Source organism: Fundulus heteroclitus, chromosome 7 (assembly GCF_011125445.2).
Source record: "Fundulus heteroclitus isolate FHET01 chromosome 7, MU-UCD_Fhet_4.1, whole genome shotgun sequence".
In the NCBI taxonomy this organism is placed as follows: Eukaryota; Metazoa; Chordata; class Actinopteri; order Cyprinodontiformes; family Fundulidae; genus Fundulus; species Fundulus heteroclitus.
The window spans coordinates 7,002,015-7,143,359 of NC_046367.1; the positions used below are offsets into that span (position 1 = coordinate 7,002,015).

The 141,345-nt window shown below is 43.8% G+C and overlaps 7 protein-coding genes across 15 annotated transcripts in view; 4 read left to right on the forward strand and 3 right to left on the reverse strand.

The window, feature by feature from the left end:
* LOC118563677 (splicing factor 3B subunit 1-like) overlaps positions 1–3,379 on the forward strand; it is a 12,835-nt gene extending 9,456 nt beyond the window's left edge. The window contains 7 exon segments of the mRNA XM_036138890.1: positions 1–246; positions 1,279–1,424; positions 1,650–1,796; positions 2,072–2,197; positions 3,159–3,251; positions 3,254–3,277; positions 3,280–3,379. The exon segment at positions 1–246 is cut by the window's left edge and continues 25 nt beyond it. Of these exon segments, the coding sequence (XP_035994783.1) occupies positions 1–246; positions 1,279–1,424; positions 1,650–1,796; positions 2,072–2,197; positions 3,159–3,251; positions 3,254–3,277; positions 3,280–3,339 (842 nt within the window). The 3' untranslated portion in view covers positions 3,340–3,379.
* A 7,387-nt stretch (positions 3,380–10,766) lies between these two features.
* ankrd44 (ankyrin repeat domain 44) lies at positions 10,767–63,645 on the forward strand. Of its 4 annotated transcripts, none has more exons than XM_036138828.1 (28): positions 10,767–11,246; positions 23,047–23,130; positions 25,586–25,664; positions 26,239–26,309; positions 29,066–29,266; positions 29,742–29,829; positions 31,337–31,479; positions 33,048–33,260; positions 34,416–34,494; positions 34,579–34,693; positions 34,772–34,854; positions 38,430–38,538; positions 40,062–40,130; positions 40,289–40,429; positions 41,456–41,521; positions 41,607–41,718; positions 48,578–48,649; positions 48,790–48,991; positions 49,224–49,311; positions 49,404–49,521; positions 49,625–49,847; positions 52,147–52,234; positions 52,318–52,401; positions 52,486–52,631; positions 52,738–52,820; positions 53,418–53,500; positions 54,617–54,708; positions 58,133–63,645. In XM_036138828.1, the coding sequence occupies exons 1-28, from the start codon at positions 11,220–11,222 to the stop codon at positions 58,390–58,392; spliced, it is 3,219 nt and encodes a 1,072-aa protein (XP_035994721.1). In that variant the 5' UTR covers positions 10,767–11,219; the 3' UTR covers positions 58,393–63,645. The 4 variants fall into 4 exon arrangements, with proteins under 4 accessions (XP_035994721.1, XP_035994723.1, XP_035994724.1 ...); XM_036138830.1 differs by having other exon boundaries at positions 38,475–38,538; XM_036138831.1 differs by having other exon boundaries at positions 58,230–58,386.
* Positions 63,646–67,372: 3,727 nt separating this feature from the next.
* Positions 67,373–78,645, reverse strand: lcmt2 (leucine carboxyl methyltransferase 2). Its single transcript, XM_012876334.3, has 14 exons — positions 78,395–78,645; positions 76,120–76,244; positions 75,958–76,039; positions 75,634–75,814; positions 75,405–75,561; positions 75,133–75,322; positions 72,878–72,985; positions 72,712–72,799; positions 72,425–72,643; positions 72,114–72,335; positions 71,363–71,460; positions 71,076–71,263; positions 70,672–70,807; positions 67,373–67,743 (listed from the first exon to the last, which is right to left on the reverse strand). The coding sequence occupies exons 1-14, from the start codon at positions 78,440–78,442 to the stop codon at positions 67,579–67,581; spliced, it is 2,007 nt and encodes a 668-aa protein (XP_012731788.2). The 5' UTR covers positions 78,443–78,645; the 3' UTR covers positions 67,373–67,578.
* A 3,273-nt stretch (positions 78,646–81,918) lies between these two features.
* rab5b (RAB5B, member RAS oncogene family) lies at positions 81,919–87,312 on the forward strand. The gene is made up of 6 exons (XM_036138832.1): positions 81,919–82,025; positions 83,412–83,718; positions 83,805–83,956; positions 84,066–84,188; positions 85,284–85,377; positions 85,490–87,312. Exons 2-6 carry the CDS (start codon positions 83,553–83,555, stop codon positions 85,603–85,605), a joined length of 651 nt encoding a protein of 216 aa, XP_035994725.1. The 5' UTR covers positions 81,919–82,025; positions 83,412–83,552; the 3' UTR covers positions 85,606–87,312.
* Positions 87,313–89,352: 2,040 nt separating this feature from the next.
* dbr1 (debranching RNA lariats 1) lies at positions 89,353–95,329 on the reverse strand. 3 transcript variants are annotated; one of them, XM_012876337.3, is made up of 9 exons: positions 95,216–95,329; positions 92,452–92,649; positions 92,247–92,371; positions 92,098–92,178; positions 91,925–92,010; positions 91,597–91,821; positions 91,434–91,511; positions 91,203–91,348; positions 89,353–90,245 (listed from the first exon to the last, which is right to left on the reverse strand). In XM_012876337.3, exons 2-9 carry the CDS (start codon positions 92,646–92,648, stop codon positions 89,507–89,509), a joined length of 1,677 nt encoding a protein of 558 aa, XP_012731791.2. In that variant the 5' UTR covers position 92,649; positions 95,216–95,329; the 3' UTR covers positions 89,353–89,506. The 3 variants fall into 3 exon arrangements, with proteins under 3 accessions (XP_012731791.2, XP_035994728.1, XP_012731790.2); XM_036138835.1 differs by lacking the exon at positions 95,216–95,329 and adding an exon at positions 94,833–94,986 and having other exon boundaries at positions 91,925–92,013; positions 92,101–92,178; XM_012876336.3 differs by lacking the exon at positions 95,216–95,329 and adding an exon at positions 94,833–94,986.
* A 68-nt stretch (positions 95,330–95,397) lies between these two features.
* On the forward strand, positions 95,398–114,811 carry armc8 (armadillo repeat containing 8). 2 transcript variants are annotated; one of them, XM_012876333.3, is made up of 22 exons: positions 95,398–95,517; positions 98,423–98,499; positions 100,386–100,457; positions 101,850–101,992; positions 102,069–102,166; positions 104,031–104,123; positions 104,204–104,284; positions 104,372–104,447; positions 104,528–104,618; positions 104,713–104,773; positions 104,852–105,052; positions 107,273–107,368; positions 107,475–107,557; positions 108,764–108,845; positions 108,935–109,021; positions 109,188–109,280; positions 109,461–109,610; positions 110,240–110,335; positions 110,549–110,644; positions 111,966–112,038; positions 113,421–113,514; positions 113,603–114,811. In XM_012876333.3, exons 1-22 carry the CDS (start codon positions 95,473–95,475, stop codon positions 113,634–113,636), a joined length of 2,022 nt encoding a protein of 673 aa, XP_012731787.1. In that variant the 5' UTR covers positions 95,398–95,472; the 3' UTR covers positions 113,637–114,811. The 2 variants fall into 2 exon arrangements, with proteins under 2 accessions (XP_012731787.1, XP_035994727.1); XM_036138834.1 differs by lacking the exons at positions 95,398–95,517; positions 98,423–98,499; positions 100,386–100,457; positions 101,850–101,992; positions 102,069–102,166 and adding an exon at positions 103,708–103,958 and having other exon boundaries at positions 104,015–104,123.
* Positions 114,812–118,727: 3,916 nt separating this feature from the next.
* Positions 118,728–141,345, reverse strand: part of kcnh3 (potassium voltage-gated channel, subfamily H (eag-related), member 3) — a 310,900-nt gene continuing 288,282 nt past the window's right edge. For 2 of the 3 annotated variants that reach the window (XM_036138836.1, XM_021323492.2), the window contains 5 exons: positions 134,079–134,293; positions 124,258–124,514; positions 123,746–123,846; positions 123,569–123,621; positions 118,728–121,228 (listed from right to left, as the gene is read on the reverse strand). In XM_036138836.1, coding sequence (XP_035994729.1) covers positions 120,263–121,228; positions 123,569–123,621; positions 123,746–123,846; positions 124,258–124,514; positions 134,079–134,293 — 1,592 coding nt within the window. In that variant the 3' untranslated portion in view covers positions 118,728–120,262. The remainder of the gene's footprint in view (positions 121,229–123,568; positions 123,622–123,745; positions 123,847–124,257; positions 124,515–134,078; positions 134,294–141,345) is intronic. The other variant, XM_021323493.2, reaches the window with a different exon arrangement.

A 141,345-nucleotide genomic window follows, 5' to 3' on the forward strand; every position in this document is an offset into this window, starting at 1 on the left:
CCACAATGCGACCCGACATCGACAACATGGACGAGTACGTCAGAAACACAACGGCGCGAGCCTTCGCGGTGGTGGCCTCCGCTCTGGGCATTCCCTCGCTCCTCCCCTTCCTCAAAGCTGTGTGCAAAAGCAAGAAGTCCTGGCAGGCGAGGCACACGGGCATCAAGATCGTACAGCAGATCGCCATCCTGATGGGCTGCGCCATCCTGCCTCACCTGCGCAGCTTGGTGGAGATCATCGAACACGGTCAGTCCTGGAAGCTTTTTCAGTTGCAGAATCAAACGGTCTTCATGTGGCACGAGAAACGCTGATGGTTTAAACCAGGGGTGTCAAACTCATCTTGGTTTAGGGGCCGCATACAGCTTAATCTGATCTCAAGAGGGCCACACGAGTAAACTCATTGCAAGATTAAATAGAACTAATAAAAGTGGACTTGTTGTTGATTTTTGTATTAAATGAATTTCACTTTTACACAATACATTGTGAATAATATCAACATTTTTAAGAAAAGTATGTGCAATTTCAACAGTACTTTTACTCAGTTAAACATTTACTTGTGCATTATGCATAAGAACTGATCAGTGATTGTACAATGTTAAAAAAAATTATTCAAATTTTTTGGAACTTAAAAACACTGTCCTACATGACAAAATTCATAAAACAGATAAAAATTAAGAAATTCTTTAAAATCAATTTTCCACATCTGAAGCTCAGTGTTACCATCTGCTGATTAAAACACAGCACCCCTCGTGGACACTATAGGAACTGCAGATTTTCAATTAAACGAGTACATATTTTTTTCAATAATTGTTTTATCATTTTCTTTTATCTTCTCTTTCTTTCACCTTTTTTTTTTTTCTTTTTCTTCCTTTCCTCTCCTACTTTCCAATTGTAGTGTCCATATTATTTGAGATATTCCCCGCATGAATCATAATAAAACTATTCACATTCATAAATCAAGTGGAGCACTATGGCCAAAGCAGTACTGCTCCACTTGGGAAAGTCAAATCTGATGAGCTCTTTTTGGCATTAAGACAACAATTCTTATTGCCACATTGCCAGCCACCGGGCCGGACTAAACTGCTCGGCGGGCCTGGACCGGCCCGCGGGCCGTATGTTTGACACCCCTGGTTTAACGGATCATATCCAAAGAAATCAACGTTTTGTTCTGTCCTGAGCAGACGACCGTGGTGTAAACAAAAAACACCAGAGCCCAGCTGATTATTAAAGCCTTGTCATTGTGTTGCTTGTTCTGAAGAAAGGGTTGTGTTGTTGCAGGTCTGGTGGATGAGCAGCAGAAGGTGAGGACCATCAGTGCCCTGGCCATAGCCGCCCTGGCCGAAGCCGCCACGCCCTACGGTATCGAGTCCTTTGACTCTGTGCTGAAGCCGCTGTGGAAGGGTATCAGGCAGCACAGAGGAAAGGTGAGCGTTTTCACTTCGCTAAGAGTCTTAATGCAAGATCAACACCCAGCACAGAGCCTGTGTGGCTGCAGTGTGAATATTTGCTTGCTAAATTGTCTCCTTTGAGGAGCTGCTGCCGGCGGCTAATGCTCTGCTGGGAGCAGTAGACAAAATGATGCACGTTGATGTCTAGAAGTAAGAATCTACAAGGATGTTTGAACTCATATCCTGTCTTGATGTCGCCAGGGTCTGGCTGCTTTCCTCAAAGCTATTGGTTATCTGATCCCCCTGATGGACGCCGAATACGCCAACTACTACACCAGAGAGGTGATGCTGATTCTCATCAGAGAGTTCCAGTCTCCTGATGAGGAGATGAAGAAGATCGTGCTCAAGGTAAGCAGCAGTAACCTCAGAGCTGCTACCGGAAACGTCTTTGCGGCTCATTCTCGCCTGTTCAGCCGCCACATGGCTGCAGCAGGGCTAGTAGTCCGCTAGAGAAACGCCAACATGAGAATCAGCAGAAAGATCAGCCGTTCTTTCTGTTCTCACCCTGCACCCGTTGGTTACAGCCTCACACCGGGCGACTAAACATTTTACATAAATATAACAAAGCCAAAGGGTGTGGAAAGCAGCAACACATTTGTCTGTTCTTCTGTTTGGTCTCTTAGGTGGTGAAGCAGTGTTGTGGCACCGACGGCGTGGAAGCAAACTACATCAAAACGGAGATCCTGCCCCCCTTCTTCAAGCATTTCTGGCAGCACAGGATGGCTCTGGACAGACGCAACTACCGACAGGTCAGCCAGCAGCACCGGCTTTATGCTCAACTAGAGCTAGTTTACAGACGGGGGGGTGAAATGTAGGCGGCTCCAAAATAACTTCCCATAAGGCCCTTTAAAAAAATCCCACCGATCTCTTCTCTTCAGAGTTCAACAATCCAAATGCTACAAAGTGTTTCCTTTTAAATCTTGTAGAGATTCTTCAATTTTGATCTCCTGTGTGGAGAAGTTGTAAAATGGATATTTAACAGGGTTTGTGTGGAGAAAACTGACCCATAATTATTACACAGTAAATGTATATATTAAGGATTTCAGTGTTGAATAGCCAACAAAGATTGCCAGTTCAATACTTTGTAAAAACCAGTGCTGTCTATACCCTGTAAAACAGCGGTTTCACTGATGTGACATGATTTACAATAGCATTTTAATTTTGTGCCCTTAATTGTCCCTCGTATTAACAGAATTACTCCAAAAAAAGGTTTAAAGAAAAAAAAAAGGCGCCCATGTAACACCATCTTCCTGCTCTTCCGCTCCTCTGGGGGATCACGTGACAAAATCTCCCAAATCCACTTAGTCTTTCTACTGAGCCCTTCCTCCTCTTCTCATAAAGATTATTGCGGTTTGCTTCTTGCGACTTTTCAGACATTTTTTTAAAAGTCTACGGTGAGAGCAGCTGAGCTACAATGAATGGCTAACACCGAAGCTAACCGCTAAGCTAACTGGATACATAAACACGCTGAACAAGCTGAAACTAGGAAGGAACAAACACACACTAACGTTACGTTAGCGTGTCAGACTGATTGGTATGTGGGACGACCAATACACAATGTGATTTCCCCCCCCCCCACAGCTTGGGATCAGATCAGGGCCTGGGGAGTTTGTTTCAGCTTGAGCTACATAAATATGAGTTCTAAGGAGTTCATTAGTTGCAGGACACGTAGGCCACAGCTCTAAGCTTTTCCTCTCCCCGTCTCTCCAGTTGGTGGACACCACTGTGGAGCTGGCCAACAAAGTGGGAGCAGCAGAGATCATTTCCCGCATTGTCGATGACTTGAAAGACGAGGCGGAGCAGTACAGAAAGATGGTGATGGAGACCATCGAGAAGATCATGGGGAACCTGGGTGCAGCTGACATCGATCACAAGCTGGAGGAGCAGCTGATCGACGGCATCCTGTACGCCTTCCAGGAGCAGACTACAGAGGTGGGAGAGGGTCCTGTCATGAACCTGGTGTTGTTTTAACCGTTTTTACTGAGACTGAAACCACTTTGTTTTGTTGTCGTCCGCAGGATTCAGTGATGCTGAACGGTTTTGGTACGGTGGTGAACGCTCTGGGAAAGCGCGTGAAACCGTACCTGCCTCAGATCTGCGGTACGGTGCTGTGGCGTCTCAACAACAAGTCGGCCAAGGTCCGTCAGCAGGCGGCAGATCTCATCTCTCGCACGGCGGTAGTGATGAAGACCTGTCAGGAGGTAAGCTCTGCCAAGGCCACGCCGGAGCCCGCCGCCCCGCCCGAACACACGCCCTGATGCTCTGTGCCGTCTGTCGCTGCAGGAGAAGCTGATGGGTCACTTGGGTGTGGTTCTGTACGAGTACCTGGGGGAGGAGTACCCCGAGGTGCTGGGCAGCATCCTGGGAGCGCTGAAGGCCATCGTTAACGTTATAGGTATGTTGATGGGCTGGACCGCCACTTTCTATTGGTTCTTCCCTCAGGCATTTACTCACCTGTCGCTGCTTTTTACATCAATGGTTTTAGTCCAAATCAGCTGTGAAGGTTTTAACTTTATATATTAGAAAGTGTGCTGTTGTCCTCCTGAGCAGGATTTTTTTTTTTTAAGTTTAAGAAAGAAGTTTCTGTAGTTGATGTGTATAAAAAAATGTGTTGCAGGTATGCACAAGATGACTCCACCCATCAAAGACCTGCTTCCTCGTCTGACGCCCATCCTGAAGAACAGGCATGAGAAGGTGCAGGAGAACTGCATCGACCTGGTGGGCAGGATCGCTGATCGGTCAGTCCGGCTGTCTAAGAATCTCGCTGTGCTGGTGTCGCGGCGGAGCTCGCTCTAACCGGCTCCGTTTCTGTGCAGGGGTGCTGAGTATGTGTCGGCCCGAGAGTGGATGAGGATTTGCTTTGAGCTGCTGGAGCTGCTCAAAGCCCACAAAAAGGCCATCCGCAGAGCCACCGTCAACACGTTTGGTTATATCGCCAAAGCCATCGGGTTGGTTCCCCCGCAGTGTTTTAGTTTTCTGTCAACCTGTGGTCGTCTTTGCTGCGCGTGTCTCACCTCTATCCGTCTCCGTCTCTCCTGCCAGGCCTCACGATGTGTTGGCCACTCTGCTCAACAACCTGAAGGTCCAGGAGCGTCAGAACCGAGTTTGCACGACCGTGGCCATCGCCATCGTGGCTGAGACCTGTTCACCGTTCACCGTGCTGCCGGCCCTCATGAACGAATACAGAGTGCCTGAGCTTAACGTACAGAACGGCGTTCTGAAGTCGCTCTCCTTTCTGTTCGAGTACATCGGGGAGATGGGCAAAGACTACATCTACGCCGTCACACCTCTGCTGGAGGATGCACTTATGGACAGGTGAGGGTGTGAGATGCTAAAAGCTAGCTGGGCCTCGGTTTGAAAGGGTTCCAGAAAGTGATTGGCTTCTCTAAGACGGCTCCCGGCTATTAGCAGGATTCCTGCCCACTCTGGAAAAGTAGAGCATTTGATTTAGTTTTTTCCCCAGGTTAGAAATGGTAAATGGGGAAAGGACACTCCCTGGATTTTTAGTCTTAATTCCTGGTTCCATTCTCTTAAAGTCATCTGTTACCTGTCCAGGTTGTCCATCATCTTCCCATCAGAGCATGTTACTTTCTGCCATGAATTTGTTGTAAATGTTTTACTTAGTTTGTTAATGGGCTTCATACTTCATGGCAAGTGTAGGACTGACTGAACCCAGCGTAGCCAGTATGACACCCCAGATCTATAAGAAAGGGAACGTTTCATTTTCATTCATTTAATTAGCATTTCTGATTAAGGCTGGGTGATAATACAGTAACAGTATATATCGATCGACAGACGTATATCGATGATAGAAAAAAGGGTCAATAAAAAGTTCAATAGAATAACGCTTTTCCTTCCTTATGCATTCTAGCCATGTAGGTTGGTATTACAGTCATTACACTCAACCAATCACAACGCAGACCCAGGAACCTCCTTCACTAAGCTCCACCCCCTTCAAAGAGTTCAGAGAGAACAGTATTTGTTTTTTTTTTTTTAAATATGCAGTTTTGGTAAAAAGTTGGCTGAATAAAGGGTTGAGTTTGAATTCAGTATCTAAAAATAGGTTGCTAAGCAACAGCATAAAATAGCCAGGACTGCACTTAAAATATGTTTTGAATTTGTGGTCTATGATTATTATTTTTTTTTTTTTTTCTCCTCTCTCCTAAATGGTCCAGCCCTATTTCTGATGTCGGCATTCAACAGTCGTGTTGCGAATGTAAAATGTCCCTAGGAGCAGTGTAGGGAGGAATCAGCCCAGACCCACAGCAGCACCTGGTCCTGAACTTGCTTTTCTTTCTCATCCTGCAGGGACTTGGTCCACAGACAGACGGCCAGCGCTGTAGTCCAGCACATGTCTCTGGGCGTCTACGGCTTCGGCTGCGAGGACTCCCTCAACCATTTACTGAACTACGTGTGGCCCAACGTCTTTGAGACGTCTCCCCACGTTATCCAGGCCGTTATGGGGGCCCTGGAGGGGCTGAGAGTGGCCCTCGGGCCCTGCCGAATGCTGCAGTACTGCTTACAGGTAGGTCGACATTAGGAAGCTTTGTGAGGATCGATAAAGCTGTGTAACCAGAGTCATCGTATCAACCACATGTTTTGTCTCTGCAGGGTCTGTTCCACCCGGCCCGTAAGGTGAGAGACGTCTACTGGAAGATTTACAACTCCATCTACATCGGCTCCCAAGACGCCCTGATTGCTCACTACCCACAGGTCTACAACGACGACAAAAACGTCTACGTCCGCTATGAGCTGGAATACGTTTTGTAAATACACGATTCTCCTCCCCACCCCGGTCCCCTCCATCGTTGCCGCTGCATCCGTTTTAATTTAGTGGCTTCCTGTTGTTTACGTTCAGTTTCTTCGATTCGAGTGAAAAGTCCGAACGTAAAAGAAGGAACCTTGTAGGGTCTGTACGTATTTTTTACTTTTACCTTGTGTTTCCGTAAGAAGCAGTTGAGGCCAGAAGATTATCTAGAACAGAGTTGTCATCAGCACATTTTAAATATCTGGATTATTTTGTCTAAATTTGTTCCGATAGACCTCTGTACTGCCCAGACCTGCTTCATTCTTCGCACCTCCTCTGTTCTTAGATCAAGGCTTTATTTAACCAAATAAAAGGTTTTGTGTACAAAACCCCGTTTGTCCACGTTTCTTTCCTCTGCTCACATATTAACTGTGACTGAGTCCCACCTCCCCTCCGGTCCTTCCTGCTCCACAGACTCTCTGACCCAGATTCCCCTGCAGACGGCTGAACTGAGGCCTTATTGTTTCCGCTCTGATCCGTTTGTGTTGGTTGAAAGCATTTTTAGGATTTGTACCAACTTTGGATTTGAGCATTAGAATAAATGGCGTGTACAACTCAACGCAGGAACAAAGGTACAAAGTGTCTAAATACTGAATTTTACTCTAAAGACTGGTTATAGGTGGGATGTGTTGGAAACTGCAACACTAACAACACGGTTAGAGGAAAGTCAGAGCATGGAGTTGCCTTATGTCCAATACATCCATCATTTTCTACTTTTTATGAAATCAGATCGCTGAGGTAACAGGTTCTAGATAAACTGTCCAGCTCGGAAGACAAATCCAGTCCCTCCAATGTGGTCTGGGTGCCTCCCAGAACCAGGAGGCATCCTGGTTTGGATTTCTGAATGAACTGTCCATGTAGAGGAGCTGCAGGTCTGCTCTGAGCTCCCTGCAGATGATGAATATAGTTTGGTTCTACAGAGTCATTTTAGAACCATGAGGGGGTCAGGACAGACCTTTTAAATTGCTACATTTGGTTTTTGACGCCTTTTCTTCAGACAAGGTCTCATTCTGCCTGCATTACACTAAACCACTTGGCTCGCAAGGTTTTCCACATTGTCACATAACAACCACATGCATAAATTGCTTTTATTGGAATCTGATGTGACAGAAAAAGTGGTATCAAATTTTGAAGCAAGAAAATTGTGCTTTTTTTTTTTTTTTTTTTTTTTTTTACAAATAAAACTGAAAGGTGTGTGCAAAAGTATCCAGCCCCCTTTTCTGTGAGTGCCACCAGTTGCCTTCAGAAGTGGCCTGATGATTGCCAATAACTGAATAGAGTCCACCTGTGTGTAAGCTAATCTCAGTACAAATACAGCTGCTCTATGACGGCCTCAGAGGTTGGTTTAGACATTAATGGGAGGCAAACAGCATCATGAAGTTCTAGGAACTCGCTAGACAGGTTAGGGATAAAGTTGTGAAGTTTAAAGCAGGTTTAAGGTATAAAGAGATTTCCCAAGCTTTGAACATCTCACAGAGCACAGTTCAATCCATCATCCTGAAATGGAAAGAGTACGACACAACTGTAAACCTACCAAGACTGCACCGTCCATCTAAACTTACAGGATGAGCAAGGAGAGCATTGATCAGAGATGGTGACTCTGGAGGAACTGCAGAGATCCACAGCTCAGGTGGGGGAATCTGTCCACAGGACAACTTTTAGTCATCCTCTGCACAATGTGGTCTTTATGGAAAAGTGGAAAGGATAAAGCCATTGTTAAAAGAAAACCAAAAGAAGTTCTGTTTGCAATTGGCCAGAAGCCATGTTGGGGACCCTGCATATGTGGAAGAAGGTGCTTTGGTCAGACGAGACCAAAACGCTAAACGCTGTGTGGTGGAGAAATAACACTGCACATCCCTCCTGAACACACCGTCCCCACAGTCAGACATGGTGGTGGCAGCATCATGGTCTGGAGGTGCCTCTCTTCAGCAGGGACAGATAGGATGGATGGAGCCAAATACAGGGAGAAAACCTGCTGGAGTCTGCAAAAGGCTTGAGACTGGGCTGGAGGTTCACCTTCCATCAGGATATAAAGCCAGGGCCACAATGGAACGGTTTAAAACCAAACATTTTCATGTGTTAGAATGGTCCAGTCAAAGTCCAGACCTAAACCCAATAAATAATCTGTGGCAAGATCTGAAAACTGCTGATTAAACGCTCTCCATCTAACCTGACTGAGCATGATCTGTTTTGCAAAGAATGAGCAAAAATGTCCCTAGATGTGCAAAGCTAGTAGAGACAAACCCTAAAAGACTTTCAGCTGGGAAAAAGGTCGTTCCACAAAGTATGGACTCAGGGGGGCTGAATGCTTTTTCACAATGCCCTTTTCAGTTTTTTTATTTGTAAAAAGAAAAAGAAAACGTATAATTTTATTTCTCTATTTGATGGAGTCTGACCTCGACATGGAGGGACCAATCCACCCTGATCTGAACCATGGCCCACTTTTTATGGCTTGAAGACACCAAAAGAACCACATCATCTGCAAAAAACAGTTGGAATCCCAAGATCCCAAAGCCAGAGACGGCCTGCCCCGCAGCTTTGTCTTGACTTCCTGTATAAGAGCATCACTCATGAGATCAGACACCAGGAGCTTTCCTGGGTGAGTTCAACTCGCAGTGAGACCAAGTTCGTCTTTGCCACTGCAGACTGGAGTCGCGTCCCCCTTACTGCAGGCGAGACCCCCAGTTCAACACAGGTTTTATTTCACATGTTCATAATATACCCTGAGGAAAGTCCACCCACCCTGGTGTTCAGGTAAAGCACTTTGAACCATTGGGAAAGTTTGGAAGAATTTTGTTGAATTAGAACCCACAACTTTTTTAACATTAAAATGAGAAATGGTGCCCTGCGATAGGCTGGCCACCTGTCCGTACCCCGCCTCTCGCCCATTGACAGCTGGAGATAGACACCAGCACCCTTCGTGACCCCACAAGGGATAAGCGTGTTAGAAAATGGATGGATGGATGAGAAATGTTGTTCATCTTGTTAATTTTTTCTGGGAAACTGCTTTTGACTAGCCCCAGAAACAGCAGAAAAAGAACATGGCAGACATGGATCCCATGGTACCTGTCGGAGAGGCCCCGCCTTACAGTCCACAGAGACCAAAGGATCTATTGCTAACGTCCTGCTGCCAAGCCCTCCTGGAACACTTCTTCCTCAAGTGATCTCTGTGGTGTTTTGGCAGCAGAAGCTGGGGAGGTTAAAAAGAAAGGACAGAGTCCCTAAAATGACATCTGTGAATGAAATGTGACACCACCTTATACTTGATAGTCCTCGCGTCGCACTGTTCCAGCGTCTGCACAGTAAATTCCTCCATCTGCTTCCTTCCTTCATAATCTTTGGAATGCGTTATGAAAACCAAGAAGTCCTTCACTGAAAGTTATCCCCAATGCTGCTGCTGCTGCTGCTGCTGTGCTGCAGACGGGGGGGACACATGCCTCCTGAAAGCAGACGGTCGCATTCTGAGTTCGTACCAGCACCCCTCGGTCATCAAGAGTTTATTGGCTTTTTTTTGCAATCAGTTGTTTCTTTTGATGAGTCTTTTTTGTTTCTTGTCGTGGGTTTTCTGTGTACTGCTCGAAACTCAATGTAGTCCAGGACTTTAGTGGCACACCAGGAGTAGGATGCTTGAAACACACCTCTTAAGGTCAAAGACAAACTTTATTATCCGCCACGGGCAATTTGTTGTGCAGACATGAACGGGAAAAGTAAGTCTGTCCTCACATTGTCGAGTTCACCATGCTGACAGCTGCAGACATAACAACATTTTTCAATCTGAGGGTTCCGCAGAGCGACATCCTGTACCTTCTTCCTGAAGATGGCAGGGAACGTTCTCCCCATGAAGGATGGCTGTGTGTTCAGCCAGGAGGATTTTAGCCTCCATTGGAGGTTCTAATGTTAGAAAGGTCACAAAGTTCATTCAGGAGTCATGCTGGGAATTTCACTGCATACCTTCACAACACCCAGCAGACAATTCTTGTTATTTACCGAAGTAGAAGTCGTCGCCGGCCTTCTTCCAAGGTCTGTGCACATTTATTTTGTATATTCTCCACATTGATGTTTTAAAAAGAAGCTTTGCAGCGAATCAGAGAGCCACTCGCCACCAGGCCACGATCTGAGTTCTCACTGCCGAGGACTGACATGTTCCTCTGTAAAATTTGAAAAAGTGGTGCCCAGTGTGATGGCGCTGGCAACCTTTGGTGTAAAAAACAAATAAGAGAAAGTAGCAGCGGGGAAAAGAGAGTCTCATTTACAGCACCATTTACTCAAAGTAAAAAAAAATCCATCAATCAGGAAATAAATATTAAATCAGGATATTGGTGTTGCGGGAGTTCTTAAGTTAGTGCGCTAAAATGTGGGGCTGTTGGTATTATTGTTTGGAGCTTGCAACTCGACGCTCTGCCGCTGGATGGCGCCAACGGGAAGATGCCGCCGCTCCGGTGATGCTCGGCGAGCTTCGCCTCCGCTCTCGCATCTGAACGCAGGGGAGAAGCAGGGACTTCCTGTGTGATCTCGTTCAGCTGACTTGCAGCCTAGCTTCCTCTCCGGGAGCTTTCTGGTTCTGCAGACCGGGGAGGAGGAAGGCTTGTGACGGCGCCGTGAAGACCCCGGGAGCCGCCCGGTAACTGCTGTGCACCGGGAGCAACGGCAGCAGCCGCGGATGCGGATTGTTTACACCAGACGGTCAAGCTTTTCCTGTTTCCTCGCGCTCGCCTGGACCGAGCAGCCCTGCCGCAGATAGCCTCGGCGGAGCGGGGCTGCTGATGGCCGTGGAGCTCCTACCGGCCTCCGTCATCACCGCAGCCGCCCGTTAGAGGACTACGGACAGGAACTTCGTGGTTCCGCCGCCGGTGGTCCCGCAGGGAGCTCGGAGGAAGTAGCGGCGGAAGAAGGCGCAGCATCGCGCCGTGCATGGTGCTGCGGTTCGGGGCGCTAGTGGATGCGCAGACGGCGCTGACCCAGAGATGGCTGTTCTCAAACTGGCCGACCAGGTAGGAGCCGCTAGCCGCTGTTAGCCTAGCGTCCAGACCCCGCAGCTGTACATCTGATGCTCTGTGTGCTTAAAACACTATTGCTGTCTTTTTGCCAGCCCCCCTTTTTAGACAGTTTGCCATAGCACGTAAACCGGAAACAGTCCCCATCACGGACTCAGCGCACCGTTAGAAAATCCGCACCGAAGTGCGCAAAGATGTCTGTAGACGTTCCCCGATCAGGACCTGCCAGTCCTCTGAGACCAGCAGAACCCGGCGCAGAACTCACCGGAGCAGGTTCTGTTCCGGTGAGTTCTGCCGAGGTTCCTGAAAGCCGACGGTAACAGAACCCAGCCATCAGTCCGGGTTCACAAGCGCAAAACCAGGCTATGGCTTTAAAAGGGAAATGTTACTCTTCATAATTAAATTATGTATATGTGTCCATCCAAGACTCACAAACGGTGACAACCTACAAGAATCATATCAGATAAATAAAGATCTAAAATCACATGAGGAGAGGCGTGAGAGCGGCTAGCTGAGAGTTAGCCTGAGCTAAATGCACCTTTATGCTGTTTTTAAAAAGAAAACTTTTATTTTACACCAAAAAAATCTGTTCTAGTTTTATTAGAAATATAAGAAAACTAATGTACAACAATACAAATAACTGCTCTCCGTTTTTTTTAAATCAATTAATGCAGTTCAGATGCTTTACATTCCTAAGGGGCCTGTTCTGTTATATAAATGGACATAGTGTAATTTCTGTGTAATTTTGCCAGTTTCTTAGTTCTGATAACAAATCCGATTAAATTCATAAAGTCATGGCAAAAATAGAAATGCACCCCCTTTAACTCTGTTGTTTGAAGGATATGAAAACATTAGAAATGATCTCTGTGTTTATCAGTTTCCAAACTTGTTGAAATCTAACAGTGAAATAACAAAACCAGCCAAAAGGATTCCCCCTCTGGCATTATTCATCAAAGCAAAAAAATGCCGTGCATGGAAAAAACAGCTTTGCTGCTTGTGACAGATGAGACCGGAACAGGGAGGCTGGGTGATAACCCCACACAGGCAGAGCAGACTGGGGGGGGCTTGTTGTTCAGCTACAGGTCCGGGCACATTGCTGTCATTAAAAGTCAACCTCTGTCCTGGAAAGTGTTCCACAGTCAGACTCAGCCAGCCAGGCCACCGGTCTGACAGCCAAACCGAGTCATCAACAAACAGGACAGGAACCAATGACACAGCCGCAAATCCTCAAAGGAATCAAGAACGGTTGATGAAGAAAGGATTGAAGGTGTTGCAGCGATCCGGTCCATGCCTCAAGCAAACGAGCTGAAGCCACATTAGAAAAAGAAGCGTGGTGCACATTCAGTCCACAGCCATGTGGGATAGTGATCCAGTCAGGCAGAGGGGAGGCTCACAAGCTGTTGAACCATGGGGGGCACTTAGTTTTTTCACTTTCAATTTTTTTTTTCATTTTAGCTTTGGTTATGTTTAATAAATCAACTGCAGTGCAGTCTGTGGTATGGTACATTTAACTGAACTTAAGTTAAATAATTTTACAACCCGATGAAGACCAAATTGTTGTATTATGTCATAAAGGGTGTGTGCTTTGTTACCATGACGGCATGATTAGACGTGAAGGGATTCATTTATATCACGATGAAGGGATAACAGCCAAATTATAGTGACTTTAAGGGGCCCAGTCATGTGCTGACTATGACTGTAGATAATCTATACGCCAAGCGTTTGTTCTGATGGTGTATACGTTGTCCTTTTTTTGAGCCTGAAAAGAACTTTGCGTCGGGCGCGATCAGCAGACATGAACATTGTTGTGCCAGCTGCCAGCAGCTCCGCAGAACTATCAGAAGCAAGATGGCGACTAGCCAGCAGGGCGTGATAATGTCAGCGGAAAACCTTTGCATGCAACCAGAGAGAGCTACTGGGGTAGAAACTGGTGACGTCATAATACGTGACGAGGCACCTTTATGCTGCCACATTGACCAAAAGTTGCTTAAAATGTTTATCGTATTTAAAGCAGCACGGTGTACGATTTGACCCACGTATTAGCTTAATTTGACATGTTAAAGGATTTTCTGGTCATTATACAGGGAGAGGAATACGATGGTAAAAAAAACCCCAGACGAATTGTTGTGCGGACATTTATTTTAAATATAAGTTGGCTTCTGGGCATTTTTTCATTTATTTTAAAAGGTTCTTATGTATAGTTATGTGTCACCAGCGCTACTATGAATAACACAGCGGTTCTGAAGGCTTCTGATAAAGATCAGTGTTTTCACTATAGTGGTGTATTTATACGCCGTCACTGAATAAATAACTCCCACGCTGCGCCGTCATTAAAAAAGAATAAAAATGCTGGTTCAGTGCAAATCATCGCTACTAACCAGATCGATCTCCCATGTAGAGAACTAATGAAACGTGGCCCAAATATTCTGGTGCGATAAGATGTGTCTCCCAAGGAGACATGCTTTCTGCTCGGATGCTTTGCGTCACTCAGCCTTCATCTGGAGAATTTTCCCCATTTCAGTCTTTTGTGGAGGGGTTGTCCTGCATTCTGACAATCCAGATTTAATGCTTTTACGCACATACAGAATTACTCCGCTCGGAGCTGTTTTGACACAATTAAGTGTTTCACATCATCAATCAGGTTTCCGTTTCCGACTGAGAGAACTTGAATCATTACAAAGAAAACGGTTTGGTCTGGACCAGGTTGTGGACTAGAGAACATGGAACAGAGGTGAAGTGGCATGGTCTGCCAACATTACTCCAAGAGTGCATCAGTGACTCATCCAGGAGGTCGCCACAGAACCTAGAACCACATAGTTCTTGACTGAACAGTAAGAAAAAAGAGCTGGTAAAAAAATCTCAGTGGGTGAGTTCCACCACTGACCTGGGAGACCAGGAAGGCCTGTTTAACGATCCCAGTGGCTGACATAACGTTAAGGTCCGGATGCGTTCCAGTCGAGGTTTGGACTTAAAATCTAACTGATACTTGGATGCGATGTCAAACAGGCCGTTCATGTTGGAGAGGCTCCAACGTGGCGCGGCTGAACTCTGCTGAGAAGAGTGGGCCGACGCCCAAACACGGTTGCTTGGAGGTGGTACCGCTAAGGGGAGCAGCTGGTGTTTCCGGTGGGGTCAGGTTTGGCTTTTTCCCTTTTTGATGAATGAAAGCGTCGTTTAGGAGCTGCTTTGTCTTTGTCTGACATTAACATTTGTTCGCTGATTGGAGCGATTAAAGAAAAGGTTGTGTTGGGCGTCGCCTCTGGAAGCTCCATCATGCAGCAGGTAAGCCCACGGCCGATGGTCAGAGACAAACCGGGACACGAGCTGAGCCTCTGGTGACGGTCTGTGTTTGACAAGTTGAAGGGAGGGGATCCTGAGCTGAGCCAAGCAGTGGTTCCTGTCCCTCAGAGCGAGACAACGCGCCGTCGTTTAGAATAAGCCACCATTGTCTCTGTCGTTTGATGCTGCAGCCTTTATGTGGGATCCTCCTGGCCGGCACAGAAAGCCACCCTGCTGGTCCTGGAACCTGTTTGGGGACGTCTTTCTGCTTTCGTCTGGCGACTGGTGTTTGCAGCTCGCCTCGGTAGAGACCCTGATTTGAGGGTCATATCAGATGTGTCGTCAAGGAAGGAAGAGCCGGGTTTCTTTTTTTTTTCTTTTTTTAGCGTTTCTGTGCGTGTGTAACCGAGAGCTGTAGGACTTCCTGTTATTTTCAGACAACAAGCTGATGACTGATAACTGGATGCCTCAGCACTCAGCCCATTTGCTAGATGGCTGTTTTTTTTTTTTTTAAAACCTGAAACCTGCAGGCCTCAAGTTCTCACTCTGATGTCTTTTACCACACGAGCTCGTCTTCAGCTTCCTTTTCCTGCTGTTTGCGTTGCGTGCTTTGCCGAGCAGAAAACTCTACTCTCCGCCATAGACGTAACACAAAGAAAGTTCTGGAGGTTCTAACTCGGCTGGCTCCTGATATGGTTTCTCTTTTTTTTTCAAGTCAAACGCTTGCTTACACTCATTATTAATCTGAATGTCACGTTTAGTTTTAGCGCTCAATTATTTCTTTGCAGCTCACGGTCTCAGTCAAGAACAAGCAAGAACTGGGAGCAGATCTTTAAAAATACTGCAGATTTTTCTTATCCTGTCAGGTCCAAAATGGTTAAACTGACCCGTAGCAAGTTGAGCCTCAGCCACACACTTTCTGCAGCCGTCAGCAAGGTCCTGGAATCACTCTGACTGCCGTTTCTAAGCAGTGGTGGTGCAACTCATTTAAATCTGTTGGTCACCTGCCAGAGGACTTGGTTTTCAAGCAGGGATGTGTGATTTATCTGCATTAACATCAGTATCGGCCGATTTTAGTCATTTTTTTTAACATATCAGCCCCATAAGCATAAGTAGAAGTGGGCTGATATTAATAAGCAGTGTTTAATTTCATCTTGTTACCGTCTGTGTGTGTTTCTGGAGGGGTGGGCCCTGGGCTGGGGTATTTGTTTGGTCATGTGACAATGATAGTGATGCAGCGCATGATTAGGGGAGGGTTCAGCTGAAGCAGAGAAGCAGTCTCAGCGGTTTGGATTTTTTTTCCCGCTGGGCTTCAAGGGATACTGATGTCGGCCCAAATTTTAGTGCATCTCTACTTTTAAGCGTGTTTCCACCCTTTTACATTAGATCTGAGGTTGCGGCCTTTTCAGAAACGGAGTGTTTGCCTGAATTACTGATGGCAAAATCAGTTAGCCTTGTTTTTTTGGATCAATGTTCAGTTGGGAACACCCAATTTACGGAAGTCATCTGTCTTAATTTTTCCATTTACTGCACTAGTACCATTGGTGCAGAATCAGCCCCATAGCATGAGGCTACCATCACCATGCTTCACAGTTGGGATTTAGTTTTTGGAGTTAGTTATGGCAGCAGCCTGAACGTGAAGTGCTATCTGGAGGACACTTTTCTTGTCCATATGGACAGCTGCAAAGATTGAAGGCATTGTCTTGTCAGCAAGCACATCTTTCTTGGACAACCCCCTCTCAGACCACTTTGACGCCAAACTGTGTGTGGACACTGACTCTAGTGGACTAAAATCAAGAGGTTTTCTTATAAAGCCAGTGTAAGGAAAAAGACGTCTTCTGTCTGTTGGTTCTACACCATGGTAGGACGTATTGTCTACCTGAAGGGAGGGGCTTAAACTGTAGGGGGCAGGGGGGGTTCCACGAAGCAACTGGAAATCATTCTCATAACAACACAATGTTACGCACTTACGCTCATCTATGTTCTGAGGAAGAGTGTCCTCTGGTAGGCTTTTCTGCACGTTGCTGCATCAGCCTGGGACTCAAACGTCAGTCAGTCATTGTGCTCAGTCACTTTTATTCCTCCACCCCTTTTGGGAGGAGCCTTCCTTAAGTCGATGCACTTTTCTTTTGTTTTTAGCATGTCAAGGACTCCAGAAAAGTCTGCAGGACAAAGCCATGGCCAGTTGGGCTATCACCTTTCAACAGGAACACCACGAGTGAGTCGTCAGCAAACTTTAGATCATGACGATTCTCATGCTGACTTCGCTACATATTTGTGTAAAGACCAAACAGCAACGGTATTAAAGCAACCCTGAGCTAGAGGACACCACAGAATCAGGCAGTGGGCCATTTACTTTGACCCGCTGTGTCCTATTAGTCAGCAAGTCTGCAGCATGTCTCCTGGGGAGGTGATGAAGACAGTCTGTCTGGATTTTAATCCGGTTCTGGCTGTTTAGCTCCGGTTCTGGTGCCTGGTCCCTTACCACCTCTGATTCTTCCTATGGTAAAGTTTTACCTGCTGATCGCACCCTCAGAAGTCGTAATGGCAAGAAGGCAACTGGGGAGGAAGTGCTCACTTGTGAGCTCATCTGAACCCACACTAGCTGCTGAAGGCAGTAACACCCACTGTTACTCATGAAACGGCTCAAGATCAGCAATAAGCCTTTATCTAAAAAGTGTGCAAGAAACTTCCCACTAATGCACTGTTGGTGTGATGTTGAGAGATCCTGGCTTTGATATGATCAGGAATACTATAAATGAAATGGTACATCCTGCTGTCTACAGTGATCGGTCCTGTAACCCTGTGGTGGTTTCATTATGTTTGAGGCTGAGGTGTGACGCTCTTATTTATGCCTCAAAGACTTCAGAAAGAGTGAGGAGGTAGGGATTCAGGGAGCAACCAGTGGAATCACCGCCTCTATACAGCTTTGTAATGTGACTCTGAGGTCTCCTTGCAATCCGACATGTGCAGTCAGACCTCAAGGGGACGGTCAGCCAGTCTCTGGTCTGCTGAGTTGGCGACCCTTTAGTTAGCTGTAGCTAACTGAGTGTTGACCTGCAGAGAACCTCTGCACTGCAAAAACAGAACTAAAATAAGTTAAAATCTACTTGGAATTAGTGTATTTGTCCTTTATTTGAGCAGGTAAATAAGATAATCTGCCAATGGAATAAGATTTTTGCACTTAAAATAGGAAGAACTCATCTCCTTCAACTTATTTCAAGTGTATTATATCTAATTATCTTATTTTAGGGGTAAAATTACTCTTTCCATTGGCAGATAATCTTATTTACCTGCTCAAATCAAGGACAAATACACTAATTTCAAGAAAATTGTACTTATTTTTAGTTCTGTTTTTGCAGTGTGAGAAAGCGTCTCCCATGTTATCATCTGTACTGGCCGATCTCTGCTCCTATGGCGGTTTGCGAGGCAGAGCAGATCTGTAAGCCCCAAGCACACAGTCACCTGAAAGGTCTCCACCTGCAGATCTTTGGTGACACAGAAGGCCACAGATGTTCATTAGTGAACAAACAGCTTAGGGCCTAAAATATCATCCCAAGCTTTGAACATCTCCCAGAGCTCTGTTCAATCCATCGTCCAAATATGGAGAGAAGGTAGACCAGCTGCAGACCTACCAGTACCCCTACCAGGAGTCCACAGTTCCGGTCCTTGAGGTCTGGTGTTCTGAAACCTTTAAACGTGTCCCTGATCCAACACACCTGAATCGAATCATTTGCTCATTAGCTGGACTCTGGAGAACTTGACTGCAGGCTGAGGAGACAATGCAGTTATTGGACGCAGCTGCGTTGGACCTGGGACACATCTAAAAGGTCCAGGACACCGGACATCGAGGACCGGAATTGAAGACCCCCTGACATTGACTGACAAAGAGCATTAATCAGAGAAAACCTCATTGTCAGCTAAATTAAAAGTAGCTGTTTGGAGCCAAATATGCAAGGGAATCCTTTTGAGGCAAAGTCACCTTAGTAAATCCTGCCCATTGCAACTGATTAATCAGCTGTGAAATAATAGTCTAGTGTTTTCCTTTTTAGACAAAAAGTCAGTGTTCTCTGTTTCCAGCCTTTTAATGTTTGGAGTCATCACTATTTGACAGAGTGTACAGTTAACTGGAGCAGAATTACTTTAAGGTTTAGACTGTGTGATGAAAACAGGCTATTTTAGCAAATCTGATAAACTTTGATTGAACTTTTGTACTTAGGAATGAACAGAAGAATTTCTCATTGTTTTGGTTTCTAACGGGATCTGGATCACGTTGGTCCGATCTCACAGATAATAAGGTATGTCCATGTGTGTGTGTTGGTTGTGTCTCTGAGAGGGTATATATGTGAAAGCTTTTGCTGCAACAATGACTTCCTATGTTTGGAATGGTCTGCAGGGAAGATGGAGCAAAAAAGAGCAACACAGAGAACCAGAGTCTGGATGTCACTTCCTGTTCTCCTCCTCCAGCTTTCTCTCTCACAGGTCCAGTTTGCTCATCTCATTGCTTTAGGTATCAATGTGGTTGGAGAATGAGCTTGCCAGAGTCTTTGTCTGCTCTCTGTCCTACCCTGAATCTGTTACCGTGGCAGCATCAGCTGGGGTCCCCGCTGTGTTGTTGCCGGCCACACCATGCAAACTTTCTGTGAATTCATACAACTGGGGGGGAGAAACCCAAAGCTATTGGTAGCTGCCAGATGTTGACAGCTTTCTTTGTGAGGCGTAGCTATGTTTTCCCTCAATCATGAAAATGGACCTGGTTCCAGGCTTTGCTTAGGAGATGGTAGCAGTAGAACTGATAAAGAAGCCCATAGGTAGATGTAGGCTCCAAAAATAAGTGAAGCTGGCTTGACTCGCTGCGCCCTCAACATTTCCAACACAAGTTGTCCAGATGATTCGTCCAAGAATTCCACAGAGACGGTAATGCATTTAAAAAACTTTTTAGTCAGTATATAGAAAAAAGGGTGCCAAACATACATACAAAGGATAAAGGTGACAGAGGTAAAAAAAAACTCCCATAATGCATCATCCTTAAAAGTATGGAGCCTTAAAACCACAGAAGTAATAAAATAAAATAAAAAATAACAGTAATAGCTAAATATACAAATTCCCAAAATTAATTAAGAAAAGTAAATTTAGCAAGACAAACAAACCCAAAACATTAGCCATAATGCATACCAAGAAAATCACAAAATATAATTCAGGCTCCTACACTAGATATGGATTTTAGAAGGCAGAATGGCTGGATAAAAAGATCCTTTAAAGGAGAAATATTCTGCTTTTTCATGCCTTCCTTTTCGCTTTGAAATCATTCAGTTGTGGTCAATATAACAATGAAATGCAATGCGCTGGTTCCTCGTATTGCTGCTCAGCCCCCATTTTGCTGTGCTGAGCTGCGTCTGAGGGCAAACCCGTATTGGTGCTTTCTCTTTAAATGCAAGGGAGGAACATCACACCCCTCCCTTCTCCAGGTGGCAGAGAAGTCCACTCCACCCTGTTGTTTTTTGTAGTATGCTGGGGGACGGTGTAATGACCTGTGTGGGTCAATACACCCAACAACTAAACCTTTTCACTTATCCACTTGAAACTTAACCACCCTGCAGCTTGCACTACAAATTCGCAGCGAAAAAAAATAACAATGGCAGCTTTGCAAAATTTGTAAGCTGGAAGTCCGAGACCTTGTTTAGCAGCTCCACAGCAAATAATGTTGCATCATTTTTCAAAATGTAATATAAAATGGAGAAACTTGAACGGCTTGAAAAATACGACCCAAACAGAATATAAGGATAGCCACGCAACTCCTTGACAGACATTAAATTTTTCTGCACTCCTAGAGACGCCAAGTACACAACAAAATGTATTTAAGCGCTACAAAAGTGCATTTTGCATCATATGTCCCCTTTAAATCCATATATATAAAACTAAACGTGTTGGTTATTACATGGTAAATAGCCGTCCTAGAGGGAGGCACGGAGGTGGTAGCATCACGCTCTGACGCAGCGCAGACAGCCAGTTAAGTGTAAAGGTAAGCGCAGAAGGAGAGGTGTTGAAAGAAAAGCTGCTTCAAAGTGGAGAGACTGGAAAGTCGGACACACCACGGAGTTCTTCTGCGTTGTCAAAAAGCAAAAAACAAAACAAAAAGAAGAGAGACGAGGCAACTCTGGGGAGGCTTTAGGACATTCCTCGGTCTGGACCTGGAATAGCTGAGCTCGATGACATACCAAAACCTCTGAGACTAAACGCCTAGAGATGGTAACAGACGTTGACTGACGTTTATACACATTTCTGTCTGAAGTGACAAAACAGCAGGAACCATGGAATAAACTGATCACATCCTGCTGTTCAGTGCCACTCAGGACTAAAGGAGACTTGCTAAGTTTGTCTGGATACTTCTTATTACAGAAAATGCACGTACGTACTTTGTCATCCAAGGTTGCATAATGCTGATCAGAACAATGCAAAAGGCAAGTGCTTGTGATGTGTTCTGAGGGTGCTGACTGGTGGAAGGTGCCTTCTGGTTTGTTTTACCGTGCAGGTATGTGGATCAGCAGTGTGAGGATATCACCACAGCACAGTCACTTTCAGGGGGACCAAACGGGTCAGATGAGGAAGTACTGTTGGGGGTTTAAAGCAGAAGTGAAACGCTGCTCGGCGGTAGGTTCCTCTCTGGTGTTGCTAAGAAGGAGAGACTGTGCAACAGGAAGTGAGGCAGGAGGTGGCAGAAATATAGGAAGTGAAGTGAGGCTGAGCTAAGGCTTTAATTTTAGTATTACTGGGTAGTTTTAATTTGCTGTAGTGGTTTTTTGTGTCAAACGTAAAACATTTCTCACTAATTAGTTTGTCTTACATTTATATAAATGTGATGAACTCATAAAACTACCATTAAGAAGCCACATAGCATAACTAATTGTTAGGGCATTCCTAGAGTTCTCTTTGTGCGACTGGGAGCTCTCTGTACGATTTACCTTCATGTACAGACTTCCAGTGTCAGGCCTCTGATACCTGTGTGCCACACGTCAGGCAGTTGCTCTGTACAGACACCCAGACTTATGCCAATCCACCATGTAACCCCAGTCAAAGATGCTGGTCTATTGAAGTCATCTATTGGACAGCTTTTGTTTCAACCTTTAATTGGCCAAGTGCTGTAGGCTCTGGAAACTGCCTGCTAACGCAACGACTCGCCTCTGGACGAGTGTGTGTGTGTGTGTGTGTGTGTGGGGGGGGGGGGGTCTATGGACACAACCAAAACTCTAACCAATCTCTGCCATTTAGCCTGAACGGCAGAGATTGGTTAGGGTTTTTACAGGCCTGCGGCTCCCATAGAGATCAAATTTTGTAACCTCTTTCTGAATACATAATGTATTAGCTACTGTCAGGATGGAAGGACGATTTTACCCACTGTAACAAAAAAATGTTTCCGAACAGGATTACCAACTGTAGCTTTAAGGCTGCAAACACTTAAAGAAAGTCGGGAGGATTTCTTTCTGTTTAAATGAGGCTGTTTTGCTGCTGTGTTTTTCTAACTTTGCCTGCAAGCTGAATTCTCGCGCTATTTGTATGTTCACAAACCCACACAAATCCGTTTTGTTCCGCTCCCGTCTCAATCGGTCGGTCTCAGTATTGTGGTTTAAGGGGAGGACAAAAGCAGCAGCTGCCGAGCCCACAGCCAAACCAATATAAAGATGGCAGCGCTGGAGGACGCACTCGTAGCTGCAGCTACAGCTTCATCTGTTTTGTAAGAATCCACCATTTCTTCTTTGAAAGAAAAAAACAGCAAAAAGTGCCTTGTGCATCTTTGGATGGAAAAGATGTGGCTGCTTACGACACTTTCATCTGATTGGCTGAAACCCCAGGGTAGATGTTGCTTCGCCCAATCGTCTCGGACAGTTCTGCCGACTGTCCCTCCTTTCCCCAGGCTGATTCAGTGGCAGCAGACCCAGACTGATAATGTGCAGAACGTAGAGTGCTACACATTATCAAGCTGGCTGGCCAGGTCAGCATTTTTCAATAAGTACAAAGTAAATCAACACACTGCTGTCTTTTAGTTTGTGCTGTTCCCGTGACGGCAGTCCTTCCAGCAGTCAGAGCTGCCGGGGGCCTGCATTTACCTCCAGTCTGTGATGTCGCAAAGCAAAATAAGGGCCTTGTAGACGTGACCTTCATGCTGCCTCCTCCCCACAGACTGTTTCTCTGCACAAGCGTTTTATTTTCCTGATCTGTATCTACCATGGCTTTTTTTTTTTTTTTTTACAGTGGTTTGTCTGTTTGGGAGAAGACAGGCGGAGGGATGGGAGTTTTGTTTGAGCCCAACTTTTCTAAACACTGTAGCTTAAAGCTGTCTGCGGCAGAGCTTTATGCCACGGGAGGACTGGAATCCTGTTGTAATGTTCAGGGAATCTTCCCACGCTCTCTCCTTCTTTCGCCTCACTTTGACAAAGTGTTTAAGTGAAATGTCTTTGCTACAGGTCATGTGACTGTTTTCTTTTTGTCTCCCCCCCCCTCTCCTCCTCCTCCCTTCCAGCCTCCTCTTATCCAGGCGATCTTCAGCGGAGACCCCGAAGAGATCCGTATGCTCATATACAAATCTGAAGACATCAATGCCCTGGTGAGGACGCACAGCAACACGACTACAGGCATCTACGTGTTGGGATGTTAAAACATGAAGCCATGAGTAATATTACAACTTTACATATCACATACACAGACACACACACACCCGTACACAGTCAACAAACCGTGAAAGCACAGTGTGAAAACAAAAGTCTAATAATAAATCAAATATCTAAGTAAAAATCAAATACAAAATAACAACTATTATTGTTCATTCAAGGCCTAAGGTCCCACTCAAACCCAATTATTAAAAATTTTCTAATTGATCTACTAAGATAATTCAAATTGAAAGCCACAGTCCTAAAACTTACTTTGCAAAATCATGTTTTCCACAACAGCACTTTAGAAATTAACGTAATAATATGCATCACACACCAAAGTAGTCACTGCTGTTCTTTTGAAACTGATTCAGTCTTCTTTGCAAATATATGCAACCATGTTATTGGAGTATTTAACATTTTTTAGGTCTTATCCAGGATAGTTGTAAAGATAAAAGACTTTAGGAAAAGATCTCTTTTCCTAAGGTCTCACATCCCAATCCGCTGACATCTTACCAGGGGTCTGTGCATTTTTTTAGATCCCTTGTAAAACTGGCCAAACTTATCCTTGTCAACATCTGATTGTTTTCCAGAATAAAATGTACAGCTTTTAATATTTGCTGACAGGAAAACATTTCAAGCCGGGACAAGGTCGCTTTCTACGACATTTGCATTAGTAAAAAAGAAAAATCTTAAATATCTGAGGGAAGAAATACAGACGCACACACACACGCACGCACACACACTTTTTTTGGCTGAATAAAGGCCTACAAATAAGAGTATGTTCAATCCCAATATGACGGCTTCAGTCTTCTCCTTGTTTCGCCCCGACTTCCTGCGTGGGGAGGAAGGCTGCAGGTCGGAGGTCGCTGAAGTCACGGTTCAGAGCGTGTATTTATGCTCTAATTTAGCAATAGACTGCATGTGCAGCGGATGTGGGCTGTCCTTGGGGCTGCTGTCACTTTCCAGTGCAGTCTAGTCTCTGCGGCAGCTCTCAGAACGTCCACCAGGACGTCAGCGCGGTGCCCTCTGAGGATCCGCTGCAAGCGTCGGTCCATCAGCTCATCGTCTGTAACGTGACCGCTTACACGCAGAGAGCAGGAGTCTTTTTTTCTCTTTCATTTAACACCTTATTCCATGTAAACTACTCTGGATGTAAAAAGCGAAGCGTACGAAGCGGTCCATAAGAAGTCTGAGTCGGTAACACCAATGTAAACAGGGCTTTGTGGTGTTTACAGGAACACTCTCTTCCTGCTTCCATCAGATGTGGAGATGTTTTAATGATCCCCAACTTCGCCTTATAGCACGCTGCAGTCCAACAAGAGCTACAGTTGATGACAAAATATCACAAGTAGCGAGATCCTGTGTGTGGAAAGCTCTCCTAGCAGACCCTGTGGGTCAGGCTCTGCCAGCTGATAGGTCCACTTAGGGGTTGTCCACCAAAGTAGTTCCAGGGCTAAACCCGCCTTCCGACCATTTTGTTTTTTTTCCTCTATTACCATGACTTTGTGTCACTTGAAACGCTTTTCAGGAAATTCCTGGTTGTTTTTCTGTTGTAGTCTTAAGTTTCTGTGGAGGTCGCAGGTGCAGGGAGACCGTTTCTCTGCACAGATCACAGTAACAGGCTCGGTACTTCTGCAAACAGATGGCCTAACATCACCAATCGACCTTAATAGACTGTTTTAAACAACCGTCTGGGCTTGGGAGCTTTATGAGACACTCAGGTCAAGAGGGCAGTCTTTTAAAAAATATATCTGAAAACCATTTAGAAAGCATCCTGCAAACCAAAGCTGGGATGAGGATAAACAAACACCAGGTGAGATTATTACTACGGCTCCAGATTGTCTAACCAGCATCACAAACACCTTTTACTATGTTATCTTTTTTATAAACCATAATAAGGTTTTTTTTCCCCCTGGCTTTTTAAAAGAGATTCACCGATCAGGCTTCTACTGACCGACAACGATTTCTGGTGAACTCTGATCTCCTAACTCTGATTTATTGCACTGGCTGGGATGATAATATAGACTGAGCTCCACCCACATTTTTACCTTCATCTCAGTGCCCCACCGCTCTTTGTCAGCTTCAGCATCCTGGCCTCTAAAAATATACATCAACTGTGGGCATCGAGGGCAATGAAGGTCAATCCACCAGGCTAAAAATAGGACTGGCATGCCGAATTTGCATGCATGGCACTTGAAATATAATATCCCACCAAATAGGATTGAGATTGGATGTATTGTAATTAAAACTGGAGTAATACGGTTTCCAGCAGGATTCTTGTGGTTCAGAGGTGAAGTGCATTCTGAACTTAAACCTGTGAGGTTTCTCCTCACAAAGTGTCTGTGGTAGAGGTTGTAGCAGCTGTTCGGGGGCCTGTTGCATCATGCCCTTTCCTGGATTTTCCTGCAGGATCCAGAGAAACGCACCCCGCTGCATGCCGCAGCCTTCCTGGGAGATGCAGAGATCATCGAACTCCTCATCCTCTCTGGTAGGAAGTTTACTCTCTGATCCACTCCCGTCAAATGCTTTACAGGTTTTTAGCCGCTCCGTTATACGATGCAAGTGTCTGGATTTCAAGCAGTGTGACAACCTTAGGCGTTTTAGTACCTGAAATTAAGATAATCTTTAAAGAAAAGTGTCATCCTTAAAGGATCTCTGAGGAACTATGCAGCATTTTAAGCCTCCCACAACCTCTCTGCATGGGAAACCTCAGCAAAGAGCTTAGTGTTTAACAGTTTAGCGTCAGATGGCCACCGTCAGGGCAGGAAATCACGTCCAACGCAAACGGATGACTGTGTCTTGCAAGTATTTTTCAAAGTTTCCACATCTAGTGACAGGATTTGTCTGAAATGTTGTTGTTTTTTTTCTAAATTTGTTCTTTTTTTAGTAAAAATGTATTTGCCTAGATTTATTCTAAAGTGTTGGAAAATATTAAATAGAAAGAAAAAACAAACTGTGTCACTTTAGCTTATCTTCTCGGTAAGTGTCCGGTGACGGCTGGATTGATGCTTGAAGACACACGGCGGCACCACCATGTTCACACTAATGTTTCCACGCTGCAGGGGCCAGAGTCAATGCCAAAGATAACATGTGGCTTACCCCTCTGCATCGCGCCGTGGCGTCCCGCAGCGAGGTGAGACTACACAGACGTACACAAACCTGCAGACACACGAGCACTGACACTAACCACCCTTCTGTAACTAGCTGGGAATGAGTAAGGCCTGGCAAGTCTGGGCCTTACTTGCAAACAGGAGGATGTTTTGCAGCATTTTCTCTTTGCTTTCGTGAAATTCAGAAGTTCTTAGCATTGGGTGGAATTGTCTTTCAAACTGTACAACTTGCATCAGATGCGTCGGCTATCCTTCCTCAAGCTCCTCTCAGTGTTTGGCTGGATTTAGGAGCTCTTCATCCTGACAGAACTGAGTGAACTGGAGTCGGGTTTGAAGCTGCCTTGCTCTCACACATCCTTTCAGTTCTTTCCACACATTTTCTCTGGGGCTGAGGCCAGGGCTCTGTGATGGCCACTCCAAAGCACTGGCTTTCTTGTCTATACGCCACTTTGTAACTTCTCTGGTGTTCATACTTTGGCTCGTTGTCCATTCGGAAGAATCTTTAGTGGCCCAGCTTTAACTTCCTGGCTGATCTCTGTTGAATATTCTCCCACATTGTTCTTCCTGGTGATGCCTGCTGCTTTGTAAAGTGCATCAATGCTGTCTGGATCAAACAACCTCACAGCGCGAGGCTGCCACCCTCGTACTTCCCCGTTGGGATGGTGTTGTCAGTCTTACGTCTTATTTTTTTTATTAGACTGCATAACATAAAGCCATGCCCCCAAGTGCAGTTCCAAACTGTAATCCTGTCTGAGTGGCCTTTCAGTCCTTGCAGGCCAGCTGTCAGCTAACCCTATACTGTGTTTTCAAGTGTTCACAGCAATATTGTGCTGCTGCAACAGAAGATAGGGCTGGGTGATATGGCTTGAAAAGAAAATTTCTGATTTTATTTTACCAAATCTGATAAATCGCTTTTTGTTCCTTCCACCTTTTGATTTTATAAAATAAATTAAATAAATTATTGGTAAAACATGCTTTAATGTCAAGCATTACGTCTAGGAGTTGACCTGAATTCAAAGTGCAACTAGATACAAGCTGTTAAACATGCTTGTAAAGCAAGATGGCGGCACTGCCGTTGTAAACAATGAATATATAACAAAATGTTTGCTGCTAGTGGTATTACACAATGAGCTGAGAACAGAAAAAAAAGAATACGTTTTGACAGTATGTTTTCCTAAACATATATTCAACATTACATGCTATTCTCTTCATGGAAGCCCAATGAGTGAATTTGCTAAATGAAATCCTGATTTTTATTCCAAAAAGTAAATCTTAAAAAATTGTAAATTCAAATTAATCGATTAAATGAGTTTATCGCCCAGCCCTAATAGAAGATCAACCTAAAAGAGGATTCTACACATCTTAGATATAAAAATAATGTTGCATTCACTTACTAGCTTCAGCAACATCTCTTCACAAGGCCTTCAGCTTTTCGTTCTGTTTTTAATGCGCACATTGGACTCCAAACATGTTCATCTCTGGGACACAGAACCTGCCTCTATCCTGAAAAGTTGAATTTCTACTGCAGGTATTGTCCTCACGTTGAAGAAGGTAGTGAAGAGTCTTCAAAAGAATCCTCTCATTACTGTATATTTCAGACTATAGGGCACACTTAAAATCCTTAAATCTCCTCAAAAATTGATGGTACGCCTTATAATCCGGTGTGCCTTATACATGTCTACTGTTGTGCTTACTGGCCGATTTTATGTGGTACAACGTACTCAAAAATCAGTTTAAATGTGTAAGTATGACTTCGGTTAGCAATGAAGCCCCTCCGCTCAATGGACGTTAGTAGCATTACGGTACACTGTATCATTACCTGATAGGACCCCTGAGCTGTCTACAAGACTGCCTGACTGTAATGTCTACACTAGAAGTCCATTCATGTAAGGCAGCCTATGCCCGGAGTACACACTAGAAACAATAAACCAAGTAAGTTAATTCAATATGAAAGTTACGTTTATTTTAGCCTTATGTCAGAAACAGGGCAGTGTGGTCCAACTACTCTGTCCTCCCTACAGAGACTGATAGCTCTCCCTCTCAGGAAAGAGCTGTGTACGTGAAGGGATACTACACACTTGGGAAGTATATTTAGTGTGCCTCATAATCCGGTGTGCATTATATGTAGACAAAGACACACACTGACACATTATTTCATTGTGCGCCTTATAATCCAGTGTGCCTTATGGTCCGAAAAATGCGGTATTCTGGCATTTGGATTTAACAAATCAAAATATTGCTTTTGTAATGCCAACTGAGCTAAACAGGAATTGCTTAGTCTGATTTAACACCAGTCAGTGAGAAGATAGTCAAGAAAGAACTGCCTTGACTGAAAACCATTGCTTCGGATCAGATTGACACATCCCGAGTGACAACAGGACAAGGATGTAAGAGAAGTGCAGCTGTCGATGAAGGTCGCTGTCCGGCCTCACCAGAGTCTTCACCCTCCGAGTCGATCTGTAGTCACTGTCGCATGGTGACGTCGTAGATATGGGTCAATCAGTACTACCAGTCAACCTTATCCTTCCAACTTTCCCAACTTGTGCTGACTTAACTGATGACGTCCGACAAAGGTTTTCCAAACACTCAAAGGAAATCTTAAAGTCAAAGTTTTATCAACTTCTTTATTTTTTATTGTACTTTTCCCCTAACGTCGTCATCTCCCCTCTTGTTTTTCATTGTGTGCAGTGACTTTGGTTAAAGGACCCCTCTGCTCTGAGTTGAGCGTAATTTACAAAGCGAGCTAATGTGACCATACGTGTCTCACGTCGTTCTTTAGGACGCCGTGCGGGTTCTGATCCGCCACTCTGCAGATGTCAACGCACGGGACAAGAACTGGCAGACGCCGCTGCACGTCGCTGCAGCCAACAACGCCCTGAGATGCGCCGAGGTCATCATCCCACTGCTGAGCAGCGTGAACGTGTCGGACCGCGGCGGACGAACGGCGCTGCACCACGCTGCCCTCAATGGCCACACAGAGGTACTACAGGCAGAATCAGCCCGGCCGTCTTCACTGCAGCAGTGGCTTCAGCCCAGTTTTACAATGCAGCTTCCAAAGAGGCTGGCTGTGATGTAACCGCCCTCTGTGCTATTCTGGTTGAATGAATGGAGGAAACAGGTGGGCGAGTGCAGCTGGATCAGTGAGGTTATTAAGTGGGCTGAGCATTCTGAAGCCTTTTTTCATTTCTGAGACAATCATTCAGAAATGTGCCAGATCTAAAATTGACTCTGAGGGGCGGCAGATTTGCTGACCGAGCTGAATGGACAGCCTCTCTGTTTCATCTAGAACAGCAACGAGTCCTCCGCGCCTTTTATGCAACAAGTGAGCCAAGAGTTCAGATGTGTTTATCGTGCCGTTGCGTAAAGTTCGTCCCACTCACAGATCCTACTGCCAACATGCTGCATGGCCCCCGAAGCTCAGGCTAATTCCTCCTTCTCTGCTTGCTTTCATTCAGATGGTGAACCTTCTGCTTGCTAGAGGGGCGAACATCAACGCCTTCGATAAGAAGGACGGCCGAGCGCTGCATTGGGCTGCCTTCATGGGTGAGATGAAATGAGCCTGCTTTCTTGTAGTCTCTGCTAGCAAGATGGTAAAAAGCCTTACTTAAATCATTTAATGCAGCAGCATAGTATTGATCTGAACACTTTCCTTTCTATATATATATATATATATATATATATATATATATATTATATATATATATATTATATATATATATATATATATATATAATATAATATAATATATATATATGCTATAGATATATAATATATCTAATATATATATATATAATATAATATATATATATATATCTATATATATATATATATATATCTATATACTATATATCATTATAATATAATCTAATCGGGTGGAGTAACCCGAAATTTTAGTAAGAGGACTAAGTACTGAGTAAATATTTATAACAACTGATTTAATATGTAAAAATGATGTAGTAGCCAGATGTTTTACTGAAGTAAGAGTAGCAATACTTCTTCATAAAATTTACTCAATTAAGAAGTACGGTGCAGTAAAACTACTCCTAGAAGTACATTTTGTTCAAAAAGTTACTCAAGTAAATGTAACTGAGTAAATGTAACTGGTTACTACCCATCTGTGATGGTGTGCAGAAGGACGTGACCAAGCGATGAATGTTACTCTACTCTAGAAACGGGAAACGGGACATCATGAACAAAAACAAGCTCCTAGAAGCTCTTATCAGCTTTAAAATAAAGTAAAAGTATGGATAAAAAATTGCTTCAGTCAGATTTACTTCCAAAGGATTGTTAGGGTTGCCCTTAGCTCAACCACTGGGTTGAGCTGCTGTTATCTCCTAACCTGAGATTGTTTCCCCCTATAGATAAATGTTCTGAAACAAAAATTGGACTTTTCAAAACACAATAGGGGAGATTATACCGCTGCTATAAAGACTAATTAATTTGAAGGCTTTTTACACCTTTACCAGGGATGCCCCTAAAATGAGGGCGGTACTGTACTTGTTAGATGTTTCCAACATAAACCATAAATCCACAGCTGATTGTTTTTAAGCATCAGGAGCCATCATTTTGGACAAAACGCTACTGTATGCTGTAATGTTTAATGGTGCAGTGTGAAGCTGGTCTAGAGCAGACTGTTGCTATATATGTTAGTGATAAATGGCACAGCTGTTGACCTGAACACATCTGATGCCGTTTTCCCTGTAATGAACTCTTCTGTATTTGGCTTTCAAACCAAGTGTCCTGAAAGTTTCCTTGGACGCTTTCTGCTGATGATCAGAAAAACGGCCACAATCACGTGCTTCCATTTTAGTTCCCTGTGGGGCAGGCTGGGACAGCAAACGCAGAACTTCCACACACATGTCTGTGGATGGAAAACTTTGACCACACTTGTCTGTTTTTCCCCCTCCGGTCAGTTCCAGGAGGTAGTGGACAAGCGAGCTCAACTTAAAAAGGAGCGCCAACTGTTGAAACGTGCAGAAAGTTCCAGGATGGGAGATTGATGCAAACGTTTTGAGGTGTCTCTTGGTTTATACACTGCTGCCCCCTGCAGGCCACCTGGACGTGGTGCGTCAGCTGGTGAGTCAAGGTGCAGAGATCAGCTGTAAGGACAAACGGGGATACACGCCTCTGCACGCCGCAGCCTCCAGTGGACAGCTGACTGTGGTCAAACACCTGCTCAACCTGGCTGTGGAGGTGAGGACACACACACACACACACACACACACACACACACACACACACACACACACACACCCGTCACGCCTCCAAGGCTGGGATCGCTTTCACGGTGTTTTCAAATCTATTTCTTACTGCATGCTTCACAATCTGTTTCAGTTCCTATGGACAGTAGTTTACTATCAACGGCAGAAACCTTATTTAACCCCGTAGCTCTAGATTTCCACAGTTTTCTCAGCACTTGTGTCCAACTTTGTTCATCTCCTTACAGTTCTAAACGTCCCCCATTGTTTCTGAACTCCTACTCATGGTCTGGTAATCACCGGACGAAGACGTTAACACGTACATACAGACTGAGCAGGCTACAGCCATACATTTTAATGGATTTTAATGGGATTCAGTGAAAAGTAATTCTAAATGTGGACAAAGTGTGGCCCCTGTTGGTGAGGACTTTGTAGAAACACATTGTGTGGCAATTTGTCACCTTCCTAAAATAATAACCTGCCATTTTTTTCAGGTTTTTTAAGAAAACAGTAATAATACGTCAATAAGTTATTAAGTTAATTTAGAGAAATAGATCATTATGCGAAATAAAATAAAGGCCACTACTTGAGGAAGGTGACGGATTGTAACTGCAAGGGTGTTTGGTGTGTTTCTCTACTAGCTCGGCACTTTTAGAGACCTGCCCATTCGTCTTTGCAAAATAGCCGAAACTCAGTCAGATTTGATGTGCAGCATCTGTTAGCATCCGTTTTGAAACCTTGTGACAGATTCCTAACTGGATTTAGGTCTGGGCTTTGACTGGACCGACCTTAAAGAAACATTCTTTGATCTAAGCCATCCCCCTGCAGCTCTTGCTCCATGTTTAGGGTTGTCGTCCTGCTGGAAGGTAAAACCTCCACCCCAGTCTCAGGTCTTTTGCAGGTTTTCTTCCGGCTAATACCCCGCATTTAGCTGCCTCCATCTTGTCCAGTTCTATCCAGCTTCCCTGTCCCTGCTGAAGAAATGCTTCCCCACAGCATGATTCTGCCACCACCATGTTTCCCTGTGAGGATGGTGTTTTTAGGGTGATGTGTCAGAAAGTTTAATTGTGGCTTAATCCGACCAGAGCACCTTCTTCCAGATGTTTGCTGTACCCTGCACGGCTTCATATGCCTTACTTAGTTTAGTTACAGACAGCAGATGTTCATAGCTTGGGATGGTGATTTAGAGCCGAACCCTGCTTTGCTGGGTTGCTCAGTCTCCGTGATGCTGGTGGTTCTCTGCTGTTCTCTGACGCTGTAAACAGAAGAGCTGGATCTATAAATTTACAAAACATGATCTCTGTTTACCGAACAGGTGACTCTTGGAAGACTGGTTGCTCTGGTTGTCATTCAGGGGAGTCAGCGTAAAGGGGTTAAATACATGCCACACTTTTCAGATTTACGTTTTTTTTTTACAGCTATGCAATGCTTTGTGTTGAAGTTTGTGGTTGTGACAGGACAGAATAAGGGGGGCACCTGTGAGCGATGTGATTACGCGCGTCCTGCTTTTTGAAAACATGTCCTCCACGATGGTGACGCGGTTCCCCCCCTGTGTGACGACAGATCGACGAGGCCAACGCGTTTGGGAACACGGCGCTCCACGTGGCCTGCTTTAACGGCCAGGACGCCGTCGTCAGTGAACTGATCGACTACGGCGCCAACGTCAGCCAGCCCAACAACAAAGGCTTCACCCCCCTGCACTTCTCTGCCGCCTCCACGCACGGAGCGCTCTGCCTGGAGTTCCTGGTCAACAACGGGGCTGACGTGAACGTGCAGGTAGGCCCTGTTCGTCAAGCGCGCTCCGCTAGAATAATGGGGCTGAACGAGCCCTGCTGCTGAATGGTGCGCATCGGTTCAGTCGTGTTCTGGAACCGAACGGAGCCAGAGGAACATGAGGCGAGAGCTGAAAATGATGGAAGGGTAAACAGTAGAACAGTGGGTAACAGAGAATAAGGTTTGTTTTAGACCAGGGGTGTCAAACATACGGCCCGCGGGCCGGATCCGGCCCGCCGAACAATTTGGTCCGGCCCTGTGGCTATATGCATTATCATTATAAAAAAAAAAAATTTTTTTTTTCTTTTTTTTTTTTTCTTTTTCCCAGTGTCCTGTCTGGCAATGTGGCAATAAGAATTGTTGTCTTAATGCCAAAAAGAGCTCATCAGATTTGACTTTCACAAGTGGAGCAGTAGTGCTCCGCTTGATTTATGAATGTGAATAGTTATGATTCATGTGGGGAATATCTCAAATGATATGGACACTACAATGGGAAAGTAGGAGAGGAAAGGAAGAACAAGAAGAAAAAAAAAGGTGAAAGAAAGAGGAGATAAAAGGAAGAGAATGATAAAACAAAAAAAAAACATGTACTTCGTTTAATTGAAAATATGCAGTTCCTATATTGTCCACGAGGGGCGCTGTGTTTTAATTAGCAGATTAAGCTTCAGGTGTGGAAAAATTTAAATAATTTCTTAATTTTTATCTGTTTGATGTATTTTGTCATGTAGGACAGTGTTTTTAAGTTCCAAAAAATGTGAACAAATGTTTTTCAACATTGTACAATCACTGTGATCAGTTCTTATGCATAATGCACAAGTAAATGTTTAACTGAGTAAAAGTATTGTTGAAATTACACATCCTTTTCTTAAAAACGCTGAGGTTATTCATAATATATTGTCCACATTTATTAGTTCTATTTAATCTTGCAATGAGTTAACTCGTGTGGCCCTCTTGAGATCAGATTAAGCTGTATGCGGCCCCTCAACCAAAATTAGTTTGACACCCCTGTTTTAGACAGTCCTGTTTGTCATCAAATTCGTTGTTTTTGGCCGGTTTCTAAAGGCGAATGCAAAGGACTGGGAGCTGTGTCAGGCGTGAAGGAGCCCGAGGTTTGTTTTCCGTTCAAACCTGAACCCTTTCCTCTCCTCTTTTCGTCAGAGTCGAGACGGAAAGAGTCCGCTTCACATGACGGCAGTTCACGGGCGCTTCACACGCTCCCAGACCCTCATCCAGAACGGTTAGCCTTCATCGCTGCTCACCATCCTCTCTGGGTCTCCTAAAGCAAGCGCGTCTGTCTTCATGCAGCCACGTGTCGTTTCAGGAGGAGAGATCGACAGCGTGGACAAGGATGGCAACACTCCGCTTCACGTTGCCGCCCGCTACGGTCACGAGCACCTCATTAACACGCTCATCACAAGCGGAGCAGACTGCACCAGGTGGGATATTCACATGTTCGCACATGTTGGCGTCACTCAGAACGGTCTTAAGTCATAAAAGTCTGTCTGTCTCTACAGACGAGGAGTTCACGGGATGTTTCCACTCCACATGGCAGCCTTGAACGCTCACTCTGACTGCTGCAGGAAGCTGCTGTCCTCGGGTAATTCGCTGTCGATTAGACGTCATTTTTGCATAATTTGAATTGGGGAGGGCAGGGACAGAAGGTGAAACTGACCCCCGCATGGCTCCCAGTCGTCAGAGCCATAGAGATGCCTGGGAGGTAAGAGTTAGGGCAGGTTAGCAGACGGTCTGCAGGGATTATGATGTTTGCAGATGACATCGGGAGGGTTGTAGTTTGCATGTGGAAGAGAAACGAGATACAACGCGCTGGAAAAGTGTTCACGCCCCTAGGCATTTTTAATTTTTTTCTTCTCTCTCAAACTGAAATTAAAAGGGACTGTTTGAGAGTTTGCACAAGTTCATTCACAGAACAGGCCGACAACTGTGAACATAGATTATTTATTTTATTGTGAAGCGGAAACAAACAACTTGGGCTTCCATATTAACCGACAGAGGTCTGTACTTTGACTAGGCCATTCCAACACATTTAAATGTTTCTCCTTAAACCGCTCTGGTGCTGCTTCAGCAGGATGCGTCAGGAAAATCCACTGAATCTTTTCTTCTTTGGTGTAGATTCACACGTTTTGATGATTTCAAGACTCCCTATAGAGTCTTGAAATCATGGGACTGATATCTGGAGGTTTGGTGCACAAACAACAAGGGTTCTTCATGTGGTTCTGAGAGAATGCTGAAGTGAACACAAAAGAGCTATTTGTATTTTTGGTGGGGTTGGTAGGGTTGCATTTCTTACCCTCAGTTAAACGTTTTAGGAGCTGCTTCTTTCCCTAAATGTATTTCTAGTCATCCTCAGTGCTTGGAGGAAATGGGCCTTGAATTAGTTTTATGGCACGGAAAATAGTTTACTCTAAAGTATTTTTTTTTTGGGGGGGGGGGGAGAGACTAGCGTTTTAAATGTAAAAAGATTTAAATATGCACTGATCTGAGTTTTGAAGCAAACCTCAGATTTCACTCGAAGAACTCTAATGATAACCTGACAACAGCCAGCTGCATGTATCGCTCCGCCTAGCTCCACTCACATACATCTGGGACACGGCTCATTGAAAATGATTTCCCCAACCAAATTTTTGGTCTGGCCAATCAGGACGCAGGGCGGGTGTTTCCTGGATGTGACGTAGTGGAGAAGCCACCGTGAGATTCCAACAACAATGGCGGCTCGCATCGAGGAAGCAAGCGTTAGCATTGATGCTGCTATTTCCTCCGTGTTGTCCAATCTATCTGATATTGTTTCATTAAAAGAACATCAGAGAACGGCTCTGAAGGTTTTTATTGGTGGAAACCATGTTTTCGCCCTTCTCCCGACCGGATTTGGCAAGTTTTGTTTTCCGGGGCGCGGACGCGGACGCCCGAACCCCCCCCCCCCTGGACCGGTTAGCGGTTAGCGCGAACCATATTGGGAGGCCATTAGTCCTCGACGCGGTCGGCCCGGGATCGACTCCGACCCGCGGCGCTTTGCCGCCTGTCTTCCCCCCTCTTCCTGTCAGCTCACTGTCAATAAAACGCTTGTCACTACAGTGTTTCCCGCAGGAATTTGCTTATGCGAGGCGGACCGGCTCGCGGAGCGGGGGGTGGACGACACGTTTTCCGCAGCCGCCTCGCCAAGATAGCGCTGCGGGAAACCCTGCACTAGAGCCGCAAACACATAAAAAAAAATAAAAATAAAGGTTTTTTTTTTCCGGCGTCGGTCTCATCAGCGTCACGGGTTAGCTTCGGTGTGACTGGTTGAAATAGCACGTCGATAAAGATGACAGACAAGTGGCTTATCCAATCATATGCAAGGAGTTTTGATAAGGCCCAGCCTTCAGTAAAGGCAATGCCTATGGCCGTGTCCCAGATGTATGTGAGTGGAGCTCGGCGGAGCGATACATGCAGCTGGCTGTTGTCAGGTTACTCTAATGACACATTATAGGTTGAAAGCTCCAAAGGATAAAGCAGAGCATCATTCCTCAATCTGGTCCTATGTGGGTTTGATAAAACGTCCCACTGTGGCTATGAATTAATGCTCTGGGCCTGACGGGTCCTCTTCACAACAACCAAAGTTTCCCACAGTTACAACTTCTGCTTCAAAGTTGTGTTATTAGCGTGACCTGGTAGCGGTTCTGTATGGACTGGACCCATGCAACTGTGAAAAACTCGTCTCTACCTACTGTCCTCGTGCTCGGTTCCATCTCTGCTCGCGTGCAAAAACCACCAGGAAAAAAAATTAATTTACTGTTAAATAATGAAATGTTTATTCTGGATATAGTATAGGAAGTTATTTAATATTAACCAAAGAAACTTTTGCATCACCTCCAGGAAGCTGGAAAAAAATAAAATCTGAGACAGCATTATTCACACCTCATTTGTAGCTCAAGGAAAGTCTAATTAATGTTTTAGACTAAATATTTTTAAGCTAAAATATTCTACTGTTTATTTTTATAAATTTTTTCATAAATCCCACTGTTGTTTAGTATTTTCTGCCTAAAGGTGGAGCATTTTTTATTTAATCCATCAGAATGCAGTATTTCATAGCAGCATTCTGATTGGATAAAAAAAGAGCTGTTTGTGATTGGCCGGTGGTGTGGACAGTCTCTGAAGTCGCGTGTGCAGACACGGAGCCGAGCGCGAGGACAGCGGGTGGAAGAAGAGTTTTTCAGACAGGTACGGAGCGTGCGTGTGTGAAATGGAAACGCTGAATACCTGTCTCACTGCGCGCTCAAGTTCATGGCACATAAATTACGCCATTCTATTGGCCCGATGTGCGGCATGCACGACGAATAGCTATCCAGTGGACAGATTGTCCCACCTGAGCTGTGGATCTCTGCAGCTGTTCCAGAGTCACTGGGACCTCAGTGCTGATCAGGTCCTTCTGAAGGCAGAGGGTTGTACTGCATCAGAGAAAGAGAGTAACTTCACGTTACTTTACCACGTCACGTATGTGCTACATGGTGTCCTGCCACATATCCTAATAAAACGCATGGAGCTGTGTTGAGCTTGTAACGTATTACAGAAGAAAGGGTTTAAGGGGTGTGAATACTTTTGAAAGATGCTGTATGTGGGGCTGGGATGAACTCTTGATACCAGAGACGGTATTTTACACCTTAAGACATCGTTCTTTACGTTCTACCGTGGAACCCAGAAGCAGGTGGAGGAGAAAAACAGAGGGATCCCCGCCTGACACGGGTCCAGACTTGTTTTAGAATGAAAGAAATGTTTTTTTTTTTGTTTTGTTTTTTATAAAAAATAAAATAAACAAAAAGAATGAAAGAAATGTTGAAGTTAAAGCTTGTCCACCGTCTTTCTGACCTTTTAGTGTCCAGACGTCCTAACATCTGTTCTGCAGGAAGGGTGCTTAATTGACAGTCAATGCGTCTAAATGTGTGCCTGACCTAATGGCAAGATGTGTGGTGCGCCGCGTTTGCGACATGCGGCCTCTACCTGTATCCGTGTGTTTTCCTGCACCTGAATGTATCACCTGAGCCTCGTGTTCCCCCACCTGTCACACTAACACCTGTCTTTCTCTCCTCGCCCACCTGCTTCTCCCTGTCTCTCTGTGGTGGCTGCTGCTGCTCCTGCTGTGTGTTGTCTGGCCTCCCTTCACTGTGCTGCCCTCACCAGGTCGGAGGTTTACCATAATGTGTAACGACTCGGTCCTGTCCGCAGGCTTCCAGATAGACACCCCGGACAGCCTGGGGAGAACATGCCTGCACGCAGCTGCTGCTGGAGGGTGAGTCCTGCCGTTCTCCCATCACACTGCGCTGTTTTAGACTTTGTTTTTTTTTATCCGATAAACTTAATGTGTCTGGTTTGTTGCTAGAGGCAATGATCTGGAATTTGAACGGACTACTGGCTCATGTAAAGTAGCGAATTAGCAGCACATGAAAACAAACCCCGAGATTAACAGCAGCAAAATAAATGCAAGCAAAAAAAATAATAGCGATGTCGCGACCCGGCTTTTGCTGGTTTTAGTCCGAGCCGACTCCTTTTAAAGGTCTGCCGATACTTTCAAATTAAGAATGCTTTTATTGAAACAGACTTTTGTTTTTGGTGCTGGAGATCTGTCCGTCCATCCATCGTCCACACCCACCTATCCGTTCAGGGTGTTGGGGTGGGGGTGAGTGGTGCCTAGCTCCAGGGGTCATTGAGCGAGAGGCGGGGTAGACCCTGGACAGGCCTCCAGTCCATCTGGGGGTCCTGGATGATGAAATTAAGGACAAACTATACGAGGTGTCAGCTGTACTGCCATGAATTATATGTCTTTAGGGCGAGCAAGAGACAAAACTGACTACACTGCAAAAAGGGAACTAAAAGTAAGTGCAATTTTCTTGAAATTAGTATATTTTTCTTTGATTTGAGCAGGTAAATAAGACTATTTGCCAATGGAATAAGATTTTTGCACTTAAAATAAGAACAGTTCATCTCCATCATCTTATTTCAAGTGCAGGATGTCTAATTATCTTATCTTAGGGGTAAAAATACTCATTCCATTGGCAAATGGTCTTATTTAGCTGTTCAAATCAAGGAAAAATATACAAATTTCAAGAAAATTGCACTTACTTTTAGATCCCTGCAGTGTAGTCTCTTACCAAATAGGGAAGCTAATCTGTGCAACTGTATATTTCTCCTAGAGTTGCTTATATTAAACATTTCAGACTATTTTACAACCTTTTGAGCACAAACCGGTCAGATTTGTCTCTTATTTATTTATATCTACCTCATGCACCTTTTCCTCCTTTTTGACAGCTTCTTTTGATTATTGAGCTGATGTGACACGTGAATTTCTCCAATGTGAGAGCAATAAAGTCCATCTTATCTTATCTTATTTAATGCATAGTAAACACTTGTGAATGAGTATTTACGGATTAATTAATAACATCAGTAAACTATTTATTAGCCATCTATAAGGGGAGCGGGGCACCCTTATGCGTTTAAGTCATAGCTTTGATGTCTTCACTGTGTATCCGCAATGTAGAAAGTCTTAAAAATAAGGAAAAGCCATTAAATGGCGATGGTGAGTCCAGACCTTTGACTGTGAGTGTAATCATCACATTTACTGGAAAAAGGAATAGTCATAATCATCAATCTTGAAATGTATCAGTCTGTAATGAATGTATATAATATTTCAAATGACTGCTGTAAGTGAACCTTTTGATGTGTATTTGTTACCAGAACCGTTGTTTAAATAAAAGCCTTAAACGACAATATGCGCCACACACAGCGCTCTAACGTGTCTGTCTTTCCTGTCTGCAGTAATGTGGACTGTGTCAAACTGCTTCTGAGCAGTGGGGGAGAACACAACCGGAGAGACAAGTGTGGCAGGTAGGGAGCTGATCCTTCTCCACAGCAGAGGTTTGAACTCCAGACACCCTGCATCCTGGCAGAGCCATGGATGCTTCTGTTTCAGTGATGTCATCCTGATATGAGGCGTCTCGTGTCCTTCATTTATTACCGTGGTTTTGTGACTCTGTGTCCCTCAGGACGCCCCTTCATTACGCCGCTGCCAGCCGTCACTTCCAGTGTCTGGAGACGCTGGTAGCTTGCGGCATCGACATCGATGCCACCGACCAGTGGGGGCGCTCCGCCCTGCACTACGCTGCTGCCTCAGACCTGGACAGGAGGTGAGCAAGTTCCAAAGCTGCCCGTTTAGCTTCTGTCACATACTCCGGCCTGAGAAATCAGAAGAAAAGAACAAACTTGTGCTTTAAAATTAGTTTATATTGTATATTATGCAAATTGTATTTTATGCAAAGAACTGCTTCACAAGAGTTTGATGGTTTAAGAAAATGGTAGAAATCTTTTTTTTTTCTCTGTGAATCACAATTTGTTTTTGACAAACCTTAAAGGAAACAGTTCTGACAGTTTGGTAGGGGAGGTTTTGGAACCGGCGTCCACCCCACCTCTTCAGCTTTTAAAACATGGTGGGGAAAAGCCTGGAGCAGAACTAGAAAGATAATTTCTTGCCCCACAGTGGGTCATTTCAGAAGGAGAGCAGAAATGTCGACAAATGCAGAAATGAAAACACTGACGTAAGGGAAACGTAAACCTGCGGGGAAGCAGAACCTGGTGGTCTTTCTGTGGCATTTCTTCTGAATAAACGGCGTTTTACTGCCAGCCTACGAGCTGTTGGTGACTTCAGACCACCAGCACAGAAAACCTTTCACATGTCCTCCCTTACAGCTTATCAGGGGACACGCTAAATGTTGCTGTTAATCTTTGACTGCGTAACTTTACAAACGGAACCCCATAAAATGCATCCATCAGGTTGATTTGCAGCACCTCCTGGGTAAAGGAATCCCTCCGCCTGTCCTAGCTGGTCTTGCCATCTTATCTTGTGTTAAACCAGGTTCTAATGTGCATATCCATATCATGCTGGAGCAAAGTCTCCTCTACTGCCTCCAAAAGTCCCATTTAATAGCTGACATCTCTCAATACGTTTTACACCTGCAACTTAATTTACACAGGGGGTTGTAAGTAAAATGTTTTGGGCGGGCCCGGTCCCCCCGCCCCCACCCGTTGCTGCCGGGCCTGTCCTAACATAGGAAGGTGTTAACGTGTCAAACATGCTGGCAGTATTAATGCTACATGCTGTCAGATAGTGCTGTTTATGTCAACCTCGCCTGTTTCACCTCCAACCCCCCGCGCAGGCGCCGCGTTGCTCTGGAGCCAGAGAGCGAGGGAGTCCAGGCGGAGAGAGAGAAGGAGGCAGCGCTGTGAGTTGGCCGGGGGAAACGTTCAGGCACGTTAGACGTGTGCGAGTTGCTCTGTCGGCTCAGGTTTTTTGCGTCTGTGTTACAGATGTCTGGAGTTCCTGCTGCAGAGCGGAGCGACCGCCGCGCTGAAAGACAAGCAGGGCTACAGCCCCGTCCACTACGCCGCCGCCTTCGGACACCGGCACTGTCTGGAACTGGTCAGTCCACCTGGCAGCTTTGATTGTTCCCTCGTGTTGGTGTGCCCTGCTGCGTGAAGCTGAGCCTAGGCTGGAGGGAGGGAAGATGGAGCTCTAGGTGTCTAGAGTAGATGTGAAGCTAGTCTTTAACTCGATGTCCCACTCTATAGAAATATGCATCGATTGCAAGTTTTAGTTTTCAGTCATTTCTGAAAATCTTCTAGTACTAGAATTGTTGAACCTATTTTTGGGAGTTCAGGTGTGATTGAAACATTCACTGTTACTGTGACTCCACAGACATACGTAGATCGTGTTGTTAATGAAATCTGACTAAAGGATGACATGCTATCTTCCTTACAGTCCAGATTGCAGCATCTCAACTTTCTAATCTATTTTTTTGCCCTAATAAAAAGAAAACAGGTACATTATTTCAGATCTGACCTTTTTAAACTGTCTTTTGCATATTTTACTGGGATTTAGCCAGTAATTTAAAGCCTATTATTTATTTAAAGCCTAAGCTCTAAACACAACCCCCGTGGACTGGACGTTCCTACGCGACTGATTATAAAACGAAAGTTACGTATGTAACTACGGTTCTATGAATCCCGGATGACCGCCAGAGGCGGTGCTGAAAGCACTGAATGTTCCCTTCGGGCATGCACAGTTCGAGTAATTATACCAACAGAGTCACACCTGTGACGCCGGATGACCACTCGGAGGCTATATAGCCTGCTGTCATCCTTGGCTCTGTTCCTACAGAATCTTCTCGCAGAAGCAAGGATTCTGAGTGACAGAGAAGCTCTGGCGGTCATCCGGGATTCATAGAACCGTAGTTACATACGTAACTTTCGTTCTATTTCATCCCTCCTGACCGCCAGAGGCGGTGCTGAAAGCACTGAATGACTAATGCCAACTATGTCACAAGGAATCCTGAGCACATACCTCACTGAGAGGGCCCAGCAGAACCTTGTAAAAGGACCTGACCCAGTGGATGAGGGACAGTCACATTGACGTTGTAGAACCTCGTGAAGGTGGTCGGGGAAGCCCATGATGCAGCAGCACATATTGCTTCCAGAGGGACCCCTCTCAAAGCCGCCCAGGAAGCAGAGATGCTCCTGGTGGAATGTGCCCTCACCCTGACTGGCAGGGAGCGGCGACCTACAGCGTAGGCGTGGCAGATGGCACTCACTATCCAATGAGACAGACGCTGCTTGGAAAGAGGGTAGCCTAACCTCGGACCCCCATAACACAGAAAAAGCTGGTCTGAGCGTCTTAGACTTGCGGTGGCCGAAATATATGCTTCCAATGCCTTTACTGGGCACAATAACTCAGACCCCTCGGTTGCACCTGACTGGGGCTGAAACCGAGCCAACTGCAATGGCTCGTTACGGTGAAAAGGAGACAACACCTTAGGCACAAATGCAGTATTAGGCCACAGGGTAACACCGGAGTCATCTGAAGCCCACCTGATACATGTAGGGCTGACAGAGAGAGCATGTAACTCACTGACTCTCTTAGCCGACACGATAGCCAACAGAAAGGCGGTCTTGCAAGAAAGCCACTTGAGGTCCGCTTGTGCCAAAGGCTCGAATGGAGAATGGCACAGGGCCGCAAGAACCAATGGTAGGTCCCAATCGGGCACTCGTGGAGCCGGCAGCGGGCGTAACCTACGAGCACCGCGCAGAAAAAGAGAGACCAGATCATGGCGCCCTACTGTACGGTCGTCGACAGGTAGGTGACGACATGAAATTGCCGCAACATACACCTTAAGGGTCGAAGGAGAGCGGCCCTTATCAAGGAGAGACTGGAGGAACTCCAGAATTGTGGGCACCGAGCAGGTAACCGGATTCTCATTGTGGGCAGAGCACCACTGAGAAAAAAGACGCCATCTGTTGTCATACTGCAGCCTAGTGGAGGGCGCCCTAGCACTCAAAATGGTGTGTCTGACAGGTTCTGAACACCCAGTCAGCCTCCCAGGGGCCAGACCCACAGCTGGAGACGTTGAGGGTTGGGGTGCCATATCTGTCCCCCCAACTGAGACAGCAGGTCCCTCCTTGTTGGAAGACGCCATGGAGTACTGAGACACAGACTCCGAAGCAGCAGGAACCATGGGCGTGCTGGCCAGAACGGAGCTACCAGCAACACCCTGTGGCCTCCCTCGAGAACCCTCCGTAGAGTAGGCCAAATCAGCGAGAGGGGTGGAAAGGCATACAGGAGAACCTGTGGCCATGGATGAGCCAGCGCATCCTGGCCCAGTGCGCCCCCGACCCCTGTCAGGGAATACCATAGGGGGCACTGGGTTGACTCCTCTGTGGCAAACAGATCTACCTCTGCCTGGCCAAAGAGGTTCCAGATCTTGCGCACTACATCGCGGTGAAGAGACCACTCTCCCGGAGCAGGTGCCTGGCGGGATAGAGAGTCTGCAACCTGGTTCTGCCGCCCTGGTAGATATGCTGCGCGCAGGGTGGACAGACGGGGAAACGCCCATTCCAGGAGATCCCTGGACACCTCCAGGAGACGTGCTGACCTGGTGCCTCCCTGGTGGTTGATATGGTAAACAACAGAGGTGTTGTCCGTTCGAACCAACACATGCCGTCCTTCTAGGTGGGGCAGAAGGCACCTGAGGGCCATGTGCACAGCCCGCAGCTCCAGCACGTTTATGTGCTCGGTGCGCTCCCTTGGTCCCCAGAGACCCCGAACCGCTCTGTGTTGCCACACGGCGCCCCAGCCCTTGGGGCTGGCATCCGTGGTGACCACTTCCCTTCGAGACACCACTAACCCCATTGGAACGCCACAGGACAAGAGGGTCCTGTCCTGCCAATGAGCTAGGGCACGGAGGCACAGCCTCGTCACCATGAGCCTGTGACGTCTGTGCAGCCTGGCATCTAGGTGAAAGCTGTTGAGCCACCGCTGCAAAGGGCGCAGAAGGAGCAAACCCAAGGGCACGACACGAGTGACCGATGTCAGTTTGCCCAGCATTCGCAGGAAGATGCTGTAAGGAAACTGCCTGCCCAGCCTGAATCGACCGACAAACTGGAGTATGTCGTCCACCCTGCGAACAGACGGACGGGCCTTCATGGTAGTGGAGTCCAGATGCATCCCAAGAAAGGTGGTTGTCTGAGATGGAACCAGACAACTCTTTGCAAGGTTGACTTTGAGGCCCAACCGTGACACCTGTAGAAGAAGCCGGGACGTATCCCGAGAGGCAGCTACCTGAGTGGGAGCACAGAGAAGCCAGTCGTCCAGGTATGGCAGAATCCTTACTCCGGAGGCCTGCAGAGGAGAGAGGGCCGCTTTCACGCAACGAGTAAACACCCTCGGGGAAAGGGAGAGCCCGAATGGGAGCACCCGGAATTGCCAATGGCGACCCTGATAAGCAAACCTGAGAAAGCGGCGATGTTCTGCCGCAATAGGTACATGGAAGTAGGCATCTGTCAGATCTACTGACGTAAACCAATCCCCTGCCACGACAGTCTGAAGGACCTCTGCTGTGGTGAGCATGTGGAATGGAAGGACTTTCAGGTACTGATTGAGTCCCCTTAAATCTAGAACGGGGCGAAAACCGCCAGTCTTCTTTGCCACGAGGAAGTACGTGGAATAGTAGCCTCTGGGTTGCCGCAGAGGATCCACAGCCTCGATTGCTCCCTTGGCTAGGAGGGCGGAAAGCTCCTGGTCTAGTGCCAAGGATTTCACCGGGTCGGTGATAATGGTCATTTTGACCCGGCGTGAGAGAGGGGGCCGCCGTCGGAACTGGAGTCTGTAGCCATGGGTTAGGGTGGCAACCACCCATGGATCCACAGAGTGAGCAGCCCAGAAACGTAGCTGCTGATGGGAAAAATGTCCGACGGCTGGCCCGGTGGCGTCATCTTCTATCCCCTCGGCCTCTGGGAGCCCTGGGGGGAGGACGTCCAGGATCTGAGGCCCGGGTCGGTCTAGCTGGGCGGCCGACTGGCCTACGAAAGTCCCTGCTGGGTCTCTGCCGCAGATCACGGGGATAGGAACCACCAGATCCATCACCAGTCTGAGGCCGTGGCCGAACGCTGGGGGTAGTAGCAGGGCGCCCTGAACGCTGAGGAAAGGGGGGTACGCTCCTGCGAAGGCCAGAAAGCTGCTGGCTGGTCTGACGCGCCTGAATAGTCCGCTCCAGTGCCTCCAGGGCAGCTGACCCAAACAACTCCCCTGGCACGACCGGGACACCCCTGAGGGTCCTACGGCAAGCCTCCGTGAGAGGAGACTGTGCAAGCCAGACCTGTCTACGAGCTTGGACAAGGAATGACATGACTCGACCGAGCTCTCTGGTCATCAGCGCAAAGGCCTGCAACGCTGCGTCACTAAAGCCAACCGCTGCAGCTGCACCACCAGCATCCTGAACGGATGTAGAGAGGGCGAACATGAGGTGCGCCAGGGAGTTGCCAAGACGTCCCGCACGCGCTCCTGCATTGTATGCCTTACACAAGAGGTCATCTGTAACCCGGCATTGAGTCCGTGGGCACCTGACCTCAGGACGTAGGGCCTCCTCTGGTGACACAATCAGTGAAGCAACAGCTGGTTCAACTGCTGGCATACGGTCCAGGCCGGCTTTCACCGACTCGTGCATGGCAGCCAACACCCGACCGTCTGAGGAGAGCCGTGATAACGCTCTCGGGTCCCGCCAGCAAGCATGCAACTCCTTAAGGTACTCCTCTGATGGAGGTACAGAAAATGGAGTAGGGGCCCGTCCGCGCCTGAAAAAGGCACTCCCGGAGTCGGACACCTCTCCTTGCGGGAGTTCTAGCTGCAGCTGCTTCAGGGCCATGGACATGACATCCCGCATGGAACTGTCACTGGCCTCCCCAACTGCACTCCGGGATGAAAACGACCCATTGTCAGAGGCTTGAGAGGACCCTGCCTCCTCCTCATCTCTGAAATGAGAAGCAGAGGCAGCCAGAGATATGACGTCCTCCTCCGCAACTAGTTCAGGCATGGGTGGGGAGGAGAGCCCAGCCACTGGAAGAGAGGTATCAGACCGATGTGTCTGCAGCAAGGACTTCATCTCTGCCAACTCCGCTGACAACTGTTCCACCCTTGTGGCCAGGCCCTGGTCAAGTTTGGCCCGTCTCCTCCGAGGAGGGGGTGCTGAGACCGCAGACCCACCACGGCGCTTAGAACGCCTGGGGGGATCCACCTGTCCAGAGGGCGGAAGGTCAGAACCCTCCTGGGGGCACAACTGTGCCAACCGGGCCACCCTCACTGCATGTGGCATGAAACTGCAATTCATGCAGGGGTTCTCGGACAACGCCTCCACAAGGTGCTCATGTCCAAGGCAGGTAGGGCACAGGTCGTGGCCATCCTCTGCCTGGAGGGCAGCCCCACAATCCCTGCAGCTATGGAAGCCATCCATGTCTAAGGTCGGCAATGCTCAACCCAATTAAATGAAAATGCGCTAAAATCGGGAGAGGGGGCGCGAACGCAGCCGTCACCAGTTATGGCAGAGCCAAGAAATAGGCTGCAAACACAAGGAGGCTGATATTGGGAGAGGGGGCGAACACGCTACCGTCACCAGGTATAAAACCAATAAATTAAAGGCGCTAACAACGTTAGCCGTACTTCGCACTTGAGTAAATCAACTTATTAGTCACACTGGGAGAGGGGGCGAACACGCTGCCGTCACCAGGTATAAACTGGTAAACCAAAAGGAGCTAACAACGTTAGTCGTTTTTTTTTTTTTTTTTTTTTTTTTTTTTTTTTTTTTTTTTTTTTTTGACCTCGGTAAATCAACTTATTAGTCACACTGGGAGAGGGGGCGGACACGCTGCCGTCACCAGATATAAACTGGTAAACCGAAATGGGCTAACAACATTAGCCGTACTTCACACTTGAATAAATCAATTTATTAGTCACACTGGGAGAGGGGGCGAACACGCTACCGTCACCAGGTATAAAACCAATAAATCAAAGGCGCTAACAACGTTAGCCGTCTTTTACACTTCAGTAAATTAACTTAGTCGCACTGGGAGAGGGGGCGAACCCGCTGCCGTCACCAGGTATAAACTGGTAACCGAAATGGGCTAACAACATTAGCCGTACACAACTTCGGTAAATGATTTTGGTCGCACTGGGAGAGGGAGCGAACACGCTACCGTCACCGGTATAAACTGATAAACCAAATAACTAACAACGTTAGTCGTCTTTAGACCTCGGTAAATTAACTTATTAGTCACACTGGGAGAGGGGGCGAACACGCTGCCGTCACCAGGTAAACTGGTAAACCGAAATGGGCTAACAACATTAGCCGTACACAATCAACAGCCCCAGCTGTAGGTAACAGGGTAACGAAAAGCCGTGAGCTGGGAGAGGGGGCGCGAACGCTACCGTCACCAACAAACAGCTTACTTACCTTCCAAAGAACTTCCACAATCAACCCGTTGCAGCCCTGGGAGGGCGGAGGAAAAACCGCAACTCCGCGCGTTGGGGCGTCACACAACGGGGAAGTTAGCGAACCGCTTGCGAGAAGAAAAAAGGAACAGAGCCAAGGATGACAGCAGGCTATATAGCCTCCGAGTGGTCATCCGGCGTCACAGGTGTGACTCTGTTGGTATAATTACTCGAACTGCGCATGCCCGAAGGGAACATTCAGTGCTTTCAGCACCGCCTCTGGCGGTCAGGAGGGATGAAATAGAACTCCTGCTTCTTTAGAAAAAAATTATTCCAGTTGTTGAAGCGACAGGTAGAGCTAAAGCACAACTGGATGTGTGAACAATGTGTAGAAAGAGAAGTTGTTGAAAGTTTTCGGAGCAACATAAACAGCCTTTAATGAGCTGTGTTTGAGCCTGAATCCTGAATAAGCCCAGTTATGAGCTCGACCAGCAGGGTTTCATGGCGGTTTTGTTGTGACCTGCAGCTGCTGAACAGAGACGACGGTCATCAAGAAGATCCCGAGTCTCCTCACGCCAGGAGCCCCCTGCACCTCGCTGTAAGTCTCACGCATCGTCTCATCTCTCAACGGGATTCATGGTACTACTGCTCTGACGCGTATAAGCCCAGGCATCGTAAACAGAGGCATATTTAAGTGGCTACAGGCAAATGAAATGCTTTATTTATTTTTCCCCTCAGGCATACCATGGCCATGCCCAGGCTCTGGAGGTGCTGCTGCAGGGGGAGAGAGAGGTGGACCAGGCAGACGAGGCAGGAAGGACCCCCCTGGCCCTGGCCGCCCTGAGGGGCCACACTGACTGCGTTCACACGCTCCTCAGCCAGGGGGCGTCGCCCCACTCCACCGATCAGCAGTACGGTCGCTCGCCTGTGCACCTGGCAGGTGGGTTAATAGCCACGGGTAGATTTACGGTTAACCTGTTCAGAGAGAATCAGGCCATCACTGTGCATCAAACTGCCTCTCTCGTTTAGAGGGAAGGTGAGTGAAGGGCTGCAGCCGTTTTCTTATGGAAATAATAAAATTTTTTGTGTCTTTTCTTTCATTTTTACTTGAATTAACCAGAGTAACATTTGGCCAATGATTAATGTCTGCCCCTCTCTGTTGCTCTGTCCAGTGATGAACGGTCACACGACGTGTGTGCGCCTCCTGCTGGATGAATCGGACGGCGCGGAGCTCATTGACGCCGCCGACTCTCAGGGACAGTGAGTCGCGCCCGTCCGCTCTTCCCGTTTCGCTTTTCCTCGCGGCTTTCGCGTTTGCTGCTTCTGAACGCCTCTCCCTTGTTTTTCTGCAGGACTCCTCTGATGCTGGCGGTGGCTGGAGGACATGTCGATGCTGTGTCGCTGCTGCTGGAGAGGGAAGCCAGCGTTAACCTGGCTGACAGCCACGGCCTCACAGCTCTCCACCTCGGGGTGAGCGTCTCGCCGCAGCGTCTCGCCGCTGGTGCAGATAATGGCGCCGTACTTGTGAGAACCCCTTTAAGCTGTATTCTGACTTGCACAATGTCTGCCCCAGCTGCTGTGTGGTCAGGAGGAGTGCATCCAGTGTCTGCTGGAGCAAGAGGCCTCGGTGTTGCTCGGAGACTCACGGGGCCGCACGGCCATCCACCTGGCCGCCGCGCGAGGCCACGCCTCCTGGCTGAGCGAGCTCCTGAGCATCGCCTGCTCAGATTCTCTGTCTCTGCCACCGCTGAGAGACCACGGCGGGTACACCCCTCTGCACTGGGCCTGCTACTACGGTCAGTGAGTGCACAACCACCGGCTGCTGTGTCTTAGATGCTGAGCACGTCTCTTTCAGAAGCTTACAGCCGCTGGTTAACGACTGTAAGGAGAGAGAAATGTTGGCTACGCTCACACTGCACGTCTTGATGCTCCCATTTTTTGCTAAAATCTGATTTTTTTTGAGGTGGCCGTTCATGCTTCTATTAAATGCGACCACCATCAGACTTCTGTATCAACGGTTCAAGACCGCAAAGCGACACCGCAGGCGCAGATAACAGAAGGAGACATCACAGAGCAGTGCACTGTCTACAGAAGTAATGGTGGATGTAATTGTTTCTAGTGTTCAATAAAGTTTCGCTAAAAAAAAAAAAAAAAAACTCAGGGGGGAAAAAAGGCACATATCGTCCGGCATCTCTCCTTGTTATTATTAGGGTATTACTATTTGAAAGCTGCTCAGCAATGGGAGCTGACAATATTAAGACCCCATCACAGCGAGACTAAGTAAGATAAGAAGAAAGTAGCACAGCTATCGATGGTCTTCCATGGAGCGCTAGCTGCTGCTACTGGGTGTGGATGTAGTGAGAGACAGATGAGTGATGTGAAAGACAGATAAAATGTGGCATGACCGTTTAGACTGCGGACGCTTTGAAAAACATCCAATAAATATCCAAATTAGTGCCACATATGGAAGTGGCACTAATCAGATTTTTTGGGCGGTGAAAAGATCAGAATTGGGCCTTTCACCCTGCCGTGAAAAGGATATATATGGGTCGCATTTGGGCAAAACGAGGGTTGCATTTCTCTGCAGTGTGAACGTAGTGTAAGAAAGGGTCAGACAGCTTTAAGTTTAATCAGCCCTGATTGGTGGCTGGTCATAACCTGGGGTTCTTTTCAAGTCAGTGAACCCACCATACCTAATTAGTACGACTCTCTTCATTGTGGGCGCTGTTACCAAGGAAAGAAGAGTGAAATGTAACCATTTCCACCTTCAGAGAAGGGTTGTATTTCAGATATGATCCAAGGGGGAGATAAAATAAGCTTTTTAAAGAGAAGTGGCAATGTTAGTGACACGTCGAGATGCGTCTGCAGTTCATTCAGGTTACCAGAAGCTGAGAGAGAGCGAGGTTTTCTGCAGATAACGGGAAGACTCAACGTTGTAAAGTTGCTCTGGTTCAACCTCTTGAACTTCTAGCTTCCCTCGTGGAACATGATGAGTTTGGAAATGGTGGGAGCCTTTTTGGACTCAGTGTGCGGCTAAGGGTCCAAAACGTCAACTCAGTGTCTTTGATTTGAAATAACAGAAAAACCTTGTTTTACAACAACTGCTCTCAGTTGTGATGTTGCCTCTGCTCCTAAAATGATAAAATGATGACCGCTAAAAGGCAGAAAGGCCAGGAGTCAGCTTAACCTGGATTTAGTTGGTCTAAGCCAGGCGTGTCCAAACTTTTTGGCACATGGGCCGCATTAATCAAGTCAGAGGTCCTCAAGGGCCACAAAATGAATAAATAAATAAATAATGAATAAACAACCAAAAAATTCTGTGAATTTTTTTACCTGCTCTACAACACAGGATCATTTTATTTAACAAATTAGTCAGAAATTCAGCCAGAAAGGGATATGTAAATCATGATAGATCCGAAGTTAAAAAGGTTTTTGCTCATTTGCCTTATCAAAAGATGGTCATCCAGTTAGCAAATTATTTTGGGCTTGATTAAAAAACAGAGGGGAAAAAAATTATTATTTTTTATTTAGCAATTTAAGAATGGGATTTGGGTCAGTATTTCTTTTAAATCACTTGCTCTATTTAGCCAATTTTAATAAATGAATTCAAATCTAAATTAAACCAAAGTCTGAATTTGAGAAAATGTCCTTGGACAGATGTGGTCCTGTTTATTAAGAATTTAAATAGGATGTAAAAAGTGTGGTTATTAAAAATAATCACTCTTTATTTTACCTAACATTTTAAATTGCAACATTTTCACCTGTCTATAATAATTTTGCCCTAATTAAGAATAAAAAGTTGGCATTGGCTTCAGCCACCTGTGCTGGTGGACCAAATCTTTCTTAAAATGGAGTTGGAGGGCCACACAAAATCAGCACAGGGGCCGCAAATGGCCCCCGGGCCGCACTTTGGCCACGCCTGGTCTAAGCTCTACACATACCTGAGATTCAGGATCTGCTCCAATATTCTCTCTTAAGATGTTGTTTCTGTGCTTGTGTAGCTCCTGTAGCTTTCTGTTTCTGAGAAGAAACCTGAAAACAAAAAAAAAGCCTGCGCCCCACTGGTCAGTTCTGAATGGGTATTTGTGTTTACAGGCCATGAAGGCTGTGTTGAGGTGCTGTTGGAGCAGAAAGGCTGTCGGTGTATCGATGGGAATCCTTTCACGCCCCTGCATTGTGCAGTGTAAGTCAGTCTGCTGGTGCTCACCTTTGGCTTTGTTCTGCTGTCCGCCGTGCCTGAGCTTGTGTTGCTGCTTAAATGGGCAGGTTGAATGATCATGAGGCGTGTGCGTCGCTGCTTCTGGAGGCCATGGGATCGGACATCGCCGGCTGCAGTGATGCGAAGGGCAGGTGAGACCCCAGCGTGGAGCCACTGACGCCGCAGCTCTTTTAGTCTCCAGAGCATCATGGCTTTTTATTCCTTTTTTTCCTCAGGACTCCTCTACACGCTGCAGCCTTCAGCGGTCACGTAGACTGCATCCAGCTGCTCCTCGCCCACGATGCACCCGTAGACACTGTAGACCAGTCAGGTCGCACTGCACTGATGATGGCGGCAGAGAAGGGCCGGGCCGAAGCTCTTGGTGCAGATTTCTTTTTTTCTGTTTGAGTGCATTGAGAAAGCAAAACTTCCCAGCAGCCATCTTGGTGATTTTTTTTTAGCTACATATTAACGTGGATGTCTTGCAGATCTGCTGCTGACCTGCCCCAATGCCGACCTCAGTCTTACAGACCAAGATGGCAACACAGCCCTCCATCTGGCTTGCAGGAATGTAAGTGTATAAAATTCCGCCTTTTATTTTATCGTTAGCTTGTTTTGTTTTCATGTAGAGGAGTTTGCTGGAGTGCTACGCTAACATTAGCGTGTTTAGAAGTGAGTAGCGATAGTTGAGCTACATCACTGCGGCTCCTATTAATGCGCAGACAAAAGGGGAGTAGAAAGTTGTTCTGGTGTCCGTAAATGTAGCTTTTTTTCTTTGCACATCATAAAATGTACTGCCTAGCGTCTCAGCTACTTCCTGCGCAGCTCCCCGCGCCCCTACACTGTCAGAGAACCGCGCTCAGAAGGCGAAAAGGCGAAAAACACTCGGATTGTTTGCGAAAACTGAAATTTGATAGATCAACAAAGTAACATGCGTGGCGTTCTAAGGGAGTTTTGCAAGCTGTGCAGATGTAAATTGGCGGCCATTTTTAAAAGTGGCCACTGCATCTTATAGAGGGTGAGTATTTGGATGGGATTTTAGTCATTGCTTCTGATACCGATCATTTAAAGACGCTAAACTGTGTTTTTAAAAAAAGTTATTTATCTTTCTTTTTAAAGTTGAGTGTCATTATCGTCCCACCTCAGCTCTAACTTTATCTTGTTTCAGGGGAAAGAAGACTGTGTGTTGCTGATCATGGAGAAGCTGTCTGACGCTTCTCTCATAAATGCCACAAACGCAGCACTGCAAACGTGAGTATCTGAGTAGCTGGCTGGAGATGAAGCTAAATGTGCCACCAGTTATCTGAGGGGAATATATTGACGATTGCGATGCACTTATTTTACATCACAGGACAAATGAAATGATGTAGGGTTTTAGTCGAACCTCTTTGAAAGAAAGGACTGGATGTATTAAAAGCTGTCTGAGGTATTGTCCAGCTGAAGATATCCTAAAGGACCCCGTTAGGATGGGACTTCTGAAGGCTATTAATTGTACTGGATTTTAGCTAGCGGTGTCAGCGTATACATATGAGCTCCACATTCGTGGTTAGGCTTTATATACTTATACTTAGGATAAGCTATTGAAAACCTATCTGAAACAACACCTAAATGTTGTGAAACTATTCCCAGTTAGTAGACATGGCCGATAAACCGAAAATTTACCGATACCAAAATCTCTGATAATAACAGTTTGCCCATGTCGGTGTTTTCCAGGTTGATGTTATCGTTCATTTATCGTTACCATGGTGAACTGCTCAGTATATCGTGATATTGATGTCAGGGCGGCCATATTGCACTGCCCTACTCATTAGTGTTTCTCAAAAAGAGCACTGCATCCTGTGGCTCCCAGCTGCTAGGGGCTCCTAGGACCTCTCACATTAGATCTTAATATCGTTGACTAAAATGATAAACAACATTTTACATTTTTCAGTACGGACATAAAAGGTTTTAGCAGTTTTTCTGTTTTAGTCATGAATTAATTGCATCAAATTTTCACAACAGATTGACCCTAAAAGTGCCATTAATGTGTTTTTAGCTCTATTTTTCTTGATGTTATGTAGGAAATTTTTTTTTTTTTTTCTTTTTTCTTTTACACTATTTTCCACAAGTATCAACACCCCAAAGAAGTAAATGCATGCATCCTGTTTTTGCCAAGGTTTTCATAAGTCGTCTTCTAAACATCATGTAACATTTACGGCTCTAACGTTTTTTTTTTTTTGCTGGACTGAGGCTCTTTGGATTGGAAAGGTTGCAGACCCCTGGTCTCGAACAAACGGATCAGGGGAAAAGTCCTTTTTAGCAGCTCTGGCAGCAGGGAGATATGATGCAGTGAAGTGACATCAGTGTGAAACTGTCTGTCCTCGTCAGGCCGCTCCACCTGGCAGCTCGCAGCGGCCTGAAGAAGGCGGTCCAGGATCTGCTGTCCAGAGGAGCCAACGTTCAGACAGTAGATGAGAACGGTAGGATGAGGCCGGTGCTGGCAAGCTTGACGTCGTCACCATTTGTTCTGCATGAAGGCTTTTCTCTCCTCCAGCACTTCAATGCACTGCTGAAGAGTTTGGAAATCACTTTCTCGCTGCACTGCTTGACTTTTAAACGCAGCTCCCACTGGGTTTAGATTTGCAAGTATATCACAGGCACACTGGTACAAAATTTGTTGCGCATTTTCTTCCTTTTATAATTGGCACAATTCTTCTTTGACATTTTTAGCTCTTTGAAACATTTTTAAAGTATCTGTTTTGGAACGCAGTAATTATGAAGAACAAGATAAACACTTTTGGCTCATAGTAGCTGTTTGTTATTTAGAGGATCAAAAATAATCCATCTTATCATGGGCATTGTGACAGTGGGAGCTGTGATTGTCCTGTTCACGTTGTGGGTTGATTTCTGTGGTATTCTATTTAATGTGTTTAAAGGTCAGGGCTGGATGTCATCTTCAAAACCTCAAATTGTTTGAATTTTCATATTAGATTAAGAGAACAAACTCAAACATAAACAAGAAATGTAATATTTAGCAGCTTTTTCATATTTGTAATATTAACAGATGGATACATTTCAGAACATATGACAACAGTCTCCAACAATCGCTTCTGTTTGTACATTAAAATGAGTTGCTATGGAGATGTAACGATCAGCCTGAAATTTTAAATAGCCTTTCTTTGCCTCTGTTATCTGATAAAATGCTTATTTTGATTTCTGTTTAATTATTTTAGCGGTGTATAAGGAACACTTTTGATATCACATAATGTTAGTGACAGAAATTAAAATATTTTAATGTAAATGTTCCGATGGCAGATTTGTTGCCAATTTCCCAAACTGAATTATGCCAATCCTCGTTTTTCTTTAAGAACTATTATTTACTGCATTCAAAACATTTCTTTCTGTCCTTCCTGCTATGCGGCGTTATGTATTTCCACGTTTCACATTTCCACGTATTACTATTTTTTGCAAAGCTTTGATATGATATTTGTTGTGCATTAGCGCTATATAAACTGAGTTTAATTAAATTTGCATTAGGAGCAGTTGTGACATCAGTGCATGAGAGAAAATAGCTGCGGTAAAACAGGTTTGATTCATTGAAAGCTAAAAATCGTCCTTCCATCCTGACAGTAGTTAGTACATTATGTATTCAGAAAAAGGAGGTTCAAAATTGTGATCTCTGTGAGAGCTGCAGGTCTGTAAAAAATCTAACCAATTGCTGCCATTCGGACTGAACGGCAGGGATTGATTACTTTTGTTCCTGCCCTCACCCCCCTCTCTCCCTCAAGTTCCAGGGCTATCCCCTTATCTATTGGTCGTCCCACATGCCAGACACTCTGACACGCTAATATAACGTCAGTGTGTGCTCTTTCCTTGTTAGTTTCCACTTGCTAGCTGTGCACGTACACTTCTAGTGATTATGAATCCGATTAGCTTAGCGGTTAGCTTCGTTCATTGTTGCTCAGTTGCTCTCACCGTAGACTTTGAACATAGCTTAGAGTCCCAAGAAGCAAACCGCGTTCATGTTTATGAGAAGAAGAGGAAGGCATCAGTAGAAAGAAATTAGACCAGAGCGGATTTGGTCGATTTTTTTTTTTTTTCATGCGATCCCCCTAAGGAGCCGAAGAGCAGATAAGACGGTCTTGCACATGCGCAGTTATTCAAAAAGAGACTTGGGGAAACTTCTAGAAAAATCACCGACACTAGCTTTAAAAACATAGACACAATCATTTGAGGCTGACATTTTAAACTGTCCTTAGCATCTACTGCTAGCAGTTAGCTTGATTAGTAAGCATCACAATACCGATGGATTCTCTTGAGGGAGCTGGTCCTTACCTTAGCCTAAAAATTGCCAAACCCTGCATCTGCTGAAGTTGACTTGAGGACTGTAATCCACTGCTAATTTGATGAAACGTTCCCAAGGCGGGTACCAGTTGATGTCCTATAGCAGATGGCTCCTTTTTGTTCTCGGAAAGATCTGAGAAAGAAATAATGCAAACTGCAAAAGTAGGAAATGTTAAAGGAGTGAAATGAGCAACACCCTCCCCAGACCTACCCGTCTGTTTTAGTAGGCTGAATGAACCACAGACATATATACGTAGACGCGTCATAGGGCGCAGATTCGCACGTCAACGTCACCGCCATATTGTATGTGGCAGAAAAAAGTTGAGTTCTGTTATTGTGAACGTGAATCAGAGAAGATGCCTCATTTTCCTGTGCTGCAATAAATACACACACACACACACACATACATATATATATATATATATATATATATATATATATATATATATATATTTGTGTGTGTATGTGTTATGAATATAAGGATCAATTTGTTAAATCTAAACATTGTGGTCTTCATTATTTCATAAAACCATGTCACATGTGAACCTTTAGGAACAGACTTTTTGGGGGAGTATTAAAGAGGTAAAATTATTAATATGAGAAAAAAAGTCCTAGGTCAATAAAGTAAAAATAAACAAACAAACACAAAAGTGATAATGTTATGATAAAAACATCATATTATGAGAATTAAGGGGGAACATTTCCAGAATAATCACAGTTTGCAGAATTATTTCACTCCTGGAGTAATAGGGCCAGGTTAGATTATTTTAAATATTTTTATTCTTTAGGAGAATACATTCAGGAGAATGAAGCTAAACGGATACGAAAATAAACTTCTAATATTACAAAAAAATACGACGAATACAAAGTATATTCAGAGATTAAAGTCCCTCTGATACTGTTTAAGTGACTGAGTAAATGTAGATTTGCCACATTTAAGATGGCGGACGCTCTGACGCATCGCAGCATAGGCAGAACCCGCCCAATGACGCGTCTCTTATATTATGTTTATGGAATGAACATCTCACACACCTCACTGCTGGTAAAAATGTTCAGCTTTGAGTCTTCTACTGACAATTTCCACATCAAAAAGTGTTGTGGTGAGACGGCCAGGTAGCTCTTAGAAACGTTGTGACTAGGAAAAGTTGAGTTTGAACTTTCTGACTGGCTGCTTACTGGTCATGGCTGGGGAAGCCTAAAAATTGACCAGTTGCAGTCACCAGCCAGTTTGTCAGCCCAAAACACTTTGAGACTTTTGTATCATTTTCCAGAAAAATGAACAGTAGCTAGATAGAAACTTTAGTTTCTATCTGAAGGTTTTAGTGTGCCTAATGATTCTTTAGCAGAGACAGAGTCACTCTTTTTTTTGGTTCCCGCCCTGACTGGTTGTTGTTGGTCATTCCTGTCTAAAGTCTTCTCCCTTCTCCTTGTTGGAACCGTCAGCTGGCTGAAAACTAATGGAATGCTGCTCCGTCTTTGTCTTCTGCTTCGCCTTCCCTGCCTCCTCTATGTCCATGTCTCCCGGTGCCTCCTCCTCTCTGCTCTGTCTCTCTGCCTCAGGTCTGACCCCTGCTCTGGCTTGTGCTCCTAGCAGAGAGGTGGCTGACTGTCTGGCTCTCATTCTGGCTACCATGATGCCTTTCTGCTCCCCTTGCAGCTCTGGAGCTCCCTCCCCAGGCTCCCTGCTGAGGCAACTGCCCCACCAGGGGGGTAAAGGCGTGGCCGCCGGCCCTCGGGGACCACGCACCCCCAGGAACCCCTCGGGACCTTCCAGCGAGGGAACTACTGAGAATGACTCGGAGGACTCTGAAACGTTTTGATGCATCTCTGAGCAGACTCTGGCTTCTTACCTCAAACTCTCTTTTTACCTGGACTTCTCAGCAGAAGGATGTTTCTGCGATGCAGAGTGGATATTTGTTGTAATGGAGCTCCAAGGGATTCAGTATTAAGTAAAGAAGCAACTTTACAATCATCATATACGAAAAATATAAAATAATGATCTCAGCAAATAATTTCTAATTTATTCTCTAATTAATTTATATTTACCTCTGCTTTTTTACAGAACAATATTTGTCTGAATCTATTAAAAACTAAAAACTAAAAATCTGTTTTCTAACAACCAAATTTTGTTTAAATATGTGAGGATTTTCCAAGGAAGGCATCCTTTTAAGAAGAAACTTTTCATGCCTCATGGAAAAGTAAAATTAAAGACTAACTTTTTAGATTTAAAAAATTTAGATTATTGAAAAAAACGTCTATATGTTGTACATGATAGTGAAGCGGAAATCTGTAAATCTGCTGGGAATGTGGAGGGTTTGGATTGATCGTTGCTGCCGAAAGATGACACGTTAGGTGTGTTTCCACTGAAGGAACATTTTTCAGGTCACTGTGGCCATTTTTTTTTTTTTTTTTTGGATCTGATCGTTTCCGCCTCAGGGACAGGGACCAAATCAGGTTAGTGTTTAAATTTACCCCAGAAAATTGTCCTGGTAGGGAGGTAGTACTTTATGAATAGATTCTGAACTTTGGGTGCAGTTTTGTGGTGGTTCAATATTTATTCATTAATTTCCCAGTTAATGACCCTTGATAGTTCACATTTTCATTTTGACTTAAAATTTTTAAGCAGGAGCAATTGGTGTTTCCCCCCAAACAGACACAATTTAAACTCTGCCCCTGAACGTCTGGGTTTTACATTGTTGTTATTCAAATAAATGTATTAAAATCAGTCACCTTAGTCGAATATTTCTTAAACAAAGAAATGAAGCCTGGACCAATACTTTCACTATCTGTTGGAGGTCATGAGAGGAATGATTAGGGATTTAAATGGGATTGTTATATTTTACAGAGATTGTCTTTCAAAACACAAACTCAAACAATTGCAACAGCCCAGGATTTGTTTTAACACATTTCATGGTTAATAGCAGAAGACAAGCTCCAATTATTACAAATGTGTGAAGATTACAAATATCCCCTGATTTGAAGAGACTTTAACTCTGTTTCGGAGACTAGCCATTGTAACATATTCAACTTAGCTTTTAAACCATAAGCACTATGCTACAATCTGAAATTAATGCTGCATTGATATATCTTTTTCTTTATCCAGTTCCAGTGTTGAGCAGTTTACCTGGCAATAGTGGTTGTATTTGCTAGCTTAGTACATTGCAGTTGCTGCCCTCTCAGAGTTGGCCACGGAAATTTACATAGCCTGGTTTTGGGCCTCACAGTGGAAACACAAGCACCTAATGGACATGGTGAAATAAAAGGCTCTTGAAATTTAGGTTCTGGGGGACACTGTTTTTGAACAAAAGTTGAAACGCACCTATTTATGGTTCCATGTAACTTTAAAAGCAGTAAGAAGACTTGCTTATACTAAACATCCTGCAATGATGGAAATTAATTAAAAAAAGTAGTGGTATTTTTTGTAGTTAGTTTTTGTTTTAAACCAATGATGTAGTTCAATTCTTAAACATCGAACCCTTGGGGCTCCACGTCTTCACTTTGCGCCTGCAGGCAGTTGATCTTCTCAGTGATGGACGTCCTGCAGCTCTTCTTTAAATCTTCCCTGGACCAGTGGCCGCAGCCCAAACACTTGGTCCGCAAACATGAAGAGTCGGATCAGGACTGGTCACTGCTCCGGTCTGCATGCTTGTGCTGATTGACACCACGGTCCATTCGTTCACTCACGGGTGCTTAAATCCAAACTAACCTTGGTACTTAACATCTGCACGGCAAAGCCATGCCATTCTGAAACAAGATTTCTTTTAAAAAGCCATTTTAACCGTTTGTACACAATGCAGATCATTAAGAAATTCAAGCATAATTTTAAGCTTTTTAAAAAAAACAAAAAACAAAAAAAACTTGTACCAAATATTTGACTTCCATGCATAAATAATTAACATGTACTGAAGGGTTACATGAACAGGTACTTTTTGAAATGTTTTACCAGCTGAAGCACAAATTTGGAGTTGGCTGTTTGGTTTGACGACGTGTCCAGAATGTGAATAGTATAGCCTCAACGAGATGTTTAGTAGTTTTGATGTTCACCAGGAGAGAGGACTTAACATGACGGGTACATCTCAGTTCTGTCAACAGAGAAAAGTCACACACATCATTCGCTCTAACAGCATTTTAGCTGAAGATGGAGGACGGTACAACATACGCTATCGATGGCTCCCACTTGGCTCTCACTCCACAAGAGTGAGAGCCATGTGTTACCTGTATTTCTCACACTGCCCAGACAAATCTCACTCCAAATAAGTAAAAAGTGCCTGCGCTCAAAGCAAACACTTATTCTGTGTGTGTTATCCAGCTAACACAAACCACTGTTGCGTTAAAAAGCTTACTAGTTTCTGTGTTGGCCCCAGTGGAATTACATTAGCATATGTTTAGATACGTTTGCCTTAACGCAGAATAGTGTCTGTGTGAGCCAAAGGAAGCTAATGCTAACCATTTTGTGGACTTTGACAAGATAATGTTAGCTGTTTTAAACAAAACCCATAAACTGCTGTTAGCCTAAATACTTATAGCAACTCATTTTGCCTAACCAGAAAATGGCACCCGTTGTGGTAAACAAGCTAACGTTAGCCAATAATGAAGATGATGCTGTTTCCTGTCTCAGTCTGAACAAGAAAATGTTTGCTGCTATTTAGAAAGCCCTGGGATGAGCTAAGCAGCTACATTAGCTTAAACAAGATAAGCTTTGGTTGCCATCCCCCGGCATTAGAGTCCATCACAGGACATGGTTTGGCTCCTATAGGAGAACCACTCAAAAGCTGACGTTCAGAATCAAAAAGTCAAATTGAATAAGGAGTTGTGCAATGACTTTTTGGTTCATCTCTGGTTTCCTCAATCTCTACAATGAGCTGAAACATTTCTAAACCTGAAAAAGGCCCTGGACAGTCAGTATTATACGCCAGTATTAACCAATATATAACTTTACTGATAACCAAGAAGGTTCATCTTTGAGACTGGTTATTTCACAGATAGGATGTCTCCTATCAACTTTTCATCAATTTGTACCTGCAAGGGGGATGTTTTGTATCCACTTTGACAACAGGCGATTAAGGGTTTTCTGTACTCTACCCATAGTTTACTGCAAAGAAACTCGACTCAATATTATTATCAACCAGCAAGAGGTCCGTTAGTTGTTGTTGTTAGATCAGGTGTCATAATTCGTCAGATTTTATAGGATTCAACTGGTCCAAACAAGGATCAGAACCGGAATAGATAAAAACAGGGTGTAAATGGAAAGTAAAAAAATTTTTTTACAACTACATTAAAATATATAGTTGTATCAGCATAGTATGGGTACCTCAGTAATAATTTAACAATACTTGACTCTACAAAAACATAAACAATTACAACAGTTTAAGAACACGGGAACAAAAAGGTTTTTACTGGTATGAAAAGGTATCAGGACGAAGATGCAAAGTGTGGGTAAAAAATGGGCATAGCTACACATTTACCAAGATCCCTCTGTAGATATTAAAGTATGTAAAGTTTTATACAGTGCAATCTCTCCTCTCTTGAACATGATCTATGCGAGTCCCCTAAAATGTTTCCACCACTAGATCTCTGGAGGCAGCAGCTACTGCGACATAAATGTTTCAAGCCTCAAAACTCAGACCCCAGGTGAAAAAAATCGCACAGCTGGGAAAAAACTTTTGGTCACATAAAATAAAGATAACTAGCGTAGAATATCTGTGGTCCTAATTTTTAGATATCGGCATGGGTATCGGCCATAGAAAACCCCAAGTCAGTTGACCTCTAATCCAGACACACCGGGCCAACCTCCAAATGATGTGGAGAGTGATCCGTTGAGGGAACGGGGGTGTACCTGTCGACGAGCGCAGTATTTGTGCAGATGTGGATGAATGATGAGATTATCAAATAGAATTACGCGTTTTGTCCTGCAGTCTTAAGGGGCCTCCTGCACTTTGACCACTCCATGTGTACCACCTGTTTGTGCATGTTTGCACACGTTACAATTTAGAGTAGCACCGTTTTTAGATTCTACAAAAAAAAAAAGACCAAATGTCTCTTGTGGTGAAAATGTCTTTTTAGCTCAGTTCTTTGTGCTATTTATTAATTTCATCAGGATGGTACAAATACTGCCAGCACTTAAATGTAAAGTTACCCAGGGCCTTGACCACTGTCCCTCCCCCTTCCTCTCCTTCATTTGTCTGCCCACCAGCAACGTGCCATCGTCTCTAACATGTCCAGTGCCTTGATGTTGACTCACGTGGTTTTATTTTATAGCATTTTCTATTTGTATGTAAATTCCAGTAACGTGTTAAAGAATAAGTTCACCAAAAGCTCCAGATGGCTCGCACGTTAGTAAAATTCCCCTCACGCTTGCAGATTCTTAGCCTTGGGTTTACTCTTTGAATCTTTGTCTTCAGTAAAACCAGGTCGTTAATCGGGATGCCATCAGAAATCAAGTTATGTCATTGTGTGAATTTATTCCTTAATATGTTGATCCCAGTTTGAGACAGGTTTTTACTTTGAATGCGAAAAATTTAGAGGAAGTGCTTTTATTTCAGTTTTCTCCTTCCTGGCTGGAGATTTTCCTTTGTCAAAATTCACTGCCAACATTCTTCGTGAGACCAAAACCGGACATGCGTTTAGCCGTCTCGTGTGCCATTACTCCAGAACCCACGTACCTGTACTTATTGGTGACAAGCAAAGGAATATCTCCAGGGTTGTCTTTAAAGTTCTGTGTGTGTGTGTGTGTGTAAGTGGGCTTTAGGTACTGATATGAAAACGACTTTATTCAGTGTTGATGCAAAGCTTTGTACGAAAAGACTATCTGTGACTGATGTTTGGGTTCAAATGATGAACCGATGAGCACACACGCTGTCGGCAAGCACAGCGTTTTATCTGCCTCTGAGTCTGAGTCTGGCCACCAGTATTATTATTGTACCTGAAGAACTTGGACAGTCCTGACAATCTCCATCGTCACTTGTCTGATGATTTTCATACCAGTTCCTGATGCAGTATGACATGCTGAGGGCTGTTTGTTAGCTACCCTTCTTTTATAGAAGCTGTGCAAATAAAACTAAAATCTGTTTGGACTTTTGGTGCGTCGCTAAGTTTTTTTTTTTAACCTTTGAATAAAATATGTATGATTATTTATTATTATACAGACATCAGAATGAAAAATCTCATGTTTGCATGCAATATTTCTTGTGCGTTGCCATTTATGTACAGTGCCTGACCAAATTATTCATCACAGGGCAGATTTCTTCAACAGCAACAGGTAAAATGGTCAGATGGAAGCAGAGGTGGGTAGAGTAGCCAAACATTGTATTCAAGTAAGAGTAGCGCTACTATAACATATTTTTACTCAAGTAAAAAGTAGTCAGCCAAGAAATTACTCAAGAGTAAAGAAGTATTCAATAAAAACGCTGCTCAAGTACTGAGTAACTAATAACGGCTGATGACTAGATATGTAAATATGTAATCGGACAGACAAATGTAAGGTTATGTGCAAATTCTGGCATTTTAAAGACAAAAGAAAAATATACAAAATAACATAATTAACAAAACAAATTCAGGCAGAAGAAACACTTCTAAATGTGTTTCAGCATTTACCTGAAAGTAACAGATGAGCTGTTAATGTATAAATACTATGTTAAAACAGTGCAAATTATTTCCAATGACAATATCCATTATTCACTGTATGTTTTTTCGATCTCCAAAGGTCTCAATGAGCTCAGCAGATAAAAAAATTACAATAACGCTTGTGTACAAATATGAAGTCTCACTTTAACATAAACTCTAAGTTTTTCTCTCTCTGATGCATTTTTGGTTAAAACAAGTTTGTTCTTTATTCATGAAGTTACTCACAGTAGGTAGAGTAGCCAGAAAATTTACTTAAGAGTGACGATACTTGAGTTATAATATGACTCAAGTAAAAGTAAAAGGTGCAGTGCAGTAAAACTACTCCTAAAAGTACATTTTGCTCAAAAAGTTATTCAAGTAAATGTAACTGAGTAAATGTAACTACTTACTACCACCTCTGGATGGAAGCAACTAGTTTGTATATGAGTATTGGGTGCGTGGGAATGAATTTGCTTTGCAGAAGTAAGACATTTTTTTAAATATCCTTTTTTTATTGATCTGATGTAATATCTTAATTTTCTGAGATGCTGAATTTTGGGTTTTTATTAATTATAAGCCAGAATCTTCAGAAATACAAGAAATAAAGGCTTGTAATATTTCCCTCCACGTGTAATAATTCTATAAATCATATAAGTTTTTACTTTCAGAGATGAGGGGCAAAAAAATATTGAATGTTTTTCAACATATTCTAATTGTCTAAGATGAACCTTTAAGTTTAGGGCCGCTGGCTTGTTGGAAGGTGAACCTCCATTTCAATCTTACGTCCTTACAACCTCTAAGATAAACTACTGCATCAATGCAGTGTAGCATGGAGGCGATCAGCCTGGGGTTCTGCTACCTGCGGGTCCTTTTCCTCTGGACAACGCTCTATAGGTTCTCTCTGGGCCAGTTTTCTGGCCAGTCAAGCACCGTACCACCATCGATCCAGCTTTTGGTACCTTTGGCAGTGTGGGCCGGTACCAGGTCCTGCTGATAAATGAAACCAGCATCTCCATAAAGTTTGTCAGCAGAAGGAAGTATGAAGTGCACTAGAATGTCCTGGTAGATGGCTTTGTTGAGTGTGGACTTCAGAAAACCCAGTGGACCAGAAGCAGCAGATGACCTGGTGCCCCAAACCATCACTGACTGTGGAAACTTCACACTGGACTTCAAGCAACATGGATTCTGGGCCTCTCCTCTCCTCAGACTCTGGGACATTGATCCAAATAAAAAGCAGAATTTATTTTCATTTGAAACCACTGAGAAACAGTCCAGTTCTTTGTCTCCTTAGTCCAGATAAGATGCTTCAGGAGTTGCTTGACACAAGTAATGCAACATTTTGTAGCCCATGTGTCAGATTCGTCTGTGTGGGGGCCTTTATGTACTGACTCCAGCCTCACGGTCCACTCCTTCTGAAGCTCCTTCAAAAGCAGTTATTTGCTTCATAATCATCTGAAGGCTGTGGCTATCCCTGTTGCTGGTGCATCTTCAACTATCACATTTTACCTTCCACTTAACTTTCTACGATTATGCGTGGATGCAACACTCCATCAACCAGCTTCTCTTTGTGGAGGGTGTTGTCTTCCAGATTGTAGCCTACTGATCCAGAGTGAGAGATCATTTGCACCTTTGCAGATGTTTCGCGTTAATTAGCTGATTGGAGTTTGGCTCCACGAATTCTCCATTTTTAACTTCTCCAGAACATTCAGATTTTCTGAAATGCTGAATTTTTGGGTTTCAAAATCTATAAGCTATCAAGATTGTGACAAAAATCTTTAACTTTTACAACGATGGTTTTAAGATTCTTAGATGTACCTTTACAGCCAGTGCTAAAATGGAATTGTTCAGACCAAAGTGCACTGTTGGTAATTTTTTTGTCGTATGTTTGTCACATGTAAACATTTTCCATCAAACAAATTTAAATATTAGACGAGGGTAACACAAGTAAACACAAAATGTGGTGTTTAAATGAAGGGGTCTATTTAGAAGAGGAAAAAAAATCTAAAGCAACCTGTCCTTATGTAAGGATAAACCTGATGACTGGTTGGGCTGGTTGGGCTCAACCTCAGCACTAAGCATTTGTGTCTTTTCCAGTGCTGTGGAGGAATTTACGCCCGCTCTCCTTTGTTGAACTTTTTTAATTCATAAAAAGGTTTATAAACATAAACCGCTTCTTTAAGGTAAAGATCCAGGAACCCGATCTGATTCAGGTCAGGACTTTGACTAGGCCACTCCAATGTCTTCATGTTGTCTTTCTTAAGTCATTCGGGGTTAGACTTCCCTGTGTGTTTTGGACCACTGTCTTGCTGCAGAACCTAAGTGCACCTTAGCTTGAGGTCATGAACAGACGGGCGGACCTTCTCCTTCAGGATCTTTTGGTAGACGCCCACAGAAAGTCTTCCAGGTACCACAGCAGCAAAACACTTTCCAAACAGTTCCACCATTGTCTTTTCAGTCCACAAAACATTTTCCCTAAACTTTTGGTTAACATAAAAATGTAATTTAGCAAAACAGGAACCGGATTTGTCAGCTCAGCAGTATTTTTTTAAACAAACAATGCCTGCAGTCCTGTTATGACCTCCAGGAGGAATTGGTGGTGCACTCTTGCCGTACGGTAGTTTACTTCTTCGCACAGGGCCCTGTAGGATTGTATCCCCCCCGCCACATAATAAACAGAAAAAAAATGTAATCTTTGCTCTGGATGTTCAACACCAATTCACCAAGAGACTTCAACTGCAGCAGAACGTGGATCTACAAAGTGTTTACTCAAAGGAGCTCAATATAAATGAAAGTTGCACTGTTCACATTTTAATAGTAAAATATTTGAATCCTTTACTTTCCACTTCAAAATAATCACAACTAGTGTTTTATTGCTAAATATACCATTAAAATAAATGGAGGCTTGTGGTTGTAGCAGGACAGTTCTATGGTATGCGGTTTTGCACGGCCAAGTTAACGATCAGTGTGCATTTGTGGACAATTGTGCTGGTTCTGACCAATCCTAGCAGAGCTTGTTTGCTTTAGGAGAGTCTTCTTAAATCCTGTTTGCACAGCCAATAATTGATTAAATGAAATAACAGAACAATGTTGAAACAGTTCCTGATGGACTATGAAGTATCAAAATGAAGATAAAAAAATAATTTTTCCTGCTTAACTTCCAAGGTCTCTGCTCTGAGCACACTGAAAGACCCAGCAAAAGTGGATTTGAATCTGAACTTTTATTAGAAATACCAAATTACATATGCAAATATACATAGAATATCTTTTAACTGTGCCCCAAACCAGGGCAGGAAACAGTGAAAATTGTAAACTTATCAGGATTTAACACATTGGTTTCAACTTCTCAAAATGCATAATAGGAGGTGTGAAGATCATTAAGCTTTTGCTCCAGTTCGATATGCTGCTCAGGCCAGCGCAGGCCTGAGGTCCACAGAGACGGGCTGAGGGTTCAAATGAGTCCCGAAGGAGAAACAGTTGCCGCCCCCTCCAATCAGGAGCAGCTCCGGCTCTTCCGTGTCCATCAGCTGGGAGCAGAACGAGTGGAGCATCAGAGGCCAGGGCACTGAGCTCTGCAGACACAATCAGACAGTCACATGATCTACTCCATTCAGAGAGAGTACACCCTCTTAATTCTGTGCTCTGCATACCAAAACCTCATGAAGGAACCTGCTCTTTACAGCAGCCTTAGTTTCTATTGCAGCCATTCTGTTGTAGACTTTCTGCTGTTTGGGATCCTTGTCAGAATTTCTCCACCAGTTTTCATGTGCTCTCATCTGTCACACGTACAGTCTTAACGTTTCACAATGAGGCCTTTAAAATGTGCAATGGAGCTCTGGTGTTTTGCTTTGTGGGGTCTGACCTTGGCACAAAGACAGGTTGGCAGCCATGTTAAGCCGGGCATACACTGTATGAGTTTTTGCCCTTTTCAGGACGATTCTTCGGTCATGCAAGATTTGTTTGAATCGGGCCGAGTTTCAGCGGGATCGTGCGTCGTGTAGTTTATACAGGTGGTAACGAGGGGCGATTAGCCTCTCACGACCACCTCCCGATCAGGAATCGGACGGTCGGATGAAGATCAAACATGTTTGAGATTCAGTCGTCCCTCATGAGTGATCATGAGCGCATCCTGCTGTAGCAGAGCTACGACCGTCTACAAGTCGATTTTACCCCAACCTTGCGCACTGTGCAAACAAGAAAATTCTTCTTCGTCTTCTCAAACAAAAACATAGGAGTGGAGAGAAGCATGACAGCGGTACGTGTGACATGGAGTCAAACTACGGAGGAGCAACTCGTAGAATTACCAAGGCAGCGCGTTTCGTTTTAGTGAGCCTCTTATTTAACAGTGAGCACTGACAGTTCCGCCTTTTTCTTCTTCTACTGTTGACATTTGGCTTCAGAATAGACGAGTCTGACGTGTGGTTTTTGAACGTACAGTGTAAGCAGTCAGGTTGCATCAGAGCATCGGGCCGCACAGTGTAAGAACAGATATGGTGAGCGGTGAACTTTTAAACCCTGTGGTTTCGTCGTACAGTTTGAGCTGTATCTGACTACAACGATTAAAAATATCGTACAGTGTATGCTCGGCTTTATATGTCTTCCACTTGCTTAACACTTCTCTCTGTAGAAGGGTGGACTTTAAATAGATAACCCTTCCCCACATTGATGTCCAGCAACAGTCGCTTCTCTAAAACCACTGCTGATCTTTCCTGCTTTTAATTGAGCCAACATGCTTCCTAACCCCATGCTTTAAAGAGGCGCTCACACTTGGTGAGGATAAATAAATGACATGGATTTAATTTGGGGCGTTTATTTTGCTTGAAATGATCCAAAGTCATTTAATACAGCGTTTATTTTGGGAGATATTCATGTGGTCATTGTCGTTGTCAGGGTGCAATCCTGCCTGCTGCACCCTGAACCTTTCCAGCACCTTCCATCCTCCACCCAGCTCTGTCTCCACTCCACTAATCATCCACACCTGTTCAGCCTTCAATCAGCCCGGACCCTCTCCACCTGCCAGCCTCTCTATAAAAGCCTCCCTCGGTCTGTTCTTCCCTGCCGGTCCGTCTTCAATCATCTGATGCCCCTCAGTGAGAGATTTTTCCACGTCTGTCTGAGCGTCAACCTTCCCTCTTCTGCCAGTCAGAGAATTTCCCACATCTGTCTGACAGATTTTCCCACGTCTACCGGTCAGAGATCCTCCTTCACCTGCCAGAGGTTCCCACGTCTACGCCTGACTGCTGAGCTCCAAGTCCCCTCCCTGCTGTGCTGCTGGATTTGCTGCAGCCCCTGTGTTCCCCAAACTCTCCCACCTGCTCTGAAGGCTTCCTGTCCCAGCAGCGCAGCACCCGCAGTTCTACAGCTCCCTCCGGTCCTCCTGCTTCTGCTCTCAGTTTCCACCTGCTCCAGCCCAGTAAGACCCTGGTTTTCATCTTCCACAACTCACTCCTTCTTCAATAAACTCTCTAAACAGTGCTCTGTGTGTGGGTGGGTGTGTTCGGGTTCATCTCAACAACTCATGACAGTCGTGAGGCTACAGCTAACATGAACAGATTGCCATGAGTCAGTAACAATTACCTACATCAGTGGCTAATAATCCAGCTCATCTTTTCACAGCAAAACATGCACAGCTTCCTTTCACTCTTCATTACATCAGATAATAACTGGTACTAGTATACAATTTGCTGCCATTCTATCACACAATGAAAACCAGTGGAGCTGCTCTGTAAGACTGCTAGAAGACTTAAGTCTCAGACCAGGAGTCCAAGTCAAGTCTCAAATCCATAGGGTACAAGTCTTTTATTTTTGCCATTTAGGTGTGACTCGAGTTGTAGTCTCCAGGGGTCTTTGGAGCTCTCCAGAGTCAGTAACAGACTTAAACTGAACTCTAAAATAAACTAGAAACCAGTGTAGTCGCATCCAGAATGAAGTCGCGTGTAAAATCTCGGAGGACACTGTCAGAGGCCTGGCAGGCGGCATTTGCAACAACTTGTTCTGGAGGTGTTGCTTAGTCGTGTACACAGCTGTGCAACAATCCAATGGTGATGAAAGAAAAGAATTCAGATTTATAAAACCATGTTTGACCCGCTTTTACCTCTGATTTTCATATTTAATACATTTTAACAGTTTCTTCGTTTTGTTTTTCATGGGTGAAATGGCAAACAGAGAAAAACCATCAGCTGACCCTATTTTAATCCACATTAACATTCATGAGGTTTGCATTGATCATTTATGGCTGAATCTGGGCGGGTAGAGGGCAGAACATGAGGCGGAACCTGGTACGCAAACTATCTATGAAGGAAAATTGCGTGTACATCGTTTTATAAATCGGAATTTTTATTGCTGTGTGCCGTTTTCTTTCTTTGGCCGTACGTAAAGTTTTATAAAAGAGGCCCCAGGTCATCGTGTCCTGGTGCAGACATTTATAGGAGGGTGTACTTTCTTTTCCCTGTGACTGTACTAGCAGCGCTTTGTGCAGCAAAGCCAGAGTGAAAACTGACCGTGTCCAGTCTGAACTCCATGCTGCTGCCCGTGGTCAGGCTGATGACCACGACGCCGGGAACTCCCTCTGAATGCAACCAGACTCCGCCCACCACAACCAGCCTGTCACCAAGCACATGGGCACGGTGAGAATACCTGCAACACACCAAGGGACAAACTGTGGCTGTTTTGTAATCAGAAAGTTGCAAGTTCAATTCCAGCTTCCTGCGGTCCTGGACAAGGCCCTTAAGTTGCCTACCACTGGTGTTAATGAGTGTGGCTGGGTGAATGGTGCTGGTGTAAAGCACTTTGAGGGGTCGGTATGACTGGAGAAGCAATGAATAAATTCAGTCCATGCACGATTCCATGCGATCAAATTCAAACTGTTTATCAAATCCCTGTAATTCTGAGGAAAGGCACTGACCTGGGAACAGGAGGCGGCTGCACAGCGATCCTCTCCCAGCAGAAGCCTCGATCTGTCGGCACCAGCAGGCTCGTGTCGCCCAGAGGCACCCCCTGTCTGCTCAGGCCTCCAAACACAACAACGCCTCCTCGGTACGAACACGCCGAGTGAGAATGACGAGCCGCCGGTGCTGTGCCCTCCACTGGAATCTGAGGAGACACACGACCAGATGTACAGACGGTCCCATGAGTAACGGAGCAGAGAAAGTTCACTGAATCTACTTACAGATGCTAAGAAACAAAAGAAACCTCAGTCCAGTTCTGCTGGTCCAGATTCAGGAAGCTGCTGTCGCCCAGAACAGATTCTGATTGGTTCTTCCCACCAAACACAAACAGGAAGTCTCTGCCTGCCATGAACAAGAAAAGCCGTTGAGAATGGGACAAGAAGAGGAAGTCTGGAAGAGGGCAGCAAGGAGAAAAGGTAGAAGAAAGAAATCAGAAGAAGAACACGCCGCCATCGGAATGAAGGGAATATAGATGAACAAATAAAAGAGAATCTAAAAATGTAGGGAAAAAGTAGAAAGTAAATCTGGGACTGAAACCTGCAACGAGGCATGAATGTCTTTAGAAAAAGAAAGTAAAAGCGAGTGTAGAGGAGAACGAGAGGAAGAAAGTGAAAGGAGTGAAAGAAAAACTGAAAGCATGAAACTGTAACAGACAGAAAGAAAGTGAAAGAGCAACTATCTGAGGGAAAGAGAAAGCAGAAGAAAAACAGTAGATCTTGGCAGGGAGTCAGAGTGAAAAGGAGCAAGAAAGGCTGAGAGACCAAAAACCCACAGGAGCTAGACGGGAAACGGAAAGAAAAGCAAAAGATACAAAATACTCAGAGTTAATTGTTACAATTTTTTTTTCCTACTGTTATTTAGCTAACGTTGATTACAGGTAATAATGTTATGTGTTGTTATGTGGTGTGTTGGACTGAATTATGCAGACTTTACTATAAGATTCTCATTTCCTGAGTCACATCTGAATCAGAGCCGCAGCTTTAGCTCCAGCTCACCTCTGTGACTGACCACTGCGGCGGCGTGTCTCCATCTGGGTGGAGGAGGATTTCCCGCACACTTCACCGGCTCCACACAGACCTTCTCTGCGTCTGGACGCGGCGGCCCGAACGTGACTTTAAGCAGGTCGCAGGCGGGTCTGAGCGGGGAGGAGCGGCCGCCGTACACCACGGCCCCTCCTCCTCCAGGCAGGGGGGAGACGGTGTGATAGAGTCGCACGCCTGCAGCCCATGAAGAAAAGCTCTATGAAACCTCTCAGACCAATCACACAGGCAGGATCAGCGAAATCTGTCGGAACGTTTGACCAGACCCAGATCTGCCGACGCCTCCACCCCGATGGACCTCCAGCCCTCCTGGCCTCTGAGGAGGGACCTGGGCTCCGTCACCCTGCCTCCTCTGCTAGATCCACCAGTGAGCAGAACAGCGTCTGGCCTCATCCAGGCAGAGGCCAACCCTAGGCCCTCCAAACGCACTGGGACTGTGTGAACGCTCAGGCTTGAGGGGCTCCAGCTCGGGCCGACGGGCGGCGCTGCAGATAAGCTCAGTCAGAAGGTTTTAGGACCACGGGCCGGTCGGCAGACGCTGAGGGTTCACTACCTGAGGCCTGGACAAGCAGAGCCGCTTCCATGGAAGGGCCCCGAGACGCAGTCAGGATGAAGTAGTGGGAGCACTTCTCGTGCCATTCCTGAGGGGTGGGTGGAGAAGGAACAGGATGGGTTGGGCCTGCTCTCTCCACTAGAGCTTTATCTAGAACCCAGCTCACCTCATGCTCATCAAATGGTTCCAGGCTCTCCACTCTGTCCCGCTCCTCCTGGGGGAGCAGCCCCAGGTAGAAATCGTTCATATCCAGACACACGCAGCGCTCCCAGCCCTGATGACAACAAGCACACACACACCGGTTATTAAGCAGAAAAGGCCTGCACCTTATCTGACTCAAGCTCTTCTCTAAAACAACAACAGGCAAGCAATAAATATGCGGTCATGTTCAATAAATTACAATATGCATTTCTAAGAGGCTTGTGTGTCGGATCAAAAGTACCATTAGAAAAAAACAACCTTTAAGCCTGTATTAAACATACTTTTCATTAAGGTCCAAACTGTGCATGAAAATGTTGGTGTTTTTATTGGTCTGATAAATATATACTAATCTTAAAAGCTAAGTTTTTATTAAGTAGGTGAAAAAAGAATAATAAACAGAATCAAAGGCTTTAAAACGATCAGCCTTTGTTAATCTAGTGTTTCACTTAGTGAATAAAGGTTCTGAAATAAATGAATATTCTAATTTATTGAATGTGACTGTATATGTATGTGCATATAAATATTATCAGCAGATATTGCAGAGGAACATCCCAACAACACATCGTCGCCCAACATTATCACTACAGTAAAGCACAGCGGAGGCAACATCATCATGATGTGGGAAAATGTTTAGATGATAATAAAGAGAGATGAGCAGGACCTCAAATGCACCTTATGAAATAATTTATAAATTTTGATGCATTGCCTGAACCCAAACCACATAAAAGTAATCTTTACCAAAATGACAGCTACCAGAGGCACAGAGGGAACAAGGTGAATAAGTGACTGAAGCTGTGTGAGAATCAAATTCAGGGAATTATTTTAGTGCAACTGTTTCAGAGAAAAAAAAATACTATATTAAAATATTACACTTTATCCAGCTTTGTAATCCAGGATGGGAGAAATTTACAATGTGGAGGCGGAGAGGCTCTCCTCTCTGCTCTGACTGCAGTCACCAATAACACAAGAAAGTCGCTTGATTTTTCGCCACTCCAGTGCTTACCACTCCATTCCGCCATTTTTTTTTTAAAAAGAGGTCGCTGGATGGGTCTGAAAAGTCACTAAATGCAGCGAGAAATTTGCTAAATTGGCAGCAGGGACCAGGTGCTTCCTCAGATTACAAGGATTCCCGGCGCTGGCCTTGTACTTCACGTCACAAATGTTGCAGTGAGTGGAACCCGCTTTGGAAAGCGTTGCCTACTTCCTCCCTCTTTCTATCAGCCATGCTTTGTTGACTGGACCAGCGGCTCCTGATGTCATCGCGCTCTTGTGTGTGCAATGCTGTGTTCATGCTCGGCATGGAAAATCACCCATTCTCCCACTCCCTCAGCGTCACAATGATCCATTTAGGTACATGATAGCATCTGATTTTACGTTAATCAGTACTCAGTATTACCGATGGGATTCGGTCGGTACCTATAACAGTACTTAATTCAGTAGCCATCCCTACCTCTGAGTCATTACTTAGTAACACAGCTTAAACAGCTGTAGGTCTTTAGCATATGTGTCAACCAGCTCTGCACATCTGGAGTATTGAGTATTTTTTTCCCATTTTTCGTAATAAAATAGCTCAAGGTTGTATGTAGAGCCTCTGTGAATGTCAATTTTCAAATCTTGCAAAGAATCATCAGCAATATCTAAGCCTGGGCTTTGACTAGGCCATTCTAACACACGCAAGATGCTTTGATCTGCTGGGAAGTGCTACTCTTTTGCGGCCTCTAGGATTGTCCTGTGTATCGCTTCTTCCATCTTCATCAACTTTGACCAAATTCCCAACACCGTCTCAGGAAAACGATGATGGACTGAACAGATTGACGGCTTTATACTCAGATGAAATGACTCACAGGTCTACTCTAGTCACTCATTAACAGGAATTGGTTATGCTGAGTTTTATCGAGGAGCCCCAGATGAAAAAGACCCTCAACACACACGCAAACCGCACCTCTAGATTTTTATTTATAAACATTGTGAAAATTGCGCATAATTTCCCGTCCACTTCCCAATTATGCCCTTACTGTATTTTGTTCTGAAACATAAAACCCCTTAAAACAAATGATACGTTGTGGCTGTAATGCAACAACATGAAGAAAAGTTTAAGGGGCATGACTACATCTACTACCCCAGACAACTAGTTAGCTGTAAGTTGATTTGGACACTCCTACATCTTCTGTGTAGTTACTGTGGACTTTGCGTAGGGTGTTTGTGTGTTTGTGTACTGGCCTTGTCCAGGAACCTGCGCCTCTGCGCCGACAGGTCTGGGTACTGCCGCAGCGCACGCAGGCCTGAGTTGAGCTTCAGGAAATGGTCCTGCATGACGCGGCCGAAAGGATCGTCCGGGTGGATCTGCTCGTACATCACAAAGACGGAGGCGGGCAGGAGCTTCGCCGCCCAGCGGATCACGGCGTCCGACCTGAGAGACACGCAGCACACGGCGGCTTTATAGCCTCGCGTGGGGCGGGGTGGCCGCGGTTCTGTCACCGCCTCGGCTGTACCATTGCGTTTCCATGTAGGTGAGCACCACTTCAGAGAGGATGAGGGTGGGAGCCGCCCAGTCCAGACCAGCGGCACTCAGAGCCTCCTCCACCCGGGGCTCCTCCCTGACGTCCACCCCCAACAGGCGGTACTGGCTGCTGGACAAGTAAACGGGCCCTGAGAACAGACGTGCGGTCGTTAAAGAAAAAAATCAGGCAGCGTTTTGGACAGCTTCTTCATTTCAGGCACCTGTGTGAGGAGCCAGGCAGGAGTCTAACATCCCGCTCAGTGTTACATCAGCAGCGACCAGAGCAGCCTTGCGCCGCGCGACATCAGGAAAGTCCACCTCGAACACGGCGGCTCCCTCCAGAACGCCGTCTGCACGCAGGCGGAAGTACAGGGAGTCGAATCCGGCGCCCAGCGACAGGATCTGCAGCGGTGGACCGCGGCGCAATGAAACACAAAGTCAGCAGGAGGGATCGCTGCGGTTACCCACTCGACGCGGTCCCCTGTCCGCTGAGAAGACCTTTATTGTGAATTGGTGATACATAAAAGAAACGGCGCCGGACTTGCCTGTCTTTTGGGACATTTCGCAGTGGCGTGAAGGAACTGCCTCACGCAGTGGTCCACAGCTCGCCAGCGCACAAAGTAGCCCCTAAAACACACATAAAGCTTCACCGAGGGCATTCTGGATCCAGCTGCTGCAGCTGTGAGGACGTTCAGGCGCCTCCTCACCTGTTGATGAGCGGGGCTCTTCTGCCTGCTTTACACACAAAGTGCTGGATGAACGGGTCCCTGAAGTAGCCCTGAGCTGCAGCCGAGGCCTTGCTCACCACGCTGCTGTCGTTGGTTCCCTGCACCTGAGCAGCGAGGTTAGACAATCAGAGCGCCGTCAGGGGCCGCGGCGAGCGTTCATACACCTGCCCATAAAATAATGGCTGCAAAAACCCCTAGCTGAGAGCGAGCCGCCGTACAAAGTCTTCATCTTGAAAAGCATTCTTATGCACAGATCTGCAGACGGTGGCGAGATCGCTCAGGAGGAGAACGCTGGTCGTGTGACCTTCCTGCGCTAAACTAATTACACTATTAGAAAAACTTTACTACACTACTGGCTCAGAAAACTGCAACAACACAACTGGCTATTTTTTTTTATATTAATGATTAAAAAATATTATTACTATATTACTACACTTTTTTACTAATTTTATTAATTAGATTTAATTGCTTTTCAGCAGCGTGCATAGGTTGTTTTTTTGTATTTTTATTGCACATACGTACGTTTTTATATCGTACTCTTTTCCACCCACAAGCTCTTTATTGCACTTAATCACAATTTCATCTTCAATTACAATATAGTCTATTCTATTGTACTCTTTCTACTCTAGGATTCACAGGTAAACCTGCTTTTCTACCGAGATGCGGCACAATCAGAGCTTTAATCCATGATGGAGCTTGATTATTCACAGTTGTCTGCCTAAAGACGAGTTTTTACTCCTTTTACTTATTTAACAAAGAGCCAGCGGAGAGAAAGCAAGACCAAGAAATATGTTCTGTTCTTTGAATTGTTACATAGCTCATTTGAAATAAAAAGGGGCAAAATAAAAACACACTTAATTAAATATAAAAAGTAAATCAATACAAAAAGGTTAGAATTGATCAATTAATCAGTTAAATACTAAATTAAGTGTTAAACAGATAAAGCTGTGATGTATGTGCTTGTATGTATGTATAGGGTTAAACTGAATTCCAGTTTAAAGTACATTATGCTGCCAAAAGTATTCACTCAGCCATCCACATATATGAAATCAGGTGTTCCAGCGACCCCAATGGTTACAGGTGTAGAAAGTCCAGCAGCAGGCCTGCAGACTGTTTCCACAAACAAACTGAAGGAACGGGTTCGCTCTCAGGAGCTCAGTGAGTTCCAGCGTGGTTCTGTGATAGGATCCGCCTGTGCAACAAGTCCAGTCATCAAATTTCCTCGCTTCCTAAATATCCCACAGTCGACCTGTCCGTGGTATTTTGACAAAAGTGGGAGTGACTGGGAAAGACAGCAACTCGGCCACAAAGAGCTACTCCCCATAAACTGATGGAGTGGGGGCAGCGGATGTGTGGTGTAATGAACGCCGCTGCTGGACCCTAGAGCAGTGGAAGGGTGTTCTCAACCAACTGTGCTTCTTCATCTGGCATTCTGAGGGAGGAGGCTGGGTGTGGTCGCCAGGACAACAGCACGTGTCTGACTGTATTGTGCCATGTTTGATGAATTACGGCCCCTTAGTTTCAGTGAAATTAACTCTGATCACTTCAACATACCAAGAGATTTTAGACAACTTCGTGGGAGCATTTCGGGGACGACCCCTTCTTCTTCCAACATGTAAATAGAAACAGTAAACACAGCAAGGTCCGCAAAGACATGGATGAGAGAGTTTGTTGTGGATGACCTCGACTGGCCCGCACAGAGCCCTGACCTCAACCTGATAGAACATCTTTGGGATGAAGCAGGTCTTCTCGTCCAACATCACTGTCTGACCTCACAAATGCGCTTCTGGAAGAATGATCAGAAATTCCCAGAAATACTCCAGAACCTTGTGGACAGCCTCGCCAGAAGAGCTGAAGCTGTTACAGCTGCAAAGGGTGGACCAACTTCACAATAAACCCTATGGATGAAGAAGGGGAGGTCACTGAACTTCATGTGAGTGAATACTTTTGGGAGCACAGTGCATGTGTTCAGTGTGACGCAGAGACTTGAACCATGAACCATGTGCTGGCTGGACAAACAGCTCCTTCCTCTCCATCCTCCCTGACATACAGACATTAGGACCAACCAACCCTGCAGACTGCTACACTCTGACTTCACCCTCAGAGACAGGAGGAGGTTTGTGAGAAAACCCTCCCTAATCAAACTTCCTCCTGTAATACCATTTAAAATGCAGTATTCCGTATCAACTGTGCCAAAGTAAAATGACACAGGTTAGAGTTTATTTTTATTACTGATCAAAGAGGCTGCACTTGCCACGGTGTCGCTGCCCTTTCTCTGCTTTTTTCTTTCTGTCGTTGACATGACGTCATCAAGCCTTCCGCATCACCAGACTGCTTCTTCCTCTTTTTCTTCTGTGGACCATATCACCAAACAAAATAACATGTAATCATTTATAGATATGGTGACATAAAAAGGTCTGGCTCTTTCCTATGAGCACAACACCAAAATAATTCAAACATCCTCAACGTGGGTCAAACTTCCGACTCCCTGCCCTGCGGCTCTCGGACGCCCTCCTACGGCCTGGAGGTGGAAGGAGCACGCAATTTTTCTTCTTCTTCGTCTTGATTTTATTGGCGGCTGGCAAAGAGCGGCGTGGTGCATTACCGCCACCGACCAGTAAGGAGTGTGAACCAGGACAAACAAACATGTAAACTAACAAAAACTAAAATAAATAACTATGATAAAAAACAACCTGTATCATTTGAACTAACCTGTTATCAATAAATAACGAATAATAATCGTATAGCTTGTATCATAAGTACCTTTCCTTAAAATATTTATAAGATAATACCATTATTTTTCCTGTTCTCACCAGTTCTTTGTCTCTGATATTTCCTACAGATATACATTACATGCTCTATTCTTTCACTTTCCCCACAGATGTCACATCCTCCTGTTCCATGTTTTTCCCATTAACTGTAATGTTGAATCAAGTCCTGTATGTTCTAACCACAGTCTAGTTATCCTTTCCTGTAGTCTCTTCCTTCCAATTTTCCTTTGAACTCGACCAACCTTCGTTTGTACTCTGTAAAACTATCTTCCTTTTGCATCCTCTTTCCACAGTTTTTGGCATTTTTTCTTGGATCTTTCCTTTAATAGAGCTTTTAACCTCTGATTTACTTATTTGGATTGTTATATCACTACCACGCTACCCTACACATTACAATACATCACACATTACCCTTAGAGAAAAAACAACAACATTAAAATCAAATCATAAAACAAAGATAAGAAACCGGAAAAATCTTTCTCCACTTTTGTGAGAGCCATTGGTATAAATAACATATTAGTCCTTATTGAAAAGAAGCCATCAGTGTCTGTACAGTGTATTCTATTAAGACACAAGACACTGACTTACAGACCAAAAACAACATTATAAAGTATAAATAAACCAGGAGGCAGTGCAATGATTAATAGACTGATAGGACAAGGTCCAACTTCCTGGTGTTGGTCAGCTAGACTGTATTCCCTGTTACAATAATCTAACCTGTTGAATATTATCATAACAGTATTGTAAGATTAAAGCGATCAATGCTATACAAGATAAAAAATGTGTAAAGAGAAGCTAGAGATGCATATCTGCAGATACAGTTTGTGTTTTGATGTAAAGTAGTCCCACAGTTTGTAAAAAAGAACAGTCCAGTCTACTTTTATCCTAACGGTATTGTAAGACTTAAGCAATCAAAGTTTACTTTACATTGAAATACAAAATAATCTCTCTGACTTCTCTTTACACATATCCCATTTCCTGTTTACGTTTCTTTTAATTTGATGTAACAGTACACTGCTGTCTACTCTGTTTTGTCTCCACTTAAAACCTACATTTTCACATAACATTGTTCATCTATGCTATCATTATTCACATTACAACTATTACAAACAGTTTTGACATTGAATTTGGGTGAATCTTTATCAACTATTTTTTTTAAATGTGGTACTTTTATGTATTTTGTCAAGATTTTATACTGCTAGCAATATTTCACACAGCATTTTTATTTCAACATAACGCAGGTGGGGTTCCTTTCTTCCATTTATGCCAACGTTTATGTCCAACTAAATTCTTTTCTTCAACTTCACCCATCTTCACCCATGTGAACCCAGGACCTACTTGCAGCCAGGCAACAGTGCCATAATTTTCAAAATATCATACAGTTATAAATGAAATGTAGGAGAATAGGAATGTAGTTTGTGTTGTTTCTTTTATTTATGATGATGTTGCTTTTACCACTTATTGTTCTTATCTGTACAGTGTCCTTGAGTGTTTTGAAAGACATTTGAAATAAAATGTATTATTATTATTATTATTAATTCTTTGGATTCTTGTTTTTGTTCCAATCTAAATGATGCACCCTAAGTGTGGTGCCATGGCCAGTATGGAAAATGCTCAGGTCATTTTAGTGTCCTAGTGTTTTCATAACGTTGACAACATGGCTGACTGAATGAAACACAGGAAATATAAGATAAGATAGGCTTTATTGATCTCACATTGGAGAGATTCACAATATTTCCCCCTGTGTAGCGAATCCATAAAACAGGAGTCTCACTGGTTGAGTTGAATTATTGACATAAATTAACCTTTTTGTTGACGGTGTAACTTACTGAGAAATAGTTTATCGCATGGATCAAAAGTGCTCTGCGAAGAGTTTGGAGGCTCCCCATGGTCTATATTCTATTTCATGAAACTGGTTCCCAATTTTTTTTTATCAAAGTCCAACTGTCCAAACATCATGGACACCTCAGTACCTGTCAGAATTCTAACACTGTTAAGATTTAAGGAGGTAAGGTGAGGTGTTTCTCATCATGACTTATTTAATGTAACCTTATTGTTAAATTCAAATCAAACTAACGAACAAAAGGTCTTTTTGTTAAATAAACTAAACTTCATTAAAGACAACACGATAAACAAACAACAGGCAACTAAAAACACTTGAACAGCAATAATGTGAGTAAATGTGAGTGATTCGATTTCTAACCCTCTCTCTCTGCCTTCATAGAGTTTTAATGCCAACATCCTGCAGCTTGTCCAGGGCTGTCATCCTCACTGCACCAAAACATCCCCTACAGGCTGGAATTGGAAATATACGGTATGAATGGAGCTGGGGGAAAAAAGCTGACAGTGTCACATCTGAAGGTAGCTCAAAAGCAAAGGCTCAACACACAGATGCCCCCCCCCCCCCCCCCTATACCGACGTGACCCAATTTAAAGGGAAATAAACAGGCATTCCATTGCTATCAGAGAGGCGTTGTTGAAGAAATAATCGACCAAACACAAATTGCCCTTGCTTTGTTAGCAGCCTGTCGATGACCTCTAAAATGACCAATGTTTCCACAAAAAAGAGCAATGCGACGTCTGAAACTATATGTATTCATCATATTCCAGATAAACAGGGTTTGCTAAATAATAATTAAGCTTGACAGGGAATGTTTGGATTTTAAAATCCCATTTTAACTATTCCTCCAGAGGAAGACCAATGAGGGGATAGAGAACCACATGTCAGCGCTATTTCTCATGCAACCAGTTCAGTTGTTTCTATTCTGCTGTCTTTGTCATTAAAACAAATCACCCTCTTTGGACGAAATCAAAAATCATTGAAAGAACATTGGTTAATGCTTTTTGCTTCTTCTTTTATAATCATTATTTTAATTCGCTTTTGTTGGCATATTCACACGCTTGAACTGCTCTCTGTGCTCGTTGTTTTTGTTTTTACCGATAAGTGAATAAACGAAGCTCCTGTTTTCATCGCTCTTCGCACCAGCGTGACAGTGCGGCACTCGGTGCGCATGCGCCAGATAACAGGAAGCGTTAACATTTTTGTTGTAGCGGCAGCTGATAGCTCCACTGTCAACAGGGAAGGCTGGGACGTCTGCCGCCGCTTCAAACACGGTAAATGTCCTGCCGCCGTAGCGCTGCGTGGCTAGAAGGCGTAACGGCCGCTGCTTTTAGTCCGGCGTCGACATGTAGAGGTCTGTGGACGGAGTGGCGTCTCGTCTGGACCCGACCCGACCCGACCCGACCCGGCGGTGTCTCGTTAGCTCTCACCGTGAGATAAGATAAGGTTCAGCGAGGGTGGAACCGGAGCGTCGTACCGCTCTGCTCGCAGGGAGCCGGGGTCGGAGACTGGTGGAGGCGGCCGTCATGTCGGTGGGCTGCCGCCGGACCTCCCACCCTCCGTGGGGAATCCACGCGGTAGAGCTGAGGGATGCTCAGTCAGACCCCCTGTTGTCGGAGATGACATGTGTGAGAACATCGATCTGAGCATTTCTGAGCTTCGTCCTGCATTTTAGACTTCTGGTCCTTGATGCCCAGCCTTTGGGGGGTTGGCACGAGGACAGCCATGATGAAAGCCCGTCTTCCAGTTCAGAGATCAGATCTAAAAGGTTTCATACGAACTATAACTTAAGATCATGATTATTAAGCAGATGTTGCTGCTCCTCCGTCTGGGAATGGCTGTTGGCTCCATTCCCGAATAATAAAGTGAGCATGACTGCAGCCAGAAGCCTTATTCAGAAGTCATGTTCATGGCAAGAATTAGTGGCGCCAGGTTCAGCCTGAGGGCCCATTGTGTCCTGCTCACGGAAGCTCAGGACAGTAGGATTCACACGCTGCCAAGAGATTGTTTTGGTTCTCCACAGAGAACAATGCAGCGCAAGGTAGATCTGGGTCTGAACAAACCCAGACCTTCACACATGTCTGGTGTTGGTGATCTTCACCTGCAGTGAAGCACGGGGGTGATCGGGGCTCGCTCTGCTGCCAGAGGAACCTGGCCACTGTGCCGTTGTCGTTGGGGTGGCCATGAACCGCTCCGTCTGTCAGATTGACCCATCCTGACCCAAACCGGGCCGTCAAAAGAGCACAGCAGCTGACCGACAGCCCGGAAAGGAGAACCTGTGGCCGGGCTTTGGAGAAGCGGCACAGATACAAGTGTCTAGAAATCCCAGCGAGTTGAAGCAACGCTCCAAAGCGACCGACGGAGGCAGGCAGGTGGCAACCATTGCCGTTTTTCCTGCTGAGCGTGATTCTGTGAGCTGTTACGTCAGGACTGTAGTCGTTTGTGTTGTTTGCCACGGGCTGAGGTCTGAGGTTTGTCTGTAGCTTCTTTAACAAAGGTGAAAATGTCCTAACTGATATAACGTAGTGATGAAGTATTGTCCTCACCATGTTTCTCCATGTTGTACTGTGTGCCACACTGCTCCTGCCTGTAATAACATCTAGAGGGCCTGTTGTTGTAATAAACTAGAAAAAAAATTTTTTTTTTCTTTTTGCACAGAGACAAATAAACCCCTCCAGGAGAGAACAGAGGTCAAAGCAGCCCAGGAAGTACTGCGTGTTTGGGAGGCAACCTGAGTCGCTGTCCGACCACCAGTCCAGGGAGGAGGCCCAGCCCCCCAGCCGTCTCCTGCACAGGCCGCTATGAGCTCCAGAGGGAGCGGAGGCCGATCCAACGGCACGCTGCCGCAGACCAAGATCTGCCAGTTCAAGCTGGTGCTGCTGGGGGACATGGCTGTGGGCAAGTCCAGCCTGGTGCTGCGCTTCGTCAAGGGACAGTTCGATGAGTTCCAGGAGACGACTATAGGAGGTGAGGCGCAGCGGTGCTGCCCAGGGGGCCAGGGCCCGTACGAGAGCGCTCCTTCACTCGTTGCTCTTTTGTCCGTGTCTCTCCAGCTGCCTTCTTGGCTCAGTCGGTGTGTCTAGACGACACCACGGTGAAGTTTGAGATCTGGGACACGGCGGGTCAGGAGCGATACCACAGCCTGGCACCCATGTACTACCGCGGAGCTCAGGCCGCCATCGTCGTGTTTGATATCACTAAACCGGTATGTGGTGGCAAAGGACTCATTAGGAGCTGAACGTGTTTAGCTATACAGTCTCGTGTGAAGGTTGTTATTTGACCTCTGATTGCGACACGTTTTTTTTTTTTTGCAGGAGACCTTTGAGAGAGCCAAGGCCTGGGTGAAGGAGCTGCAGAGGCAGGCCAGTCCTAACATCATTATCGCTCTGGCTGGAAACAAGGCCGACCTGTCCGAGAAGAGACTGGTAGAGTACGAGGTAACGCACTCCCAATCAGCCCAGACGTCTTTCCGTTTAGGAAAACGGTGAAACGGACGAGATCTTTGTCTCAAAAGACTTTCTCAGAAGTCTTTCCGCCTTCTCTTTGGGGAGAGGTCCCAGCGTCGGTAGGGTCAGTCCATTACTTGTACTGCTACTTCCTCAGTCGGTGTGCAGAGTGTGGTTTTCCATTGTCCTGTTAAAAAATAGAAGGAAGTCCCTGGAAGCCAGCAGATAGCGCCCTGCAAAAGTATTACCACCTCTGTTGTATTTTGTTTTCATAACTATCTGTAGTGTGTTATTATTGTTATTATTATGACAGACGACCACAAGGGAGAGCAGAGTTGTAAGGGAATGTGTGCGATGACTTCAAACCGCTGTGTAGCACCACTTTCTGGCGGGCTGCTTGTATTGCTAGAGCGGTTTACCCCAGGTAATAAGGTGAAGGTGAGGGGAGGGGTTATGCCCAGGGCCCGAAATTAACACTCACCACATGCCAAATGCGAGGGATTTTTTACCGTTTGGCGAGTAAATTTCAGAGGGCTAGCTGCAACATGGCGAGTAAATGTTTGCACCAAATAAGTCGCGTTTTTCAGTCATCGATTGGAGTGGACGCTTCTTTATGTTCCTCTGCTGTCAGCTCGTATGACGACAAACGCACACGTACACAAACACTCGCACATGTGACGTGAGAACGACGGCAACTACATCATGTCTGTTTGCTAACAACTAGAGTTTAGCTCAGGCTAATTACGTAGCGCGATCATGTGGAGATATTTAGCAGGGGTGAGTCAGAATTAATATTTTGGCCTGTAAAAAATATGCTTAACCGATTGATTTTTACATCTATCGGCCATCTTGGCTGGTGAATCAGGAAGTTAATTTCAGACGCTGGTTACTCCCAGTTCATTTAACCTCTAAAACGAGGAATGTGGTGGCGGAGTAGGCGTACTGCACGCAACCCACGTACGGAGGACTGTGTGTCCACTTTGGAGTAAAGGCCACTAGTGGCACAAGAACAAAAAAACGCTACAATAAGGACAAGAAGACATTGTCACTGACCAACTGTCCTCTGCTCACCTCTGTGTCATGAAGGAAGCCCAGACGTATGCTGAGGACACCGGCTTGCTGTTCATGGAGACCTCTGCCAAGACAGCCATGAACGTCAACGAGCTTTTCTTGGCTATCGGTGAGACGCCTTTTATTATATCTGACATTCGTTTTATGAATGCGTTGTTAAACAGGAATAAAAGTGCAGCATTTCACTAATCCAGCCACAACTGTCATCTGCTCCGCTGTAGCGAAAAAGATGCCAAAAACAGACACCCAGAACCCAACACATGCAGCACGACATCGAGGAGTAAACCTCCAGGATCCAGACGCCCACTCCACCCGAGCCTGCTGTGGTGGGAACTAACGCTCCAGAACCGACCCTGCTGTTCCCCCCCCCCCCCCCCCCCCCCCCCCCCCCCCAGCCCTGAAACCATCACGTCGTGTCTCAGCAACATGCAGGGGTGAGCCTGATGTCTGGAAACCTGGTGTCCACTCACCTCTGTACGCTCCTGTCCAGGCAGACAGAAACTCAAAGGAACGGGGGAAGACAGAAGAATGACACGAGCTGAAGCTAACGGCGCTCACACCTGAGTTCGTCCATCCAGTGTGTTTCAGAACCTAGCATTTCCTTTTGGAAGTTACAGGCAAAGACCGAGAATGAGATGTGGAAAATCCAAAAAAAAAAAAAATAATAATAATAAATTGTTGAAGGCAGTGGCAGGCCTGTTGTAGTATTTAGCACTAATAGTTAAATTTTTGTTTCTCTCTGCCTTGCATCAGTTCGACCCACACTTCTGTTGCATAAAAAGGCCCAAACTGAACAGCACCTGCTTGTGAGTGGACAACAAGGATAAAAAAAACAGCAGAAAGGGAGCTTTCTTCTTCTTCTTCTTCTTGGTGGAGCTCGCTTTGCCTCATTCTGAACTGATCGAACTTGGCTGTGAATACCGCCCCATACCCCTCTCCTGGAATGATCTGTACCCTTTCTGTCATGCTTGAACTTCCCAAAAAACAAACAAAAAAAAGATCCATGCCGCAGTTTCTCAAACGTGTGAGCTTGGTGAAATTTCTAGTGTGATGGTTTAGACTTTTATTGCCTTCTGGCTGTAATATTCCAGCCTGTCCAACTCATGTCCTGTAGTCTAGATAGAAACTTCAATTTACTACATGAGGCCAACATGGAAGCTCATAAAGAGCTAGACCTGTTTGTATTTTACGTATTTATGATGCAATGTTGAGGAGAAAAAAAATACCTGCAGTGTAGTGCATGAGTAATGACAAAGGCAAACTTTACCACAACACTATGACACTGATGTTGGGCCCTAAACATTAGACTGGTAATCTTTAAATATCTCTGCAGGGGGACCCAAAGCTTAGATTTGCATCAAATACCAGGATCCTGCTGTGAGGAGATGTCTTAAACTGGTTGGTGAAGGGCTGCATTGATTGGGGGCGTTCTAGATAATGTCACGGTTTGTCTGCTTCGGTGCATGTGAGAATTCTGTCCTCAGATAATTGATTTCCTGAGGTTGTTTGTCCAGTTATGGGCGGGATAGCACAAAAGATCTAAAATGGGGCTCAGAATAAACCATGTTGCTCTGAAGGATCTTCTCTGGCCATCTTCTGGTAAGTGTCCCTCGTTTGTCTCTCGTCACAGTGATCTTAGAATGCTTTATTAATGAACTTGTTTTCAGACGATGCTCTTGAAACCAGTTAACTGTGCTTGGTAGCTGTCCGGCCTGGCTGAAGAAAGCAGGAAAATAATTGGTGAAAGACAAGAACAGAAGTGCCTACTCCCAGTTCTCTTTTTCCCTGGTGTGTGATTTGTAGACAGGGTGCAGGAAAAGCACTTCCCCGACTGGCTTGTATTCAAAACACGGCGCCTTGTCGTTAAGCTACACTGTAATGGCTCTGAATGGAGGTAAAGAATTCTTGTCAGACACTGTATGTCATGTATTGTCCTAATTTTAATGAACGTGTATGTTGATTTTAGCAGATCACACTTGTAAACCTGGTATGGATTGTTCAAAGGACTCTAATCAGTGTTATAAATCTATTTGATTTAAACCAACAGTGGTGTCCAGTGAAATATTTTCTTTTTGCTGAATATCTGACTTGAAAATTAGTTTATGCTGATGTATTGGGAGGACACTTTTATCCAAAGTGTCTTCCAAATAGCAATGCGGGTAACATCAAAGCTGACAATAAGCTACTTGGAAAGAGATTGAGGGCAAAGCACAGAGAAGGTGCCAGGGTAGGAGAGGTTTCTCTGAAGAGCTGGGTCTTCAAGGGTTTTATGGAAACAGACAGGACCTGTTGCATAAAAGCGGCGAATGCATACCCATACCCATCTGCTGAAGCGGCTGAACTGCAGCGCTTGTCAAAGTTCAGAAACGACCTGAAATATTGGAATAAAAATCTAAGAAATTTGGTCTGTAAAAATTATATTAATTAGCAGATGTCTTTATAGAAAGGTGGACCTGGAATTCAAACTGTTTTAAAATATGTTTAAATGTCATTGAATATTAAAAAAAGCTGACATTAGCTAACAGCATTTGCTAACTTTAATAAAAAATAGCATGTTAATAATTAGTATTAGCATGTTAGATCAACATTACAAACTTTAGCTGTTATACTACTACTAGCATGTTAGTCATAGACAATATGTTTATCTCTGTTAGCTAGAAATGGCTAGCAATAACCAATTAGTATGTTAGATCAGCATTGCTAATATTAACGAATAAACAATAGCATTTTAATACTAGCTAGTATTAAAATGTTAGATCAGCATTACAAACTTTAGTTATTATGCCATTACTAGTATGTTAGTTATATATATATATATATATATATATATATATATATATATATATATATATATATATATATATATATATATATATATATATATATAAATAAAATGTATGTTGGTTATAAATAGCATTAGCTAATAGGCTAATATTAGCATGTCAGATCAGCATTTTCTAACTTTAACTGATACACAAGTAGCGTGTTAATACTAGCTAGTATTAGCATGTTAGATCAACACTACAAACTTTAGTTATTATACCATTACTAGTATGTTAGTTATAGACAATATATACGTATGATGTTAGTTATAAATAGCATTAGCTAATAGGCTAATATTTGCATGTTAGATCAGCATTTCTAACTTTAACTAGTATCATAATGGAAACAAATGGTCTAATAACCGATTATGTTACAATTTGCATATTAGCCAGCAATAGTTAAATGCAACTATGTGAAGGGTAGCTAATGTAATGTTGCATTTCCTAATAACATGCTTATGTTTACTAACCAAAATACTATTTTGAAGCACTTTTTAAAATTAATTTAGAAAGCAAATCAAAGGTTTGGGACGTTTGCACTGATATATCCATGGGATGGTCTTGTTATGCTTTCATTTTCTCATTGATTGATAACTTTTACTGCCATCAAAGAACTTTTCTCTTGTCTTATATCCAGGTGAGGGAGAAAACTCCTGAACCTGCTTGATTGCTTGATGCAAGAGCTTGACTGTTGCATCTCTAGACATATGCAAATGCTGGCATTTAACTGGCAATCCCAGCAGAAAAAAACAGGATCCAACTAAAAATGTCACTTTAAACTGTGATTCTATTAAACTGATAAAAAGTATTATTGTAATAAATACCACAATTCATAGCTGGAAGTTACTGAATGAGCTACAGTGCAAAGCTTAAAGGGTTGTCTAGTTTTTTTTCAATAAACAAGAGTCTAGATATTTAAAACTGATGCCTTATTCAGTGTTTATAAGTCCAATTTTACTTCCAAGGAATGAGAATGTCGGACATCTGTGATTCTAGAGCTTAGCACAATTATCCAAAACTCATCTGCATACAGGAAATACAGAATATTGCTGCAGATAACCGGCTACATTTGCACTCAGGATAACAAAAGAGAAATGTATTTGTGAAGCCCTCCTTATAATTAATTTATTGCTTAAAAGTTTTCATTCAACCTGGCTGAGAGTTCAGCCTTACAGGTGCTTTGAATAGAGAATGCTCATAATAGGGAAGCTGAATTTCCCAAATTTCTGTAGTTTTAGTGATTTCACAAAACTGTCAAGTAGTTCATTAAAAAAAACCTTCAGCTTTTATTGTTGCTGTTAAATCAGAAATCTCCAGTACAAAACTGTAACTCAAAAATCATGTTTTCTAAAATGCTCTGGGCTTGTTTAAAACACATAAAACGAAATTTTAATAAAGAAATCCACTTCCTGCGCTCTAACCATCACTCTCGTCATCGTCCTTGGCCTGGTAAATGACCTGGTTCCTGCGTTTGATTCTTGGAGTCGTGCCTCCGTTGCCTGCCTTGTTGCTCTCATTGCTGCTCCGTTTCAGGATGCGAGCGGCAGGGACCTCCTCTTCAACGCCGTCACACTGTCCTTCCTGACTGGCCTCCAACTGAGCGGGAGCAGCTTTAGGGGTAGAGTGGGAGGGAGGAGGCAGGTTCATCGGGGAGGAATGGAGGGAGGGGGTGACACAAGATTTGGGCTCTGGTAGAACCAATCGACTGGGGGTTTGGATGTCTGAGGACAAGTCTGCCTTCTCCATCATCTTTGATTCACCTCCTTCCTCCTCTTCTTCTTCTTCCCACTCGTCCTCTATGGTGATCTCATCAGGGTTAAAGGAACTTGACAACCCCGAGGTATCAGTCGGATACTCGCTGGGTTCATCTGTACTTTCATTCTCCTCATCCTCGTCCTCCCCTCCGGTGCTGCTCTGAGACATGCCCACGTCATCGCCTCTCTGCCCGACCTTGGAGTAGATGTCCGTGAGGCCGAACTTGGCGCAGAGCTCTGTTGTCTGGGGGTTGGTGTTGTAGCTCGGGGAGGCGTATGGCTGGGGGTTGCCGGGGTCGTATGGTGGCACCGTACGGCTGAAGTTGTCTGGAATATCCAGCTCCCCGCTGAGATCTTCCACCACCTGCATCATGTCTGCCTCCGAAGCTCTGAAGTCCCACCTGACAGTTAGACAATCCACAGTTCAAACAGCCGCATCATGACAAATGACTGTCCATAGTTAGGCCGAGAACATGTTTTTGTTGTTTTAATGCGTGAATGTAACTTCAGCATCTATGGAATTGCTCCTGTAAAATCAACAGGTCTCCTTTGGGAAGAACAGGCTAACCCCAAAGACTTTTCCATGTCCTGTGGCTCTATTTCAACTCTCTCGTTTCCAGAATTAACCCTAGAATGACACGACCGACCAAACAAACTCACTGCCAACAGTTATGCACTAAAAATCCATGGTTTGATTTAGTATCTTATCATAGGCATCAACAATGAGTCCCGGTATATAAGAGCCTGTGGCAAAAGCCAACATGTGTGCCCTCTGGTGCCGGTTCTGGGTATAGCAATCATCTCTGACTCTATCAGCATGTGGACCAAATTTCTTCTAAATCAGACCATTCCTTCGGATTCTGGTTTCTCTTTTTATTGTTTCACTAGAGAACGTAGATCCTTATATTAACTTAAATTTTCATGAAGGCAAACATTTCTACATCCAGCAGATTCTATAAAAAGAGGCTGAAAACTAAGACAGATAAAACAGAGCACCTCTGCCATGAGCGCTTTGGCTTCTCTTTTACTTGCTGAATAAAGCATATATACGTCCTGACGCCGAGAAAATTTTGCTTCCGTCTAAAGTGCTTCTTACATCTTCTGACGTTATTTTTAAATACCCCGTTGACAATGACAACTAACACAAAGTTTTCATTCCCCGGTAGCGGTTATCACACTGGCCAGTCAAGCTGGAAACAGTCCAATTCAGGTCAACGGCCAAAGTCTCGGCCCTTATCTCATTTTCATGTAAAGTTATCCGTTTACTGAAATAATGTAAGCACATGCTGAGGCTTAATAAGGTTTGGTCACCGTCTATTTCAGATAATTATTTTTCTGAAACTTCTTTTTTTTTTTACCGTTCATGCAGGCCATTATTCTCTGGGGGGTTCCAGCGCTGAGGAGTGGTCATTTGTAAACTGTTGGTGGCTTTTAGAATAGCAACCCACTCTGGATCGTATTCCAGACCCTCAGATGAGCTTGGCCTATCTGGAATATCCACAATCTGAAACGCACAAAGATATTTAGGTACACTGTAGACCCACGCATATAAAGCACATCAAACGTATGACGGAAACGTTTCATCTGACCTGCAAGAACTCCCTGTAGGGGAGACATTTATCCAGAGACAGGAACTTGGTCACACGCGGGGCTGCTTTATCCTTAGGCTGCAGATCAGGCAAACAACTTTGATTGTGGACTAACATTAAAATGAGCAACGTTATAGCCTGCTGGAGAGAACGAGCCACTTACTGGATGCTGCATGACGGCAGCAAACTTTACGTGTAGATGGGCAGAGAACCAGTAGCTGGGCTGGAGATGAGCGAGCAGCTCCTTGGCAGCCGGACTTCCCAGGGTGTTCGTCTCCACTTCCTGCCGCAGAAACTTCTTCTTACGCAACAGATCCCCCGTGTTTCCATAGTGGTAGATCCCTTGCGGCCAGTCGTGGCTCATGAAAATGTCTATGGGCATCTGAATCTTTAATGAAACAGTAATAGATCAGTAAGAAACAGCAGAAAACTAAACAACTCATCTAACTGATGTCTGAAGGAGTAGTAGTTATGGAGTATTAGATATGTACCTGTCTCAGTTTAAACACCTCAATATTCCTGATGTGGTAAACGCTCCGAAGAGTTTCAGGATTATATGGCGGGAATTCATGGTGACCTTAAACAAGAACACTCTGTCAATGGGGGGGGAAAAGAAAAATCTCTAAATCTTTTAAATGAGATAGAAAAATGTCGATAAACAGACTCTTTCTGTAGTCGTGGGATTTAAAGATTCCAGATAGGCCGCCAATCCTGATCCCTTTATAGCGAACGACGCCAGCGTAACCTAGAGACACACGAGCGGGTTAACCACAGTACGTCCCAGACAGCCAGACGACATCTGCTGCTCCTTACCCAGATAGTAAATGTTGGGTGCAACCCAGCCGCCGTACGGCAGCTCCTGCAGGTGGTTGGAGGCCTCGTGGTTCCCTCCGATAAAGATGGTCAGCACTGGAGCCTTCTTCTCCCCAGAATAATATCTGCAACAGGCAGATCTAATTTCAGCAACCTCTAGTGGTAATATCCTCCAGCATTAACAAACAAAAGAAAAAACACTGACTTGTAAAATGTTTGCATCGTCCTGTACTTGGCGGGTACTGCCATGCACTTCATGTCCCCCTCATTGCGCACCGCCTGGAAGTCTCCGCAGCAGAGCAGCAGATCCACTTTGACCGCTTCCTTCTTCTCCAGATACTCGATCGTCTCGTAGATCTTGTCCAGCTCGCCGTGGCAGCAGCCTTCTACTGCGATCTTCATTCTGCACAAACAGGGAAACTGAATTCACACAGAGAGTCGGCTGCCGTCTGCAGAGGAAGTGATCAGATGTGGCTTGTTTGGGAGCAGGATCACACTTTCCACAATGCAGAGCAAATATCTGGATACAAAGCCAACAACTGTTTTAGAAGCGTTGCGGCTTCAGTTTTCATGCCAACAGTTGACATTAATTATTTTTTAATAATTTATAACTCTTTGCAAGATGCTTTATTATCTTAAAGATGTTACTTCATAACAAAGGAGTATTTTTCTTAATTTTTCTCCTGGCAAAGTCTCAGCTTCATGTCAGGGTAGGTACACCTGCTGAAGACAATCTAAATACCAGATTGATCTCTAGAAAAGCAGCTAGTTGGCATCAGCGGGTTCTTCTCTCGGCAGTAACGTGCCGTTATCTTTGATTTGCATCAAAGTGCCCCCACATTCAGAAAACTCTAAGAAAAACGCTGTTGAAAGAACAGGAGGGTTTCAAGTTGAGAGGTTCATGTGCAGGGAGGAAACTCTGGACTGCCTGAGGTGTGGGCCGAGCTGCAGCGCTGCTTCCCCCTGAGCAGTGAGCTACACAACTGATTCCTAGACTTTTCACAATTTTTTAGCCAGCTTTAAAGTGTAAGAATTGATGGATAGAAGGATAGAATGAAGAGTTGATAATAAGATGGATGAAAAGACTGATAAACTGATGAGTGGACATATTAAGCAATAAGATGAACCGGCGGATGGAGGGACAGATGGACAAACGCATTAATAGAAAGATAAAAAAATAGACAGACTGAAATATGGATAGAGGGATGAACAGATGGATGGACTGAATGACAGATGGACAGACGGAGGGGTGGATTGAATAACTGAGGGTTGCATGATGGAAGGATGGACTGACTTATGGAGTATACATGGCGTATCAGTCTGGAAAGGAGCTGGGAGAGCCCGATTTCAAAGGCGGGTCTGCGTCAAAAGGTTAGAACCAATCAGATAACTACGGATGTGACGTAAAAAACTCTAAACTAAAACTCTGTTTTAGTAATTTGTAGTCCATGAAACATGTCCTGGAACAAACTCTCCAGTGAAATTTTGCCGCTTTTGTCTTAAAAGGATACACGGTGTACTCACATACACATACACTTAGTTTTTCATGGCATCAAGAAACAAAAATATCCATGTATTTTGACTGCTACGGTTGCAGAAAAGGGCTGCTGAATTATGGGTAATTCTGCCGCTGAGATTGATGCATCGTAAAGTCCCGCCTCCTGCGCTGTGATTGGTCCGGTCTGTTTTAGACCGGAGAGTATGGACCTTACCAGACTGGCTTAGGCCCCGTTATAAGTCAGTCAGCCTGGCTAGACTCAGCCCCCTGGGAACAATAAGCTGCCATCAACGACCAGCTGGTCGCCTGATGGTCCTCTTTTGCATGTGAGTAACCAGTCACATTTAAACCTGTCCATCCACAATGCAAAGGCACTGCTTATAAGGCTGGAGTTTACCTCCAACTCTACAGACTGAAGTCTCTCAGAGAAGAGACGAAACGTTTCAATAAAGAAGATCCGTCCAGATGACCTACTTCATTCTTTTTTTGTATTTTTCTCTACCTGAATTATTGAGATGCATGAGGACAAACAAAATATTACATTATTCTTATTTATTGCAAATTACCAATGCTGCTAAAATCATAGGTATAACCATACAGCATAAAATAATCCAAATCAAATTCACACTGCTGGTTGGAATCCCTTCGCCTTCTTGTGAACGGTGGTCCCACATACTGCCTGACATGAACTTGTATTTTTCTGCCTTGTTGATTTTTTTTCTTTCCAAACCGGGCTTTTTCATGCTTTTAAAACCTTTGCGTCAACAAAATAACTTTCCTGCTCAGTCATTTAGGGACAATTTTTGATGTTTTGAAAGCCAGGCTACAAAGTTATGACGTTGAAAGCAGATTTTTTTTTAATCGTTTTTCTGTCACAAACTAGATTTCTGCTAGTAGTTCTCAAAAGGTAGCGTTAGCAAAACTTCATGTATTATGCTTATTCCCGTTGTGACAGCTGGATCATTGGCAGCTGAATTTCTACTGAACTAAACACAGCACGCTTCAGCTAGCAAGATAACCAAGGTAAGTTCCCTTTAAGACGAAACAACGTGACGACAAAAGCCGAGGAACGCTAACTCAGTACTTACGTGGATCAGGCTTTAGCTGCAGAGGGTGTTTGTCCCCAGAAAAAAGTCCACGGAGCTTCTAATTTCTTCTAAAACCCATGATTTTGTTACGAGAGTGCAGTTGGCAGCGACAGAACGAATTTTCCCACCTTGCTATTACCAGTCAGTGCGCATGCGCAACACTTCTTTGAGCATGTTTTAGCCTCAGGAGCAGATTCCATCGTATAATATTTTAAATCTATTTTTTTGTATTGCTAAGCATTTGTGTTTTTAAATGTCCCGTGATATTTTGATAAGCATTTAGTAATTTGGTTTTAAATTTGACGCTGGTTTGATAATACTACTGTATCGAATCTGACAAAAAAAAGGAGGTCACATACGTCACATTTATAAACAATATTTACCTAATTGGTAAAGCCACAGAGTAGACTGCTGTCAGACAGCTCGCCAACACAACCAGGCTTTTCTATGTTCTGTTTCCAGTGATCGCTATCCCAGCCGAACTCACGGAGGACTCACTGGTGTTATTAGGAAAGCAGAGTTCGTGGAAAGCTTCGAGTACCGGCCGCTTTTACTTTTCAAAGCCGCTCGCCTCTGATCTGGGGGGCGGAGTGTCCGCGGAGTGCTGCGCCGATTGGGGCGCCCGCTTGGAGGAAGAGAGATGGCGTGCTTGTTGGAGGCCCCTCTCCGCATCAGTGTGCTGTCTGTGAGTGTCGCTCTCATGATTTCAGCGAGTTTGCAAAATTCTCCCCCGCAACATCAAGCGCTTTTTCCGTGGAAAACAGCCGCAAAAAGCTAGGAAGTGGCTAAACTCCATCATTAGCTTGCAGGCTAAACTGGCTCAGCGGCATGTAGCCGTGCGCCTGCATAGCAGTTGGTGGGAACGTTTTTCATCCCCACCTCGCTCAGGCGGGTGGAAGCGTATGAAACCCTGTAACTGGAGAGTTTTGCCTCACGGAGGCCCGCCCCGGCGGCGCTGACCAAAAAAACAAATCAAGCGCCCATAGGAGCTGTCATGTCAGTGTCATTTGGAATGAGTTAGCAGCTAGCTGCAGAGTGAAAGTGACCAAACAGTTTAAACATGTTTACATATCGCGAGAAGCGCCGACAGAAAACCGTCAAGGAAGCCAATGTTTATCCCAGCTACCTGCTATCATTTTGTTTTACACCACTGCGCCGCCTGCGTAGTATTACGGCAGGAAGCTTTGCGTTGTCAAGCTAACTGCTGGGAAGTTAGCAGTATACAGTTAAGCTAACGCGGCTAATACGATCTCTCTCTTTTCAAGCGCGTGAAAACAAGTCAAAGTGTTGCCATGTGTAGGATATTTTTAAATCCTTCTAACTAGACATAAGGGCTGCCTGGTTTAATTTAGCTAACGCTGAATACAATGTTGGAAGAGACAATCGCGAGACGCCCACATTTTGAGCTACATAAAATCAAAGATCAGATTTTTTGTTTGCGTGTTTTGAACATGCGTAACTCTTCGCATGTATATGTTTAAAAAAATAAAATAAAGGAAATCTAAATGTGCACAGCACTGATGCTGCAGGTGCAACCACGCTCTGTGTGTGTGTGTGTGTGTGTGTGTGTGTGTGTGTGTGTGTGTGTGTGTTTGCATCAGGAGGCAAGCAGCAGGATCTGTGCTGTCAGTTGGAGGACCTCTGCTTCTCTGGGGTCATGTGGAAAGTTCTGGTCAAAGATATCAGCGGAATAAACAAAGTTTTCTGGTGTGGCGTTAAACGGCGCATAGAACAGCATTTTAAACAATGGAGACCTCTGTATGTATCAGAGCACATGATTTCTTTTACATTAGCTGGCCAGAAATAATGTTTTCCAATTTTGTTTTTTTAAAAGGTCACATGATTGTTGCTTTTGTATGGTTCTATCACTGAAAGGCTTTTTATTCGTCCAACACCAGCTCTTCACATCTGTCCAAGTTTATTAGCTCTTGTCTGCTCAAGTCAGCAGCGTTGCCACACTGAGATTCAGTATCCCTGAGACATGGCTCTGTAGAACCACGTTTTACGGCAAACCCAGCTACTCATTGCGTACCAGGATTGCCCTGTATTTAGTTGCACAGGTCTTCCCACCACACTGACCTCATTTCCAGCTGCTGCTGAAGAAAATCGTCCATCAAAACATGACGCTGCTACCATCATGTTTCACAGTGGGGGCTGGAGAGCTCAGGGGAAGGCACAGTGTAGTTCCTGTTGGCAAAAAGTGTTTTTTTTTTTTTGTCTCACCTCACCCAGAGCACCTTTTTCCATATGTTTGTATCTGGCTTGTGGCAAATTATAAACAGGAATACTTCTGGCTCTCTTTTCAGAATGGCTTTTTTTCTTACCACTCCTTCATAAAGGCCAGATTTGTGGAGTGCAGGTCTTGTTGACAGAGTCTTTCTCTGTGAGACTTTGCAGCGCTACCGTGGGCCTCTTGGCTGCGTCTCTGATTCTGTGATTTTTCTGTGTCCGACCCGTGTCTTTAGGTGGACAGCAGCATCTTGCTAGTTCTGCAGATGTGCCATAGTCTTTCAGTTCTCAGACAAAAGATGGATCAGACCTTTGTGTGATGTTCAAAGCTTGGGATATTGTTCCAGGACCTGTCTAGGGCTGGACAATTAATCGCATTGGCAATATAATTGCAATTTAAAAAAAACTAATTTTCCAAATCGCAGAGGTCTTCAATTTTTGGCTACATAACAATAATGGATAAGACACGTCCTTTATATGTCAGTAATATGTTTAAAGTGGGTTTGTCTCAAAATGGAACAGAGTTGTAGCAGTGGGATATTGTCATTTTATTTGTTGTAGAGTTTATATAATCACTCTTTTTACCAGGAACTTTCATGAATCTCACCACAGCATTATGTACCGGTCAAACTGTTTAACATGTAGACATGTTTGTATGTTGCACTCTATGATCAACAAGGACTGATGTCCAACTCAACAAGATATTCTCTTGAATAAGAATTTTCTGATTAATAAAAACGGTAACATTTCTTGTTTTAAATGGTTTTTGTTTACAAACATCTTTATCGACAGGCCATTTTTGTTGCTTGCGGTTAACTCAGCGAAAAGTCAAAATTAAATTGCAATTGTGGTTGAAATATATCACAATTTTAATTTCAAAAGCGTACAGCCCTAGACCTTTCTCCCTGCTTTAAACTTCTCGAGAACTTTCTCCCTGGTCCCTGGTCTCCTTGATCTTCACTAATGTTCTCTGACAAACCCTTGAGGCCTTTAACAAAAACTGGTATTAAATTGCGCACAGGGGAGTCCGTTTACATATCTGGTAACTTCTGAATGCAGTAAGCAGCTCTGGGTTTTATTTAGGGGTATCAGAGTAAAGGTGTTGACATACTTCTAATGTTTAGAAGTTTCAAATATTTTGGAGACCATTGGTGGTTTTCCCTCAGCTTTACAATTATGCATGACTCTGTGTCTGTAACACAGTCTCCATAAAATGCTCTGAAAGTCGTAGGATTATTGTGGCAAAATGGTAACAAGTTCAAAAGGGTTGAATACTTTTGTTAGGAACTGCAGCTGGCAAAATGTGAAAGTGCATGTTTCTGGATTCTGTCAATAATATTGTTGGTTTTGTCTTCACACAGGAAGTCACTGCCACCAGTCGCCATTATGTTGACCGACTGTTCGACCCTGACCCACAGAAAGTGCTGCAGGGAGTCATGTAAGGCTAGCCGAGCTCAACTTATTCAATTAAGCATTAAGTTGAAAAAGAAATATTTTACTTTATTTTTTTTATTTTTTTGGCAATCGTTTTATTTGATCAGTTCTATGTGGAAAATAAATTATTGGCTTGTACACGAAAATAAGAAGAAATACTTTTTAACATTTCTTGAATGTAGTTTTTATGAACTAATCAATCGTTTTCTGTCTCCCTGGGTTATAAATACAGAATGATATATTTGATGGTTACAATTACAGCTGGATGTATGGACAAAAACAGTTGTCACAACAATATTTTCTTTTGGCATTAATGTTCTGAAATTTCAAATTAAAAATCCAGTTTCTAAGACTCTGTTTCAATACAAAATGAAAAGCATTTTACTTTTTCAAATATATTTTTCAAACTTTCTCTTAAACTAAAAACAATTCCCTTAAGTATTGTGGGACATTATGGATTACAATCAAAGAAGTAAAAAAAAAAAAAAAAAAAAATTCCCTCAGGGATCTTTAGTGCAGGTGGGGGGTCCAATGGGAGAGAGGAGGTGGTTGTAGGGTTACAACCCGTCCTCTGATACTCTATCAGATTTTATTTTTCTACTCAGTATGATGTAGATGACATGTACTCTGACTATTTCCTAGTTATTTTTATCCCCTGAGGTTACTAGGCTCTAGTTACTGCTTGTACTGCGCTGCTATCTTAGCTCCAGCTGTACTTTTCCACCACCTTCATTCAGTGGCTGTTTGATATAATCCAAGTCACTGTCATAGTAGAAAAAACATTGAATTGTTAAATAATCAGAGATAAAAGTACAAGGTCCTCGTGTGTTGAAAATATACCTTTTGGACTTCAAATTGTTAGAAATTTCTGTAACTCATTCATATTTCTTCTTCTGCTGCATCTCAAATAACTCGTCTAAAATTGTTCATCTATGTGGCAACCCTTAGGCCAGGCTCATACCATGAAGGGAGACTGGGTGCATGCGATTATTATTAAACAGGATAATCTGGTTGTAATCCAAAGCTCCCTTACAGATTTGTCTTGTTTTTGTCCCACTTAAAGGTTTCAGATCATACAACAAATGTTTAAATCAGGAAATACAAAATGCAGTTTTCACATTGTGATATAATGGATTAAACTATCTAAACAAACCTTGCCCAGTCATGCATAAACCGTTTAACCAAATGTTTTTGGTTTAACTACAGTACCCACACCTAGGCCTGTTACTAATTCACTTGTGCTATCAGGAAATCCCTTAGAACCTGCCTGACAACATGAAGTAGGCTAAAAGATCCAAAAATGCAGCACATCATGACCTGATCTGGAAATCCAAAAACATGTGCAACATAGTCATTAACCTCTATAAGTCTGAAAGGGGCTTCAAACGCCGAGGCTTTGGGATCCCAGAGAACCACAGTGAGTATATATGGAGCAGTGTGGAACCTTGGCCTCCAAAAAATTACTCCATTCAATCATCCAGAACTCTCATCAGAACCAAGAACGGCATCTAAAGCCCCACAGGCCTCACCTGTCTCAGATAAAGTCAGTGTTCATGGGTCCGGGCAGAAGAGGTATCCATCTATATCAGTAATAGTCAGCAGTGGCTTTAGCTGATCTCAAAGAAGTTTGGGCAAGTTTTCTGTGGATTGACAAGACCAAGGTGGAACATTTTAGGGGGTATTCCGCTTATCTTAGTCTGATATAAAAGTTTGATCTGAAACGTTTAAATGTGAAAACCCCCAAAAACAGACAAAACAAAATTAAAACAAACCAAAACCTTCCATCTGAGAACCTAAAGGGTGAAATTCACATTGTTGTATACATAAGAGACCGACATTCATCTCTTTGTGTGATTTTGATTTATTCAGTAATTTCTTGTTTTTCATTAGCGACATGAAGAATGCTGTCATAGGAAACAACAAGCAGAAGGCGAATCTCATCGTCCTCGGAGCTGTACCGAGGTACTTTGCACATCTTTTCATTTCCACCTCTTCTGATGGCTCATAGATAACTTTGGCGCTTAATCGGTTATTTCAGGTGCAACAGCATCAAGATGGTTCTAAACAAGCTGCAGTGAAAATGCTGTTTTTCCCCCCCTTCACGTTTAACTATCCAAATTACCATAGGTCATCTCTGCTGTGTTTGGTCTGATGACTACTCTATATGTGTTTTAATTCTATTTTATCTAAAAATATTCTTCGTTAGTAATGTGTTATCTGTAATTAATTTACATTTAGTAGCTTAAGGGGGCCTAGTCACGTATTTTGATCATAAAAAGAAAAAAACAAATTTCATATTCAGATATGACAAGATTCACCCAGCCTTCTTCTTGATAGTGTTTACTTAGTCCTTTTTGAACCGAAAATAAATTTTTCACGTAATGTGATCAGCAGACAAAAGTTGTTGTTTCGTCTGCCAGCAGTACTGCAGAACTATCAGAAAGCAAGATGGCGACTGTTGACACAGCTACTGTAGGAGCCAGTAGACCGTCCTGCGATGTCTCGCAATAAAGTGACAAATTGGTGTGGTCGAAAACTGACCCGATCTAGTGTTGGGGTTACTTTACCTCTTTTTTTTTTTTTTTGTACACCTCAGCGGGATGTTGCTGACTCGCTTGCTTCTCCTTGTTTACTTATTGTGCACAAAGCTAATATGGTTCCTCTGGTCACATGCTCTTGTTATGGTGAATATACACAAAAGTGCTTCATTTACTAACAAATAGAGCAAAAACTAAGTGTAAAACACAGAAATAAAATATAAGAAGCAAATAAGGTGCGATAATTTAATTGGAAAAGCTTTGTGTACAACCAGAGAGAGCTACTGGGGTAGAAACTCATAAACTCCTAGGACGTGACTAGGCCCCTTTGAAGAGATAAAACCTGGCCGGAGCCTTTAGATTATATGATGATCTCATCTAAAGCAAATATGAAATCGGATACTGCATTTGCACTGACAATAGTCCAATGCCTTGTAATCACCCAGGCCTTTTTTAGAACCACAAGAGCAAATGAAATATTAACTGAAGAAGTGTTATGACTTCTTTCTGTTTAGGAGGGCGTTGCCGACCTCAGCTTAGCAGCTATAGATGATCTGGCCTTTGTATTGGTCTGTTTTACATGTAAACAAAGTCAAAATTGTTAAGCGACTCAGTGATACTCATATTACTAGCTATATAATAAAATGTTAAATCTGACACGCCTTCAATGAGTCCACTTGTTTGGTATTTTAAGTGGGGGGAAAAATAAAACTACAGACTTTTCACAGAAGTAAAGGATTAATTGCAAGTACATCGTGTGTAATAAGTAATAAAATTGGGAAACTTGGTTTCAGCTTTCTTCTCTCACTTCTTCCAGGCTACTTTACCTGCTTCAGCAAAGCTCATCGAGCCAGCAGCTGAGGACAGAGTGTGCTGTGGTGCTGGGCAGTCTAGCCATGGGCACTGAGAACAACATCAAGTCCTTGGTGGACTGTCACATCATCCCCACTCTGCTTCAAGGTTAAGCCAAAAAAACACCGTCATGCATGCAAATAAAGAGCGCCAGGGCAAAACACTCATCCATTTTGCTTTGCAGGTCTCTTGTGTCCAGATCTGATCTTCACTGAAGCCTGTCTTCGATGTCTACGGACTGTCTTCATTAGTCCAGTTACCCCTGTGCAGCTGCTGTATACAGTAGGTCGCCCTAAACCCAGCACACGTTTACAGGGCCGTGCAGAAATATTCATACCCCTGCAACATGTCCACATTGTGTTACAGTGCTACCACAAACTTCAATGGCTTCTGCATAAATGTGAAGTGGAATGAAAAATGTTATGTTTTAAGTATTGTATAACAATAGAATAGGGGTATGTATTCACCCCCTCTGAGCCGCTGTTGGAAAAAGTAGGCTGGGCTGAATAAGGTGAATAGAAAGTGGAATGGCAATGCTTTGGTCTGAATTCCCCCGTTAATTAACCCCACGTTCCCCATTTTGAGCCCTGTTGTGAGGAGCATCAGAGAGCGACTCGTTTTGTTGCGGTCTCTTTAAATCTATAGGAGGCACTTCAGGCCCCTCCCCCTCCAGGTCCCAGAGTGTTTCACCTTGTTGGGCCATTTTTGTAGAATGCTGGGGGACAACCGATGACTTATCTACTTGTAGCTTCAGCGTTCTTCAGCTTCAACTACAAAATTGTTAGAAATAAAGATGGCAGATTCGTGAAACTGGTTAGCAGGAAGTCCATGACCTTGGTTAGCTGTTCTGCAACAAATGTTGTGATGTAATAGCTCAAAAACGTAATAGAAAACAGAGAAAACCGAACGGCGTAAAAAATATGACCTAAAAAGATATCTAAGCAACTCCTGGATAGGCTACATTAAAATTTTCTGCATTCCTAGAGACTCCAAGTACACAACAAAATGTATTTAAGGCCTAAAAAAGGGAATTTTGCATGATTTGTCCCCTTTAGGTGGACTATTCTTATACATGAATACTTTATCTAAACCATTCCATTGTGGCTTTACGTGGTTGTATTGCAAGGATGCGAAGTCTTTTGCAGCCTCTAACAGGTTTTCCTTCCATTCGTCTTTCTATCAACTCAGAACAGCTTCTAAATGGTGGCAAAGGGTGGTTCTACAGAATTTTGATTTTATGGACGGCATAAAAATGTTCACTGCAGTTTCTTTCTATTCATAAAAAAAGCCATTTATTACTTCCTTCCACTTTACAATTCTGCAGTACTGTGTGTCACTTGAAATAGACGGAAGTCTGCGGTTGTGACGGGACAAATGAGAAAAGGTTTAAGGAGTGTGGAAACACCACAGTATGATACGAACGCCTAACACAAAGAGCTGCTCTCTTAAAACCAGAATTAATTTCTTATAACTATTTTCACACATCTGCTGTCTACGCCATACTGACGTGAAAGCCCCAACATGTCCAGCCACTGATGGAGCATTTGGCCACCAGTCAGGGAAAGCTTTCAACTACAAGTGCGATTGTCGGCTCTTTGTCGTCAGGGTAAATCTCTGATGCTGAATTTTAAATCATTTTGAATTGGCCTTGTAGGGAAAAGTCCTTATTTGCTCAATCATCATTCATTGGAATGTGAAATGTACTCGTTGAGGTTTGACTAAAATCTCTATCTCTGCAGGCAACGTAGATGGGGGTGATCCTTGCAATGCGTATATATTGATGCATCCTTTAGGTCCTCCGTCTGTTTGATTACAGAATGATTTTGAGAAAAGCCTCGTGTACGGACTGGAAGGAGTTGAGGCAGTTTACTGCACCGCAGGAAGTAGCTCTGACTTTAAGCTGAAGCTGAGGCCTGTTGAACTGGAGTCAGCGGTGATTTGTAGCTACCACTGCAGGAGCTTCATGGAGCTTTATGACTGAAATGGCTACTCTCTCCATTGCTGCTCTGTTTCTCCAGAGCAGTAATGGAGGTATTTTTGTTGTTATTGTGAAGCCACGCACAGATGGCATGTTTCGTTCTGTATGCACTCTGTGTATACAAAATGACAATAAAGAAAGTCTAAGTCTAAGTATGTTTTATTGAAGGATCCCACTGTGATTCCCCATCTGATGTCTCTACTAAGCAACTCCCAGAGAACTCAGGAGTACATCACGCAGATCTTTTCCCACTGTTGTAAGGTACTTTCTCACACACAAACATGATTGTGGCGATCACCCGCGCAGCCAGACCACAATCCATTGCTGCTTGTTGTCCGCAGACCCCAGAGCACCAGACGGTTCTTTTCAACCATGGCGCCATCCAGAACATCGCCCCTCTGCTTATCTCAGCCTCTTATAAGGTACGGCGGTCCTCACGGCGAAGCCCTCTGACCTGGTCTCTCTTGTCAGAGGCGCGTACGTCATCCTGTGTGTCATTGCGTCCTCAGGTCCGGATGCAAGCGTTAAAGTGTTTCTCGGTCCTGGCCTATGAGAACACTCAGGTCTCCATGACACTGGTGAATGGTGAGGTTGTCGGCTCCTGTCGTTTTTTTTCTCCCAGTTTTTCCTTCTCTTCTGAAGCCTGAGTTGTGTTTTGTTGTCAGTGCTGGTGGATGGTGAGCAGCTCACTCAGGTATTTGTTAAAATGATGCAAAGGGATCAACCCGTTGAAATGCAGCTAACAGCAGCCAAATGGTGAGCGACGTCACAGCTTTTTTCCAGCCCAGTCCCAGGGTGTTTCTCTCATACCGTGTCTTGACTTCAAGTCCGGCTCCTGTTTCCGTTCCAGTCTGACCTACATGTGTCGAGCGGGCGCCATCAGGACAGACGACAGCTGCGTAGTACTAAAGGTTAGGCTTCTTTCCAGCGGCGACGACTGCTGTCAGGGACGCGTCTCTGTGTGACACCGCCTCCTGTTGTGTGTTCAGACGTTGCCCTGCCTGGTGCGCATGTGCAGTAAAGAGCATCTGCTCGAGGAGAGGGTGGAGGGCGCAGAGACCCTGGCTTACCTGATGGAGCCTGACGTGGAGCTGCAGAGGATCGCGAGCACCACCGACCACCTGGTGGCCATGCTGGCGGACTACTTCAAGTACCCCAGCTCCGTGTCGGCCATCACTGACATCAAGAGGGTGAGTCCGTGGGTCTGAGTAGGAGCTTTACACGGGGGCTGCTTGAGATGGATGATTTGGGTCGTTTGAAATAAGGTTCTGTGAAGTTATCAGCAGTGTTTCCCATGCATGCTGTAGAAAGATGTCGTATCGCAGGGAGTTTGTGGGGCAGTGGTTGTCTCACAGCTTGCCAAACCCACCACCCACTTTAGCGGATTATTTTATTTTGAAACAGCTTTAACTGAAAATGTTAACTTTTATGGTTAAATTGGCAGGTATTAAAAGTTTGCACCTTGGCAACAGACTCTAATTACCTTTCTCATCTTTCTACGAAGAAAACTATTAGCAAAAACTTCTCAGAACATCTCTTCAGAAGCTCTCAAGACTGAGAAACGATTTACTCAGTCCTGAGGCATAAAAGCTACAGTTCAAAGCTTGTCCTCCAGCCTTTAAAAACATTTCTTTTTTGGTTTAAAGGAAGTAACAGATGAAACAAGGACAGAAATAGTTGACTGTAAATGAATGATATGTTTATGAGGAATATTTGTCCTCTGATGTTATAATGTGACACAGGGTATTACCCTTCTGCCAGTGCATTTCGTCTTTGCTGTTCATGTCAATCTGGAGCTGCAGAAATCCATCAAATCTGTGCGTTAATGTGTCTGAGATAAAGGTTTTCACCACACATGAGATAACCCTGAAACAGTTCATGGTTCCTGTTAGGTTAGGCTCTGAACATGACTTTAAGATTTTTGATGATTATTTGAACTTCTCAATAAAACCACCTCAGACATTCTCTAAAGCAGGGGTGTCAAACATACGGCCTGTGGGCTGGTTCCGGCCTGCCGAACAATTTAGTCCGGCCCGGTGGCTAAATGCATTATCATTATTCAACAAAAAAAATAAAAAATAATGTCCTGTCTGGCAATTTGGCAAGACGAATTGCTGTCTTAATGTCAAAAAGAGCTCATCAGCAGTATAGTGCTCCGCTTGATTTATGAATGTGAATAGTTTTATTATGATTCATGCGGGGAATATCTCAAATGATATGGACACTACAATGGGAAAGTAGGAGAGGAAAGGAAGAACAATAAGAAAAAAGAAAAGGTAAAAGAAAGAGGAGATAAAGGGAAGAGAATGATAAAACAATAAAAAAGATGTACTTCGTTTAATTGAAAATCTGCAGTTCCTATATTGTCCACGAGGGGTGCTGTGATTTAATCAGCAGATGGTAGCACTGAGCTTCAGATGTGGAATATTGATTTTAAATAATTTCTTAATTTATATCTGTTTGATGTATTTTGTCATGTAGGACAGTGTTTTTAAGTTCCAAAAATGTGAACAAATGTTTTTCAACATTGTACAATCAGTGATCAGTGATCAGTTCATATGCATAATGCACAAGTAAATGTCTAACTGAGTAAAAGTATTGTTGAAATTGCACATACTTTTCTTAAAAATGCTGAGATTATTCATAATATATTGTGTAAAATTGAAATTCATTTAATATAAAAATCAACACGTTCTCTTTTATTAGTTCTATTTGATCTTGCAATGAGTTTACTCGTGTGGCCCTCTTGAGATCAGATTAAGCTGAATGCGCCCCTAAACCAAAATGATTTTGACACCCCTGCTCTAAAGACAGTAAACGTCCACTAGGGGGCACCAGTTCTCAAAATGAATCTGTAACTAGAGTAAAGACTTGAGACAAAATACATGCAACCAAGACCAAAAACTACCTGAGTTCAGCCTCATCCTCTATCTGTGTATTGGCTTCAAAGAGATGTGCTGAAGAGAATTAAAATCAGGAAAGAAAAATGGGGAAAATGTTTTTGATTGAGTCTCAGCCCAGGGGGAGCGGGGGATTTCTGCAACTCTGTCACTTTCAACTCTTACTTTGAACTTTTCCACCAAACAATCAGGATGGCAAAGCCGAGACTAATTCATGGGTGAGTGCACAGATGCTGGGCTATTAATTGTAATATTTCTGTGGCCTATTTGTATAACAGGGATATAATACATTTCTGTATAATATTCTCATTGAAACCATGAATATATTAAAAAAGCTCATTTGAAAATCGTTTGCTTTGGGCCTTCTTCCCCACTTTAATCTCTGATTGCTTGTGCTTCCTTAATTACTTCCTTTTGGGTGCTGGACGGCTTTACAAAAGCTTTTGTGATTAAAAATAACGCCTGGCCTTATTGACGTTTTGCACCTGTCCACTTTGCTGTCCTTTGCAGCTGGACCATGACCTTAAACATGCACATGAGCTGAGACAAGCTGCTTTCAAGCTCTACGCCTCCCTGGGCTCAAATGACGAGGACATCCGCAAAAAGGTTCTGCAATCAGTATCTATTCTCTTTTTCTCTCTCTCTTTGCATATGTGATGATACGGACGCACACTCATGTTCTGGTGCATCCCGTCGTCTCTGTTTTCTTCAGATCACAGAGACAGAAAATATGATGGACCGAATAGTTAGCGGCCTATCAGAATCCAGCATTAAAGTGCGGTTGGCAGCAGTGAGGTGAGACTCTCTGGACTTTGTCTTCCACTCTAGAAGAACGATTAGTTGTAATTCTGTATTAAATGATGTAGTTTTTAGAGAAAATATGATTTCTGTTGGAGTGCTTAAGCTTTTTTTCCCCCACAAAGTTTTCCTGGAGCCCCATTGTGACCTTTCTGGGTTTTAAACGTGACTGAATAATATCTATTAGGTTCATGCGGGGTGTTTGGGAAAGGATAGAATATTCTTTAAGGATTTCCCCCAAATTTTCTAAAAAGAAATAGCTCTAAAAAAGTGGAGTAATTGTAATTTTGACAAACACTTTAGTTTTTGAGAAAGGGAGTTGTAGGTAAAAAAAAAAAAACCTCTTTGCTATCTTTTCTAACCTTGATAACTGGGCTCTGATGCCTAAACAAGTTTAAGATGATATTATCTCCAGATAATGAGATGATTATACCGTGGCACAACAACCTCAATATCTTGTGGTTTCGAGAAGATTATTAGATAAATTTCACTACTACAAAACAGGCTTAAGATGTGATCTTGAGATAACATGAGCATTAATTATGTTAGACAAAAACAAACTCGATATCTCTTTATTCCAGAATATGTAATTACGATAGACCTAACAAGTTATCTTAAGATGTATTCACTAAATCAAACCAGTCTAAGGTCTTTAAATACGAGGGAATGAATAAGCTCTTACTGTGTCGAAGCAAACTCAAGGTCTTAATATTTTAAGATGAGAATCAGCTTTATTGGCCAAGATTGCGTGCAGATTTGACTTTGGTTTCACAGCGTACACATCACAAGACAAGATACTTCCATGAACTTTCTCTAGTGCCATGAATATGAATTTTGAGACACCACTGCTTAAATAATACTTTTGGCTCTTCTGCTACATTAAAACCTGCACTTCAACTCTTTCATACGTCAGTATTTTGGTGTTTGAGTTGCCCGGCTGAACACCCCTGAAGCCATGGTACCGGCACTCCGGCGATGTCTGCAGGGCGTAGAGCATCGGAGCTCTTCATGCTCGGGCCATGCTGATAATGCATCCCTAACACTCTGAGGCACAGAAACCAGTTTTTTAAAACGCTGACTCTAGAAAAACTCTGGAGATGTTGAGATGACGTGTAGGAACCCTGTGAAGATGTCAGATCAGGACCAAGGTTATAGAGATGAAAGTTTCTTCATGTGTGCGTCTTCACCCCCACCCCGCTGCAGATGTCTTCATAGTCTTTCGCGGTCAGTGCAGCAGCTGAGGACCAGCTTTCATGACCATGCTGTGTGGAAACCCCTCATGAAGGTCAGCTTGCCCATATCTCCCTTCAGCTTTTGAGCTGAAGTAGCACTTGAACCTGTTCCTCTAACACGGACTCGTGTCTTTGTGTGTAGCTGCTGCAGAACGCCCCAGATGAAGTCCTGGTCATGGCTTCCTCAACACTATGCAACCTGCTGCTGGAGTTCTCGCCAAGTAAAGAGGTATACTAACTGATTATGTCAGTGAAGGAGCCTTCACATCCTCTTGCTCTAATGGATAGTCGGCGAAGCTTCAGACGTCCAGTTTCTAAACTAAGTCAATTTTCCATTTAATGGAGAGTAGATCCTCTTTAAACTTGATCTTTAATGAACTTGTTCTTTCTAACAGCCCATCCTGGAGTCTGGGGTGATTGAGTTACTGTGCAGTCTGACTCAGAGTGAAAGTCCTGCTCTGAGGGTAAATGGCATCTGGGCCCTGATGGTAATGAGCAAACATTTACATCATCAAAGCATTTATTTAACTGAAAAAAAAAAAAAAAACTGTCAATGCGTAAACATTTTAATGTTCCTTTTACACACGTGGGAAACCCCTAGTCCTGCTACAGTATTGCAATTTATTTATCTGAAGAACTGCCAACAATAAAAGCTTTTGTGTTTCCAGAACATGGCCTTTCAGGCCGATCAGAAGGTGAAGGTGGAGATTGTCCGGTGTTTGGGCACAGAGCAGCTCTTCCGTCTCCTATCCGACCCCGACGCCAACGTGCTGATGAAGACCCTCGGTTTGCTGCGCAATCTGCTCTCAACGCGCCCGGTGAGATATGCACACGCAAACACACGCAGAATATTCTATTTGTTTGATTTTTATAAAAATTAAGGTTTCATTGAACCATATAATTGTGTTTTACAGAGTCTTGCTTTAGTGTAGACGTATTTAGTTGGGGTCTAAATAGGAAAGATTATGAACTTCAGCTGGTCTAATCAACACCCAGACTCCTTAGAAAAACACTGAGATTGCCCATATTTAGCGCCGAATCATTAGCTCCATAGCAGATACCAACGTCAGCGCCTTCAGCCCTCCATGGTGCACACCATTTTCTACAGTACTTGCATCGTCTGCACTAAACTGAGCCGTCCATTCCCTTTGACTGGACAGGTACAGTGGGTTATAGTGAACTCTATAGCAGTACTAGTGATGGATAACGGAGCAGAAAGCCATATCGAATGTCCATGCAGACCAATTAGAAGTGAGTCTGCTCAGACTGCGTATTGGTGTATGGATTTCTGGTGCTGGAGGGTCCAGTTGGTGCTGGACTCAGTCTCATGGGGCTTTAAGCTCTTGCTGGAGAAGACATCTCCTTGACCCATTATTATTGCTGAATGTGAATGAATTTCTCCATGCATTCTAAACACTGACCTTCCTCTGCTTTCTTCTCATGTCAGCACATTGACCAGATCATGAGCTCTCATGGGACTCAGATCATGCAGGCGGTGACCCTGATCCTGGAAGCTGAGCACAGCATAGAGGTCAAAGAGCAGGTGAGCGGGTGCAAATCCCCCTTGCTGTACTGCAGTGGGGTTATCGGATCCTGCAGATGGGATTTCAACATTTTGCCTTAGTTAAATCTACAGTTGCAGCATGTAAATGTCAGCAGCTGTGGAAAGCATCAGCAAAGGTGCAAACACATCAGATGATGAGAAAGCACAGGGTGGTCACGTGAAAGTATTGACGGAGTTTTCTTTTTCATTCAGACGCTGTGCATCCTCGCCAACATCGCAGACGGGAACACAGCCAAGGAACTCATCATGACAAATGATGACATGCTCCAGAAAGTTAAATACTACATGGTACTGTGCTTTTGGAATGAGGTTTTCAGCCTTATTAAGGAAATGCATTTACTCTGTTAGAAACATAGAATTCAGTTCATTGTGTTTAATTTGACTTGTATATGTATTTTATTTATTATTGAACTCTTGTTTAACCAGGAAAGTGACCATTTAGATTAATAATCTCTTTTTCATGGTAGATATGGCAAAAAATAAAAATAAAGACAAATAAACAGTTACAAAACATTACATTTAAAACATCTTACATTAATGGCATCCACAAAAACTATATATATAAAAAATTAATAATCCAAACGGTAAAATGTTACATCAGACAGAATTTAAAAACACTGGCAATTTAAAGAAGTCATCTCTAAGTCCATAAATCTTTAAAATCACTCAGGAAGTTTTGCAGTTTTCCATGTTGTGGGGGTGAGGTAGGCAAAAGCCTTTTTTCCAACTTCAGTACGAATATTTGGGACAGAGAGCAAGTCAATGGAATGCAAAGAGTATTGCTTGGTGCTCTTTTGTATTATCATTTTCACACAAATAGATTGGAAGAAGACCTAGAAATTTCTCTCTATATCGATCTATAGATATGTAGATATATATACGTATGTACCTCTGATGAAGCCTGTGGGTAATCAAAGAAGGCCATCCAACCCGAGAATAGAACTCTCATTGATGGGTTAAATTGTGGCAGTTCGTTATAAATCTTAGGGCAGAATGATAACCTGTGTCAGTCTTATGGAGACACTGGGCTAAAGCGCACATATACAAACGGTCACAATAATCCAACCCAGACAAAAAGGTGGCAGCACCAAGTTGCTTTTTAAAATTAAAAAATCCCAAATGTAGAATAAGTTGTTTTAAACAAGCAGCCAGTAGAGATGAGATGCTCCTTAAAACAGTTTAAGATCATGACTTTAACTTTAATAATCAAGCCTCTCATGACACGGGTAGAATGAACATGAGATGTTTTACCCACAGAAAGTGACTTAATGGCTTTCCAAAACTTCCTGGGATCATTTAAATGTTCAGAGGTGACAGATTAGTAATATTCTGATTTGGCTTTCTTTATGAGAGAACAACACTTGTTTTCCCTTGTATTACATGTGTATGTTAGGCACATGCTGTGATGATTTTTCATGCTGAGAATAAGCAGTGTTCATTTGAGCTTCTATAGAAGAACACTAATTGGATTTCATTATTAAGACAGAAATAAAATGTTGAGCTCATAGAGTCACGATTTCAAGAAAAATTCTGAAATCAAATTATAATTGTTCACATGGTGATGACTTGGCCTTTCAGAATCACAGGCAAATATCTTCTGTTCCCACAGGGACACTCCAACGTGAAGCTGCAACTCGCCGCCACCTTCTGTGTCTCAAACCTGATCTGGAATGAGGAGGACGGTAAGAACTGCTCTATGAAACTGTCGTACAGATTGGTTTAGGTTACAGACGAACTGAGGGGCTTTCCACATGTCAAAAATAGGCACGTATATTTTTCTGTAACCGACTGGATGCAAACACATTTGATAGCATCCCAGATGACGATGTTTATCAACTCTTTGGTGGGGGAAGGGGTCCTATTTTAATTCAATCAAAAATATTTTTTTTATGTAAAATTACTTTTTTTTTTTTTTTTTTAAGTGGATGAGTTTCTGTTGGAAAGTTGAGAAGTCAAAACTGTGCAGAATATCTACATTTTGCCAGTGACCAGTCTTCTCATGACAAAGTAATGTCAGACATATAATACTTTTTTTCCCAACAAAAAGTCACTGTTCTCCTTTTAAATACAAACACAACTGTAGTTATATTTCTGTGTAGCATGTTTATTATGACTTGCCTAATAAATATACAGGTAAGTTGACTCAAATTAAATGCTGTAAATTTGTTTAAATTTGGCTACTCTTTTTCATAGAGGAGCATCAGGCCAGTGGGAAATGTCTTTGGCAGTTTTACGTCTGTTTCATGTTTCTTCCTATTTTTACAAGTAGTTTATTGTGTACTGCGATTAGGTTTGAAATTTAAGAATAATCATCTTTATTCGTCATTGCAACACAAATTCCAATAAAATGCATCCTCTGCATTTAACCCATCCCTTAGGGAGCAGTGGGCAGCCACTGTGTAGCGTACCAGGGGGCATTCTGGGGCTAAGGGTGTTGCTCAAGGACCCAGAGTAGCAGTATGTGGGATTCAAACCGCAGAACTACAGAATTACTTGGCCACCACTCTGCCACTAACTCAATCACACCACTGCCTTTCATTTCATTTAGCATTGTGAGGACATGATGGCATAACAAAATGAACACTTCCGGTTGACCCTACAATGCATTTGACACTGTGGTGTACAGGATGTGATCTCCAGATAACCTGCCAAAGCACTCAGACACCAGATATATTGCACATGTGTACCACTGCCACAGAATCAACACAGCAGCTACTCAAATATCGTAGCACTTAACCAGTAACATTGCTTCATCTCGTATGCTGCAATAATCAGATGCTTTACTTACCTCAGGATGCTGGGTGCTTGCAACTAAAGGAGATCCTGATGGCATATATATATTTTCTGATTAATAATTATTTAACTATTTGGGGACACTCATGAAGCTTTTTGTGGTCGCGGTACCTATCTAAGTCAGAATATTTTTTTTCTTCTTCTTTTCAATACCAAGTCCCATTCCAAACCTGTTTTAGGTAGTACGGTCAGTGCCATGTGTATTGTTTAAAAGACGGAGGCTTCGACAAGGTGTTGTAGTTTTTCAGTTCTCTCTTCTGTTGTTTGCTAGGTTCTCAGGATCGCCAAGACAAGCTGAGGGAGATGGGTTTTGTGGATGTTCTGCACAAACTGACGCAGTCAACCGATCCCAACCTCAGCGACAGGTGGGCCAGAGCCACAAACACCGAACAGAAAATCACACTCGTACTGAATACCCAAACATTTTCTGATGTTGTGTTTTGTCCTTGTCAGGGCGAAGACAGCGTTGCAACAGTACCTAGCATGACTACAGTGGGCAGCGATCCTCTACTGCCAGCCTAACTAACAATCATCTGGAGGACGCCTGCTGTTTCCTTTTTGGGTTTACTTTTGGTTTAATATTGAGACTTGCACAAAGACACCTTTGTTTTTCTTGGAGCTGGGGCCCACATTTCTGCTGCCTCCCAGCCTCAGCGGTTCTACTCAGCCCTTACTTTTTCCCGGAGGAAGGCTCTGAGAGTGCGGTTCTTGGAAACGTTGGGGAAGTTTTTTAGTTTTTTCTGGTTTTTTTTTAGGCTGAATCTTTTTGGAGTTTGGTGACATCAGATTCCCGAAGTGCAGTCGACCGAGACCTGCACCACTCGTGACTTTTTTTGGACTCCTGTTGGTGAACTTTCTAATGCCAGAGACGCTCAGTGCTGTTGGACAGGAGAGCTTCCTGGTTTTCTTTTGGAATTTTGGATAATTATTGCTGTTAATATTAATGTCTACCTAAGGCATCAACTAGAAGGATATATTTGGAAGAAATGCCTATTTTGAAACTTTGGGTGTTTTATTTTTTTGTGGACATATACCTCGTAAATATGAATATAAATATATATATATATATATATAAATTTAAACATAAATATATATTTTTGGATTCTTATGTTTTCCTTTCTCTGCCCATTGACTTCATCTGTTTCCTCTTCACCAAGATTCTCAGCACAGTCGAAACTGCAGCCTGATTTTTAACACGTTTTAACCCTGAATTTTGTCTGCAGGGGTAGAAAATGAAAACAAATATAATGATCCAGATTTCTAAGTTTCTGTTTTGTGGCCATGAAGAGGCTGCCACCTCGGTCCAGTGTCCTTACAGTCCCCATGGGAAATGTAGTTCCAGAGCTGGTAGGGCTTAATCTGATCTGCTCCGTTATTATTGAACAAGGTTAGGATTTGCTGTTACTATCTCTGTAGCACCCCCCACCCCCCACACTCCTTGCTCTGTGTGCTTGTCAGAATAGATACATGAACTGAGGAGATGGAAGGGTCACCATCCGCAGCACCAGAATCAAGCACTTCTGAGAACGTTAGGCTCTGGTGTGGAACCTCTCCTCTATTCAGGATGGTCCTAGTGTTGCTCTATGACATTTCAAACCTTACTGAAGTTCTGATAGAATGAATGTTATAAATGAAAATATATGCAGACCTGCAGAAGGATTACTTTTGTGTTGTGTGTTATTTCTTCTGTCATGAGACGGCAAATCAGAGAAGGTTGGGCTTGCTAGCTAATTCCTGCACCACACCACTGCAGAGCCTGACCTTATGACTTGGTACTGAGAACGATCCAGATGTTCCTTTTTTGTGTTTTTAATTTATTTTACAATTTTTTTTTTTTTTTTAAATCTGAGATTTATCCGTTTCTACGCTTTGACCTTGTGGCAGTCAACATCACGTCTGAGCAAAGTTAGAGGCACAATACCTGAATTGATTTTTGTCCAGTTAAGAAAAATGCTTTTTACGCATTGTATTATGATTTTAAAGACATCATTTGATGAGAACAATTGACTAATTGATCAAGCGAGCCCCAGCTTTTTGTTTTTTAGTAGGAAAAAGCAGCAAACTGGGAACAACTCGGCACAACTTTGTCTGCCAATGGTACGAGATGCGGCAGCTCCTCCAGCACAGAGGTCGACAGGGTAAATGGAACAGCATGGTGTGCATGTCAGTGTTGATCATCACATAGGAAAATATCAGTTACCTGAGTAAATGTAGCCATTTATATGAAAGAAAATGAAGAACAGTCCCTCGATGAAGCCTAGTCTTCTCTGGAGGATTGTGCTTGAGGCGCGTGCTTAGTGTCGTGCATGTGGAGGGCTTCTTTTTTAGGAAAAATCAGTTGGGGCGGGGCTTATAGTTAAAATTAATTATTTGTATAAGATCAGTAGTTCATTTGAAGAAAAACTTCTTTATTAATGCAAACAAATTGGCGTGTATAAATGTAACTCCGTACCGTTGTCTCTGACAAGGATGGCCCATTTTCTGATTTTCTCAGAATGTGTGGCTGGCTTAAAATAAAGGATTAAGACTGTCTGATAAAAGGAAGGTGCAAAACTAAACATGAAATATTTTGGGTTAATCTGGAGTGAGATCATAGTTGTTTCATGTTGGAATCACTGAGGATTGACTCGGGGCTGTTTGCACATCGTCTGAAAATTGTGCCAGTCCTCCCATTGGCACAGCTTAGGTCACCTCTAGAAACTTTGGGACTGCTCAACTTCTGACTGTTAACGACCCAGAAGTGCAGTGGCGGACAAACCATGATCCGTCTTAGTGTTTTTCTCAGAACGATGGCCGCGGTGCACTCACTGATTTAAAAACTGCCCTGGACCCAGAAGGAATGGTCCAGTTTTGACATTCAGTGCCTTGCAAGGGTATTCAGACTCCTTTTTCACACATTGTCACGTTACAACTATAAACTTCCAACATATTTTTATTGGGATTTTATGTACAATTATAGACCAACACAAAGAGCACATAATTCTGAAGCAGAGGGAGAGAGAGCAGAGGGAAGTAATACAGTTTGTTAAACAAAAAAATAAATAAGAATTCTGTCCTCTAAGCTAATAAAGTAAAATAACATTCAACAGATTTCCTTCAGAATCACGTAAATAGAGCTAGAGAACATTAACAATGACATCGTGAAGATGGTGTAGCTGTTGACCTACCAAGGAAAGACCAGTCACCTCACCTGGCTGACAGGTCGTGAAAGGAGGCAGAAGCAGCGCAGCAACACCTGGTTCAACAAATTATTAACTCAGGGGACTGGATAGAAAAATATTCTGAGAACCGTATATGCTCAGTGGATCTAAGGAACAGGATATGAAAAAGTTTAAAGGGTATTAATACTTTTGGGAGGTGCTGTAATTTGCTGCATGTGGCGGGACGTAAATCATTAACCACTAACATCTAATGGCACTGGTTGCGTGAGGTTGTTACAGGCTGTTGCTCTGAAAATGTTGTTTATTGACTTATTTATACTGCAACTAACCATTGATTTCAATGTCTGCTTACCGTGGCCAACCAGCAAACACACAATGTGATCCCTATCAAAATGTTAACTAGTGATGGTGGTTAAGGTGACCTATGAGGATCGCTTCCCTTGCTGTTCTGACCGTTCCTCAGCCTGTAATACTAGTAGTTGTGCTCTGTGGTGTTCGTTCCGGCCAGCAGTCTCCATGCAGACCAAAACGTTTTCATCCGTCTGCATGTCAGCCCAACTACGCCCAAATCAGACAGACTGGACTGGCTGTTTGAGTTGGATTTATGCCCATCTTTTTTGAGTGTGCTTTTTTGAAGAAGAAAAAAAAAAAGGACCATCAGACCCAGCTCTTACAAAACAACACTTCTTTATTGTTGTATTGTATGTAATCCCAGTTTTTAAGTTTGTATGTAACAGCAGTTTTTAATAAAATACATCTGACAAGGGGGGCCAGTTTTCTGCTCCCGTGAGCCCGCTGGCCTGAGCAGTTCAAAAGCAGGCAAGTTTTTCATGCAAAAGAAAAATGAATAATAATAAAAAAACATGCATTTGATTTAAATCGCTTTAGAATACACCCCACTCTACATCTCACTGCAACCAACTGCCCCCCCACCCCCTCCCACCCACATGGCGCTTGGGATCAAAACTCCACACATTCATAGGAGTTGGTCTTTCAGTGTGTAAAAAGTCCAGGGAAGTCACCTTTGCCGTTTGTGGAACCAAGTGGGAATCTGGGTGTCTATATTACAATAATGGTGGCGCACAAAGCACCTCTTCCAAACGAGCTGAGGTCCTGAGACTCCTGTAGTGTTCCAGGCTGGATGTTGTGGTCCCAGCTCCAGGCTGAAGTCTCGTACTAGCTCCGCCCGTTGGTCGGAGATGATATGCGTGTGCTACATAAGAACTGACGTGCAATACAAACCCACTTTTGCCTCTTTCCCCCCCCCCCCACCTCTGCACAAATAAACCGAGAGCCTAAAAAGGGTGGTTACATTTCAGAGGAGGAGCAAGTTTTCTCAGTAGGTGGTATCGATGGCTTCTGAATAAAGTTTGTCTGACTGAGGGGAAGTCTTTACATGGAGAAGGCACGAATGGCTGGATGGCTAAAGCTCAGGGGAAATGTGGGATGTACAATCTGAAAAGGCTGGCTTAAAAACTACAGATGCATCTCAAAAGAAGTTATTTCACTTTTTTTCCAAGAACAGAAACTATTCATTAGATTCTCCATTTCAAGCATTTACATGGGTTCATGTTGGTAATTATGGCCTACGACTAAAGAAAACCCCAACATTACGTTTCTTAAAACATGTAAAAATACAAGACCAAAAAAAAAGGGATTTTTGATACAGAAATGTAATTTTATGGCCTACACAATCACAGGGAGGGCTGCTGTCTCGACTGATGTCCACTGACATCTGCCACACAAAAGTAAACCCCAAAAGGTCATTGCTTTAGAAGCTGGCTGTTCAGTGTGCTGAATCCAGGCATATTAATGGAACATTGAGTGGAAGGAAAAAGTCTGGTAGACAAAGGAAGAGCAAGAGTGAGGACCATAGCCTTTACAGGAATGTGATGTAAAGTATTTTCATGATTTTTGGGAAGATTAGTGTGGACGACAGCTGAGGTCAGCACTTCAAGATCCACCGGAGATGAATCATAGCTTTGGGCTACAACTGTCCTATTCTTTATGGTAAACCACTCCCAAGTTAGACACTTCAGAATAGGGCTGGATGATAATTCAATAACAATGTATATTAATTGAAAAACGTATATAGACGATAAAAAAGGGTCAATAAAAAGTTCAATAGAATAACAGTTTTCCTTCATTTTTGAATTCTAGCTATGTAGGTTAATATTTCAGTCATTACATCCTCCCAACCAATCACAACGCAGACCCATGAACCAAGCTCCGTCATCAATCTCCGCCCCCTTCAAAGAGTTCAGAGAGCACATGTTCTTTTTTCTTTTTTAAAAACTTGCACTTTTGTTAAAAGGTTGGTTGAATAAAGGGTTGAGTTTGAATTTAGTTTTTGTGTGTTCTGTATCTAAAAATAGTTTGCTAATGCACACCATAAAATGGCCAGGGCTGCACTTAAAATATATGTTTTGTTGGTAATTATAATTATCGATCGATATGATTTCTATTTTATCGATATGCTATTTTTCTATATGGTCCAGCCCTATGTCAGAAGCATCTTTCCAGGGCTATGAATAAAAGAGGAGTGGACTTTTGCTCAGTGGATCAAGTTGCGTTTTTCAGATGTAGGTACATTTTGCATTTGCATTTCATGATGAAGTGAGGAGTGCACAGTTTGTAGCACTTTTGTCTCACATCCATCAAGAAGGTCCTGGGGTCAAAATCCTGATCAGGCCCTTCAGTGTGGCGTTCATATTTTCTCCCTGTGCATGCCTGGGTTCTCTGTTTGATTGGTCTGTATGACTGGGAAAGCACTAGATACATTCAGTCCATTTAACATTTCTGCTTCCCTCTACTGACAAGCTTTATGGAGATGCAGATTTAATTTTCCAGCAGAGCTTGGCACCTGTCCACACTGCCAAAAGTACCGATATCTGCTTTAGTGACCATGGTATCGATTTGCCGACCTGGTCTGACTCCACCCCCACACAGAATCCATTAACCAGAGGAAGATGAGCGACTGCAGAGCCTAATACGCAGACAAGATGAGAGCTGCGATCAGAACAACCTGGGCCTCCTGCACACACGCGAACCACAGGCTGATCGCCTCCATGCCGCGCTGCACTGACACAGAAATTCATGTCAGTGGGCCGACATCTCCGTATTAAAATCGTTTTCTATTGTTTGATGTAATATTCACATTTTCTGAGAAACTGAGTTTAGGGTTTTCATTGGCTGTGAGCCATAATTATCAAAATGAACAGAAATAAAGACTTGAACCATATGAAATGATATATGAGTTTCACTTCTTGAATTAAATTACTTCCATAAATAAAGTTTTTGATTTGAATTTGTTGAGAAGCACCTTGTAGAATGAGCGTGCAGTTTTAGGAGCTAAACTTTTCCCTTTCTTTTTGCTTTTCTCTTTGGCATACAACCCAGCAGTACAGAGTTCTTCAATAACACCATGAGAGAAGCTGGCTTTTCTGTTGCAGGGAAATGAGCGGTGGACGTATGCGTTGATTGCCTTCCTTTAGCAAATTAAAACTGGAATGACAATGAGTGACTTTACATTCCAGGCCCTGGTGTGCTGACTCGGACCCACTGGTTTGGGATATGTATGTTTACCCCTGCCTCTGGAGGGGGAGACATCTATTTGAGGACAGCAATTTCAAATGGGAGAGGCTGAAATGGGCCCTAGAACCGGCAACAGCACAATCTCTGGTTCTGTGTGGTGTCAGGAGCTGAGCGTGTGTGGACTCGTGCCACAGTTGGGATTTGTGTTGTCAGTATTCGGTGGATGATCAGTAGATGATATACTAAGGGCAGGCTGTGGCTCCGCCCCCTGGGTATTTTCTGTCCTCCTGCCTGTCTCAGATGGACCAGTTTGCTGCTGCTGATCCGTTTCCATTCCACCATTTTCTGCTCTGACTTCTTTCTCGCCATCGCTTTGTTCACTGCCGCTCCACCGCGGCTTCCTGCGGCAAAAACTCGCTTATAATGCAGGGTCTTCTTCATCAATGAAACTGAAGTCCTCTGTAGTGGTGTTTTGCTGTTCTCCCTGATGCCCCCACTCCTGCATCTCCACCTCCTGGGGATTCGCAGTGGCTCTGGCCTCCTCGTGGCGTCTCGGTGGGTCGCACCTCGGTGGCGCCTGAGCGTCTCGTTTTGTTGCACTCCCAAAGTCCAGGGACAAGGGGAGGGATAGGGTGGAGGGGTGGAGGGGAGCAGCGGTGGATGTGATGGGGATGGAAAGGGAAGGCCTCAGCCGGTAACCTCCGGGAGAAGAGGAGACTGATGAGGGAGCTGAGCGATGGGACGACAGGGGAGGAGGCGTGTCCTGAGAGGGAGGAGGGGGGAGCAGGCTTCTGCTGCCACAGCTAGTGGGTCTGGATGGACATGGAGAAAGTGATGGTGAGGAGGCGAGGGAGACGGAGAAGGACAGTGACGGCGAAGACGTGTTAGAGCACAGAGGAGGCTGGTCCTGCAGGGAAGGTAAGAGGATCCCATTACTGGGGGACACCTGGGGGCTCTGGGACAATACGGACTCCTTCAGAGGTTCTTCTTTAGATGAGAGGAAGTTCGAGCCAGTTGTTTTCTCCAGATTCCCCACAATGGGGCTGGCTGGGGGCTGTGCTGATGCTGTCGGAGAGGAATCAGGCCTTTTTGGTGGGTGAGGTGTTGGGAGAAGGCATTGTGGCAAACCCTCGCCCACTGGGTGCCCGCTATCCAACAGGGAGTGAGCGTCAGCTCTCTGAAGGGAATGAGACGCCGCTGCGGGTGGCGCCATGAACCAAGAGGTGGATAACAGCTGACTGGCACTGCTCTGAGGTGGGGTGAGGTTTGGCACCATGCTCGTCAGGATCGGCTGCGGCGCTGCTTGAAGGAGGGGCTTGAGCAGGCGAGCCATTTCCCGCAGCTCCTCGCTGAGGTTGGACACTTGTTTGGAGAGAGAGTTCATCTGAGGGGTGAAGAGACAGACAATAAACAGCACACAGTCAGGTCATGCTGCTTTACAACGATAAATCACAGTTGTTTATTAAAATAATCTGTCAGATTGATTTACACAGCATGTCTGAGCATTAGGGCAAGGTACCAATTTTAGCCTGCCTCCACAACAAGGCACAGAACCCCAAGTTTAAGACAGATTTTTATGTTGATGTGTAAATGTTTGCCTGATGATGGATGACTAAAAGAATAAAAGGCACTTAAAGTCTTCAGTAGCAGCCCATTTACCACTTTATAGGTTTTTATGAGTTCCCCTTTGGACAGTACTCTACAACTCAGCTCCAAGTGTTTTTTCTAGTACTCTTTGTATTTCAATTCACAATATATACTGCTATTAATTCTGCACTCTATCCCATAGAAAGTACCCCTGGATCAGTGTTTTTTCTGTCTGCTTCCTCTGTCAAACCCCACTGCAGGTGGCTTTTAGTTTTTACCAGTTGACACTATATGGCCAACTGAATTTGATCATATGTGTTGTCCCTAGGATTGACTGCTCTGGATCCATTGGATTGGAGGGGGCTAAACCATCCTACCTGTCAGCAAGACCTGCAGATTTCCTGGTCTAACCATTTTGACTTGTTGCATGTTTTTGACACTTTGAATAAAGAACAGAAGCTCTTTTGCTGAGCGTATGTTTGACTAGCTGTTAGTTTGCTGAAAAATGGAAAGGTCATTGGGTTGGACCCTGTCACAGCTCAAACTAGATTAAAGTACTGATTAATTCCACGTGTCAAAAAGGTGATCTGACCACATCTATTAAAAGATCACGGTGTGTGAACAACCGCACTATCAGCCTGCTCTCCATTCTTGGAAAGGTCTAAATGGAGGTTATTCAACCACAGCCCTAAAAACATGGAGCACAAACCGGCAGAGAGCAACAAGCTGGTTTTTGATCAATTCTTTGACTGGTGTCAGCTGATTGAAATAGAAACTTGCACTGAGCAGAGAACGTTCCTTGTAGTCACTGACTTAACGATTTGACTGTTGTGCGGAGAAAGCTCTGTACCACTCAGTCCCGCCTTAAGGTTCAGCTAGTATGGTGTGGATTCCACGTCATCTTTAAAATAATTTACGGTAAAGAGCAGGTGGGCAAGACTAAAGGGCACACAAAGATGAGTCACTGGACACTGATTCTCTAAACGGTTCCTAAGCTCAACAACAGAGATCCACTGCTTAGTTGGGTCCAGGGCATTTAGCATTATTGTCCCTAAGCTGCTGTGTTTAGAAGAAGCTCACAATTTAACTAAGGACCATAACGCACCTATCCCATACATATAGCCTATATATGTATATATACATATACATATATATCCTTCCCCTCTCTATAGATCTGAGCCCAGGACCATTCTCAAACAAGACTGGAAACAATTCAAGGTTTTTTAAATATGGCTTTTCTCCAAGACCCTTGGAGTTTTTCTGTATGACCAAGCTGCAAACTACACTGTCCAAGAACGTTGCCAGCAACAGCCATCTTTTGGAAAACTACTCCAGAATGCCAACTGATTAACATGTAGAATGTTAATCAATTGCCAAAAAAACTCTAAAAAGTCCAACATTATGTGATGAAGAAGCACACTGTCAATAATCTAAAGTCCATATCTTTGGCTTCAAAGGCCATCGCCATGGAAAGTTTAAGATTGGAAAAAAACTACAAGGCTATGCCCACAGCAGCATATTGGTTGCCAGCACAACCTTCACATCCAGACGCCATCCGAGGATCAAAGAAGACTTGAGCTTTACTGTATTTAATTGAATCTGAATGCAACTGACTATACGACTGAATTGGTTTGGAATGAATTGGGTCGGTCTGCATTGAACCTAATTCATTCTATATAACTGGATATGAATCGAGGCTGCATGTTGGTGCACTTGTTGGCACTGTTACCAGTTCTCCATGTGCAGATGTCGGTTCTTTTCAGGTATTCTGCTTCCCTACTGGAGTCAAACAACATATATGGTAGGTTAAATGGTCTCCTTAAATGGGCCTTAGGTGTGAGCGCGTGTTACCCTGCGGACTGGCGGCCTGTCCAGAGTGGACCCATTGGGATAGAAACCAGCCTTCATGCATTAGAGGGGTATAGATGGTGGATGGATAGGAATTAGATCAGTTCATAAAGGGCTTTGAGATGACATTTGTTGTGAATCGTCACAATATAATTAATCCGAACTTAATTGAAGATTAACTGAATTGACCTTTACAGTTAGAATGGGGTTAATATTACAATCCTTGGCTCATGGTCTCAGTCAATGGGAAAAATATGCAACAGTCAGGATACATTAGAGCCGTACTTACCTCCTCTGTAAGCTTTGTCACGCTCTGCTTGATCTCAGAGTGCTCACGGATCCCTACAGACAGCATGGACATGAATGTTTTAATATTAAGCTCCTAGAAAATGCCTCACTGAGACAAAATGCACCACTGATGATGATGATGATGATGATGATGGTGTGTTTGTGTGTGTGTGTTTACCTGCATAAGGAGAGGGTGGAGCTGCAGGTGACAGGCTGGGACTGAACTCAAACTTCTGCGAGGATGTGGAATTGCTCTCTGTTTCGATGCCGTCCACGAACCTTTGCAGGATAAGAAGGATCAAAAAGTAAGACGCACGAGAAGAATGTAAATTAGGTGTCAAAGGACAGTAATTACAGGACACGTCTGTGTGTGCTGCGCCGCATTCCACACTATAAAGCTCCTCCATCGGCTGCTCGGATAAACTAAATCTCTGCACATTCTGACATGGCTGCACGGCATGCACATGGCTCTGTAGCAGAGATGAAACCCTGCACACAGCAGCCAGGTCGCATACCATCCACCAGCTATGTAATCTACTGGTTGCCATGGCAGCCAGACACGATAGCTGCAGTTTGTGCAGTTCTTCCTGTGGCTCCGAGGTTGCGTTTGGAAGGCGCTTTACTTAATTTTGTGACATTTGCCTTTGCACCTACATAGAGTGTGTTAGTGCGTACCCAGGCATGCATTACCTCGGGCTGAGCTCAGGTGGCGCACTGCTGAAACTAACCACCGGTATCTGCAAGGTGGAGGGCCGCGAGTGCTCCGAGGGCGCACGGAAAGGCCGTGGAGCCAGGAGGGGAGAGCGCAGGGGTGAGCTGAGGCCCCTGCTGAGATGCAACGGGGAGCGAGGAGCCCGGCACACAGAACTCTGCTCCTCATCACCCTCCTCATCTTCACGGATGGACGGTAGCTTCTTCACCAGGCCACCGTTACTCTCCCAGTCCTTCTGAGAAACAGGAGAGTCAGCGTTTCAGCTGGGGTCACATGAGCAGCGGGAGACATCACACTTTTCACCAGCCTGGCCAGGGCTTACGTTCAAAGACTAAAACTGCGTCTGCACTGTAGGTGAAGGAACTGTAGTGTCTCGGTTGTACCAGCAGGTGCCAGACAAACCCAATATTCTGTCTTTGCTCTTTTTGCTGCATTACAGTTCGAAGCATTTGTGGTATTCATTTCTGAATTTCAACATATCTATGTATTATGAACATCTCTGCAGTTGGGAAAGTGGTTTAAAATCCAACAAAGGCGGGCTGATTTTTGATGCTACAACACACTCCAAAAAGTAGTAGGAGAGACATATTTGTGATTTTGGTTTAACTGCTTGTCCGACCATTGGCTAATCTGTGTCTCTTCCTGCAAAATACCTGATTTTAGCTGCAAAAGAACGTTTTGTCGGATTTTGCTCTTCACCACGAGTCACAGATTTTCTGTAGTAGCTATGCTGATCTGGCCCGCAGACACTACTCAAGAACCTAGATTTCATGTCTGATGGAATGCCTTTGGATAGATGTGGAATATGCTGCTGACCTACTGGAACAAGAAGTTGCTTTGCTAATTGTGCAAATCTCTCTAAACCGCACAATTCTGCATGCAACTAAATGGGAGCTTTACACGTCATGGAAATCGTCCTTGACATGCCCAACTACACGTCTCTGATGCTGGCTTTTACATCATCACTAATGGTTCTCTACTGTGGCATTTTAAACCCAAAGTCTACATTTTCAAAAGTAACGGGAAGGATGTCCCATGTTCTACAAAACAAGAAAACAATGCAATAATTTGTTGCCTAAATAGTTATTGTGTTTTTTTCTCAAATCCATTTAAGGTTAAAAGTATACACAGCCATTTACAAATACACACCGACTTATATTTGGTTAAATGTTGTACCTGGACAAATCTCTTCGTAGCAATCAACAAGCTTTAGGGATACATTTTTTTAGCAGAATTGCAAGATTTCATTCAAATTTTCTGACACAGATCTAGCTTTCAAGACCAAAAATTGTACGTAGGGTTGAGCTTGGAGTTTTAAGAAGGCGGGTGTCAACCAAGAAGAAAATCTGCCCACATGGACAAGCCAAATGTCTGCTTAAATAAAATATTGAGGATGATTGACAATAAGTATGCTTGGAGAAGAAAAGGTGGGGCTTTTGATGTTAACTCCGCAACAACTAGTCAAGCATGGTGGCGGCAGAATCATGCTGAGAGTCTGTTTCACTGCCAGTGGGTCTTTGCACAAAGCGTGGGGTTAAACGGGGCCATGACTTCACAAATTTCTATGCCAATAGCTGCCTGGTTGCATACAAAGGTTTTTACTATTAAATGATCACGCCCTCCTGGCTTATATTTTATTTCTGTGTTTTACACTTTGTTAGTAAAGGAAGCACTTTTGTGCATATTTACTATAACAAGACCCATGACTGGAAGTACGATGTTACCCATGTGCATAATCTCGTATATGAGCAAACAAGGAGAAGCAATGGTGCCGAGCCTGTTAGCAATGGAGTGCGGAAAGAAAGAATAAGCATCTCTAACCCCGTAGACTGGGTTGGTCTTCTGCCATTTTACTAGGAATCCCCTACGGCCATCTTGCTTTCTGATATTTCCGATATTTTCTGTGCTGGTGGCAGATGGCAAAATTGTCTTGTCTGCTGATCGTGCCCGGTGCAAAGTTCTTTTCAAGCTTAAAAAGGACTAAGTCAACAGTATCAGGATGAATGCTTGCCATATATTGTTTTATTTGAAGATGAATAGTTGGTTTTTGGTACGCTGGAGATAGGCACCAGCACCCCGCGACCCCATGAGGGATAAAGCGGATCGGAAAATGGATGGATGGATGAATAGATGGTTTTTGGTGTTTTCTTTTAATGGTGAAAATATGTGATCAGTTCCCTTTAAAGCAGAGGGCGGACAACCTCCAACTTCTTCAACTTCACCTCAAACCAACATCTCAATGGTTTAAACCCAGATTCTGTTGGGTGTTCCAACAGGAAAAATTATATCAAACACGCATAAAAAATGTGTTTTGTAATGAATTAAAGAGGTTAACGTGAAATTTTTAGAATGGTCTTCCTGGAGGTCCACCATCAACCGTATTGAATATGTATGAATTTTTCTTTCTTCAAGAAAAAAAAATTGGATTAACTTAACCAATTTTGCCATGTAAGAGTAATTTAATATGCAGCCAGAATTAGGCCAGAAGCCATGCAGGCTGCAAAGGGGTGTGTTTTGTCAAAGTACAACTTCCTGAGGGGCATTTGATAAAACATTAGTGGGGGTGTAGGTGTAGATTCTGGATATAAGTTTGAATCTGAACTTTGGCCCATTGTGATCTAAGAAAATGAACAATAAGTACTCTTTTAAAAATCTATTGTAGCTTTATGCTGTTTGATTGCTTTAGTTAAAATCTCCAAATAAAAATGATCTGTATGCTGATGAATCGATGATCTGGTTGATTACAGTATCAGGTTACTCTTTTAGATCAACTGGTAAAGTGTGATGAGTGGTTTTTCTGTCCTACCCTGGAACACATGTGGCTGTATTGATCACAGTGGGGTAATAAACTGGGTGGGCGGCTCAGTCAATGCCACAGGCCAAGGTGTTCAAGTATTTTGGTGTCTTGTACATGAGTGATGGTAGACTGGGGCGGAAGACGGATAGTCGGGTTGGGGCCTAGTCTGCTGTGATGTGGGTGCTGATCTGATCTGTCGTGCTGACGACTGGGATGGATGGATGGATGGGATGATGAAGTGTTGCCCAGTTGTCAAAAATCAGCATAATCCAGCGGTGCTTCCTGGCCCATGACCTGTATCTTTTCACAATAACATCCACTCTGGGTGTTGAAAGTCCCATATTGTCCTTACTGAGATTGTTTGACCCGATTGATGAAAGTCTGATGGAGGACAGCAACGCGCCACTCAATAGCTTGGAAAGACTGAATAATTGCTGAATACCTTCTTTATACTCAGTCCCGAGGCCCTTCCTAAATTATCATTTCAATTTGTTGATAAGGGATTCTTCCACAGCTATTAACATGTTCATTTATAATTAATTTTCTTTTCATATGAGTCTCTCTCTACTTTATTTGAGTTTATTGCTGTCATGATTCTCTAATAGGCCTGTATGGTTTAAATGTTAAAGAACAGTCAGTGGAGACAAACTAATTTAATTTCTCTTTGTATCAAAGATGTTCTTGATAAAACAAATTACACAAGAAAGCTTTGGTGGAAATGAAGGAATCTTTTTCCTTCTTTTTCTATAATTATTGCTTTGCGTGAATCAAAGAGACAACGGAGACACTGTGTGTGGACAGAAAAATGCACGCCAGAAACATCCTAATGCATTTAGATGTCACAGTACAAAATGCTAATAATAGCAAGATGATAGGAAGAATAAAATGAATAAATATTCTTTTCTTAAAATAAAATAATAATAGTCAAGAAATATTTGAAGCACTCAACCCCAAAATTCTCATTTCACTCCTTTTGTCTGGTGGAAAAATCCTGGAGAAACTCACAGTAGGCAGTTTAAATAGGTGAATACTCATTTTTGTACTCTTTAAAAATATGACTGAATATATTGTCCCATCTTAAACATACTTTCCTTTTTTGTTTCATACAAGCTGAAGGGCTTCACAAAAAGAATGAAATATGCCATCACCTTTACAGGAGAGGCTGAGTGATCATGTCTGCATCTGCTTTAGTTGTGAAATATCCCCATCAGGTAGGAACAAATGCAGCACCGTGGAGCCTTAATGGCTACTAGAAGAGCTGAAGTTGAATATAATGAGAGAGGAGATCACTCAGAGTCAGCAAAAGCAGCTAGAGCAAAGAAACAATGTTGATTAGGGTTCTCCTACAGAGAAAATCCCTGCTGTAAATCAGCATTTTTTTTTTAGGCCTCATTGTTTCCCACTCTGTGTGGGCAAACTGTGCTGGACCCTGCCAAGAAGCAGGAGCTTTTATTCATGAACCGTCGGAGGTTGGCTGCACTAAACGTTCTGGTGCTTTTAATCTGATGCCCTGCTTGTCAATGAACAATTGTAAAGGTGAGCATGCACGCAGGGGATCCCCCCCCCCCCCCCCCCCCCGAATGGCTGATGGATGCAGGGGAAGTTGACAGTGTCAGGCTGTGAGGGGCTTAGAGGGGATGCAGAAATCGTACCTCTTTTTAACTTTAGACTGTTTAGTCGTTCCTCTAAGTCCACCTCATGACCTTCAGCAGCAGTAACTCCCAGTAGACTTTTTCAGTCTGACTTTATCTGCCTCATTTGATGTTTTTTGGGAGACCGCTGGCCCGCTCCCCAACATTGCTTCAGTTGATTCAGACTTTTGTATCAGCACAGCTCTCTGGTTGAGGTCTGGACCTGAACTGAGCCATTGCAGCAGCTTGACTCTTTTATTTTTCCGTTGCAGATTTGCTGCTGCGTTTGGGACGATTTTCCTGTTGCTGACCCGGTTTGGGCCAAGCTTCATCTGTTGGACACATGGGTCTCACATTAAAAACCAATGGCCTACAGAGGAGGGAATGCTCGACTTAATGACAAAACAAGCCCAGATTGTCTCCTTCCACTACCTGGCTCGACAGTTGTTAAGAAAATAAGTCTGAGCAGGTGTATATGTGTATTTTTCTCTCTCTAAAGATGGTAACAAACATCTCTTTTTTTGGTCCCACCTGTCCAAAGAACACGGTTCCGGGAGTCCTGTGGTTCATTCAGATGTTTGCAAAACTAGACCGTACTGCTATCTTGTTTTAGAGAGAAGCGCACCTTCCAAACAAACCACTTCAGTTCAGTGTTTTTCCACCAGTCATGCTATGAACATGTAGAGTCTGACGTGGAGCTCTTATTTTGGACAGTTTCTTTGACCATTGCTCAGTTTGACCTTGACTTGGCTGGGATAGATTGATTATTGAATGTTACGTTTTTCGTTATGCTATGTCTCCATAAAAAGGGTGGATCTGACCTTGTTTGTAAGTGAACGTCAACCCTTCCCAGACAGACAGCTAAAATTTCATCTTTAGGATCTTTGTCTGTAAAATACACCTGCGTCCTGCAGAGCAACACCTGAAAATCTCTTTTATCGCTTTTATAGACGTGTTCACTGATGTTAGGGTCCATTTGTTTTGCACCACCTGGCTACTTTTAAATCCTTTTGAAGAATATAGGGTGGATTTATTCTGATCCCTGTATTAACAGTCTTTAAATCTTGCCTTTCTCTAGTGACTGCACATCATCCCTGCCTGGTTTTACCAGTGGTCATGTCCCCGCTGACAAGGGATTTAGTGTTTTTAATGTTTACTGAATGGTCCACACAATAAACCTGTGAGAAAACAGAGAACAGTCTGGTAAAAATGAATAATATATATAATACATATAATATAATTATTGAGAGACGTTTTAACTGAATCGTAGTATTGGAAAAAAAATTGGCTCAGAACATTTTCTGTCTATTTGACAGTTCTTTTTCCAGGCACCAGAAGAGACAGAGATCAGCCAATTAAAACTAAGAACCAAGTACTTTGAGGCTCTTTTTTGAGTAAAACAACAACAAAAAGATCAACATTATGGGCATCTTATGCATACTGGGAATAATCTTACTGTAACGTTCCTTGCACTGGAGCTGATCTGATTATTACTCAATACACCTGGTCACTCTCCACACTACTTGCAATCAATGTCTACTGGCTTCACCTGTCTCCATCTGCATAAAAGCTCTGTCCAAGTCAGTCTCCAGTGCCAGAACGTCTCTACTAAGAGCCTTCCAGCACATTTTTGCTTGTGAGCCTATTCTTTGTTGCCTGACCTGTTCTCCCTGTTGTTTTTTGGTCTCTGAGCCTGCAGAGCCTCCCCGATCCTGTCAGCCTGCCGGTTTTTGTATTAAGTTCTGGACTCTGAACCTGTCACCCTGTGAGTGCTTTGTCGGAGGAACTCTGTTTTTGGCTTCAGGAACCCGATCTATTTCCCAGGACTGGACTGTCTGTTCACTCATGGACCTGCCTGGACTATTTCTGGAGCTCTGCCCCTGCACCTTATACCTCCCCGTCGTCTGGTTTTGTTTATCATGGCTTTACTCCCTCCCCTGTTTACTCAGGACATAGCTCTCTCTTCAGTTTTTGTCTGCCCCTTATTGAATAAACCCTTTTCAACGTTTATTCCGTGTCTGGTCGAATATCGGGTTCAGTTAATCAATCATTACACTTACATTACATTTGACTTTTATTCCTAACCTCTACTTCTATCAAAGACCACACAGCACGTTTCTTTTGTGATAAAGCCCTTAGAGTGAAACATTTGAATCCCTTAAAATGCAAATTAGCAGGTCTGACCTGAAAGAAAACTGTGTCCGCCTGGGAAAAAAAGCCTTGCTTTTCTACTAAATTCACCCTGACACAGACAGGATTAGGACACAGTTTGGAATTGAATGTGAAATAGAGCTGCTGCTGCTAACTTGTCAAATCTTCACATTCTCTTCCAGGAACTTTGCTCTAATATCACTCAAAACCTCATCACATCCTCTCTTTTAACGGCTACATGATGAGATGTGAATCACTTTGATCACTCTCTGCAGCAGACAAGCCAACGCCCCTCTGCTTCCCCACATCCTGAATCCATTCTCCCACTCCCATCATCTCCTCTCCTAATCAACTCTCCATCCCTGCCGGCTCAGCATTCCCTCGTTTTTGTCCCCCCCCCCTCCCCCACACACACACACCTCTGTGGCAGCCAGATTTATTTTTAGCTCTCTGCTTCTAATCTTAGCTCCCAGCTCCACGGGAAACCAAGGAGCTTTCTGCGATCGGGGGTGTGATAAGTCTAGAGTTCCCGTGGGAAGGCGTGTGTGTTAGGGTTTGTGTGCGGTGGAGCTGGGCTGTTTTTCAGAAGCATAGCTGCATGTGCGGGGATAAATGTAAAATCTGCACACATTCTTGCATGGGGGAAAACGTGATATGTACTAGTTTCTGTGCAGGAACATGTGTGTGTGTGTGTGTGTGTGGGCAGGGCAGATTTTGCTCTCCTTGTTTTCCTCGTACAGATTTAAAAGTGCATGTGGACAGAACCTGAAGTAATATGCCAGCAGGTGAAGGGTTGGTGATGCCCATTTTCTCACACAGGACTCCGTGATTTCACCGTGAGGTGACTTGGATCGAGAGCCGTTTACGAACCGCTTTTCCCACGCTTTCCAAAGTTCCTCCGGTATATTTTTGGATCAATCAGGCATACGCCTGTCTGAGCGGCTGACATGTGTGCAGGCTTCTCTGCAGGATTCCCTCAGGTGGTCGGTAACAGATTCATTATTTTTTAATTCTTTGCATACACAGGATAGACATCTGAAGCCTCAGTTCTGATATATGGGCAGCAGATTGCACACATGTCAAGAAACCGTTCACAAAGATATGTGCTCACAGTCTGCAGTGAGTGTGGGGGGGCCCTGGAGGCCCAAACGATTCCACTGCAGTGGAGAGGGAGAGAATGAGAAAAGAAAAGATAGCTCTACCTCCTCCTCCTCCTCTTCTTCTTCATCTCCTCCTTGACTGGCTGTTCTATTTATGGTACGCAGGATCCAATCTTAGCAGCAGCGGAGGAGGCAGAGCCAGTCAGGGAGAACCCGTGCTTCCCCCCCTCCTCTATTTTTAGCAGCAGGAGCGCTTCAAACGGCAGCACTCCTCTATTCTGGTCTGTGTTTTTCTCTCGCTCTGTTGCTGCCTTAGCAGACCCAGCACAGGGTTCAGTCAGTGTCTTTGATGGCAGGACTTTAGATGGAGGCACGTGGAAGCTACAGGCACGCCAGACTGCGATGTGGTAGAGGGGTCAGACACAGCTTTCTTCCATAACACGAGCATCTCTTAGGGCCCCCAGTTATCTCCACATTATGAGGGATACTTTGAAATAGCTCTTCTCTGTTGATAGCAGCAATACAAGTTTTTATTCCTCTAATTCATTTGGAGCTGTTTCCAACAACCTTTGCCTTACACTGCAAAAACAGAACTAGAAATAAGTAAAATATTCTTTAAAATGAGTGTATTTGTCCTTGATTTGAGCGGGTAAATAAGATGATTTGCAAATGGAATAAGATTTTTGCACTTAAAATAGGAACAATTCATCTCCATCATTCAAGTGCAGGGTGTCTAAATTTCTTTTTATTTTAGGGGTTAAAATACTCATTCCATTGGCAGATAATATTACTCACCTGCTCAAATGAAGGATAAATACACTAACTTTAAGAACATTTTACTTATTTTTAGATCAGTTTTTGCAGTGTACATCACTGGGTGTAATCCACCCAGGTACCTTTTGTGTGACATGAAAAGGCTATGAAATGTATGCAGCATATTACCACTTGAACTTTTTCAGATTTAGTCACTACCAAAAATGTGAACGTGTTTCTGGTGTTTCATGTTGGACCAACGCAAACAGTCTAATTCTTGTCGTATTACTGGTGGGTGATGAATCAACTCTTTCACAGCCTCCAATCTTGTCCTGTATTCAGCTCCATCCATCTTCCCCATCTACTCTGACTAACGTCCCCATCCCTGTCAGAGAAAAGCATCCCCACAGCATGATGCTGCTGAAACCGTTTTTCTCTGTGGGAACGGGGTGTAACTGTGAGCTTTCTCCCACGCACGGCGTTTTGCACGAAGGTTGTGGAGTTCAACGACCGGAGCACCTCCTTCCACATGTTCCCTGGCTCTCCTGCATGTTTTACGGCTAGCTGTTCAGAGTCTGAGACAGATGGCTGAGAACGGATGCCCTGCAAACTTTTCTGATTTCTGTTTGTGAAAACTTTTAAAAAGCATTTATCTTTCTGCTTCCATATAAAATCCTAGTGAAATACGAAGAGGTCTGTGGTAGAGATGTGATAAAATGTATGGTATGAAATGGTGTAATTTTTGAAAAGTTTAGCATTAGAGGAACCCCTTAAGTCCCTTTGGCCTAAACATTGCCCTCATTTTTAAGAAGTAAAATGTATTTTTCAGGTGGGGAATTTTTGTAACGGTTGCTTTATTTTTTTCTTGAATTGCCCTTCATGATGGATGTGATTCCTTGAAGCGCCAGATGCATATTACTGTTTACACTTTTCTAACAAGGCGTGTGTTGGGTTCCGCTGGGGATGATGTGGCCACCCTAAACTAATATTCCCTCTCCGTTCAACTGATCACCAGCATCAGATGACATGTAAAAGCCATCCAGCGTTCATCATCCTAGACATAGATGATTATTACAATAAAAACAGCCATGGCTCATTTTAATCAGACTCCTAAATTTTAAATTCTGCTCAGAAACTTTCAACGATCCCATGAGGTGCTGGTAAATGGGATTCATGACAACAAGGGAGCAGAGTCAGGTTTGTTCAGGTCCATTTAGACAATTCCACAGACAATAAATGTGCCTAAAATTACACAGCTTAAAACGAAAAGAGAAAAAAACCTGGTGTAACCAGATAATTATTTTCTTCACTAGTTCAGCCATCCCTGTGGGGGCATCGGGCTGTAAAAGTGGAAGGTGGGTACTTACATCCGCCCCGTGGCCCTCTCGCAGATTGTACGTGAGGTCGTGCTGTATCTCGCTGATAAACTTTTGCGCGTACTCGGGGTAAAGCCGGAGGACCTCGCGGAGGCCCTTCAAGCTGATGTACTGCAGGTCACAGTAGGTCAAGGCTTTGACGTTGGCGTTGGTTTTGATCACCTGCTCCTTCGTCAGGGAGTCCGAACCAATCAGATCTCCTTTACCTGCCAGAATGAATCCAGAAAAAAAGTGGATGTAAAACAGGTGTTTTCACGCTGAGAATGTTTGATCACTAAGTGTTACTGTGTTAATAGTGGTTGTTATGTGGGCTTTACTTCCCAGTGTTGTCATACACTCCTGTTTGTTTCTGCCATCCATGTTGCTCCTGTGTTCCCTGAGCTCCTCTAAGTTTCACTTTAGATTCCACATCACCCATCTTAGTTGTTGCTGTACGTTTTCTATTCATTAGTTGACTAAAGACATTGACTTCCCATTACCTGCCTGCCACCTACTGTTTGCTCCACTCTATACTAGGATCCTCAACACGGACACCAAACCATGACAAAGGCTGCAGAGAGTAAAAGACAGTAGAATATGCATTCCTTGAATTAATTTGTTGAATTAATCCCATTTGTGTGATTGCATGTTGTTAATTCCCTGTTTTCTCACTGGTTATTTTCAAATACACTTTAGAAAATGAATTTGAAGAAACTACTTGCAAAAATCCCGGGCAGATCTCACAGGGTCTTCCTTTGAAAGCCCAGCCTTGTTTAACTTTAGTAAAGCTAGTCTTGCTGCAGCCAGCACGTTGCTCTTTTACCTTCTCCTGCCACCAGCTTTCAGCAGACAGTTTTCTTCAGCATAACCCAAACAGCTCCGGTCTTCGAGAATGTGGATCTACTTGCTCTGGCTTCGGTTTACATAAATAAAGTCTTTGAATGCTTTTCCCCCCACAAATCACATTAGCCCTTGACACCACCGATGCTTTCCTGTAGCTGTACGCGTAATGCCTCATTTATGTAAGGACAAACTGTGACAGCGCAGAATGGTGTCTTTGCTTGGAGAGCCTGCTTTAGGGGCAGATCTTGCTTTGCATCCAGCTTTCATCATTAGAACACTGCAAAATTGAACTAAAAGTAAGTAAAATGTTGACTCAATAAATGAGTGCATTTTCCTTAATTTGAGCAGGTAAATAAAATTATTTGCCAATAGAATAACATTTTTGCACTTAAAATAAGAACCGTTCATCTCCATCATCTTATTTCAAGTACAGGATATCTAATTATCTTATTTTAGGGGTAAAAATACTCATTCCATTGGCAAATAGTTTTATTTAGCTGCTCAAATCAAGGAGAAATACATTTAATTTAAGAAAATTGTGCTTACTTTTAGTTCCCTTTTTGCAGTGAAGGACATCCAAACCCAGGTTTGCACATGGTTAGCACTCACAACTAGCGATGTATAAATTATTCTATTTATGGAGCTGATTCTGCGGGAATTGAAGAAGGCCAAAGTTACCGCCATCAAAACTACGAAGAAGAAGAGCGTTATTCAAAGAACGGTGAAGAGTAAAGTGAGTTGCTTTGTATATCGCGCGAGTTGATATGTGTTATTTGAGGAACCACATTTGATAAATTAAAGGTCTTTCTTGTTAGAAACTACAAGAATAAGTAACACATGTTTTACTAAGATAAATGCTAAAAAAAACCCCGCCAGAAACCGTGCTATTTGGATTTTATTTTTTATCTTTGGATTTAATTTTTTATCTTCCTAAACTCTAAGACAACAATGGCCTTCGTTAGCGGCTCCATCGCTGCTGAACGTTATTGGTGATGGAAAATGTAGCTGACTGATAAGACTGCAGTTTGTTCATGGATAGTATTTAAGAGGCATTGGAGATGTTTGCAACTCACCATCTATTAGGTCAGTCACAGGCAAACAGCTGTAATGCCACATCCTGAGAGGGACATCACCCCCCCCCGAGGCAGGGAACGATCACAGCGCTGCAGTTTGCCTTTATTTCCTCAGGGGTTCATGTCTCAAGGTCACTGCACCAAAATGATGCTTTATTCAGACATCCAGCTCTTCTCTAAGGCTCTACTTTACAGTTTCAAATGGTTCCTTTTGATCAGGCCTGACCCCATAAACACGCTCTCTTTGTGGCTCCTCAAGCCTCCCTGCTGACCCGGGCACCCGAGGAAAGGCTTTCTTTTAATTGATAAACTAGTTTATCTGTCTCTGTCTTTGTTCCCTCTGGAAACATCATGGTTGACACAGATGAATAACTGAAAACTCAAAAAAAAAAAAAAAAAAAAAAATAGACCAACATTACACATTACAAACTTCAGCAAGAGTGTCTCTGAGTAGACATGTATTACGTTTTAGCTTCATGCACTTTTCTCTCCATTTTAATTATATAGAGGTTAAAACCAAGTACTTTTTCAACAGTGTAAATTTTCTTTTACCACATCCAAAAGGGTCTTGAATTAAATGTTTACTCAAAGAACAAGCACTGCCCTATTTAATCATTTGTTATACTGTATTTTCTTTTTAGCTCACAAAAAACAAATTAGAATGACCTCAGAATGTGCAATGAAAAGGAAATGAACACAGCACTTTATTCCAAACGCTTTTTATTTATTAAATAATGGTATGGGCCCGGTGAGAGAGTTAAGATGTCATACAGCCAATTTTATTATCGATGCCTCACAAGCTAAATGTAAAACAAGTTGTGGAGAGCAAAAATTAGGCTTCAATAATATAAACAGGGGGTCAGTGGTACTGCTGTGGATTAAATTGGAAGTCTCCTTCTCTTTTTTGCTATAGAACCAATGCAGAACATTTTCAAAATAATCACAGCCCCCACATGGGTGACTGTGGCTCAGTAGGTGGCGTAGTCGTCTTGCAATCTTAAGGTTTTGGGTTTGATCCCGGCTTTTTTCTATCACAATGTGTCCCAGGGCCCAAGTTGCCTACCAATCTGTGTACTGGTGTATGAATGTGTGTGCGATTGGATGAATTGGGCTATAGCGGAAAGCACTTTGAATGCTTAGAGTGAGTTATTAGAGCTACTGCAGGTGGCAAGAAATTCAAGTATCATTCATGAAAACAGCAGTTCAGAACGTCATCTGTCCTACCTTGTTAACCCATAAACATGGTTTTCAGATAGATATTATCAATAGAGTGATGTCAAAAATCAAAGAACTGTATTGCTGTCTATAAGGGGAACTGTAATTTGGGAGTCTTTTGACAGACAAAGCCTCGGCTGTTTTTGGATGAAAAGAAATCTGACAAAGACAAACGGGGGCTGAGCCAGAGCACAGCAGAGAAAAGAGAGGAAAATGGGAAAAAAAAGAGAAATGCACTAAGAGGAAACAGAAATGATGGAAGGAGGCGGGGAAGGGACTGCGGATGGGTGATGGAGTGTGGAGGTGGACTGAAAGGAGGGTTAAATGAGAGGAAGCAGGGGGAAGAAACGGCAGGACAACACGTGGAGGTGGCTGCACATCTGCATGGACCACGGAGGGAAGGAAGGGAGCATTCCTCTGAACACCTCCACAACCTCCTGCCACTGCCCTCAACACCTCCGCCCCCCATACACGCACATATGTGGTGAGGGGCTCTTCATAACCTCCATCTGGCTCCCAGTCTTTTTCACGTCGCTCAAATTACTACTCCACTTCTAACCCCCCCCCCCCCTCCCCAACCCCATTGTTGTCTCTTCAGGAAGATGATGGGTGGCAGCAGCAGCTGCAGAGAAAGCTTTTGCTCTTACTAACAATGAAATGTTAAACTGAGCCGGAGACGAACACTTGGAAGTGACATTTCAGCGTCTGCCTTATTTTAGGAAGGGCAGGTGAGAGCGATGAAGGCGGGGATGGAAAGCTTTTCAAAGAAGTTCATTTTGTCTGTGTCAGTGGCTTTTAGTCCTGTTGCACATTACCGCTGTCATTTTTTTTTTTGCTTCTGCTTTTGCTCTTTTCAAGTGTAATTTCTTGTCCAGTTTTTACACCTACCGCTGTTAAACAGAACAGAAGCTAACCCAGCTATGGGAGATGTCCACACTGCAGGACTGCAGCAATAAAACTCATAAATGTAGTCTCACACAGACACATCTTTTCTTATGGATCCCTCCAAAACTGCTGTGCAACTTAGCTAAGCAGGGGGTGCAAGATAATAAAAGGTCAGTGTTTTCATTTGTGTCACAGGCTGTTAATTCAGCTTTAAGTAATGCAAGCTGTCATACTTGTTGTGATTTAGTGTGATGGTCAAAGTAAAGGTCAATTTAGGCACAAATTGACAGGCTGCTGGAGGTGTTATATCACAATCTCTGCCCCTGGTCCGTGTTTCATCATTATTTGATTGTATATTCAGAGCATATTAGCCCAGGTGTTGATTGTGTTGATTATGAAAGCTATTTTGACTTTAAACAGCTACAGCTGAAACTGCAATTATTCGGCCTCCTCTGACAATCAGGTTTATTAGCAAAACATTCAAACAAGCATCTGTTAGCAATAAACTTAAAGAAGAACAATTTCAGGATAAACACAGCTAACATTGCAATTGGCCTCTCCAAATTAATTAAGAAGTGACACTTTTAATAACTTCTGCTGTCTGCAAATACTTTAACCCCTTCAGGACAAGCTTCTTTACCCCTCTGCTGTTATGACCCGCAGCAAATTTGATTCAAATCTTTTTTCACTAAATATTTCCATCATACTGCTGCAAAGAAGAGTCACCTCTGAGCTCCCTCTGACCATTCATAAATTGGAAATGGACATGGTGAGTTTAAATAAAAAACCTAATATGGCAGTGCTGGACGACAGGAGGTGTAGCACAGCATCAGCATCACCGCTAATCATGAAAATCTGCATCTCAAGTCTTCTCGTTCTTTGCAAAACAGTCATGGTGGACAAACTCAGAGTAGTGATTCTGTTTTTGGCTGAGCAAAGGTTTCAAATTGAAATCATATTTTTCTGGCCGCTAGCTGGTTGCACAATCCACGGGTCACCTTCAGCTATCTGATTTGACTCAGATAACAAACAGGTCCCTTTTGTCTGGTGTTTTCCCCCAGTTCCTAAAAACAGTAATTATCAAACCACTTTTGAAAAAGAACAATTTGGACAAATTCCCACTGCAGAACTACAGGCCCATCTCAAATCTTCCCTTTATCAGTAAGATCATTGAAAAAGCTCTGTTTCAACAATTAAACACCTTCGTAACAATGACCAGCCGCTTTGATGTTTTCCAGTCAGGTTTTCGTGCTCACCACAGTAGAGAGACCGCTCTTATCAAGGTGTTTAATGACATTCATATAAATACTGACTGTGGAAGAACCACCGTGCTGGTTCTATTGGACCTTAGTGCAGCATTTGATACTGTCGATCACTCCATTCTGTTAGAGCGCCTGGAAAACTGGGTCGGTCTTTCTGGTACAGCACTTGACTGGTTTAAATCCTACTTTAAGGACAGGGACTTTTTTGTGTCAGTAGATAACTTTACATCAGAGATGACACAAATCACATGTGGGGTTCCCCAAGGGTCCATCCTGGGTCCTCTCCTCTTCAATATCTACATGCTCCCTCTAGCTCAGATCATAAAAAACAACAACATCAGCTACCATAACTATGCAGACGACACACAGCTCTACATCACCATGTCACCAGGTGACTATGAACCAGTTCAGGCACTGAGTAAATGCCTAGAAGAAATCAATGCCTGGATGTGCCAACATTTTCTATAGTTGAATAAAAACAAAACTGAAGTAATAATTTTTGGACCAAAAGAGGAGAGACCAGAAGTTAACACACAGCTTCAGCTGCTTCAGCTAGAAACAAATGATCAGGGCTGAAACCTGGGAGTAGTAATGGACTCAGACCTGAACCTCCAAAAGCATCTAAAGACAATTACAACGTCAGCCTTCTACCACCTGAAGAATATTTCCAGGATTAAAAGACTAATGTCTCAGCAGGATCTGGAAAAACTAATCCATGCGTTTATTTATAGTAGAATTGATTACTGCAATAGTGTTTTCACAGGTCAGCCTAAAAAGTGAATCAGACAGCTGCAGCTGATCCAGAACGCTGCTGCCCGCGTCCTCACTAAGACCAAGAAAGTAGAGCACATCACCCCAGTTCAAAATAAATCACAGATTTAATTTCAGTGTATCAACCTTCCAGACCATTCAGGTCTTCTGGCACGGGAAACCAAGGAGCCTAGAACCAGAACCAAACATGGAGAAGCAGCATTTAGTTTATGTTTGTTGTCCAACTGTTTTAAAATAATTAATATTTGCTGTTAGTTTCCATTTTTCTACATTTTATTCCAACTTGCTTTTATTCTGTTTTTATTTTCCTATATTTTAATCAGGTGAAGCACTGTGCTTTGCCTTTGTACTAAAATGTGCTATACAAATACATTTTATTTGCCTTGCCGTGCCTTCATTTGGTCAGAACAAGCAAGGTAGCCCTTGAGATTCACTGGGGCACCGCTTCACTATCTTCAGCCACCTCTATCTCTGATCCACAGCTGTGAAAAGCTCCCATTTTGACACATTGCTTCGCAAACAAAATTCCAAAACCTCTTTGGCTTATTTATAAAGTTGTGAACAAAGTTCACGGGTGGGTTTACTTATGTTTTTGCGACAGTAGTTGTGTACGTCTTGGACTTCAGTGTTTAGTATCCCCTTTACCAGGGAAACAGAAACCTCAGTGGCTGCTGCTACTAAGTCTTGCTGCAGGTTGGACAGTCAGCTGATGGGTTTTGACCACCTTCCTGGCTGGCAGGGTGGTAGTAGCTGCTGATTGTTTGTCTGTCTGCCTCGTCCAGCTGCTGTAATCAATAGTCCTTTAACTTCAAAGTCCTCAACTATGCTTTCAGCTGTATCTTTAGGAACATTTAAGCTTCTTTGCTTTTATGTGTCGGCTCTGCTCTGCTCTTTTCTTTTTTGGGCCGGCTGGCTGTTTGCCTCTCTGCTCCACTCTGCTAATTAGAGTGAGCAGATACGCCTGTCTTTCTCCTAATCACCTGCATTCATTCCACCTGTGATATATACCTGCCTCTCACAGCCAGTCTCTGCCAGATTGTTGAGAGCCATTGTGTGTGAGCAGCTGTCCAGCGCCCAGAGTTTGCATCACTGGTTCCCTGACCCATTGCGTGTGTTGTGAGTTTCCTGTTTCACCTTGCCCACGATTGGACACCTCATCCGCTCTCAGATTCTGAACAAAATTTTGACTTTTTTTGACCGCGATTCCTGCCCTACCCTTTGGCTCTATCT

Bases quoted from the DNA above. Each gene is read 5' to 3' on its own strand.
- lcmt2 (XM_012876334.3), bottom strand. From the start codon at position 78,442: ATGTCAACGACAGAAAGAAAAAAGCAGAGAAAGGGCAGCGACACCGTG. The intron at 72,336-72,424 runs GTCTGGTCAAAC...CATGGGCTGCAG, and splicing joins GGAGGCGTCGGCAGATCTGG to GCGTGCGACTCTATCACACC. The intron at 67,744-70,671 runs GTCAGTTTTCAC...TTGTGTCTGCAG, and splicing joins TGGAGTTCAGACTGGACACG to AGCTCAGTGCCCTGGCCTCT.
- dbr1 (XM_012876337.3), bottom strand. From the start codon at position 92,648: ATGAAGATCGCAGTAGAAGGCTGCTGCCACGGCGAGCTGGACAAGATC. The intron at 92,372-92,451 runs GTCAGTGTTTTT...TGCCTGTTGCAG, and splicing joins ACGATGCAAACATTTTACAA to ATATTATTCTGGGGAGAAGA. The intron at 90,246-91,202 runs GTAAAAAAAAAA...TCTAACTGTCAG, and splicing joins AATAATGGCCTGCATGAACG to GTGGGACTTCAGAGCTTCGG.
- ankrd44 (XM_036138828.1), top strand. From the start codon at position 11,220: ATGGCTGTTCTCAAACTGGCCGACCAG. The intron at 26,310-29,065 runs GTGAGACTACAC...GTCGTTCTTTAG, and splicing joins CCGTGGCGTCCCGCAGCGAG to GACGCCGTGCGGGTTCTGAT. The intron at 52,235-52,317 runs GTAAGTCAGTCT...TTAAATGGGCAG, and splicing joins ACGCCCCTGCATTGTGCAGT to GTTGAATGATCATGAGGCGT.
- armc8 (XM_012876333.3), top strand. From the start codon at position 95,473: ATGGCGTGCTTGTTGGAGGCCCCTCTCCGCATCAGTGTGCTGTCT. The intron at 107,558-108,763 runs GTGAGACTCTCT...ACCCCGCTGCAG, and splicing joins GTGCGGTTGGCAGCAGTGAG to ATGTCTTCATAGTCTTTCGC. The intron at 112,039-113,420 runs GTAAGAACTGCT...GTTGTTTGCTAG, and splicing joins GATCTGGAATGAGGAGGACG to GTTCTCAGGATCGCCAAGAC.
- rab5b (XM_036138832.1), top strand. From the start codon at position 83,553: ATGAGCTCCAGAGGGAGCGGAGGCCGATCCAACGGCACGCTGCCGCAG. The intron at 83,957-84,065 runs GTATGTGGTGGC...TTTTTTTTGCAG, and splicing joins TGTTTGATATCACTAAACCG to GAGACCTTTGAGAGAGCCAA. The intron at 84,189-85,283 runs GTAACGCACTCC...TGTGTCATGAAG, and splicing joins AGAGACTGGTAGAGTACGAG to GAAGCCCAGACGTATGCTGA.